Source organism: Macrotis lagotis, chromosome 1 (genome assembly GCF_037893015.1).
Source record: "Macrotis lagotis isolate mMagLag1 chromosome 1, bilby.v1.9.chrom.fasta, whole genome shotgun sequence".
Taxonomy (NCBI): Eukaryota; Metazoa; Chordata; class Mammalia; order Peramelemorphia; family Peramelidae; genus Macrotis; species Macrotis lagotis.
Window position 1 is genome coordinate 267,178,415 of NC_133658.1, and position 144,179 is coordinate 267,322,593.

The following is a 144,179-nucleotide window of genomic DNA, read 5'->3' on the forward strand; positions in this document are numbered from 1 at the left end:
GCTGCTTATTGGTAGTATCAAACAGTTCTTTATAGCAGAAAACCACAAAATTCTCATACAGGATAAAAATAATGATATAACTCTAACTTGGTCAGCATGTATCCTGGCAGGATGTAACCCAAGTCAAGAAGTTCAGGAACAGGACTATCAACAAGTGACATCACAAATGATACAATTGTGTTATCAAATCAGAGTTCTATGGAAAGCTTTCAACTCGAGGGTCACCAGAGCTTAGGTTTTTTTTAAATCATAACTGAACTTCTAACCCAAATTCACTCAAGCGTCCATCAACACTTTCACTGGTATGAACCCAGGAACCCCCAGGTGCATCATGGACAGTACATAGAAGTTTGGAACCTGTTCACTCTGGGCATGGCCCAGGCTGCATTGTGGCTCCTTCTTATCCTGGGGGAGCATTGCCTTCTCTTGGATCTTCCAAGTTATTTTGTACTCGAAAACTGTTTCCCTCGGTTTTACTAGAATTTAGTTTGAGTCAAAATTTTAAGGTATTTAGAGCATCTTGGAAGAGAGCTTCTGGGAATTCCAGCCTTCATGCTGCTATCTTGGCTCTAACCCACCCAATTAAATTTTCACTTTGTACACACACACACACACACACACACACACACACACACACACACACATATATATATACATATATACATATATGTATATATATAAATTACTGCTATTACTTTGTTATAAATGATACCTTATTGGAAGATATAGTTCCCTTCCTTTTCTCTAATCTATTTTTGCTTTTTTCTGTCTGAGATCAAGATCGCAATGTGTACTTTTTTTAACTTCATCTGAAGCATAATGTATTTGTTCCAGTCTTTTCCCTTTATTCTCTATCCCACTCCGTCAAATGTGCTTTTTGTAAACAACATAATAAAGGATTCTGATTTTCAATCCATTCTGCCATCCCATCTCTGTTCATCCCATATCACATTCATAGTTATAATTATGAGATAATTATGAGTACTTTATTATCCTATATCTTATATCCCCTCTGTTCATAGTTTTTTCATTTCATCTTATAGCTCCTCACCAGTTCTTAACTTCTGAACAATGCCTCCATCAATCTTCACTTCCTTTTATCTGCCTGGGGAAGATAAATCTCTAAACCCAACTGATCATATATATTATTCTCTCTTTGAGCCAAATCCAATGAAAATAAGATTCAAGCAATTCTCATCCTCTCCCTTTTATCGCTCTTTTATAGTAGTTGTTTTAGGTCAGCTAGGTGTTACAGTGGATAGAGCAACTAGCCTTGGAATCAGGAAAACAGGAGTTTCTTCATTTCAAAACTGACTGTTCATATTCTTTGAACATTTAACTACTGGGGAATGATTTGCATTTTTGTAAATGTGATACAGTTTTGCATATATTTGAGAAATGAGGCTTTTATCAGAAAAAATGACTTTAATTTTGTTTTCTTCCTTTTCTAATACCTTGGTTATATTGGTTTTGTTTGTGGAAAATCATTTTTAATATATTATAATCAAAATTACCTATTTTGCATTTCATATTGTGCTCTATATCTTCTTTGGTGTGACAAGTAAATGATTCCTTGCTCTTCTAATTAACTTATGGTATGAACTTTTATATCAAAATCATGTACACAATTCAAATTTATCCTTGTACAGGTATGAGATGTTGGTTAATGCCTAATTTCTGCCATACTATTTTCACAGCAGTATTTGTCAAATAGTGAGTGCTTATCTCAGAAACTAGTCTTTGGGATTTTTATTGACATTTTATTTGTTTTTCAATTATATACAATAGTAGTATCTACCTATCATTTTTTAACGTTTTGGATTTTACAATTTTCCCCCTTCCCTCCCCTCACCACAGAAGGTGGTCTGATAGTCTTTCCAGTTTTTCCATGCTATAGATTGATTGAAATTGAATATAAAAGTAAACATAAACTCCTCCCCCCCCAAAGAAGATGAGAAACTTCAAGAATACAGAGCAAGAGAAAAAAATGTACTACACTCTGTGTTCATATTTCAATGGCTCTATCTCTGGGGTGAGTTGCTTTCTTTATCTTAAGTCCACAAGAGAAGTTGCTTCAATATTTTTCCCATAGTTGCTATTACTAGCTGTACTTTCACTCTATTCCTCCCCACTCTCATTTATTCCATTCTCTCTCTCTTTTCATCCTGGTCCTGTTCAAAAGTGTGTTGTATCTGAGTACCCTCTCCCACAATCTTCCCTCTCTTCTATCACCTACCTTTCCCTCCCCCCATTTCCCCTTATCCCATCTCTTTCTTCTCATTTTTCTCTAGAGTAAGATAGATTTCCTCACCCTATTAAGTGTGTATGTTATTTCCTCTCTGAGCCATTTCTTATGAGAATGAATGCTCACTCATCCCCCCTTGCATTACCCCTTTCCACTCCATTGAAAAATCATTTTTTTTGACTCTTATGTGAAATTTCTTAGGTTCTTTTCATCTCCTTTCCCATCCTCCCAGTACTTTCCTTTATCACACATAGAATCCATCTTTTTACTATATTATAGCATTATATTCAGCTCTTTCCTATTTCCTGTCTATTTATGCTCCTTCTAGCAGCTCTTATAAATGATACATATGAGTTATTAATATTTTCTTCCCATGCAGGAATACAAACAGTTCAATATCATTAAGTTCCTCATAGTTAGTCCTTCTTGTCCACCCCCTCTATGGTTCACCAGAGTCCTGTACTTGAAGATCAAACTTTCTGTTCAGCTCTGGTTGTTTCAATAGGAAAGTTTGAAACTTCCCTGTTTCATTGAAAGTCTATCTTTTCCCCTGAAAGAGGATGTTCAGTTTTGCTGGGTAATTGATTCTCACTTGTAAACCAAGATCATTTGCCTTCTGGAATATCATATTCCAATACCTAAGAGCTCTAAACATATATGCTGCCAGATCCTGTGTAATACTGACCATGTAGTTTCAGTAGTTGAATTGTTTGTTTCTGGCAGTTTTTAGAATTTTCTTTTTGATATGGGAATTTAGGAATTTGGCTATAATATTCCTGGAAATTTTTCTTTTGGGATCTCTTTCAGGAGGTAAACGGCAATTTCTCTTGATTTCTCTTTTACGCTCAGCTTCTACTATCTCAGGACAATTTTGATGTATTATTTCCGGAAAAAATGAAGTCAAGGCTGTTTTCCTGATTGTGCCTTTCAGATTCAATAATTTTTAAATTATTTCTTCTGGATCTGTTTTTGAGGTCAGTTGTTTTTGCATTAAGATATTTCACATTTTCTTCTAATTTTTGGCTTTTTTGGAAAAGTTTTATTTCTTCCTGATTTTTTGCAAAGTCATCAGCTTCATTTAGCTCCATTCTGCATTTGAATAAATTATTTTTTTTTCACAGAGCTTTTTTATTTCCTTTCCCAGCTGGCCAGTTCTTCTTTTTTAAGGCATTCTTCTCCTCATTTGCCTTTTGTTTTGCTTTTTCCATTAGGCCTAAACTGATTTTTAACATATTAATTTCTTCAGTATTTTTTGTATATCTTTCACCAAGCTGTTGATTTGGTTTACATGACTTTTTCTACATCACTCTTTTCTCCTCCCAATTTTTCCTCCACCACCCTTAATTACTTTATAATGTCTTTTTTTGAGCTCATCCATTGTCTGAGCCCATTTTCTATTTCTATTGGAGGTTTTAGATAGAAGCTTCAATTTTGTCATCATCTGAGTGTGTGTTTTGATCTTCCATGGGACTAAAGTAATTCTTTGTGGTCAGATTCTTCTTTTTCTGTGGTTTACTCATTTCCTCAGTCCAAGAGAGCACTTCTAAAGCTTTGGGGTTTTTTTTGGAGGGGGACACCCCACTGGGACCTTTATTTCTCCAAGGTCTTATACTCTTTTGTCTGTGCTTTGATATGTAGATGATTACCTGGCACTTCCCTTGACCCTAGAGCTATAAGGAGGGATCCTGCTTGGTTACTTAGTATGGAAGCCCAAACTGCAATCTGGATCTGAGTGTAAGCAAACAGCAGAGTCCTGCCCAGAGGGACGGCAGAGAAATTTCTGCAGTCTTAACTAATATCCCTTACTGCCTTTGGAGATGCAGGCTGCTTTCTCCAGATTCTCACTACAGAATCTGTGGCTGGGGCGCCTCACTCCACACTCAATCTGGTGCAGCAGAGTTCTCTCATTACCCCTTCATGCTGTTGCTATATATCTCAGGGCTGGACTGGGTGGGGCTGCACTGAAGCTGTGACTTTTTTCCTAACCCCTGGTCCTGTTGAAACACACCTGTCTTGGGGAACTTCTAAGTTATCTTGGACTGCGAAAATGTATCACTCAGTCTTTCTGTGGGTTCTGCCCCTCTACATTTTGGCTAGAGTCATAATTTGTGGGCTTTTGGTGTTTTGGGGGGAAGGAAGTCCCTGGAAATACTTTCTTCACACCACCATATTGGCTCTAGTCTTCGGGTTTTTCAAAGCACTTGGTTATTATGGTTATTTGCTACTGTGTCTTGTGCACCTAACGAATTCCATAGATCCACCATTCTATTTTTTTTAATCAATAACAAATAGTTTTGATGACTACAGCTTTATCATATAATTTTAGGTCTGTTTTGGTTTTATTCACATTTATTTTCTTTTTTTTGTTTAAAGCAATGGGATTAAGTGACTTGCCAAGAGTCACACAGCTAGGCAATTATTAATTGTCTGAGGCTGGATTTGAAATCAGATCCTCCTGACTCCAGGGTCAGTGCTCTATGCCCTGCATCACCTATTTGCCCCCTCTCTTCACATTTTTAAATTGAATTTCCTTGATATTCCTGATTGTTTTGTTTTTCCAGATAAATTCTTCTATTTTCTATCTTGAGACTTTGCTAAATTTGTTAATTTTGGAGGGCAGCTAGGTTATGTAGTAAATAGAGTACCAGCCCTGGAGTCAGGGGGGCCTGAGTTCAAATTCAGCCTCAGACACAATACTTGCCTAACTGTGTGACCTCAGGCAAGTTGAGTAACTTGCCATAGACTTAAATAAAATAATTTTTTAAAGTTTTTAATTTTTTCAAGCAGCAATTTACTTGATTATCTAGGATTCTATAAGTTTACAATCATATCATCTGTAAAAAGTGAGTTTTGTTTTCTCATTGTCTATACCAAATCATTCAATTTTTTTCTTTTCTTATTGCTAAAGCTAATATTTCTAGTATGTTATTGAATAATAGTGCTGATAACAGACTTTCTTGTTTCATCCCTGATATTATTGCAAGTGTTTCTTGCTTATTCCAGTTGCATTTTAGATATATAATGCTTATCATTTTTAGTAAAATTGATTAATTCTTAAACTATCTAGCATTTTTATAAGAAAAGTTGTTGTATTTTATCAAAAACTATTAGAATGTCAACTGATATTTCTGTTTTTTATCTTATTGACATGATGAATTCTGCTGATAGTTTTCCTAATATTAAAATAGTTCTGCATATGAATACAAATAAACAAAAATAAAGTTTAAATCATTTCTAGTGATAGAATTTTATATTAGTGATAAATTACCATAATCTCTTTGCTAAAAACTAATTTAAAATTTGGCCATAAATATTTATTAGGGAAATTGATCTAAAATTTTCTTTCTTTCTTTCTTTCTTTCTTTCTTTCTTTCTTTCTTTCTTTCTTTCTTTCTTTCTTTCTTTTTAAGTTTTTGCAAGGCAAATGGAGTTAAGTGGTTTGCCGAAGGCCACACAGCTAAGTAATTATTTAGTGTCTAAGGCTAGATTTGAACTCAGGTACTCCTGACTCCAGAGCCTGTGCCCTATCCACTGTGCCACCTAGCTGCCCCTAAAATTTTCTTTCTGTGTATTGACTGTCTCTGGTTTAGGTATGAGTACTGTATTTTGTGACATTAAAGGATTTTGGAAAAAAACTCTTTCTTCATCTGTGTTTTCCAAATAGTTCATATAGTGTGGGGATTATTTTTCTTTAAATGTTTGGAAGAATTCTCTTGTAAATCCATGTGGCCCTGGAGGATTTTCTTTTTTTTACTTAGGGAGTTCATTGATGATTTATTCAATGTCTTTTTCTTTAATGGAGTTATGTAAGTATTTAATTTCCTCTTCTTTTAATTTGAGGAAATTGAATTTCTATAAATTCATCCATTTACCTTAGATATTTAAATTTATTGGCATATAGTAGGGTAAATTATTTATGAATTATTGCTTTAAATTTCTCTTCACTGGTAGTGAATTAACCATTTTTATTTTATATAGAGATAATTGTATATTCATTGCTATTTTTAAAATCAAATTGACTAAAGGTTTATTTATTTATTTTGTTATTGTTTCTCATAAAACCAAGACTATGGATTATTTATTAATTCAATATTCTTCTTACTTTTAATTTTAATATTTTCTCCTTTGATTTTCGGGGTTTCTTATTTAGTATTTAATTGGAATTTATAATTTGATATTTTTCTACTGTTTTTAGTTGCATGCATAATTAATTAATCACCTCTTCATCTGTTTTATTCACATTTGCCTTTAGAGATACAAAATTCCCCTAAGAATTGCTTTGATTCATCCCATAAGTTTTGGTATATTGTCTGTCCCATTACTGTCATTCTCTTGTTTGAAATTATTGGTTGCTTTAGTGATTTGTTTCTTTTTTTCCCCACTTATACTTCAGGATTATATTGCTTGGTTTCAAATTAGTTTTTAGTCCATGTTTCTCTGGAACTTAAATACATGAAATTTTTATTGCATAATGATCCGAACAGGATGTATATAATGTTTCTGCCTTTTTGCTTTTTATTGTGAGAATTTTTGCTCTAAAATATGGCCAATTTTGTGTAGATACTATGTACTGCCAAGAAAAAGCAATACTCTTTTCCATCTCCATTAAGTTTTCTCCAGAGGTCTTCCATATCTAACTTTTGTAAGATTCTATTCATCTCTTTATGTTCCTTCTTGCTTATTTTGTAGTTATTCTAATTCTGAGAGAGGGAGGTTAATATCCCTTACCTATATGGTTGTACTGTCTATTTCTTCCTATAACACACTTTGATTTTCCTTAAAGAATTTGGGTTCTCTACCACTCAGTATACATATATTTAGTATTGTACTTACATCATTGCCAATGGTACCTTTGAGGAAATGCAGTTTCCTTCTTTAACTCTTTTAACTAGGTCCATTTTTGATATTGCTTTCTCTTTTTTGCTTCAGCTGCAGCATAATATATTTTGCTCTACACTTTTACTCTTTTTGTTCCACCTTTGCTCTTTTTGTATATATCTCTGCTTCAAATGTGTTTCTTGTGAAGAATAAATTGTTGGATTCTGGTTTTTAATCAACTATGCTATCCACTTTAATAGGAGAGAACATTCCCTTCCCAGTGTGATTACTAACTATTTATATCCTTCCATCCTATTATTCCTCATTTATTCTTTTTTCCCCTCTCCTTTTCCTCCATCAATCCTTATCAGAATTAGTTTAGAAAATTATCTCTCTCTACCTACCCTCCCTTCTCTCAGTTCCTCTTTTTCCCCTTTCCCCTCCTTAATCTGTCCCCCGCCTACTGGCTTCTTTTTTCCCTTTCTTTCCCCATATCCCATTTTCCATGCCTGTAGAATAACACAAATTTCTAAAAATCAATAGGGAATCCTACTGTTATCCCTCTAGGAGAAAATTCCAGTGAGAGTAAGATGTAATCAATATTCATACTCTCTCCTTTCACTCTACTATGATAGGCCCTTTCTGCCACTTCATGTGATCCTCTTCTTCCTAATCCTTCTTCCTCCTCCTTCTTCCAGTGCAATTTTTTTAAATTTCTCAGTTGCCCAATTCTAAGATTTTGGTTGTTATTTTCCTCAGGTAGTTTTAATATCTTCTTTTCCATTTGGTAAATTACAAAAATATTGTTTCTTCAGTCAATTTGTGTGCTCCCTTTTCCAGTTTTTCATAATTCTTTGGCAAAGCTCAATTCTTTTCCCAAATTTTTTCTTCTACCTCTATTGTCCTATTATGATTTTAGGGTTTTATTTTCTTCAGTTTTTTTAGTTAGTTTTTGTACTTCCTTTTTCAGTTGGTTAATTTTATATTTAAATGAATTGTTTTCCTATTCCAGTTGGTCATCTTTACTTTATGGTAAAATGTTTTCCCTTTCCAATAGGTCAATTTTACTTTTAAAGGAGTTGTTTTCTTTTTCAATTTGGCTATTTTACTTTTAAAGATATTATTTTCTTCAATATGTTTTTCAAAATTCTCCTTCATGTATCTCATTTATTTTCTCAAGTTTACTTCTTCTCTTCTTTGGTTCTTAAACTACTTTTTGAGCTTTGCTTAGAGGTGTTTGTGGATTTGATATAAATTCATAAACTTTTAGGCATTTTGTCACTACTTTCCTCTTGAAATGATCTTTTTATCTTCCCTATCAAAATAGAAGCTTTCTCTGTTTAGATCTTTTTCACTATTTTGCTCATTTTGATAGTTGAGCTCTATTCCTGGGGCACAGGGTATATAATCCCAACCCCTTTTGTGCTTTTTTTTAGGGATCTGGTCCCTTTCTTAACACATTGTCATCTCAAGTGACTGCTTGTCATTCCATTTATCAGGATAACCTAAGATTGTACCAGTATTCCCGGGCTCAAATTTTGCCTTCTGAAGTTGGGGTTGCTGACTTGCTGTACTACTGGTCTTTTTACTGAGAGCTGAACTGGCTAAGAGCCACCAACTGTCTTCATAGCTCTCCTGCTTCTACTGAGTTATACTCCCTTATATCCCACAATACCTTGAGTTCAGAGCTTGTTTCATTTTATTTTGTATGTTGTCTGTTATTTTAGAGTCTGTTTAAAAGCTTCATTTAAAGGTTTTGGCTTTTGTTTTTTTTTCCTGAAAAGTTCCAGGATTTTCCTAACTTTGTGCTATCATCTTAGTTCTGCCTGGAAGTCCTTATAGGAAGTGTTTTTTAACAAAGCCTGGATGGTGAATTTTACCCATATATTGCAGAAAGTCATGCTTGTTCAATTCAGAGTTTCAAGCAGTGTTTTATGAGGTCTTGTCCAATTCTGTTTTTTTCTTTTTTTGGTGAAAGAGAAGCAGAGAACCAAATGCCTAACTAAGCCCTGTTGTTTTCCTTTCCTTTGAACTCTGCATCCTTCTGTACACTTCTCCCATAGTATCTGTCCTTCTTTCAATTTAAACAGATTCTCTCAAAAAGATGTTCACGTAATACTTGCTTAGGGGATCTAAACTGGAGAGTATCAGCAAGGTTGGTATTGCTTTCTTCATCCTAATGAAAGTCATAATCTTTCTCAAAGAGGATTATTAATAGTACAAGCAAGGAAGCAGAACTGAGGAGAAGGTAAGTCATCAATTATAGTAATTAGAATAGCATTTAGACTCTCAGAAGTCTTAGGAATTGGCTATAATATGGAAGATAAAAATGAAACCAAAATTACCATACCTAGGTTGTTACCTTTTGCTTTTCTTAGATCAAGCAGCTCTCTGCATCTACATGAATAGCAAGTCTAACAATATTAGCTTCCATATTAGGAGACAATAGATTAGGAGTGCAAAGTGGGGCTGGGAGGGAAGTATAGGGATTAGCAGCTGTCTAAATATTCACCTAATCAATCACCTTTAATGTTTCCCTCCCATTATGTCCAACTAAATACTAACCTATTTGAATCATTAGAATTTCTCTACAAATCCTATTTCTTGGGAACAATTATTTCTCTATTGCAGTCTGTATTGTTTAATTGAATAACCTATCTTTGCTCTTAACATTTGATTCAAATAGAAAATTTAATAAGTTTCTAATCCAGTGAGTACTATAGTTATTATTAAGGTAAGAACCGTGCTGAAAGAGAAAAAAAAAAAAAACTCTCCCCACTTTCAATATCTTGCATTTGTATTTATTCATGTTGTTTAATACTGATTTTCACATATTTATTGATATCCCTTCTTGAAAAAATAGATTTGTGGCAGATTGTTTTCATGTACATAAAATATGAAAAATTATTCATTTATCTGTCATTTCAAGGCACAGTTCAGGTCCTTATGTTTAAAGTCACTCCTCTGTTGTAAATTAAAACAAAGTCAAAGAAATAGATATAGTGTATTGCATAAAACACAATATGATACTGAATAAAGTTTGCCAAATCCATTAATCCCCAAAAGAGATAATTCTTCAATCGGTTTCTGGTACCAAGATTGATCTTTGTCATTTCTCAGCTTTATGACTTCCTTTTAATGATTTTCTCTTCTTTTCTTTCCTTTTGCTTCCTTTTTTTCTCTTCTTTCTCTTAAAGCAAAATTGAATTATTGTAATGTTTATATGCATGTATATTTATATATAGACATATGTGTATATTTTATATGTTTATGTCTATGTATATATATTTATATATGTGTATATGTGTGTGAATGTTTGTTTGTGTGTGTGTATGCATGTATTCCTTTGCATACAAATGACAGTTCAAGTCATCATAGGAACTAATGGGATCACTAAGAAAGAAGGTACAGAAAGACAAGAGAAGATGACTCAGGATAAAACTCTAGGTGTGATATACCGATAATTTGAGGGTGGAACATGTATGATGATACAATTAACTGTACTGGAAAAAGGTAGTCAGACATTTTGTAAGACACCTAGAAGAGAGCTGATATAAAATTCAAGGAATCATAGCCCATATACTACTCCCCACTGGTCTATATCTCTTCTCATGCTTTTCTTATATTTATTGTTCTATTAAAGTCGTACTCTGATGCTTCATTCTGCTATTGTTTAGTCATACTTTTGTCATATTTAATTCTTTGTGTACCCTTTTGGGATTTTTTTTTGACACAGTTACTTGAATGATTTGTGCTTTTGTCCTTTAGTTGTTTTTCCATTAACATCTGATTCCTCATGACAGCATTTGGGGCTTTCTTGGAAAAGATACTAGAACCATTTGCCATGTCCTTCTCCATCTTATTTTACAGATAAGGAAACTGAGGCAAATAGGGTTAGATAGTAAGTATCTGAGACTGGAATTGAAAGCAGGTCTTCTCATTTCCAGGCCCATTACTCTATCCACTGCACCACATGGATGACCATCTTAACTTGACATGTAAGTAAACTCAAATTTTCTAATATTATACTAATAGTGTAAACTTTCATATATTCTACCAAATGAGGAATGCTTTAATGTATGAATTCAGGGATAGAAAGTTCATTAAGTCATGGAATCTATATAGGATTATAGATTCATTATTTGAGAATTTAAGAAGTCTTACAAGTCAATTTGAGAATAGTCTGAAAGGCTCATTACAAGAAGACTGACCATTGCATAATGATGCTTCAGGTAACAAAAACTCATGAAATTTTAATTAGGCATTAATGATCTTTGATGAAGAATTAAGTGTATTAGTGAAACCACAATTCCATAGAAGTTTTAGAATGTAAACTTTATTTCCCTCCCCAAGTTTATAGGAAATATTAAATCTTAATCCTTTCTGTATCTTCTTATCTTAGGATCATGCAATTATATATCTATGGTTAGAAGTGACCTCAGAAGTCCAACTTCTTCATCTTACCAATAAGAAAACTGAAACCAAGAGAGGTTAAATGTGACTGTTCTTTCCATTGTTACTGCTTTTTCATGAATTAGAAGAGCATTGTACTTACTGGTGTTTAGTGAATGTTGGTGTAATTTTTTTGTTTCTTTATTGATTCTTTTTTTCCTTTAATTTATTTACACATTACTAAAATATTCTTGTTTAAGAGTAAACATAATATCCCCTCCTCCACAGAAATATAAATCCTCATGAGAAATAAAGTAAAAGAAAGAGAAAAATGTATTTCAGTCTGTGTTCTAATACCATCAGTTCTAAGTGGATCACTTTCTTTATTATAAGTTCTTTATAGTAGTTACTTCCATATTTTTCCACAGTTGCTGTTGCTGAATGTAATTTCCTCCATCTATTCCTCCCCAGTACCATCTATTATATTTTCTCTCTCTTTTCACTCTGTCCCTCTTCAAAAATGTGCTGTGGGGCAGCTGAGTGGTACAGAGGAAAGAGCACCAGCCCTGGAGCCAGGAGGCACCAACTCTACATCCCTTCCCAGAGACCCAGGAACTATTCAACCCAATCCCAGCAATTTGCAAAAAGCAAAACTGAAAATGTGTTGTATATGACTATTCTTTCCTATTATCTACCCTCTCCACTATCACCCACATCCCCCATCCCCTCGTACTGTCCCCCTTCTCTCCTATTTCTTCTAGATGTCTATACACTATTGTGTATGTTGTTTCTTCTCTGAGCCATTTCTGATGAAAAAGAAGGTTCCCTCATTCCCCCTCAACTTCCCCCTTTCATACCACTGCAAAAACTACATGAAATATCTTTTTATGTGAAATATCTTAGCATATTCTACCTCTCATTTTTCTTTCTTCCAGTACATTTCCCTTTTACCTATTGACTCCATTTTTTTTTTATTAGTTTTTGTTTTTTTCTTTTGCAAAGCAAACAGGGTAAAGTGGCTTGCCCAAGGCCACACAGCTAGGTAATTATTAAGTGTCTGAGGCCAGAGTTGAGCACTCCTGACCTCAGGGCTGGTTCTCTATCCACTGAATCACCTAGCCACCTCTGACTCCATTTTTTTTTAAAAAAAGATTTTATTTATTTTGAATTTTATAGTTTTCTCCTAATACTGTTCCCTCCTCCCCACACCCCACAGAAGGCAGTCTGTTAGTCTTTTTGTAAAAAAAAATATTTATAATATATTTGCACAAATCATGCTTTTTATACATTACTAAAATATTCTTGTTTAAGCTAGGTGGCACAGTGGACAGAGCACCGACCCTGCAGTCAGGAGCACCTGAGCTCAAAGCGGGCCCCAGACGCCCAGCTATGTAACAATGGACAAGCAACCCCAATCCCATTGCCCTGCAAAACCAAAAATATAATAATAATAATAATAATAATAATAATAATAATAATAATAATAGTGGCCAAGTGGTGCAGTAGACAGAACTCCAGCCCTGGAAACAGGAGCACCCAGGCTCAAATCTGGCCTCAGACAACCAACAATCGATTACTCAGCTATGCAGCCCTGGGAAAGTGACCCAATTCCTTCTGCCCCACAACCCCCTAAAAAAGCAAAAGCAATAATAATAATAATAATAATAATAATAATAATAATAATAATGCTTCAGTCTGTGTTCCAACACCACCAGTTCTGTCCCAGGTGGATCACATTCTTTAGGATAAGTCCATCACAAAATCTGCTTCCATATATTTCCACCATTGCCATTTCTTTCTTTCTTTCTTTCTTTCTTTCTTTCTTTCTTTCTTTCTTTCTTTCTTTCTTTCTTTCTTTCTTTCTTTCTTTCTTCCTTCCTTCCTTCCTTCCTTCCTTCCTTCCTTCCTTCCTTCCTTTCTTTCTTTCTTTCTTTCTTTCTTTCTTTCTTTCTTTCTTTCTTTCTTTCTTTCTTTCTTTCTTTTTTGCTATGCAATGGGGTTAAGTGGTTTGCCCAAGGCCTCAAAGCAAGGTAATTATTAAGTGTCCGAGGCTGGATTTGAACTCAGATAGTTTTGATTCCAGGGCCAGTGCTCTATCCACTGCACCACTTAGCTGCCTCCCATTGTTGCCATTGCTTATCACAACTCTCTCCATTCATACCTCCCCACTACCATATACTGTATTTTCTTTCTCCTTTCATTCTGTCCCTCTTCTTAAAAGTGCTACGGGGTAGATAAGTGGTGCAGCAGACTGATCACTGGCCCTGGGGCCAAGAGGCCCCAAGCTCATATACCACCTCTAAGGCCCAGCAACCACCTGGCCCTGTGGTCTCATTCAGGCTATTCAAACCCAGCCCCTTGAAAGAAGTAAAAGAGAAAATGTGTTTTATCTGACCAATCTCCCCCATGGTCCACCCTCTCTTCCATCACTCACATTCTCCCCATTCCCCTGTCCCCCTTCTCTCCTTCTTACTCTAGATGCCTATACCCCATTGAGTATATAAGCTGTTTCCTCTCCGAGTCACCTCTGATGAGAACAAACTTTCCCTCATTTCCCCTCACCTTCTCCCCTTCCATATCATTGCAATAGCTCTTTGTAATAGAAAAAAAATCTTGTTATATGAAATATCTTAGCCTATTTCATCTCTCCTTTCTCTTACTCCTATTACATTTAACTTTAAGCCATTGACTCCATTTTTACAATATATTATATCTTCAAATTCAGCTCTCTCTCCTATAAAAGCTCCTTCTACATGCTCTATTAAATGAGAAGTTTCTTATGAGTATTATAAGTATCATTTTTCCATGTAGGAATACATGTAGTTCATCATCATTAAGTCCCTCATATTTTATCCTTCTCCATTCTCTATGCATTCACCTGAGTCCTGTATTTGAAGATCAAACTTTATGTTCAGCTAATGTCATTTTAAGAGGAAGATTTGATATTCCCCTGGTTCATTGAAAGTCCATCTTTTTCCCTGGAAGAGGGTGTCAGGTTTGCTGGTTAGTTGGTTCTTGGTTCCATTCTGAGCTCTTTTGCCTTCCAGAATAAGATAAGTCCAGTGTGATTCTGACTGCAACTCCACGATATTTCAATTGGGTACTTTTGGCTGCTTGTAATATTTTCTCTTTGACTTGGAAGTTCTGGAACTTGGCTATAATATTTCTGGAGATTCCTTTTTTTTGGATCTCTTTCTGGGGGTGATCAGTGAATTCTCTCAATTTCTATTTTTCCCTCTGCTTCTAGGATATCTGGGCAATTTTTACTATAAGAATTATTCAAAAATGATGTCAAGGCTATTTTCCCGGTCATGACTTTCAGGTATCTCAAGAATTTTTAAATTATCTTTCCTGAATCTGTTTTCCAGATCAGTTTTTTTCAATGACATGTTACACATTTTCTTCTAATTTTTCATTCTTTTAGTTTTGAAGTGTTGTGTTTTGACTTCTCATAATGTCAGCAGCTTCCTTCAGTTCCATTTTACTTCTGAAGGATTTGTTTTCCTCAGAGAGCTTTCTTATGTCTTTTTTCATCTGTCCAAATCTTTTTAAAGTATTCTTAGGCGGCTACGTGGCGTAATGGATAAAGCACTGGCCCTGGAATCAGGAGTACCTGGGTTCAAATCTGGTCTCAGACAATTAATAATTAGCTAGCTGTGTGGCCTTGGGAAAACCACTTAACCTCCTTTGCCTTGCAAAAAACATAAAAAACTAAAAGTATTCTCCTCAATAACTTTTTGAACTGCATTTGACCTATGCTGGTTTTTAACATGTGATTTTTTTCAGCATTCTTTTAGATCTTCTTGACTAAACTGCTGACTTCTTTTTCATGCTTATCCTACATCTCTCACATTTCTTTTCCCATTCTACATCTCTCACATTTCTTTCCGCATTTTGCTTCTATCTCCCTCACCTGATTTTCAAAATCTTTTTGAGCTCTTTCATAGCCTGAACCCAATTTCTGTTTATCTTGGAGTCTTTAGATGCAGGAGCCTGTATGTCCTCAACTTCAGATTGAGTATTTTCTTCCTTCTTGGGATCATATACAATGTATTTATCAATGGTGTTCCTCTTTTTTCTCTATTTACTCATTTTCCAAGTCTGTGCCTGGTTTTAGGGTACTTCCTGAGGTTTTGAGCATTATTTGGAGACCTCCCCAATGATCTCCATTTGTGAGGCTCTGTCTTCTCTCCCGGTCTGTGAAGGACCACAGGTGCACCTCTCTGCCATGGGCCTTGCTGTTCTATGGGGGACCTAGACAGTGATCAGGATATAAATGTGGTCAGAGTCCCTGAGTCCTGTTCCAGGTACAGAGGAAAGACCTCTGAAGTCTCTCTCCACTCCCCTACCTAGGCTGAGCACTCAAGGCTGAGTTGCCTGTGGGGGCTCCTGCTTATGGGCTCCAATTGCTTCCCTTTCCTGGATCTGGCCTGATGCATCCACACTGCTCACTGAGTGCCCCGAAGGCTGGGCTTCATGCCCTTGCTCTGACAGAATCCCCTCCACAACTGATCTTACAAGTAGTTCCCATTGCTCCCTGGGGTGTAGATCAGGAAATTGCCCCCCACTACCATAAATCATGACTCACAGGCACCTTGAGGCTACCTCCAGGAGACTGATGTTCCTTTACTTTGTTGGGCTGCCCCCTCTAACTCCTTGAAGTAGAAACTTTCCACTGCTTTCCAGGTTACCTTGGGCTGGAGAATTGCCTCATTGGATCTCTCTGTGGATTCTGTCTCTTGAAAATTTTGAGTCATTATTTTATGAATTTTGAAATATGAGAGAGAGAGAGAGAGAGAGAGAGAGAGAGAGAGAGAGAGAGAGAGAAAACACCTAAGAGAGTCTTCTATCGCCCTCTTGGCTCTGCAGTCTGTTAGTCATTGCATTTTTTCCTTCGTATGCACTGATCCAAGTTGAATGTGATGGGAGAGAAATCAAATCATTAAGGAAGAACCATAAAGTAGAAGAAATAGCAACATTACATAATACGATAACTTTTTTTAAAATTAAAGGTCTTTAGTCTTTGTCCAAAGTGCACAATTCTATCTCTGGACACAGATGATATTCTCTATCGTGGATACCCCAAAATTGTGCCTGCTTGTTGCACTGATGGAATGAGCAAGTAAATTAAGGTTGAACGTCATCCCCTTGTTGCTGTAAGGGTATACAATGTTATGGTTCTACTCATCTCACTCAGTATCAGTTTATGCAAGACCTTCCAGGTTTTCCTGAATTTCTATTATTCTGGTATCTAATAGAACAACAGGGTTCCATTACATACATACATACACACACAGACAAACACACACACACACACACACACACACACACACACACACACACACACACATATATATATATATATATATATATATATATATATATGTATATATACACTTCAGTTTTTTTAAGCCATTTCTCTATTGAAGGACAATGACTTAATATCCAAATCTTTGCCACCAAAAACAGAGCTGCTATAAATATTTTTGTACAAGTGATATTTTTACCCTTTCTTACAATCTTTTCAGGTTATAGACCCAGTAGTGGTATTGATTGATCAAAGGATATGCACGTTTTTGTTGCCCTTCAGGGAAAATTCCAAATTTCTCTCTAGAAAATTTGGATGAGTTCCCAACTCCACCAAAATGTATTAGTATCCCAGGTTTCCTATATCCCTTCCAACACTGATCATTGTCCTTTCTGATCATATTATCCAGTCTGAGAATTGTGAGGTGGTACCTCAGAGATGCTTTAATTTGAATTTCTCTAATAATTAGTGATTTACAGCAATTTTTCTTATGACTATGGATCTCTTTGATTTCTTCATCTGTAAATTGCTTTTGCATAACTTTTTGCCATTTTTCAATTGGGGAATGACTAGTCTTTTTAAAAATTTGACTCAGTTCTCTGTATACTTTTGAAATGGGCCCTTTGTCAGAAATACTAGTTATAAAGTGTTTCCCAATTTACATTTCTTTTGAGCTTGGTTACAGTGGGTTTTTCTATACAAAAGCTTTTTATTTTAATGTAGTTAATGTTGTCTAGTTTGATTTTAATGGTGTTCTCCATCTCTTACTTAATCATAAACTGCTTCCCTTTCCATAGTTCTGACAGGTAACCTATACCTTCCTATCCTAGCTTGCATGTATTATTGGGTTTTTTGACTGGATCCTGTATGCATTTTGATCTTCTCTTGGTATAGGGTGTGAGGTGCTGGTCTAATCAAAGTTTGTGCCATACTAACTTCTAATTTTCCCAACAGTTTTTATCAAAGAGAGAGTTTTTATTCCAATAACAGTACTCTTTGGGTTTATCAAACAGCAGATTACTATAATCATTTCCTGTTATTTCACCTAGTCTATTTCACTGAACCTGCATTCTATTTCTTAGGCAATACCAGATAATTGTTATAACTGATATTTTATAATATGATTTTAGACTTGGAAAGGTGTAAGCCACCTTCATTTACACTTTTTTCATTAAATTCCTGGAGCTTCTCAACTTTTTATTTCTCCATATGAATTTACTTTTAATATTTTTCCAACCCATTAAAGTAATATTTTTTGGAATGTTGATTGGTAGAGCATGAAAAACAAGAAGTTTAATTTTGTTAGAGTTGTCATTTTTATTATATTAGCTCATCTTATCCATGAGCAGTTGATATTTGCCCAGTTATTTAAATCTGATTTTACTTGGGCGAGAAGTGCTTTGTAATTGTTTTCAAAAAGCTTTTGAGTCTGTTGTGGCAGGTAGAATCCCAGGTATTTAATATTATCTGAAGTTACTTTGAATGAGGTTTCTCTTTCTAGCTCTTTCTGCTGTATCTTGCTAGTGATATATGGAAATCTTGAGGATTTATGAGAGTTTATTTTATATCCAGCAACTTTGCTAAAGTTTCAAATTATTTCTAGTAGTTTTTAGATGATTTATTTCAGTTCTTTAAGTGTGCCATCATATCATCTGCAAAGAATGAAAATTTTGCTTCCTCTTTGCCAATTCTAATTCCTTCAATTTGTTTTTGTTCTCTTATTGCTGAAGCTAACATTTCTAATACAATATTGACTAGTATTGGGGCATCCTTGTTTCACCCCTGATCTTATTGGGAATGCCGCTAGCCTATCTCTGTTATATATATATATATATATATATATATATATACATATATATATATGTATATATATTTATATATATGTATATATATATTTATATATATGTATATATATATATAATGCTTATTGATGGTTTCAGATAGATACTGCTTATTTTTCTAAGGCAAAATCCATTTTTTTCTTATGCTCTATAGAGATTTTAATTCGAATGAGTGCTTTATTTTGTCAAAAGCTTTTTTCAGCATCTATATATAATCATATGATTTCTGAAAGGTTATTTTTGGTTGTAATCATAGCTTACATGCCCCCTGGAATATAATTTCAAGCTCTCTCAGCTTATAATATGAAAGCTGATAATTCTTGTGTGATTCTGACTGTGATGCCACAAGTATGAGAGCTTTTTTTTTTGACTACATGCAATATTTTCTCTTTGACCAATGATTTCTGAAATCTGGTTATAATATTCCTGGGACAAATTCATATTGCTTTTTCTTTCATTTTCTATTTTACTAATTAGTTCTGGGACTTTAGGACAGTATACCTTGACAATTTCAGGAAATATTATTTCTGGGCATTTTTTTGATAATGGATTTTTGGTGATATGAAATTTATTAAATTTTATCTTCTCAGTCAATTTTAGATGAGTTTTTTAATGAAACATTTCATATGTTTTCTATAGCTTTATTCTTTTATCTCTGTTTCATTGTTCATTGTATCACTTGGTGTTATTAGCTTCCAATTGCCCAATTCTCATTGTCAAGAAATTATTTTATTCATTGAGTTTTTATATCTCCTTTTCCAGTTGTCCAATTCTGGAAACTGAATTAACAACTTGGTAAAAGAGATATAAAAGATATTGAAGAAAATAGCACCTTAAAAAAGAGACCAGCCCAAATGGAATAGAATAATCAACTTCCAGGGCTCCCAGATAAAGGAGAAAATATTGTATATTTATACTTAATTGAATTTTCATGTTTTTACATTGGAAAGAAAAAATTTAAGTATTGTGTCATCATAGTCAGGGTGACTTGAGTTATGATATTTTGGAAAGGAAAGGAGATAGAATTATGAACAAGTATCACCCATGCATTCAAAATTGAGCATAATCTTTAAGGGGAAATATGAACATTCAATGTAATAGGGGACTTTCTAATTTTCTTGATTAAAAAAAGAACTGATCAGAAATTTTGACTTTCTAATACAAAACACAAGAGAAGAAGACTTAAAAATATTAACATTCTTGCATGGGAAGATTATACTGGCAATGAATAAGAACATTCTCACGATTAGAATAGTAAGGAGTATGCATAGTAAGATGGCACAAGAGAGGTAAATATGAAGGAATGAATCTAATAATAACAATAATAATAATAATAATAATAATAATAATAATAAATTGGAGAAGGGAAAAGGGAGAGGACAAAGGGGCAAATTACATCACATAATTGAGAAAAGAAAAAAGCTTTTTCAGGGAAGGAAAAAGAGGGAAGTGAGTGGGAATGAATGAGCCTCACTCTCATCAAAATTGGTTCAAAGATGTAAAAACATGAAAATTTAATTGAGTATAAAGAAATCTAAATTATGCTGCAGGACAATAGAAGGAAAAGAGTTTAAAAAGAGGAGGGAATGTAAGGAAGAGTTAATGGGAGAAAGTAAAAGTTAGAAGCAAAACACTTTTGAGGAGGGACAAAGTAAATGCAGAGAGAAAACAGAATAAATGTGAGAAATAGGATGGAGGGAAATATAGTTAATAACATTGTGAAAAACATTTTGAAACAACTTTATTTTATAAGATCTCATTACTTAAACATATAACAAACTACATCAAAATTTTCAAAAAATAAGGGATACTTCCCAATTGACAATTAATGAAAATATATGAAAAGTTTTTATGTGAAATAGTCAAAGTTATCCACATCCATATAAAAATATTCTAACTCACTATTTATTGGATAACTGTAAATTAAAGCAATTCTAAAATACTACATAATACTTCTTAGACTGGCTAATAGCACAGGAAAGGAACATAGTAAATGTTGGAGGACAGGTGGAAAAATGAAACATTACACTCAGCTATTATATAGAGTAATTTGCAACTATGTCCAAAGAGCTATAAAGTATTTTTATCCTTTGATCTAGTAATTGCACTATTAGGAATATATCTCAAAAGTATTTTAAAGTAAGAGGACATATTTTTACAAAAATATTTTAGTTAATCTTTTTTTTTGTAGTAATTTGAAATAATTTCCATCAATTGGGGAATGATTGAACAAATGGTGGTAAGTGAGTATGGTGGAATACTATTCTGCTATAAGAAATGAAGAGCAGGATTTTTTTTAGAAAAAATTTGTAAAGGCTTGTGGGGACTGATATAAAGGAAAAATGATGTGTATAAAATAACTGCAATACTGTAAAAAAATCAGCTGTGAATGACTTCACTATTCTCAGCAACAAAATGATCTAAGATCATTCTTCAGGACTTATGATGAAAAATTCCATCCACCCCCAGAAAAATAATTCCTTTTGTCTGAATACAGATAGAAGCATCCTTTTTATCTTTATTTTCTTTCACAATAAGACTATTATGGAAAGGTTTTGCATTTCTAAATGGAGGGGGATGCTCCATATGGAGAAAGGAAGGAACAGAATTTGGAACTCAATGCTCGAAAAATGAAAGTTAGAAATATTTTTACTTGTAATGTAGTAAAAATAAAATATAAGGCAAATTGGAAAAAATAGAATTGGACAAGGGGAAGATTATGATTTCATGAGATATCAAGAAATAATAAAATAAAATCAAAAAATAAGAAAAATATCTCAATGGATAAAAGATCAAGAACAGATAATATTTAAGGATTCTTGGATTCCCTGAAAAATCACAGTTAAAAATGAGTTTAGACATCCTCTTTAAAGAAATTAAAAGATGGAGAGAATCCAGGCACTGCTTTAATGTCTTCTGGCTTGCCCTTTGTTGTACCAACATTAATCAAGCCTCTTAACAGATTTTGGAGTAACAAAACCATAAAAGAAAAGAGTAGAACATCTTGTAGCAAAGTCTAGGGTAGAGAGCAGAGGGCTTGAGGGTGTTTGGGCCGAGAATAGAGACCCAGCACACTAGTAGTGGGACAAGGTGGGACAGTAACCTCAGAACCGCATCTATGACAGCAGAATACTTTATGGTAGTGTGACAGTGGTGAGGGTCTCCTGGCAGAGCTCCAGTGAAGATGCCCAGGATATCTATTTGGTCAACATGGTTGATCTGAATGGCCTAAACTCTATCCCTTTGGCATTCCCTAGCACAAATAGCACAGAAACAGTCACAGGTTTTCTCATGTTTCCCCAGGACCCTGGCCTTTGCCAGTGTGGACTATCCAGAGAGAGCCTCTGACATTTCCAGCCCTGAGGGTCTAGTCCAGAAATTAGATTGCAGATGCAGATAACTCAGATAAATGCTCAGGCTTTCCCAGCTTTTCAAATGCCCCAGGGAGTGGTCCTCTGACACCCCCAGCACAGACTGTTCAGAGAGAAACCCTTAGGTTTTCAGTCTTCAGAGTTTAGACCTGAGAGGGCATCTCACATACAACTCCAGGCAGAGAGAGAGTGGGCAGCTGACATCACAAATGCAAATAATCCAGAGAGAGCCTTGGGTGTTGCTTGTCAGTTGGTCCACTGAGAAACTCCCTGGAGTTCCTAATATCTGTATCCTCAGGCAAGGTTCTAGGGTGTTCAACACAGAATCACTGCATACAAGTTCCTCCACAAACAGGAGACATTGGGATAGATAAAATATCCCAAAATGAATTAGAAAATTCAGGGTCTATTGAATGTTACCTTGGAAATAAGGATAGTAGCACAGAAAAAGAGTTTATAAGTTGTGCTGTATGGGAAGCTTCAAGGAAAGCATGAATTGATCTTCAGTGCATAAAATGTTCTTAGACAAGCTCAGAAATTATTTTAAAAATCCAAAAATTTGGAAACAATTGCAAGAGAAAATTAACCTCTTGCAACAAAAAGTGACAAAAGAAAACAAATTTTTCAAAGTACAACTGAGAGAATGCAAAAAAATAATTCCAAAAAAGAACAAATTGAGAAAATGGCAAAAATGTCAATTGCTTTAAAAATGGAATTAATCAAATGGAAGAGGAGATAAAAAATTAGAGGGAGAAAACACCTCTCAGAAAAATAGATTGAGAGAAGAATTTAATGACTTCATGAGACACCAAGAATCTGCTAAAAAAAATTTAATTTTTTTTTAAATAGAAGAAAATGTACAGTACCTCAATGGCAAAACAACTGACCAGGATAATAGATCCAGGAGAGGCAATATAATAATTATAAGACTAGCTGTAAACCATGATCATGAGCATGGATAGCATTCTTCAGGAAATAATTAAGGAGATATCCTGATATTCCAGACCCAGATAGCAAAATAGTCATTGAAAGAATCTATTTATCAGTTGCTGAAATATCCCAAGTTAAAAATTCCAAGAAATTTTGTAGCCAACCTTCAGAATTATCAGATCAAAGGGAAAATCCTTCAAGTGACCAGAAAGAAGCAATTCAATACTTTTTTAGTAAAGATTTTTATTTACTTTTAGTTTTATAATTTTCCCCCTAATCTTATTCCCCCCCCCCACAGAAAGTAATTTGTCTCTCTTTACATTGTTTCTATGGCATATATTGATCTAAACTGAGTGTGATGAGAGAGGAAATCATATCATTAAGGAAGAAACAAGCTATAAGAGCAAGATCAGACAATAATATATCAGTTCTTTTTTTCCTAAATTAAAGGTAATAGTCCTTGGTCTTTGTTCAAACTACATAGCTGTTTCTCTGGATACAGATGGTATTCTCCATTGCAGAGAGCCCCAAATTGTCCCTGATTGTTGCAATGATGGAATGAGTGAATCCATCAAGGTTGATCATCACCCCCATGTTGCTGATAGGGTCTACAGTGTTTCTCTGGTTCTGCTTATCTCACTCAGCATCAGTTCATGCAAATCCCTCCAGGCTTCCCTGAATTCCCATCCCTCCTGGTTTCTAATAGAACAATAGTGTTCCATGACATACATATACCACAGTTTGCTAAGCCATTCCCCAATTGAAGGACATTTACTTGATTTCCAATTTTTTGCCACCACAAATAGGGATGCTATGAATATTTTTGTACAAGTGATGTTTTTGCCCTTAGAAAGAAGCAATTCAAATAACAGGGTACTACAGTCAATATTTCAGGGGAACTGACTGAATCAATATTAATGGATTTAAGGACTGGCATATTCTGGAAGACACTGAATCACAACAAGAATCAACCATCCAGCAAAACTGAGCCTTCTCATGGGAAATGATGAGCATTTAATGAAATACGCAACTAATGCAAAGACCAGAGCTGAACCGAAAATTTGACCATCAAATGGGAGATTCAAATGATTCATGAAAAGATAAACAGGGAAAAAAGGAAAAGACTGCTATCCAGTAAGATCAAACTGGTTATATCCTTACCTAGGAGAGATCCTCATAACTCTTGATCATTGAAAATCTATTAGAGAAAATAAACTTAGGTTGAAGTTAGTGACTTCCATGACTTTGATGGAATGATTTTTAAAAAATGAGACATTAAAAAAGTGGGGACTATAAAGAGGCAGGAGAAAGGGGGAGGGGTAATGTGGTAAATTACATCACATGAAGATGCACAATATGCCTATTACATTAGAGGAAAAGAAGGGAGGGGATGAGAACCACCTGAATCTAACTCTCAGTGAATTTGGATCAAAGAGCGATTAACAAACTCAGGCCTTTGAGTATAGAAATTTATCTTACTCTTTAAGTATAGGAGGGGAAAGTAGAGGGGAGGGAAGAAAGGACTGATAGAAGGGAGGGAAGGAAGAAGGGGAAAATGAAAAAGGGAAAGTAAAGGGAAGGTGGGTGATAGAAGGGGACAGATTGAGGCAGGTGGTATTCATAAGCAAAACTTAGGGAGACAGAATAGGATGAGAGCACGGGAAAAAGTAGAATTGGAGGGGAGATAGCATGAAGGGTAAAAAAGATCTAGTCATTATAACTTGGAATGTAAATGGGATGAATTCTTCCATAAAACAGAAACAGATAGCATAGTGGATTCAAAACAAGAATCATCCAGATGAATTTACAAATGAATTCTACCAAACATTTAAGGAACAATTAAGTCCTATTCTAGGTAAAGTATTTAAAAATTAGGAAAATAAGGAGTTCTGCTGTATTTTATGACACCAATATGATGCTGATACCTAAACTAGGAAGAAACAAAAGAGACAAATAATTACATACCATTTTATCAATGCAAAAATCATAAATAAAATTTTAGCAAATTTTAGCAATAAGACTACATCAAATTGTTCCTAGATTAATACACCATGATCAGGTAGGATTTAAACCAGGCAGGTAGGGATGGTTCAATAATATGAAAATACTTAATATAATTGAACATATCAGTAGCAAAACCAACAAAAATCAGATGATTATTGCAATAGATGATGAAAAAGCCTTTGATAAAATACAATATTCATTCCTGTAAAGAACACTAGAAAGTTTAGGAATAGAGTTTTCCTTAAAATAATAAATAGAATCTATCTAAAACCATCAAGAAATCCAATATGTAATGGGAATAAAATCGGAAGCATTTTCTATAAATTTAGGAGTGAAACAAGATTGCCCATTATCACTATTACTATTCAATATATTATTATAAATGCTAGCTGAAGCAATTAAAGAACAAAAAAATTAAGGAATTAAAATTGGCAATGAGGAAGCAAAGTTTTCACTCTTTGGAAATGATAGAATGTTATACATAGAGACCTCAAGAAAAGCATCTAAAAAAGTTCCTCGAAACAATTAACAAATTCAGCAAAACAGCAGGATAAAAAATAAACCCAAATAAATTATCATGTTCTACATATGAACAACAAATTCCAAGAGCAAGAGATAGAAAGAGAAATTCCATTTAAAGTACTTACAGACAGCATTAAATACTTGGCAATCTACCTCCCAAGACAAACCCAGAATATTTATGAACACAATTATAATGCATTTCTCACCCAAATAAAGTCAGATGTAAATAATTTGAAAACTATCAATTGCTTAGGGTTAGGTCAAGCTAATACAATAAAAATGGCAATTCTACCCAAATTAAATTACTTATTCAATGCTATACCAATCAAACTACAAAATAACTATTTTATGAGCTAAAAAATAGTAACAGAATTCATTTGAAACAACAAAGGATCAAGAATAGCAAGGGAGTTGATGAAAAGAAAGTAAAGGAAGGTGGCCTAGCTCTACCACATCTAAAATTATACTATAAAGTATCAATCATCAAAATTGCCTGTTTGTGGTTAAGAAATAGAGTAATGGAACAGTGGATTAAGACAGGTTGAAAAGAAAACAGAGTAAATGACTACAACAATCTACTATTTGACAAACCCAATATCAGTAGCTTCTGGGATAAGAAGTATTTATTTGACAAAAGCTGTGGTGAAAACTGGAAAATAGTACAGCAAAACTGGGCATTGACTCACATCTCACACCCCATACCAAAATGTCAAAATGGGTACAAGATGTACACATAAAGGGTGATACCATAGATAAATTAATGGACCAAGAAATTAGTTATCACATCTATGGAAAGGGGATAAATTTATGACCAAACAGAACAGCTGCAAAAATGAATCTTTTTGACCAAAATTTCAAATTAAATGTTTTTACACTAATAAAATCAATGCTGCCTAAATTAGAAGGAAAGCAGAAATCTGGGGAACAATCTTCACAACTAGGAATTCTGACAAAGTTCTCCTTTCTAAAATATATAGAGAACTGCATCAAATTTGTAAGGTCACATGTCATTCCCCAATAGATAAATGGTCAAAGTATATGAATAAACTGTTTTTAAATGAAGACATTAAAGCTATATATAATTATATGAAAAGATGCTCCAAATCATAATTGATCAGAGAAATGCAAATTAAAACAACAATGAGATATCATGGCACACCTATCAGATTGACCAAGATAAGCAAAAGAGAACATGATTAATGTTGGTGAGGTTGAGTATGGGGACATTGAATCATTGCTGGTGGAGTTATGAAGGGATCCAGCCATTCTGGAGAGTAATATGGAACTATGCCCAAAGAGCAATAAAACTTCCCCTATACTTTGTCCTAGTAATTCCAATTCTAGAGCTAAATCCAGAAGAAATTACAAAAAAAGGGAAAAATCCTACATGTTCCAAAATACTTGTGGCGGCTGTTTTTGGAATTGGAAATTGAGGAATGACTAAACAAGTTATGGTACATGAATACTAAGGAATATTATTGCTCTACAAGGAGCCATAAATGGTCAGATTATAGAGAAGTATACATTGAGTTACAGGATTTGTTGTTGAGTGAAGGGAGGAGAACCAAGCGAACAATGTACACATTAACAACATTGTGAGATGATAAACCTTGATGGAAGCAGCTCATCTCAGCAGTACAGAGAGATAGAACAACCATAATAGACAATGTTAATCACATCCAGAGGAAGAAAAACAAGGCAAAAGAAAACAAAACAAAGCAAAATTAAAAAAAATATTCTTCAGAATCTGATGAACACTTTAAAAAATTATTTTCTACCCATCTATTTGCTTTAATCCTAATTCCTCTTACTAAAAATGACTTATCTGTAAAAATATTTATTGAAAATATGTATGTACAATGTTAACCCAACTGTTTGCTGCTGAGGGGAGGGGAACTGGAAAGTAGGGTTGAAGTGACTTTTGTAATTTGAAAATATACATGTGCATGTGGCTGAACAAATAATAAAATAATTAATTATAAAAATAAACGCAAAAATTCTACTATATGCTACTTACAAGAAACATATTTGAAGTAGAGACATATGCCAGCATGAAGGTAAAAGGCTGAAGCAAATTATAATCTGCTTCATATGAAGTGAAAAAAGAAAGGGCAGCAATCCATATCTTTGTCAAAGCAATTGCAAAAATGTCTCATTAAAAACTATAAGGAAACAAACTGCATCCTCCTAAAAGGAACCATAGACATTGAAATTATTTCAGTATTAACATGTATGCACTAAACTATATAGCATCCAATTTCTTAGAGGAGAAGGTGAATGAATGAATTTCAGGAAGAAATATTAAAACTATACTGGTAGCCAAGTTGAATCTTCCCCTCTCAGGTTGCATAAATTTAACCATAAAACAAATATAAAGGTAGTTAAGTAGGTGAATAGAATGTTTGAAAATTTAGTTGGGATAGACCTTTGGAGAAATTTAAATGGGGATTGAAAAAATATACCTTTTTCCCTCCTATACATGATACCCAAATATTAGTTTATAAAAACCTCATAATTAAATGTGGAAAGGCAGAAATATGGACTGCATCCTTTTTTAGATCATGATGCAATAAAAATCTCAGACAATAAAGGTCTATAGAGAGACAAATTTTAATTGAAAATTAAAAAACTTATTTTTAAAAAATGAGTGGATCAAACAATAAATCATAGAAATAAGTAAAGATACAACATACCAAAACTGGAGGAAAATAGTCAAAATAGTTTTTAGGGAAAATATTATATCACTAAATGCTTACATGAATAAAACTGAGAAAGAAGAGATCAATGAATTGGGCAAGCAACTAAAAGAGTTAGAGAAAAACAATTCTGACAGATAAAATTAATTAAAAAATCAATGCAAGAAAGTGAACTAATAAAACTGATTTGGTTCTATGAAAACAATCACTAAAATAAATAAATGTTTAGTTAATTTAATTTTTAAAAAGAAAGGACAAAACCAAATTACTAGTATTAAAAAATGAAAAAGGTAAATTTATTGGCAGTGTAAAGGAAACTAAAACAATAATTCAGAGCTATTTTGCACAACTATATGCCAATTAATTTGACAATCTAGGTGAAATAGATTAATATTTACAAAAATTATAAAGGGTTTGCATCAAAATCAGAAATCAAATACTTAAATAAACTCACCTCAGAAAAAGAAATTGAAAAAGTCTTCAATTAACTCCCTAAGAAAATATCTCTAAATTACCTAGCTATGTGGCCTTGGGCAAGCCACTTAACCCCATTGCCTTGAAAAAACTAAAAAAAAAAAAAGAAAAAAACTATCTCTAGCATCAGAGGGAATTACAATGAAATTCTGTCAAATATTCAAGGAACAATTAGTTCTAATGCTTTATAAAGTATTTGAAAAATTAATGTGAAGTAGGTGAAAAAGGTGTCTGACAAATTCCTTCTATTATACCAATAAGGTGCTGATATATAAACCAGGAAGAGTCAAAAGAGTGAAAGAAAATAACAATCTAATATCCCTAATAAAGTTGGATGACAAAAAATTAAATAGAATGTATTAACAATTACAGTAATTTATCACTGGCATAATTCCTTATGATCAAGTAGGATTTATACCAGGAAGGCAACTTTGGTTCAATGTTAAGAAAACTATCAGCATAATTGACCATATCAATACCAAAACTAACATAAATCATATGACTATCTCAATAGATGCTAAAAAGGCATTTACAAAATACAACACCTATTCTTATGAAAAAAAATAAAAACTAGACAGTATAAGACTAAAGGGAAAGTTCCTAAAAATGAAAAGCAGTATTTATTTAATACCATCAATGAGCATTATATGTAATGGACATAAGCTAAAATTTCCCAGTAGAATCAGAGTTGAAACCAGGATGTCCCTTGTCACCACTATTATTCAATATTGTATTTTAATTAATCAGAATTAATCAGAATTAATTAATTAATTAGAATTAAAAAGAAATTGAAAAAAATTAAAGCACATAATGAAAACAAAAACTCTAAATCTTTGCAGATGATATGATAGTATACCTAAAGAATGCTGGAAAAACATCTAAAAAACTATTTGAAACTCTCAGCAACTTTAGCAAAGTTTCTGCATATATCATGTGCTACATACGGCATATCCTAGGGATTTCTATATATCACTAGTAAGACACATGCAGCAAAGAGATCAAAAGAGAAATCCCATTTAATGTAATAGCAGTGCTTCCAACCAAGATGGCAGAGAGAAGACAGACACTATGATAGATGCTCTCTCTTTCTCCTCAGAGATAACATGAGAGAAATCTCTTAACAGAAATTCAATCAGCAAAACCCAGAAAGAGAAGCTAGGAGAACATTTACCAAGAAGTAAGTCTCAGGGGACTGTGGGTGAACAGGAAGATGAGAGCAGAGGGTCAGCACCAGGACTGCAGCTGGGAGAATCCAGAGGGCCGGCCTCAGCCTTAGAGACTTCAGTGAGTAATGGATGTCAGATCCAACTTTAGCTGCCCAGTCTTTGGTCGGGGTGAGGGGGTGGTGGTGGTGGTGGAGAAGAGCTACAGGAGGGTGAGTTCCAGTACAGTGTCTCAGAGCATGTTTAGAGAACAACCAGATGAAGCATGGACCTGAGCTCCATACTTTCAGCAGAGCCCTTTGCCCAGAATAAACAACAAACACCCCCCCACCACTCCCTGTATTTTACACTACAGAAAGAGATTAACTACCTCCCCCAGGGCCCAGTCCAGTGTTCAAGGTCAACTAAAACCCTGATGCTAAGGAGCTCACTCCAGAGAAAGCAACCAGCACCCCCTTCTGGCTGGCATTTGGAATTAATAAGCCAAGTGAACAAAGCCTCTAGGATCTTAAAAAGCAAACCTCTGAGAGCCAGTCCCACCCCCAACAAATGTTTCAAAAAGGCCAAAGAAAAGGGGGACCATGGTTAAATACTTAGAAGAGACTAAGTCTAACCCAGAGAGATCTAACACTGCTGAGAATATGAATTGGTCTCCAGCCTAGAATGACTTCCTTGAAGAAATCAGGAAGGAGTTTAAAAATCAATTGGAAAAATTGGGAAAAGAAACTCAAAAGAAAAATAACATGTTCCAAGAGAAAATTATCATCATGTAACAAGAAAACAAATCCTTGGAAAATATCATTGAATGAATGCAAAATGGGAATATCTCTCTCGGATTTTCAATTGGGCAAATGCAAAAAGAAAATAATTCTCTCAAAACTACATTCCGGCAAATAGAAAAGTCTTCAAAAATAGAATAGACCAACTGGAAAAGGAGTTGCAAAAGATAAATGAGGAAAAATCTTCTCTAAAAAAAAATGAATGGAATCAGCAGAAACTGATGACATCACGAGAGAACAAGATTGTGTTAAACAAAAACAAAAGATGGAAAAAATAGAAAAAAAAATGTAAAATACTTCATTAGTAAAACCAATGACCTCGAGAACAGATCAAGGGGGAGAATCTGAGGATTATTGGCTTTCCTGAAAACACTGAAGAGAGGGAAAAAAGGGTGGGTTTAATAACATTAAAGGATTTAGTGATGGAAAATTGCCCTGATATCATGGAACCAGAGGACAAAATAGTTATTGAAGTAATACATTGGGAGTGGCTAGGTGACACAGTGGATAGAGCACTGGCCCAAGAGTCAGGAGTACCTGAGTTCAAATCCTGCCTCAGACACTTAATAATTACCTAGCTGTGTGGCCCTGGGCAAGTCACTTAACCCTATTACTTTGCAAAAAAAGCTAAAAAAAATGGATACATCAATCCCCTCTGGAAAGAGATCCTAAAATGAAAACACCAAAGAATGTTCTGGACAAACTTCAGGACTATCAGAAAAAAGAAAAAATCATACAAGCAGCCAGAAAGAAAAAAAATTAAAACACCAGGGAGCCACAGTAAGGATTATGCAGAATCTGACTGCAGTAACATTAAGGGATCAAAGGTCCTGCAATGTGATATTCTGAAGAGCAAGTTAGCTTGAAATGAAGCCAAGAATCTACAATCTGGCAAGACTGAGCCTTCTCTTCAATGGGAAAAAGATTTCATAATGAAAGGCCAGAGGTTAATAGAAAATTTGGACATCAAATAGGAGGCTCAAGAGAGACATGACAAGGTAAAAACACAAAAAAACAAAAACTGCTATACTGGCTATAAACTGGCTATAAACCCACTTGGGAGAAAGAGTCTCATATATCTTGAGAATTGTATCTCAATTAGAGAGAATATACATAGCCAGAAGTGATGGACACCCATAACTATTTTATGACTCAGATAGAATGGTTTAAAAACAATACCTCCTCAAAAACAGGGGGCACTAAGGAAAAGAGAGGTTGGAAGGTAACTGGATGGAATAAATCTCATGAAATTAAGAAGAATAAAAGACCTATTGCAATTGAGGGGAAGAAGGGAGGAGGTGAGAAGCACCTGAATCTTCTTCTCTACAGACTTGGCTTAAAGTTAATTTAGACACACTTAATCAAATTAAAAAAAACTTATCTTACCTTTCAAGCATTAAAAGGGTAAAAAGGAAGGGGGAAAAAAACGGAACTAATAGAAGGAAGGGAAGAAGGGGAAAATGGAAAGGGGATAAAAGGGGAGGGGAAATTGATATAAGAGGGCAAACACACTGTAGGTGGCGGTATTCAGAAAAAACACTGGGGAATATGCATAAAGTGAAAAAAGGAGAAAAACAAACAAGGAAAATAGCATTGAAGGCAAAAAAGAATTAGTAATTATAACTTTGAATGTGAAGGGGATGAATTCTCCCTTACAACATGAGCAAATAGCAGATTGGATTAAAAAAACAGAGTCCTACAATGTGCTGCTTATAAGAAACTCATTTGAAGCAGAGAGATACATATAAAGTAAAGGTAAAAGGTTGGAGGAAATTATATTTTGCTTCAGATGAATTGAAAAAAGCAGGCATAGCAATCCTTATCTCAGAGAGAGCAGCTGCAAAAATAGATAGCATTAAAAGAGATAAAAAAAGAAACTATATCCTCCCAAAAAGGTACCATAGACAATAAAGTAGTTTCAATACTAAATAAGCATGCACCCAATGGGACAACATCCAAATTATTAGTAGAGAAATTAAAAGAGCCACAGAAAGACAACAAAACTCTGCTAGTGATAGACCTCAACCTCCTGTTCTCAGATTTAGATAACTCAAATCCTAAAATAAACAAGAAGGAAGTTAAGGACATCCATAGATTGTTAGAAAACCTAGATAGGGTGGACCTATGAGGAAACTGAAAGGGGATGGAAAGGAATATATTTTCTTTTCTTAAATGCATGGCATTTACACAAAAATTGAACATGTACTAGGGCATAAAAACCTAATGATCAATTGTAGAAAGGCAGAAATAATGAATACATCCTTCTCAGATCATAATGCAATAAAAATCATATGCAATACTGGACCAGGGAGATATAGACACAGAACTAACTGGAAACTAAATAACATCATTTAAAGAGTGAGTGGATCAAACAACAAATTATTTAAAAAATTATTATTTCATTCTAGATAACGACAAAATTGATACAACATACCAAAACCTATGGGATACACTCAAGGTAGCTGTCAGGGGATATATTATATCCTTAAATATTTATATGAATAAACTAGAGAAAGAAGAAATCAATGAACTAAATATGCAACTAAAAAAATAGAGATAGAACAAATTAAAGCCCCCCAATTAAACACCAAATTAGAAATTTTATAAATTAAAGCAGAAATTATTAAAAATAAAAAGCAATTAAACTATTGAACTAATAATAAAACCAAGATCTAGTTTTAGGAAAAAAAACATAAAATTGATAAACCTTTGGTCAATTTGATTAAAAAAATAAGAAAACCAAATTGCTAATATCATAAATGTAAAAAAAGGTGAACTCACTGCCAATGAGGAGGAAATTAAAGTAATAATTTGGAATTATTTTGCCCAACTCTATGACAATAAATTTGGCAATGTAAGTGAAATGGATGAATATTTACCAAAATATAAATTTCCCAGTATAAGTGATGAAGAAATTAAAAAGCTAAATAAGCCTATCTCAGAAAAAGAAATTCAAAAAAAAATTATTGAATTCCCTGAGAAAAAATCTCCAGGGCCAGATGGATTCACAAATGAAATCTATCTAACATTTAATGAACAACTGGTTCCAACTCTTTAGAAAAATAGTTGAAGACTGTACTCTGCCTAACTCTTTCCATGAACCCATATGTGGCTGATACCTAAATCAGTAAGAGTTAAGACAGAGAAGGAAAATTGCACACCTATCCCCCTGATGAATACAGATCCCAAAATATTAATAAAATATTTGAAAATTGATTACAACAAGTTATGACTAGGATAATACACAATGACCAAGTAAGATTTATCCTCAGTCTGTAGGCTTGGTTCAATATTAGGAAAACTGTTAGTATAATTAATTATATAAATAACAAACCTATCAGAAATCATATGATTATATCAATAGATGGTGAAAAAACTTTTGACAAAAAACACTAGAGAGTGCAGGAATAAATTGCATGTTCCTTAGAATAATAAGCAGTATCTATCTGAAACCATCAACAAGCATTATATGCAACAATGAGAGGCTTGAGGCATTCCCAATAAGATCGGGGTGAAACAAGGATGCCTATTATCACCACTACTATTCAGTATCGTATTAGAAATGTTAACTTCAGCAGTAAGGGAAGAAAAAGAATTTGAAGGAATTAGCATTAGGAAGGAAGAGACAAAATTCTTGCTCTTTTCAGATGACAGGATGATATACTAAGAGAATCCCAAAAATTATTCAAAAAAAATGACTAGAAATAATTAGCAACTTTAGCAAAGTCATAGGATATTAAATAAACCCTCATAAGTACATGACATTTCTATATGACTAACAAGATACAGTAGAAAGAGCAAGAAAGAGGGATCCCATTCAAAGTAACCTCAGACAATAGAAAATACCCAGGAGTTTATCTGCTAAGGCAGACACAATTTTTTTTTTTGAAAACAATCACAAAACATTTCTCACACAAATAAAACAGCTTAGTTAACTGGGCAAATATAAAATGCTCATGTATTGGCTAAGTTAACATCATAAAAATGGCAATTCTACCAAAACTAAATTGCCTATTTAGTGCCCTTCCAAGCAAAATTCCAAAAAAATTCCTTAATGAGTTAGAAAAATTTGTAAACAAATTCATATGGAGAAATAAAACGTCAAGAATTTCTAGGGATTCAATGAAAAAAAATGCAAAATAAAGTGGCTTAGCCTTATCAGATCTAAAACTATATTATAAAGCATCAGTCATCAAAACTGTCTGGTATTGGCTAAGAAATAGAGTAGTAGATCAGTGGAACAGATTATATGCAAAAGCAAGAAATAATTATAGCAATCCACTGTTTGATAAGCCTAAAGAGAACAGCTTTTGGGATAAAAATACTCTCTTTTCTATCAAAATTGTGGGAGAATTGGAAGTTAGTGTGGAAGAAACTTAGATTAGACCAACATCTCACTATACCAAGTTAAGATCAAAATGGATACAGAATTTAGACATATAAAACATTATTATAAGCAAACTTGAAGATCAAGAGTGGTTTACCTGTCAGATCTATGGAAAGGGAAGCAGTTTATGACCAAGTGCAAGATAGAGAACATCATCAAAACAAAATAGATGATTTTGATTAAATTAAATTAAAAAGCTTTTGCACTGACAAAACTACTGTAAGCGAGATTAAAGAAATGTAGTGAATTGGGAAAAATGTTTACAATTCATATTTCTGACAAAGGACTCATTTCTAAAATATACAGAGAATTGCGTAAATTTTTTAAAAAATTGTTAATGTTAAGCCATTCCCCAATTGACAAATGGTCAAAGGAAATGCAAAAACATTTTAAAGATGAAGAAACCAAAGTGATCCATAGTCATATGAAAAATTGCTCTATATCATTACTTATTGGAGAAATGCAAATTAAACATCTCTGAAATACCATCTCACACCTCTTAGATTGGCCAATATGACCAGAAAGGACAGTGATCAATGTTGAAACGGATGTGGGAAATCTGGGACAGTAATACATTGTTGTTGGAGCTGTGAACTCGTCCAAACTTTCTGGAGAGCAATCTGGAATTATGCCCAAAGGGCTATAACACTAATTGGTTTCTACCCTGAAGAGATTATGAAAAAGGGTAAAAACATAACTTGTACAAAAATATTCATAGCAGCCAGGTTTGTGGTGGCAAATATTTAGAAATTAATAAATGTCCTTCAATTGGGAAATAGCTTAACAAACTGTGGTATGTGTATGTCATGGAACATTATTGTTCTGTTAGAAACCAAGAGGGATGGGAATTTAGGAAATCCTGGAATGATTTGCATGAACTGATGCTGAGTGAGATAAAGAGTACTAGAAAAGCATTGTACACTCTATCAGCAACATGGGGATGATGCTCAACCTTGATGGATTTTCTCATTCTACCAGGGACAATTTTGGGGCTGTCAGCAATGGAGAATACCATCTGTATCCAGAGAAAGAATTCTGGAGTATGAAGAACAACTAAAGACTATTACCTTCAATTTAGAAAAAAAAAGTTATCTTATTATGTAATTTTGTGATGTATAAGACTTTATTTTTCTTCCTTAAGGATTTGATTTCTCCCTCATCCCATTCAACTGAGATCAATGTAAACCATGGAAACAATGTATAGACTATCAGAATGCCTTTTGTAGGGGTTGGGGGAAAGGAAGCAAGAATGGAGTAAAACTGTAAAACACAAAATTAATAAAATCTTTGAAAGAATAAAAGAAAAAAAAGTATTTTAAATGCTAAAGCGACTTTTTCCCCTGAAGGTAAAGAAGGGTGGAAGCATGATTTTAACTTAAAAATACACATTTGTACATTGATTAAAATATAAAATAAAATAAGTTTATTAATAAATATATGAAGACAAAATGAATAATTTCAATTACATTAAATTGTAAAGGTTGTCCACAAATAAATCCAAAGCAACCATGTTCAAAAGCGATTCAGTAAGGTGAGATAAAGTTTTTACAACTAGTACTTCTGACAAAAGACTTATTTCTAAAATAAATTTATAAGAATATGCAATTCTCCAATTGATAAATGCTCATATTCATATAGATATGAATATGAAAAGGCAATTCTCAGATAAATTAAATAAATATATCTATAGTCATCTGAAAAAATGCTCTAAAGCATTATAGATTAGTGAAATGTAAATTAAAACAACTGAGTTATCTCCTCACATCTATCTGATTGGTCCATCTGAGTAAAAAGGAAAATGAGTCACTATCATTAAGAGATATTAGTCAAGACTTGATTTAACATTTTTTCATTTGACCAATTCTGCTTTTAAGAGCTTTCATTTCTTCTTTGGATTCTTGTAGCTTTTTTACCATTTGGCCTGTACTATTTTTTAAGATATTGTTTTGTTTTTGTGCCTCCATTACCAAGTTGTTCTCTTTCTAATTTTTCTTCTAGCTCCCTTACTTGATTTTCTTTTTTTGTTTGTTTGGGGTTTTTTTTTAGGTTTTTTGGTAGGCAAATGGGGTTAAGTGGCTTGCCCAAGGCCACACAGCTAGGTAATTATTAAGTGTCTGAGACCTGATTTGAACCCAGGTACTCCTGACTCCAGGGCCGGTGCTTTATCCACTATGCCACCTAGCTGCCCCCTTACTTGATTTTCAATGTCCTTTTTCAGTCATTCCATTGCTTGAAATAAGTTCATATTTTACTCTGAAGCTTTAAATGCAGTAATTTTGACTTTATTGTCTTTTTCAGAGTGTATAATTTGATTTTCTTTGTCACCATTGTAATTTCCTGTTGTCAGATTTTTTTCTGTTGTTTGTTCAGTTACTAGCATATTTCTGCATTTTTAACTCTATAATAAAGTAGACTTCTGCTACTCAAGTAGCTTTGACACTATCCCAAGCTCCAGTTCTAATGCAGATATTTTCAGATTTAATTCTGGGGAAGTAGATGTTTTTTTGTTCTTCCAAGGTGGTATGACTTGAAGAAATGTATTTGCTTCTTTCCTTTCCTCTGCACTGGTTTCAATCCTGGAACTGTGATTAGAGTTCCTGCTCTTCTGAGACCACAAGTTCTATTGTGCCAGTGATCCACCACATACTTTGACTAAGACTCAGGACTGTGGCTGAAATCCAAGTACAGGTTATACAGCGGAGTCCTGCTCTTGGTGCCAACAAACAGACATCTATTTGTGGGATTGATCCCCTTACTATCTGTGGACAATTCTTCTTCAAGGACTTTTTTTTTATTTCCTTGGGCCTGGCCTATGACTACCTTCTTATCATATCCTGGTACAACAGACAATTCCTGCTGATCCTTTAAGTAATCTTGGACTGAAAAATTGTTTCACTCCATCATTTTGTGCGTTCTACTTCTCTAGAATTGGTTTGGAATCAGTACTTAAAGGTATTTGTAGTGTTTAGAGGAGAGTGCCATCAAGTTCAGGCCTTTGTTCCACTGTCTTTACTCTGCTTCTCATAGTATTCTTTCAATCAGAAGGAAAGAGAATAAGCATACATACACACACACACACACACACACACACACACACACATATATGTATATATGTATGTATATAAAACCTGTATGTGTCAAGCATTGTGCTGTTTTTAACAAATATTATCTCATTTAATCCTTACAAACAACCTATAAATAATATAGATGTTGCTATTACCCTCTTTTTAGCAGTTGAAGGAATTGAGACAGATCTGATATTAGAAATTAAATTAAAATTAATTAGAAATTAAATATATATATATATTAAATGAGTTGAACTTGGTCATATAATCAATTGTCTTTGATCAGTTAGGATATTAGCACTATCAAAAAAGGAAATAAGGATACTCTGGCATAATTAATCCTGACTTCAGTGAAACTACCTTTATTTAAAAACGTTTATGAAGTTCCAGGTTTACATGAAAACATGTTAAAAAATCAGTGCTAGCTCATGTCTACTTTTTCCATTTCTTAGTCATAAACTATCCAATTAATAATTCATAAACATATTTGCTGGAAATTATTATTTTGCTGATATGTTTATAATACAATGCATTCCTCCTTTTGCCTCTTTGTAAAATCAAATAAATATTTGGTTATCATCAGTGCTGTTACACATCTCCCCATTTCCTCACAAGTGGTTCCTTTATCCCTGTGGTATTGTTTTTCTTGCCTGGGTGCATTAAACTTATTGAGGGCAGATTGGTGCTCTCTCTTCTATTGTTCTTTTATTGTGTCATTAAATTTCCTGACAAATATTTTTTATCAGAAATATTGACTGGAATATATTATAAAGATGAGCAAAAAGTACTTAGATCTATTGTTTCATCTGGAAGGCATAACATGTTTATCAGATCAGAGCTACAGATATTATCATCAGTTGTACAGATGAAAATTTGAGAATGAAAGACATTAGATGATTTGTCCATGAGCACATAAATATATCTGTGTAAGGTAGGATTTGAACTCAGATCAACTTTCCATACATTGTGCCCTATTGCTATCCTTCCCAGATTGAAGGCAGTATTTGAATTCTCAAATTTGTAAAACACTTCAAAATTTATGAAGTCCAACAACTTCCTGATCATTAATTCTTTTTTAATTTTATTTTTTATTCTCATTTTGTACAATTTTTTTTACATTAATATAATATTCATGTTTAAGAGTAAATGAAATATCCACTGCCCCCATAAATATAGACTTGCTTGAGCAATAAAGTAAAGGGGAGAGAAAAAAAAATAAAATTAAAAAATAATAGCAATAATTGCAGGTATGGCCAGGTGACAAAATGGATGAAGCAACAGCCCTGGAGCCATGAGCACCTGAGCCCACATCCAGCCCCGTAGACCCAACAATCCCCCAGCTGTGTGACATGCAAGCCACTCGATTCCCACTGCCCCTGCAAAAACCAAAAAGAAGAAAAAAAGACCCCAAAATAAAATAAAATAGTAATAATAGTAGGGGTGGCTGGGTGGTGGACAGAGCATTGGTCCTTGAGCCAGGAGCACCCGGGTCCAAATCCAACCTCAGACAACCACCGATCACCCTGCTATGCATCTACAGGCAGGCCCCCCAGCCCCATTTGCCATGCACCCTCCCCCAATTAATAATAATGATAAATGTGCTTCAGTCTTTGTTCCAACACCAACAACTCTGTCACAGGTGGATCACATTCTTTAAGGTAAGTCCATCGCAAAAGTTACTTCCATATTTTTCCAATGTTGCCATTGCTGATCGCAACTCCCTCCTTTCTTCTTTCTCCACTACCATGTACTATATTTTCTCTCTCCTTTCACTCCAACTCTGCTTTAGAGTAGCTGAGTGGTGCATCAGACAGATCCCTGGTCTTGGGGCCAAGAGGCCCTGAGCCCCCATACCACCCCTTAGGCCTAGCCTACACCTGGCCCTATGGTCCTGGACAGGCCTTCCAATCCCAGCCGCTTGCAAGAAGTAAAAAAGAAAACGTGTTATATCTGAACACTCTCCCCACATGGGCCATCCTCTCCTCCTTTATTCACATCCCCACCCCTTCCCCCTGCTCCCCCCTCCTTCTTACTTCAGATATCTATACCCCATTGAGCATATATGCTGTTTCCTCTCCTAGCCACCTCTGACGAGAGCAAAGGTTCCCTCATTCCCCCTTTACTCCCCCCTTCCATATCATTGCAATAGCTCATTTGTAATGAAGAAAAATCTTATATGAAATATCCTGGCTTATTCCCCCTCTCCTTTTTCTTTCTCCCATTACATTTCCCCTTTTTACTATTAACTCCATTTTTACACCATATTTTATCTTCAAATTCAGCTTTCTCCTGTGCTTCAACTTTAAAAACTCCCTCTACCTGCTCTATTAACTGAGAAGGTTCATATGAGTATTATCAGTGTCATTTTTCTATGCAGGAATATATGCAGTTCATCATCATTAAGTCCCTCATATTTTCCCCCTTTCCTGCACTCTCTATGCTTCACCTGAGTCCTGTATCTGAAGATCAAATCTTCTGTTCAGCTCTGGCCATTCCTACAGCAACATTTGAAATTCCCCTGGTTCATTGAAATTCCATTTTTTTTCCCTGGAAAAGGACATTCAGCCTTGCTGGGTAGTTCATTCTTGGCTGCATTCTAAGCTCTTTTGCCTTCAGGTATATTGTATTCCAAGCCCTATGAGCTTCCAATGTAGTTGCTGTTAAGTCCTGTGTGATCCTGACTGCAGCTCCATGATATTTGAACTGTGTCCTTCTGGCTGATTGTAATATTTTCTCTTTGACTTGGAACCTGGAACTTGGCTATAATATTCCTGGGGGTTGTTTTTTGGGGATTTCTTTCTTGGGGGGATCAGTGGATTCTCTCCATTTCTATTTTGCCCTCTGCTTCTAGAATATCAGGGCAATTTTCCTGTAGTAATTCTTTGAAAATGATGTCAAGTTTCTTTTCCTGATCATGACTTTCAGGTATTCCAATAATATTTAAATTATCTTTTCTAAGTATATTTTTCCATATCAGTTGTTTTTTCAGTGAGATATTTCACATTTTCATCTAATTTTTCATTTTTTTTTGGTTTTGAAGTATTGATTTCTGATTTCTGGTAAATTCATCAATCTCCCTGAATTCTAGTCTTTGTCTGAAGGATTTGGTCTCCTCAGAGAGTTTTCTTATCTCTTTTTCCATCTGGCCAATTTTGGTTTTTAAAGCATTCTTCTCTTCAATAACTTTTTGAACTGTTTTATCCATTTGACCTAAGCTGGTTTTTAGTATGCTATTTTCTTCAGCATTTTTTGGGGATTTCCTTGACTAAGCTGCTGACTTCATTTTCATGTTTTTCCTGCATCTCTCTCCTTTCTTTTCTTCTAACTCCCTCATTTGATTATCAAAGTCTCTTTCATAGCCTGAGCCCAATTTCTGTTTTTCTTGGAGTTTTTAGATGCAGGAGCTTGTGCTTCCTCATCTTCAGACTGAGTATTTTGATCCTTCTTGGGCTCATTTGCAAAATATTTCTCACTAGAGGTCCTCTTATTTCTCTGCTTGCTCATTTTCCCAGCCTGGGCCTGGTTTTGGGGGACTTCCTGAGCTTTTGGGACACTCCCACAAGTGTCTCAGTGTGTGAAGCTCTGTCCTCCCTCCTGCTCTGTGCATGACCATATGCGCCTCCCCTCTGCCTCGGGGCTGAGGTGGAAGGGCTACCCTGCTGTTTTATGGGGGGACCTAGACTGCAATCAGGTTCTGAATGTCGTCAGAACCCCAGAGTCCTGTTCCAGGGGCAGAGGACAGAGCTCTGCAGTCTCTCTTCACTCCCCTGCCTCAGCTCAATGGGCTCATGTCCTGGGGGCTGCAGCTTACGATCTCCTCCTGCTTCTGTTTCCTGATCTGGTCTGGGGAAAGACCACTCTGCTTGTTGTGTGCCCTGAGGGCTGGGCTCCTTGTGCTGGCTCTGGCAGAGGTCCCTTGCTGTTCCCCCACTTTGTGCCTGGTGCTCCCCGGGGTGTGGCTCTAGAGACTCCCCTGCTGCTGGGAGCCGTGGCTCCCAGCTCCCTGGGGCTGCCTCTGGGAGGCTGAAGTTCTTTCACTCTGGAGGGCTGCCCTTCCAACCCAGGGAACAGAGCCTTTTTGCTCTTTTCCAGGTTATCTTGAGTAGAACTGCCTCGCTGGGTCCCTTTGTGGGTTCTGTCTCTGTAAAATTTTGTTAAAGTCCTTTTTTATGAGTTTTATCAGAGAGTGCCTAAGACTGGATCCTTTCCTGTCACCATCTTGGCTATACCGACCATCATTAATTTTTTAACTTCAACAAATAGTAATCCTAAATTCATTTGAATACTTTTAGTAACAAAATTTCCTACCCCGCACCTAAAAAGAAGCTATTCTACTTTGGAATTGCTCCAATTTCTTAGTAGATATTTCCTTATTTTAAGCTAAAAGCAGACATTATGCAACTGCTACCTATTTTACCCAATTCTTTTCAATGAATCCAGACAAAGAATTTTTCTTCTTCCAATTGGCTGTTCAAACATTTGAAGACCGATTTTATGGGACCTCTAAAGATTTTTTTTTTAAGCTAAACATCATCAGTACCTTTAACTGATCATGGTGTCTGCTATCTCATCATTAAACTCCTAGAGAGCAAGGAGTATTCATTTTTATCATTGTATCTTTAGCCTTTGGAAACTCTTAGGCATTGAATACATAATAATTGATTGATTGGTGCATGATCCTGGTCATTTTCCCTGGTCCTGTTCCATTTTGTCTATGCTCTCCCTGAATTGTGGTACCCAAATACTTCAAATATGGAGAAATATGGATATCAATCGTGAGTCAGTTGTTTTTCTTAAAATTTGTAGCCTAAAACAATTTAATCCATTGTCTACTAAGATGAAGGAGTTTTCTTTTGAGTTTTAGTGCAACAAATTAATCTATATGTTTACGATCTCACTTTTTGTAGCATTCCCCTTGATTAAAAGATGAATGATATTCATAATAAGCATCAGGCCCCTAGACTGAAGAGAAAAACTATGCTATTCCTTTTGTCTTCCTATACGCAATTGTTTCCAGTATAGGGCTTTCAGGGATTATTTCATCTGGAAGAGAAGTTTTTGAGGAAGTCTGTGAAAATATTTGTTTGCCTTTCTGTGTTCCCAAGTAGAAAAATTCATATCATGGAGCTTGCTTCCTTAGTAATGTTTTCACTACTAAAGATGAAGACCTCACTGTTACTGAGAAGATATCCTAGCAATGTTGATTTCTACAATAAGGCAATTTGATTTTATTATGAAATATTTAAATCCAGTTGAGTTCAAACCACTTTTTTATTTTTGATTCTTTTTAAAATTTATTTTCAACAATTTGCAGATGTATATTTCCAAGTTATAAAGTTTCCTTCCATCATCTCTTCCCACCCCCCTCCACTCAGTTGGGAATGGTTAGGTTAGCATTTTACATACATATTTTGTTAAACATATTTTCAAATTAGTAGCTTTTGGCATGAGGAATTAGGATTAAGTTAGAGATACATAAGGGATAATTTTTATAAAGTGTTCATTAGTTTTGGTAGGGGTGTTTTTTTTTTCTCTATGTCTCATTTTGCTTTATTTTTCTTCCTCTGATTTAGGATAATATTGTCCATAAAATGTCAAATAAGTTCGTCCTAGCTCTCTGGAATGCCGAGGGGGATAGCTTCCATCAAGGTTGCTCATCTCATAATGATGATGTGTAAATTGTTCTCTTGGTTCTACTCCCTTTGCTCAGCATCAGATTCCATTAGTAATTCCATGCTTCTCTAGAGTTCAACCATTTATTGTTTCTTATAGACCAATAATATTCCATAGTATTCATGCACCATAACTTGTTTAGCCATTCCTCAATTGATGAGCATCCCCTCAAATTCTAATTCTTTGCCACTACAAAAGGGACTGCTATGAATATTTCAGAGCATGTAGGACTTTTTCCATTTTTTACAATTTCTTCTGGATGTAGTCCTAGAATTGGCATTGCTGGATCAAAAGGTATCATCAGTTTTATTGCTCTTTGAGCATAATTCCATATTGCTTTCCAGAAACGTTGGATCCATTCACAACTCCACCAGAAATGCATCAATGTCCCAATCCTCCCATAACCTTTCCAACATTGGTCATCTTCCCTTTTTCTCCTCTGGGCTAATCTAATAGGTGTCAGATGATACCTCCTTGTTGTTTTAATTTGCATTTTTCTAATCAATAGTGATTTGGAGCATTTTTCCATATTCTTATATGTAGCTTTAATTTCTTCATCTGAAAATTGTCTGTTCATATCCTTTGATCATTTATCAATTGGGGAATGACTTGTAACGCTATAAATTTGATTCAATTCTTTATATATTTTAGAAATGAGACCTCTGTTGGAATTACTAGTTGTGAAAATTGTTTCCCAGTTTTCCACTTGTCTTCTAATTTTCACAACACTGATTTTATTAGTGGAAAAACTTTTTAATTCAATGTTGTCAAAATCATTCATTTTCAGTTTATAATGTGCTCTAATCTTTGTTTTGTTATAAATTTATCCCTTTTCCATAGATCAGATAGAATATTTTTGTCTATTAATTTATCTATGGTATCACTCTTTATGTCTAAATGCTGTACCCATTTTGACCTCATTTTGATATAGAGTGTGAGATGTGGATCTATGCCTATTTTTTGCCATACTATTTTCCATTTTCCCCAAGAATTTTTGTCCAATAGTTATTTCTTAACCCAGAAGCTAATGTCTTTGCATTTGTCAAATAGTAGCTTGCTGTAGCTGTTTAGTCTGTTTTCTTTTGAACCTGTCCTAATCCACTGATCCATTATTCTATTTCTTAACCAATACCAGGCAGTTTGATGACTGCCACTTTATAGTATAGTTTTAGATCTGATAGAGATAGGCCACCTTCCTTTACATTTTTTTTTCCATCTCTTACCTTGTTATTTTGCCCTTTTGTTACTCCAGATGAATTTTGTTACTATTTTTTTTCTAGCTAAGTAAAGTATTTATTTGGTAGTTTGACTGGTATGGCACCTAATAAGTAATTTAATTTGGGTGGAATTGACATTTTTATTTTATTATCATTGAGCTAATATTGAGCATTATTATATTAGCATTAGCATATTGACATTTGTCCAGTGGTTTAGACTTGACTCTATTTGGGTGAGTAGAGTTTTATAGTAGTGATCATACAAATTCTGGGTTTGTCTTGGTGGTAGATTTCCAACTATTTCATGTTATCTACAGTTATTTAAATGGAATTTCTCTTTCTATCTCTTGTTCTTGGGCTTTGTTGTTTATATATATAGAAATGCTGATGATTTATGTGGGTTTATTTTTATCTTACTATTTTGTTGAATTTGTTAATTATTTCAAGGATATTTTAGATGATCTTCTCAGGTTCTCTAGGCATACCAACATATCATCTGCAAAGAATGGAAGTTTTTCTTCCTCATTGTCTATTCTGATTTTTTCAAATTCTTTTTTCTTCCCTTATTTCTACTGCTAGCATTTGTAATATTATATTGAATAGTAATGGTGATAGTGGGCATCCTTTTCTCACCCGTGAATTTATTAGAAATGCCTAGAGTTTATTTCCATGAAATGTAATATTTGTTGATGGTTTTAGATATTTAGATATTTAGATAATATTTATTATTTTAAAAAAGAACTCCATTTATTCCTATACATTCTAGTGTTTTTAACAGGAATTGATGTTGTATTTTATCAAAGGCTTTTTCAGTATCTATTGAGATAATCATATGGTTTTTGTTGGTTTTACTGTTGATATGTTTAATTATATTGAGTGTTTTCCTAATGTTGAACCACACCTGCCTGCCTTGTATAAATCCAAACTGATCATGGTATATTATTCTGGTAATAACTTGCTGTATTCTCATTGCTAAGATTTTTGCATCAATATTCATTAAGGAGATTGGTCTACAATTTTCTTTGTCTGTTTTGGTTCTTCCTGGTTTAGGTAGGTATCAGTACAATGTTGGTGTCATAAAAGGAGTTTGCTAGAACTCTTTCTCCTCTTTTTTATAATAGTTCATGCAGAATAGGAATTAATTTTTCCCTAAATCTTTGGTAGAATTCACCTGTAAATCCTTGTGGACATGAAGATTTTTTCCTTAGGGAGTTTATTGACACTTTCTTCAATTTCTTTTTCTGAAATGGGGTTATGTAAGTAATTTTTCACCTCTTCTGTTAATCTGGGCAGTTTGTATTTTTTGTAAATATGCATCCAATTCATTCAGCTTATAAATTTTATTAACATGCATTTTGGCAAAGTAACTCTGAATTATCTCTTTAATATCCTCCCCATATTGGTTCAATCTTTTCATTTTTGATACCGGTTTGCTTATCTTCTCTCTCTTTTATAATCAGATTAACCAGAGGTTTGTCTATTTTATTGGCTTTTCATAGAACCAACTCTTAGATTTATCTATGAGATCACTGAGTTTTTTGCTTTCTGTTTTATTAAAGCCTTCATTGATTTACAGAATTTTTGGTTTGGAATTTAATTGGGGATGTTTAATTCGTTTTTATTCTAGCTTTTTTATTTGCATTCCCAGTTCATTGATCTCCTCTTTCTCTATTTCATTCATTTAGGCAGTAAGCAATATAAAGTTTCCCCTCACAACTGCCTTGGCGGCATCCCATACATTTTGGTATGATGTCTAATAATTATAATTTTCTTGGATACAATTATTATTTATTTCTATTATTTGCTGTTTGATCCACCCATTATTTAAGATAAAGTTATTTAATTTCCAATTAGTTCTTGATTTATCTTTCCCTGACCCTTTATTACATGTAATTTTTATTGCATCATGATCTGAAAAATGTTATTTATTATTTCTGCATTTCTGCATTCGATTTTAAGGTTTTTGTGCCTTGATACATGGTCAATTTTGATTCAAACCATTTTAATTATTTTGCATAAACATATTTAATTCTGCAGAGCATTTAATTTTTTACATGCCTACCTATATATTTTGGAGATCATTCAGTGATATGCAAGCATTACTTTTCCTAATTGTACCATGTACCAAATATCCTTAGTAGCTGAAGAATCAAGGAATCAAACAACTGCCAAGTATTAATTTTACCTATATGTAAGGCACTGTTTCAGGAATACAAAGTATGAAGCCATCCCTACTCACAATAAGTTTACAATGAGACTGGAAGAGAAGATATTACACATTTATATGAACATACACAATAGGAGATAAGGAGAAAGGCAATAAAACTTGTTGGGTTGAAGGGATTCAAAAAAGAAGGTAGTGCTTTAACTGTATTAAGTAGGAAGAAGGGGATTCTAAGCGACAAATGTAAGATAAAAGTGTTTTGTAGGCATAGATAATAACTAATAAAAAGGCATGCAGATTTAATATAAAATGTTGCTTATGAGGAACAGAGAGAAGGTTAGTTTGCCTGGATTACAGTGTAAGAAAGGGAGCATAATACCCACTTATAAATTGAAGCCAGAATATGTAGGGATTTAAAGGCACATAGAGGGAGTTTACTTATTATTCTAGACAAGAAGATCCTAAAGTTAGACTATTTTGAACAGGGTCTGGTAAACTTCCTGTATTTGCACATCCCAAAAGAAAGAATGATTTTTACATTTTAAAAATATGTCCTGTGAACCATATTTTATGAATACCCTATTTTTTTTAAGTAAGTTGAGACTGAACTCAAATTCCTGAGCTTCCTCCACATCTAGTCTTCTTTTGACTGTGACACATCATTTCATTTTCATTCACTCATTGTTACAGTCTGTTTCTGGGTTTCAGACTTGATAGTAGGGCTGAGTTCTGCAAGCTTCTAGAGGAACAGCTGCTCCAGTTGCTTTCTTGGAGTGAAGTTATTGATTATTGTGATTTTCTGGATTTGCCAGGTTTTCAGGATATCTATGGCTAGTTATATGTGAATTTTCAGTGATCCTAAAGTGGTCAGATACAAAGTCTGATTTATGTCCCCCTTGTCTGAGCTCTGCAAGTTCCTAACCTACCTTTAAGGATCAGTTTACTGTTGCTAGAGTCAACTAGCTGGGACCCTTGACTGTATCAATGAAATAGATGCAGGTTCTCATTTGGTCTGGGATTTTCACCCTCACATTACGTTGCAGGCTACGACTTGCCTAGAAACTGGATATGTTCCTCGCATATGATTCACAATATCTGATCTGCTTCTTCTGAACTTGCTTCACTCTCAGGATACACCCTAGGGTTTACCGTACCTCTGAGCCTGGATTGCCAACTTCAGACACAGTTCTCATTTAGTTCTTGATTTGTAATCTGGACATGGGAAGTAGACAGAACATCTTCCAGTTGGTACCTGTTTGCATCCCAAGTGCCAATTTGCATCTGTGAGTGCCCAGGAATGGATCTGGAAATTCCTCTTACCTAAGGGCACAATCTTTCCCTATACTGGAGCAAGACAGACTCAACACACTCCCCAATGTTGTCATACTTAATACCCTCCAATAAAAACCTCAGTTGGAGAGATGACTCAATGCCTTTTTCCCTTGTTTTTTTTTTTTAAATCAAGATCTAGTCTTGTGAATTTTCTAGATCTATTTGGATGTGTTTACGGAGTACATTAGATTTTGTTGCATTCTGCTAATTCTATGTTATGGTTCTGTGTCCAAATTGCCTCACATTTACATTCTGTTTCCTCCCCCTCCCTCACTCTCTTACTTGTTTTTTCCTTTTCCTTCACACACACACACACACACACACACACACACACACACACACACACACAAACTTTACTAAAGTAAAGTCTTTTGGCTGCTTTCCCCCCCTTTATTTAGTTCAATTAAATTGCATATGGTTGTCAGAAACTTTTTTTTCATCTCTCATTCTTCATACATTGCTATAATGCCTTGACCTTAGCAGGAACTTAATTAATTTGCATGAAACTCAAAGGAATAAATACCAGAGAAGATAGGAAGAATATTTGAGGAAATGCAAAAACAAATGATGCTGTCTCACTCATATATTGGTAAGGTAATCAATCAATAGCAGGTTTAACAATGCAAAAATCCAAAATATACATTTTTTATGTTTCTATTTCTAAATTATGGAACCATATATATATATATATATATATATATATATATATATATATATATATATATATATATATTAACAAATAGTTACTATTTGCCAGTGACTATGCTGTGTTAACATTACAAGAATCAAACCAAACAAAAACAGTATCTACACTCAAGGAGGTAAAATTCTAACAGTGACAATGGCATAAGCATCATTGTAAAATATATTGGAACAGAGAGGATTCTGGATTTGTGCATCTCCAGAATTTTTTTTTTTATTTTACAATTTATTTATTTATTTTCTTCCATTTGTACATGCATATTTTTAAGTTACAAAATTTGCCTCCACCCTCCCTTCCCACCCCCGTCCTCCTAGTAGGGAACAATCAGGTTAGCATTTTACATACATATTTTGTTAAACATATTTACAAATGAGTAATTTTTGGCATGAGGAATTGCAGTCCAGAGAGCAAGGACAACTGTATTTCACTGTTTATGAAAGAAAAACAAAACAAATCAAAACAAAATATATAGGAAAAAACCTTCCAAATCTGATGAACACTTTATAAAAATTATCTCTTCTGTATCTCTCTCAATCCTAATTCCTCATGCCAAATATTACTAAAGTGTTCTTCAAATTCTGGAAGGTGTTTTTGCTTGTTTTAAATTTTGTTTGATTTTGTTGTGCTTTGTTGTTCTTCCTCTGGATGGGTATAGCATTGTCCTTAGCCAGTTTATTACACTTGTCCTAGCTCTCTGAACTGCTGAGAGGAATTGCTTCCATCAAGGTTGTTCATCTCACAATGTTATTAATGTGTACATTATTGTCTTGATTAGTGATATAACTTCTAAGATATACGTACAAGAACTTGAACCTGGCTATTCTCTGTGTTGGACCTGGTGTTAAATTCCTTGATTATTGTTACATTGCAAGTTGCTATCATGGCATTCCCTCTCAGATGTCTAATTTGAGAATGAAGGACAAGTACCATTGCAAGGTGCTGAGGGGCTATTATGTGTAACTATACTTCTTGTTTCATTTCATGTTTACCATTTCTTACAGTACTTTTTGAATCACTTTAGCTAACCAAGAAATCTGGAGAGGAATGAGCAGAGAAGGTCTCCATTCAGTGAGTGACTGAAGTTAAAGTGAGTGATTCCTGGGGTGGAAATAAAACAAAGGAGAAACTAAAGAAGCCAAGTTTTTGTTGGGGGAGTGGAAGAGAGACTGAAAAAATGATATAGACTCTTCTGATTGATGACGATAGATTCAAAATTGAAGTTTTCCTATATACCATCCTTTCAGTCAGATGAAAGTGGTACCTATTCATAAGCAGGTTCATTTATTCTATGATGAATTGTTTTACAAAATTAAATTTACTTTTCAAAAACTTCAGTGACCAGTCAAGTATATGTTTCTTTTTGTCCACCAATATGAATAATGAATATTCAGTCTCTCTCTCTCTCTCTCTCTCTCTCTCTCTCTCTCTCTCTCTCTTTATGTTGGTCTCTACTTATCTTTGTCTCTATCTCTGTCTCTGTCTTTGTCTCAGTCTATTTCTGTCTCCTCTTAGTCTCCTTCATTATCTTTGTCTCTGTCTCTCTGTCTCTCTCTGTCTCTCTCTCTTTCACACACACACACACACACACACACACACACACACACACACACACGGGCCACAATCATGAGTCATTAATGTAATTCAAAATGAAAATCACAAAGTTAGAATTAAGACAAATCTGTTCTGTTCACTTTCAGTCTAATCTATCACATTATGAGGACAACCTATCTCTTTGTCATGTAACAATAATATGTCTAAAGAGCCATTAGGCTACAAAATACTATCAAAAGTTACAGAATTATATTATGGAAGAAGCTGGAGTTCCCACCCAATTATGAGATTCTATTATCTAAGATTTTACTTATTTCTTCAATGTTGTGGAACTAATAAACTCCATCCTTTAATTTGTGCAATTTGTCTTGCCCAGGATGCATTTATTAACTCAATTCCCAATAATACCAGGAGAGAAGGATATCTTTCTGATATCCATCTTAGGAGAAAGCTTAAAATGTGAACTAGAGAAGAATAAGGTGACCTCTGTAGTGATCATGATCCCGGGGATAAAGAATCATTACATTGAAGTTAAGGTGGGTTTTGAATAATTGGTTCAGTACTGATAGAGTGACATTGAATGAGGGATTCTCAAATAATTTTGTGTTTATACATGTTTATACATAGGACATATATTGTTGTTGGTACCCCTGACTACTCATCAGTTAGTATTTTAAGTAAGAATACAAGTAGTCAGTGTAAGGTAACTATAAATAGGAAATAGGTATTTGTAGTGTAAAGGAGAACATAGAAGTCATTTGCAAAACAAAACAAAATAAAATAAAAAAACACGGCCTTATAGATTAATTAAGGTCATATCCAGATTCACTGTTAAATGAGCAGAAGTCAGCTATGGCCTGAAATAACAGCCCTTAGTGCCAATAATTATCCTTAGTCTGCTGAGAAATTACAGAAATGAAGCAAAACCAGAGAAATATTCAAATTAAGGAACCCTAAACTAATACTGATATTGATATGATAAGGAATGAACCCCAGCACAGATAAAAGTTAGGACCCCTCTCAGAGAACCCTAAGAAAATGGAAACCCAAAACCCTCTCCCTCCATCCTCAGGAGAGGCACCTAAAATATTCTCAACGACAATTCACAGTTACATAAAATACTTTATATTCCATTTTACTGCTCACTACATCTCTTTCTCATACCATCTACTTCCTACTCCCAATTTCCCTCATAGTCCTTGTGCATCTCCTTCTGTATTCCCTGAGTCTTATTTAAATGTGATTGATGAATTACTCCAATTGTTGCCAGAGTGCTATTTCCTGGGTAGTATCCAAAGACCTGTATTTGTTTGTCTTGACCCAACTTAGAACCTTTTTTAAAATTTAAGTATAAACCATAGAATCCAGATTAGAACTACTTGTTCATAGAAATACTATCAATTAAATAGCAGGATTTTTCCAGGTCCACTTGAAAAATTGAATCCTGTGTTGCCCAAGGAACTTCTCTCAGAGGTAGCTTATATTGGGACAATACTAGAAATTGTTACAGTATTAATTTTTTCAATTTGTTTAAACATAAACATATTGTGTATAATAAGAACTACATAAATAAACTTATATTTTGACTAAACATAAGCATATGTGGATAAAGAGTACTTTTCTGTTTTGGATTTGTTTTGATTTTCTCACATTTTCTTCAGGCTTCTGGGAACCAAATAAAAGTATCCTTTGAGCTCCAAAGTTAATATTATATATCAATTATGTAGAGTAAGTGAAGATTATTTACTAAAATGTAACATCATGGCACTCACACTTGGACAAGCCTTATAATTTCCATAGGCCTCAGTTTCCTCATCTGTGTAGACTAGATTCTCTTCCAGATCCCTTTTATCCCTAAAGTTTTGACACTTTAAGGCAAGTTAATTACTCTACATTGGTAAAAATCTCTGACAATATTATTGTGCATATTACCCCAAATAGGATTTTTATGCAGTGAATACATGCCCTAATATGTACATACAGATGCATCTTTGGAAACACATCTATCTTATATCACTTTTTATTGTCATATCATTGTAAGAGATTTCAATAACCTTTCCCTGGAAGAGATAACTTTTATAATTACTCCTATTTTGAAATCAGCCTGAGTGGGTAAAAAAGAATTAAATTTTTGATGCTTCCACTGGCATCTTCCTCCAGGATGTTTGGTATGTTGTCTTTGGATTTTCAAATGCACAAGTTTTGGAATGTCCTCTTAAGTTAGAAATGCTTGTGATACAATGAGTCTATATTACTGAATCCCAATAGGTTCATTCCCTGAAATTGGCCTTTGGATAATGATTTCCACTCAGTCACTACCACCCACTGGTGTCACAAACTCATGAAAATTATCTATTGAGATGGGAAGAGGTTGGACTCTGTATCAGTAGAAAGATCCACTCTTATGCACTCATGAATCCTAGGAAAATATGCGTTAACTTCTCATTATGTCAAATTGAATTCAGTATGTTAAATTAATTTTAGAAAATACTTTCTGTATGCCAATCATGTTTTGCTGAGGGACAAGTTTTTATACTATGTGACATAGTTCTTGCTCTCAAGATCCACCAAGGAAATAAGCTCTCATGTAATATGAATTGATAAGTGGTACTACAGTTCATTTTATTAGGTGTGTACGACAGTCAGCTTGTGCTGATTGAGAATAGATTTTTCAGTTTTCAGTTAGAAGTATTTATACCTCAGGAAATTAGGAAATACTTTAAAATTGGGGTGTGATTTATTGCTCTGTGGATTGTGTACACTTAAAAACTGAAAAAGATGTCAATAATAAAGAACAAACAACATTGTGCTATGCATACTTTTAAAGTTTTGTTTTTGATTTTGTTATTTTTATAGTTTCTTTGGAAAGTCACTGTTTGGATACTGTGGGGGGGGGAGCCAAGATGGCAACAGGAGAAGAGCCTCTCTTAGGTGCTCTCAAAATAAGGACTCTAAATTTTCAAGAAATAGAACCCACAGAGGGATCCAGTGAAGCAATTCTCCAACCCAAGGTAACCTGGGAAATAGTGAAAGGGCTCCACTCCACAGGTTTAGAAGGGCAGCCAGCCAGAGTGAAAGAACTTCAGCCTCCCATAGGCAACCCCAGGGAGGCTGGGAGCCAGGGCTCACATCAGTGGGGGCAGTTTCCTGACTGACACCCCAGGGAGCACTGGGCAAAACTTAGAAGATCAGCGGGGGGATCCCTGCCAATGTGAGTTCATGAAGCCCAGCTCTCAGAGCACTCAGCAAGCAGCATGGACCCAGCAGCCCAGATCCAGGAAAAGGAAGCTGGTGGAGCCAGTAAACAGGAGCCCCCAGACAACTGATCCTTGAGTGCTTAGCGTACCAAGAGAAAGGGAGTGGAGAGAGACTTCCAAGATTTGTCCTCTGTACCTGGAACAGGACTCTGGGGCTCTGACCACATTGAAATCCTGACCACAGTCTAGGACCCCATAGAGTAGCAGGGATCTCCTCCCCCCCACCTCAGCCCCGTGGCACAGGGGTGCACTTGTGGTCATTCACAGACCAAGAGGGAAGAAAGAGCCTCATACACAGAGATCCTTGTGGGGGGGGTATCCCAATAATTCTCAAAATCTCAGGAAGCATCCCAAAACCAGGCACAGGCTGGGCAAATGAGTAAACAGAGCAAAAAGAGGAATACCATTGAGAAATACATTGTATATGATCCCAAGAAGGATCAAAATACTCAATCTGAAGATGAGGAAGTACAAGCTCCTGCATCAAAAGACTCCAAGAAAAATGAAAATTAGACTCAGGCTATGACAGAGCTCAAAAAAATGTTGAAAATCAAGTGAGGGACATAGAAGAAAAATTGGGAAAAGAAATGAGAAAGATGCAGAAAAAACATGAAAAAAAAAGTCAGCAGCTTAGTCAAGCAGATCTAAAAGAATGTTGAAGAAAAGAGCATGTTAAAAACCAGCATAGGTCAAATGGATAAAACAGTTCAAAAAGTTATTGAGGAGAAGAATGCTTTAAAAAGCAGGATTGGCCAGATGCAAACAAAGATAAGTAAGCTCTCTGAGGAAAACAAATCCTTCAGAAGTAGAGTGGAGATGAAGAAAGCTGCTAACTTTATGAGAAGCTAACACACAATACTTCAAAATCGAAAGAATGAAAAATTAGAAGAAAATGTGAAACATCTGATCAAAAAAACAACTGATATAGAAAACAGATTCAGGAAAGATAATATAAAAATTAGTGGGATACCTGAAAGTCATGATCAGGAAAAGAGCCTTGCCATCATTTTTACAGAATTCCTGCAGGAAAATTGTTCTGATATACTAGAAGCAGAGTGCAAAATAGAAATTGAGATACTTCACTGATCTCCCCTGGAAAGAGATCCAACCAAAACAACCCCCAGGAACATTATAGCCAAGTTTCAGAAGTCCCAATTCAAAGAGAAATATTACAAGCAGCCAGAAGCACACAATTCAAATATCATGGAACTGCAGTCAGGTTCACACAGGACAACTACATTAAAGGCTCAAAGGGCTTGGAATACAATATTTCAGAAGGGAAAAATACTTGCAATGCAATCGAGAATCAACTACCTAGCTGGATGTCCTCTTCCAGGGAAAAACATGGACTTTCAATGAACCAGGGGAATTTCAATATTCCTGTTAAAATGGCCAGAACAGAAAATTTGATCTTCAAATATAAGACTCAGGTAGATCATAGAGAGTGGAGGAGATGGGTAAAATATGAGGGACTTAATGATGATGAACTACATGTATTCCTGCATGGAAAAATGATACTGATAATACTCATAAGAAAGTTCTCTAATAGAGCAGGTAGAAGGAGCTTTTATATATGAAGCACAGGAGAGAGTTGAATTTGAAGATATAATATATTGTAAAAATGGAGTCAATGGCTAAAAGGGAAATGTAATGGGAGACAGAATAAGGAGAGGAGGAATAGGCTAAGATATTTCATATAATAAGATTTTTTATTACAATGAGCTATTTCAGTGATATGGAAGGGGGGAAGGCAAGGGGGAGAAGAATGAGGGAACCTTCGCTCTCATCAGAGGTGGCTCGGAGAGGAAACAGCATATATATTCAATGGGGAATAGACATCTAGAGTATGAAGGAGAGAAGGGGGACAGAGGGAAGGGGGGATGTGAGTGATGGAGGAGAGGGTGGACCATGGAGGAGAGTGGTCAGATATAACATATTTTCTTTTTTACTTTTTGCAAGGGGCTGAGATTGCATGGCCTGTTCAGAACCACAGGGCCACGTGGTTGCTGGGCCTTTGGGGTGGCATATGGGCTCTAGGCCTCTTTGCCCCAGGGCTAGTGATCAGTCTGTTGTGCCACTCATCTAGCCTACAGCACATTGAAGAAAAGGGACAGAGTGAAAGGCGAGAAGAAAATATAGTATATGGTAGTGGGGAATTACGATTGATGGGAGTTGTGATCAGCAGTGGGTAGAAAAACAGGTAAGTAGATTGTGTGATGGCCCTATCATAAAAAATATGATCCACCCATGACAGAGCTGGTGGTGTTGGAACACAGACCAAAACACATTTAGTGTTATTATTATTATTATTGTTATTATTATTATTGTTTGTGGGGGTTGCTTGCAGGGCAAATGCATTTGGGTGGCTTGCCCAGCTCAGCACAGGTAGGTGGCTGACGGGTGTCTGAGGCTGAGTGCTCCAAGGCCGGTGCTCTGTCCACTGCACCACCTAGTCACCCTTATTATTATTGTTATTATTATTGTTGTTATTATCATCATCATCATCATCATCATTTTATTTTATTTTATTTGGTTTTTGCAGTGCAATGTGGCTGGGATGGCTTTCCCAGGGTCACACAGCTGGGTGATTGTTGGGTGTCTGGGGCCAAATTTGGTCTCAGGTGCCCCTGACTCCAGGGCTGTGCTATGTCCACTATGCCACTTAGCTGCCCTCATTATTCTTTTGTTTTAATTTTAATTTTACTTTTTTCCATTACTTTATTGCTCACAAGGGTCTATATTTTGGGAGAGGGGTATTATTTTTACTCTTAAGCAAGAATATTTTAGTAATGTATAAAAATAATTTGTACAAAAAATAAAAAATACATAAATAAAACTAAAATTAAAAAAAGTCAGTTTTTAAACATATACTAGTTTACTACCATACTCAATGTTTTCTGTTCTCTCTTCCCTCCTGAAAGGTGCATGTCACTGAGGTTTTTACTTCTCATTCAGGTCACTTTTGTTTGTACCTTTGTCCTTTCCATTTCTGATATCAGACTTCAGATATAATGAGCGCAATCCCCATTACCATGACTACTTTATATTTAGGTTGAGGGCAAAATGATATCCTTTAAGCATATTTAGTTCTTTCCATTGGTGTTCTAGAGAGCTTTCATAAGAATACAAGTTATGAGTCCCAACAAAATAACTTAGATGCCTTAATTAGAACACTATTAATATTCTGGCAGAGGTTTTACCCTGAACTCATTTAAAGTCTATCTCTACCTCAAAAAAAGGCCATCTCTAGAAATTCTCTGATCTGTTTATGTCTGTGCCCAAATCAGAAAACAGGATATTTAGGTAAAAGAAGTGATGAGAGTATATTAATGGACATTTATTGGGAGAGGAAAATGTAAAAAAAAAAATAGCTCGGGGGGGGGGGTGAAACTTTCCCCAGTCCTTGAATTAGTGAATATATGCAAATGTCAGCATGCATCTTCTCTTCCCAGGTCTTCCACAGCTCATCCTGATCTTCCCTGTCTTTGTTATATATCAACTTTTTTTTATTTACAGTTTCTACTTTTAGTTGCTCCTCTTGTGCTTCTAATTTTTTTCAAGAATAACTTAAGTGCTCTGTCCACTGTGTCACCTGGCTGCCCTTATTATTATTACTATTATTTTTATTTTTTCTCTTTATTCTATTGGCCATGAGGGTCTATATTTGTTGGGGGAGGGGGTATTATGTCTACACCTAAAGAAGAATATTTTATTAATATATAAAAAATCATTTGTAAAAAAAATTACAGAAAACATACCCTTTTTCTTAAAAAAAAGGACAGCTTGTTAAGTTCATATTAAGACTAATGGCATTGTGTTCTTACTGCTGCTGCAATTGAAGATGCTCTTGTTCAACTTTGATAATTCATGCTCATCCTCTTAGTTTGTCTTTCATAGAAAATGTCCCTTTAACAATTTCTGCTTATGACTTATTCAGCTTTCTGAATAAAAGATCTTCATCATTCCAAGGAGCTCTCTCGGTGTTAAGAGGGAATAAACAAGTCTGTCTAAACAATAAATCATAAGGTGCCATTTAAAAAAACCAATATTAGAAAAGAACAAAATACATTATATCTGTACATCCAAGTTATCCTTCCATTTTCCTGTGAATGCTTTTATATGCATTCTATTTTATGAGACATACAGATTTTTACAGAAGTACATATATTAATGGAGAACATAGAAAATTTGTGAAGATGAAAGGGAAATACACAAATGTTACTAGAAGAGAAAAATTTTCTTGACTGACTTCATATTATCCATGATTGTTCAATTTGTCATAGCTCGAGGAAAGTTCCATAAGCCAAAGTCTGGCTCCCTTTGACCATGAAACAGAGATATTAAAACTCAAAAGTAAGGAAAGAACCAGAAAGAATTCAAATATAAAGAGCAAAAAAAGAGACTCAGAAAAAAAATAGAATGAACATTGTAGACAAAAATTATTCTTTCTTTCATCGCTTTACCTTGAGATCTAACTTGCAAAATATATTTAAGTGCCTTACTAAGAATACACGTTCCATGAGGACATTTACCATGATTTCCCTCATAAAACCTTGTACCTGATAAATGTTCAGTAATATCGAATGCATTACAAAGTGTGATTGACTATAAAAATCACATAAACTCATTCATATTCTAATATATATGTATATATTACATATAAGAATAATAAATATAATATGATGATAATAATATATAATAATAATAATCAATAATAACACTGTATTAAACTATTAACAGCATTATGGTCGCCTAAGGATGATGAGATTTAGATGATTCAATCATTTAATTTTTGTTGCTCCTTGACTTTTGTTTTCAAAGATGATTAATGACATCATTGATCAAAGTTTATGAATTGGTTTTAAGACAAAATTGTGCAAGTAGTATGTCCTATTTTCTTTTCCAGAGTCATTGAAGTTCAATGATAACTTGAAAGGTTAGAATTGTTTAAGTTAACTGAGTATGTATGTAAATTGACTTTAAGCCGAGATTGATGAGAAGAAGATTCAAGTGTTTCTCACCTTTTCACTTTTTCCCCTCTATTACTTATTTGCCTTTAATGTTTTCAGGAAGTCTAATAATTCTCAGGTGGCACCTCCTCGACCCATTCTCGAGGTCAGTGGTTTTGCTGATGATGTATTTTACATTTTCTTCTATTTTTTTCTATTTTTTTTTTGTTTGACAGGCTCTTGCTTTCTCATATGTATTTGTACCTCTTAGTGTAATGAGATTTACCCCCATTCAATTCCTTCCCTCCTCCCATCTCCTTCCTGTCCCCCTTTTTAAGGATTTATTGTTTTTAAAATAATTCTATCTGAGTCATAGAAAATTCTGAGTGTCTGTCACTTCTAGCTAAGTGCATTATATCTAATAGAGTTAATATTCTTGAACATTATTAGAGTCTTTCTCCCAAGTGTCGTTAAAGCTAGCTACATCCCATTGCATAGCAGTCTCATGAGTGAATGCTCATCACTTCTGGCTAGGTATATTCTCTTTGTTAGAGATAAATCTTTTTCCCCCCATGCTTGGGATATAGCCAGTTTCAACTTATTGGATAGCAGTTTTTTTCTTTTACTACCACTTTTTTTAAACTTTTCATGTGACTTTTAAACCTACTGATTGATGTCCAAGTTTTCTATTTAGCTCTGGTCTTTTCATCACGAATTTTTGGAATTCTTCTATTTCGTTAAATGTACACCTTTTTCCCTGGAAGAGAAGGCTCATCTTTATGGGATAGTGGCTTCTTGGCTGCATTCCAAGCTTCCTGGTTCTTCGAAATATCTCATTCCAGGCCCTTTGATTCCTTAAGACTGATGCTGCCAGGTCCTGCCTAATCCTTACTGTGGCTTCCGGATATTTAAATTATTTCTTTCTGGCTGCTTGCAGGATTTTCTCTTTTATCTGATAGTTCTGGAATTTGTCCACAACATTCCTATGTGTTTTCATTTTAGGATCCTTTGCTGGAGGGGATCAATGTATTCTTTCAATAACTACTTTGCACTCCAGTTCCATGATATCAGGGCAATTTTCCATCACTAGGTCCTGTAATATTAAGTCCAGGCTTTTTTTTCCTCTTCAATGTTTTCTGGAAATCCTATAATTCTCAGATTGGCCCTCCTTGATCTGTTCTTGAGGTCAGTGGTTTTTCTGATAAGTTATTTTACGTTTTCTTCTAATTTTTCTATTTTTTAATTTTGTTTGACAGACTCTTGCTCTCTCATGACATCATTAGTTTCTTCAGATTCCATTCTTTTTTTTAGGGAGGAGTTTTCTTCATTAACCATTTGCAACTTCTTTCCAATTGGTCAATTCTACTTTTGAAAGAGCTTTCCATCTAACCAATTGAGGACCTGAGAGATTTATTCTCATTTTTGTATTTGTCCAATTGTATTTTCTAAGGATTTGCTTTCTTGTTGCACAGTATTAATTGTCTCTCCCAAATTTCCCAGTTGATTTGTAAACTCCTTCCTTATTTCTTCAAGGAAGTCTTTCTGTGCTGGAGACCAGATCATATTCTCCTCAGAGGTTTTAAGTCTCTCTGAGTTAGAGGCTTTTCCTTCCATGAATTTTTCTATGGATCCAACTTTCTGCTGACCCTTCTTAATTTTGCTAAGACCTTGAGTTGGGGAGGGGCTGGTTCACAGGGGTTTGGGATCCCTAGAGGCTTTACTCACTGAGTGCAATTTCTGTGGGTGGCCCACAGGAGGTCCGGGTTGCTTTCTCTGGAGTGTCTGTGACCTTGATTGAGGCCTACTCCCTTGGCTTGAAGGGAAGGGTTGAAGCTATTGAGTCCTTTTGCCTTCAATCAATGGTGGGCTTTGCCCTGGTATGAGGTCACTCCTCTCCCTATTGTCAGATGGGCTGGTTCTTCTGCTCACAGACATATGCCTGAGGAAGTAGTCTGAAATTTTTTGTTATGGGAAGAGGTCTCAGCTGCAATGGAGGCGTGAACTCAGAGTTCCTCAGACCAGAGGAGCCCAGGGATGTTGTCTGCAGTTTCCTGCACCGTAACTCTCCCCCCAGCCCTGTTGGCAAGTTCCAGATGGTCAGTGCTAACACCAATGCCTCTGCTCCCTAGTTGACTCAAGCCCCTGCAGTCTAGCCCCACTGCTAATCCAGCAGGTCAGTCTCTTGGGCCCTCAGGCTCCTGGGCTCCAATCCAGCCCCTAATTTTGCTTATCTGGCACTCATCTGACCTCTGCAACCAGTCTCACTGTCCTGGACTCCCCCAAGGCTGCTACAGGAGACAAATCCTGAGGTAGATGTTCTTTCTCTTGGCTTTTATTTCTGGGCTTTGTGGGTCAGATTTATGTTAATAGGTTTCTTTCATATGATAGATGGGGAAAGATCAGGAGACTTTAGAACTGTGCTTGTCTTCTCTCCGCCATCGTGGCTGGAAATGCTTCCTGAGTTTGTGAGTGTTATGGGGACACCCCTGAAAGAACCTCAGTTCCTTCAATGTCTTATGAAAAGCTCTTACTGCTCTCCTGCTCTGTGCTCTGATCTGTGGTGATCACAAGCCTTCCTCTCAGCCCTGCAACTGTGAGGTGTGTCCCTGATCTGCTGTGGTAATAGGGGGCCCCAGCCTGCAACCAAGATCTGAATATGATCAAAGCACCAGAGTACAGTCCCTGAGACCTTGGTCATCTCCCCCCCCATGGCCTTACCTTCCATGGATTGGGCACTATGGAAGCAGCTGAGCATAGTTCCATGCTGGTGACTTCCTGGGCCTGTTTTCCTTTCCTGGACCAAGGCTTCACCAAGGGTCCCACTGGCCTAGGCACCACACTTACTCTGGCAGAGTGTTCTTCCAAATTGTGCTTGGTGATCCCTGGGTTGGGAGGTCTGGATACAGTTCTGCTGGAGCCAGTGCCCCCAGAGACCCAACAGCTGATGGGTTGTTGCAGGAAGGCTGGAATTCCTTTATTCAGGTACAGTGTTATCCTGGCTATGCTGCTGCTCCTTCAGACCCAGGTGGAGCAGAGCCTTCCCACAGGACCTTCCAGATTACCTTGGGCTGAAGAATTATTTCACTGAGTCTTTCTGTGAATTTTGTCTCTCTAAAATTTAGTCATAATTTTAAGATTTTGGGGATATTTGGGAAGAAAGATTCTGGGAAATACTGCCCTCACACTGCCATCTTGGCTACTGAATAGCTCATTCTTGAAAAATAATTGCCAATGGCTTTCTATTTTTTTATTACATGTTCAAGTGTATTTATCATATTTCCATATTAGTCATGCTGTGAAAGAGAAATTTCAACTAAGGGGAAAAAACATGAGAAATGAAGAAAAAAGTTAGTTTGAACATAATATGTTTTGCTTTGCATTCAGACTCCAAAGTTGCTGGGGTTTTTCTCTGTATATGGATGGCATTCTGCTTGATAGGTCTCTCAGAATTGTCCTTGATCTTTGAACTGCTGAAAGGAGCTGTATCCATCATAGTTGGTCATTTCACAATGTTTTTGTTAATGTTCACAATATTCACTTGGTTCCTCTCAACATCAGATCTTGCAAGTCTTTACATTTCCTAAAGTCTGATAACTCAGATTTCTTAAAGAACCATAGTACTCAATAAGATTGATATGTCATAAATGGTTTCCATTCCCCTATTAAGGGGAATGGGGAATGGGGTGATCCCCTCAAGTTTCAATTCCTTACCCCTATAAAAAGAACTTCTATAAATATTTTTGTATATGGAGCTATTATCTCCTTTTTATGCTCTCTTTGGGATATAGAATTAGTAGTGGTATTGCAGGAGCAAAGGCTATACACAGTTTTGTTGTCCCTTGGGCATAAGTCCAAATTGCTCTCCAGAATAACTGGATTAGTTCACAACTCCATCAACACTACATTAGTTTACCAATTTGCCTACATTCTTTCCAAGATTGATCAATTTCCTTTTTTGTTGTTTTAACATATCTGGTGTGAGATGGTACCTCAGAGTTTTTTTTTTTTAATTTGCATTCCTCTCATAAATAATGATTTATAGAATCTTTTCATATAACTAGAAATAGCTTTTATTTCATCATCTGAAAATTGCTTGTTCATATCCTTTGACCATTTGTTAAATGTAGAATGACTTGTAATCTTACAAATCTGATACGGGTCTCTATATATTTTAGAAATAAGTCTTTTATCAGAAGCAATAGCTGTGGAAATTGTTTTCCAGCTTTCTTCATTCTTTTTTATCTTGGCTTCATTGATTTCACTGTGCAAAACCTTTTTTAATTTAATATGATTGTAATCATTTATTTTACAATTTATATTATTCTCTAAGTCTGGCTTTGTCATAAACTTCTCCCTTCTCGATAGATCTGAGAGAGAGAGAATATATCTTGTTCTTTTAATTGATCTATGGTAAAATCGTTATGTCTAAAACCTGTACCCATTATGAGCTTATTTTGTTACAGGGTGTGGGAGATATAGGTTTATACCTTGTTTTTGACCTAATTTTTTTTTTTAATTTTCCCAGAAGTTTTTGGCAATTAGTGAGTTCTTCTCCCAGAAGCTAGTGTTTTGGGATTTATCAAACAGCAGATTACTATAGTAATTTCCTACTAATTATTTTGTACCTAATATGATTCACCAATCAGTAGCAGACAGTTTTGATGACTACTTCTTTATAATATAATTTTAGGTCTGGTACAGGTAGGCTACCTTCATTTGCATTTTTCCTGCAATTTTTGCTTTTTGCTCCAACTGAATTTTGTTACTATTTTTCTAGTTTTGTAAAATAGTTTCTTTGGTAGTTTGATTGGTATGCCAGTGAATAGGTAATTTAATTTAGATAGAATTTCCATTTTAAATTATATTAGCTTAGTCTAACCATGAGCAATTTACATTTTTCTGAATGCTTAGAGCTGACTTTGTGCGAAAAGTATTTTCTAATTATGATCCTATAGTTTCTGGGCGTATTTGGGGAGGTAGATTTTAAAATATTTTATGTTTTCTACAGTTAATTTAAATGGGAATTCTTTTTTCTCTCTTGTTATTGGCTTTATTGTTCACATATAGAAATGCTGATAATTTATGTAGATTTATTATATAGTCTCTTATTTTGCTAAAGTTGCTGATTTTTTCAAATAGTTTTTTTGTTATTTTTCAAGGTATAAGTATTTCAACATATCATCTGCAAAGAATAAGGGTTTTGTTTCCTCAATACCTATTAGACCTAAAACCTGCAATTTCTTTTTATCTCTTATAGCCAAAGCTAACATTTCTAATACAATATTAAATAGTGATAATGGGTATCCTTGTTTCACTCCTAGTCTTATTTAAGATGCTGCTAGTTTATCCATATTACATATAATGCATGTTCATCGTTTAGATAGATAATGCTTATCAATTTAAGGAAAAGTCCAATATTTCATGCTTTCTACTGTTTCCAATAGGAATGGGTGCTGTATTTTGCCAAAAGTGTTTTCAGTATCTATAGTGATAATTATGATTTTTGTTAACTTTCTTATTGAAAGTGTCAATTATACTGTTTTTCTATTATTGACCGTCCCTGCTTACCTGTTTTAAATCGTGCCTGATCATGGTATATTATCCTATAATGTATTTTAATCTCTGCTCAAATTTTATTTAAAATTTTTGCATTATTATTAATTACGAAGATTGTTGTATAATTTTCTTTGTCTATTTTGGCTCTTTCTGGTTTAAGTATGAGCACTATTTTAGTGTCTTTGTTAAAAATAGGTTACATAGAATTGGAAGTAATAATTCCTTAAATGTTTGATAAATTCATGTGTGGATCTACTGAACTTGAAGATATTTTTCTTAGGGATTTATTGGTGGTTTCTTCAAATTCTTTAGCTGCAATGGAATTATTAAATCATATGTAAATCTGGATGGATTTTATTTTTGTAAATATTCAGCCATTTGACTTAGATTTTCAGATTTGATTGCATGGAGCTATAAAAAATAGCTCTGAAACAATATTTTATTTTCCTCCTCATTGTGGTGAGATCACCCTCCTCATTTTTGTTAACAGTATATTGACTTTCTCCCTTTTTAATCATGTCAGTGAAGCTTTTTAGGTTTTTGTAAGGCAATGGGTTTAAGTGGCTTGCCCAAGGACACATAGAAATGTAATTTTTAAGTTTCTGAGGCTGGATTTGAACATAGGTACTCCTGACACCACAGCCAGTATTCTATCGATTATTCCACCTAGCCACCCCCCATATCAGTGAAATTTTACTTATTTTATTATTTTTTCTTAAAACCAACTGCTTTATTTCTTAATTCAATAGTTTTTATACTTTCAATCTGATACATTTCTCCTTTTATTTTCAGAATTTCTAATGTGTGTTATTTAATGTTATGGTTATTTAATTGGGAATTTGTGATTTATTGTTTTTTCTAGCTTTTAAAGTTACATATACAATTCACAGATCTTCCATTTCCCTATTTTATTCATGTAAGACTTTAGAGATATAAAATTTCCCCTAAAAACTATTTTGGTTCCTGCCAAGATGGCGGAGAGAACACAGGCAGAGTTCTAAAGTCTTCTGATCTCTTTCCCATCTATCACATGAAACAAACCTCTTAAAAGAAATCCGTTCCATGAAACCCAGAAAGAAAAGCGAGGAGAAAGATCATCTACCTCAGGATTTGTCTCCAACAGCAGCAGCACTGGCCGAATTCAGGCAGGTGAGTCTGGGCTCAGAGGGAGGATCAGCCCCAGATGAACCAGATTAACAACTGAATTGGGGCCAGGAGTCTGAGGGCCCAAGAGCAAGACCTGCTGGAACAGTGGTGGGGCTGGACAACAGGGGCTTGAGTCAACTAGGGAGTAGAGGAACTGGTGTTGGTGCTGGAGCTTTCAGGATAGGGCTAGGGGGAGAGTTCCAGTGCAGGATAGCTGTGGACACCATCCATGAGCTCCTCTAGTCTGAGGAACTGAGAGTCCCATTACAACTCAGTCCTCTTCCCAAACAAATGCAAACTACTTCTGCCTCAGGCCCAGATGTGTGAGCAGAAGAACCAGCCCAGCTGAGGAATGACCTCAGGCAAGGATAAAGAGCACCACTGATTGAAGGCAAAATAATTCAAGAGCTCCAACTCCTCCATTCAAGCAAAGGGAGAAGGCCTCAACCAAGGTCTCTGGCCAGCCAGAGAAACTGCACTCAGTGAGTAAAGCCTTTAGGGATCCCAAGCACCTGTGAACCAGCCCCTCCCCAACATGAGGTCTTAGCAAAATGAAGAAGGATCAGTGGAAAGGTGGATCCATAGAAAAGTTCTTGGAAGGAAAAGACTCTAACTCAGAAAGATCTAGAACCTCTGAGGAGAATAAAATCTGGTCTTCAGCACAGAAAGACATCCATGAAGAAATAAGGAAGGAGCTTAAAAATTTGGGAGAGACAATTAATACCTTGCAACAAGAAAACAAAACCTTAGAATGTACAATTGGACAAATACAAAAGGAAAATAAATCTCTCAGATCCTCAATTGGACAAATACAAAATGAGAATAATTCTCTCAGATCCTCAATTGGGCAAATGCAAAAAGAAAATAATTCTCTCAAAACCACAATTGGTCAAATGGAAAGCTCTTTCAAAAGTAGAATTGTCCAATTGGAAAAGGAGTTGCAAAAGGTTAATGAAGAAAACTCCTCCCCCCAAAAAAAGAATGGAATCTACAGAAACTAATGACTCCATGAGACATCAAGAGTCAGTTAAACAAAATTAAAAAATAGAAAAAAAATAGAAGAAAATGTAAAATACCTCATCAACAAAACCACTGACCTCGAGAATAGATCAAGCAGAGGCAACCTGAAAATTATAGGTCCTCCTGAAAACATTGAAGAGAAAAAAAAAAGCCCAGACTTAATATTACAAGATCTAGTGATGGGAAACTGCCCTGATATCATGGAATTGGAGGGCAAAGTAGTTATTAAAAGAGTACATTGATCCCCATCAGAAAAAGATCCAAAAATGAAAACACCAAGGAATGTTGTGGCCAAACTCCAGAACTATCAAATAAAAGAGAAAATCCTGCAAGAAGCCAGAAAGAAACAATTTAAATATCAAGGAGCCACAGTAAAGATCACACAGGACCTGGCTGAATCAACATTAAGGAATTGAAGGGCCTGGAACGAGATATTTCAAAGAGGAAGGGAGCTTGGAATGCAGCCAAGAATCTACTTTCCCACAAAGCTGAGCCTTCTCTTCCAGGGAAAAAGATGAACATTTAATGAAATGGAAGAATTGCAAAAATTTCTGATGAAAAGACCAGAGCTAAACAGAAAATCTGGACATCATACAGGAGGTTCAAGAAATACATGAAAATGTAAAAATAAAAAGGGGGGCAGTTAAAGGAAAAAAATGCTATCAAGTAAGTTAAAACTGGCTATATCCCAAGAATGGGGGAAAAAGATTCTCATAAATCTTGAAAAATTTAACTCTAACAGAGAGAATATACCTAGCCAGAAATGATGGACATTCATGACCTATCCATGAGACTGCTATCTAAAGAGGTGTAACTGACTTTAGCCCCATTTAGGAGTAAGACTCTAATAACTCTCAGGAATTTTGACTCTATTTGATAGAATATACTGAATTAGAAGGGACAGACACTTAGAATTTTCTATGACTTAGATAAAATGACCTAAAAGTCACTACCTCCTTAAAAAGGGGGACAGGAAAGCGACAGAAGGAGGGAGGGGATTGAATGGTTTAAATCTCATTACACTAAGAGGTACAAAAAACCTATGGTATTAGAGGGGAAGAATGGAGCAGATGAGAAACACCTAAATCTTCTTCTCATCAGACTTGGCTTAAAGTCAACTTACACATGCTCAGGTAACTTATAAAACATCTAACCTTTCAAGTGTTAAAAGGGGAAAAGGGGAGGGGGGATGGAAAAAGGGAAGGGGAGTGGGGGAAAGGGGGAAATAGCAAAAGGAAGGGAAAAGGGAAAAAGGGAAAGGGAAAAGAAAGGGGAGGGGTGATATAGGAAGACAAACACACAGAAGGGGGTCGTATTCAAAAAGAAAATACTGGGGAATATGGATAAGGGGGAAAGGGGGAAAATACACAGTGGGACAGCACTCAAATTCTTTTTCTCTGCAATACATGGAACTTATTAAAAAAATTAACCATGTACTAGGACATAAAAACCTAATGATCAATTGCAGAAAGGCAGAAATAGTGAATACATTGGATACATCTTTCTCAGATCACAATGCAATAAAAGTCATATGCAATACTGGGCCAAGGATATATAGACCCAGAACAAATTGGAAACTGAATAAGCTCATTTTAAAAAATGTGTTGACCAAAAAACAAATTACAGAAAGAATTAACCATTTTATCCTAGATAATGGTAATGAATCAAGATACCAAAACCTCTGGGATTCATTCAAAGCGATCTCTCAAGCGATATATTATAGCTCTAAATGCTTACGTGAATAAATTGGAGAAAGATTAGAAGAATGAACTAAACATGCAACTAAAAAAATTAGAGAAAGAACAAATCAAAAATCCCCAATTAAATACCAAATTAGAAATTCTAAAAATTAAAGAAGAAATTAATAAAAGCAAAAGCAAAAAAAACCTATTGAATTCATAATTAAAACCAAAAGTTGGTATTATGAAAAAGCCAATAAAATTGATAAACCTCTGGTCAATTTGATTAAAAAAGAAAGAAGAAAACCAAACTGCTAGTATCATAAATGAAAAAGGTGAACTCACCACCAATGAGGAAGAAATTGATGTAATAATTTGAAATTATTTTTCCCAACTTTATGCCAATAAATTTGATAATCTAAGTGAAGCAAATGAATATTTACAGAAATATAAGTTGCCCAGGTTAAATGAAGAAGAGATTAAATACCAAAACAACCCTATCTCAGAAAAAGAAATTCAACAAACCATCATTGTACACCCTAAAAAGAAAAAATCTCCAGGGCCTGATGGATTCACAAGTGAATTCTACCAAACACTTAAGGAACAATTGGTTCCAATTCTGTATAAAAATCTTTGGAAAAATAGGGAAAGATGGAACTCTGCCTAACTCTTTCTATGAAACCAATATTGTGCTGCTACCTAAACCAGGAAGAGTTAAAACAGAGAAAGAAATTATAGAACTATTTCCCTGATGAATATAGATGTGAAAATCTTAAATAAAATCTTAGCAAAACGACTACAATGAGTTATTACCAGGATAATACATTATGATAAAGTAGGATTTATTCCAGGAATGCAGGGTTGGTTCAATATTAGGAAAACTGTTAGTATACTCAATTATATCAACAACAAATCTATCAGAAATCATATGATTATATCAATAGATGCTGAAAAAGCTTTTGAGAAAATACAGCATCCATTCCTATTAAAAACACTAGAGAGCATAGGAATAAATGGACTGTTCTTTAAAATAATTAGCAGTATCTATCTGAAACGATCAACAAGCATTATACTCAATGGGGAGAGGCTAGAGACATTCCCAATAAGATCAGGGGTGAAACAAGGGTGCCCGTTATCACCACTACTATTCAATATTGTATTAGAAATTTTAGCATCAGCAATTAGAGAAGAAAAATAAATTGAAGGAATTAGAATTGGGAAGGAAGTGACAAAACTCTCACTCTTCGCAGATGACATGATGGTCTACCTAGAGAATACCAAGAAATCTTCAAAAAACTACCGGAAACAATTAGCAATTTGCAAAGTTTCAGGTTATAAAATAAACCCTCATAAATCCTCAAATTTTCTACATATGTCTAGCAAGATACAACAGGAAGAGCTGGAAAGAGAAATCCCATTCAAAGTAAACTCAGAGAATATAAAATACGTGGGATTCTATTTGCCAAGACAGACTCAGAATTTTCTTGAAAACAATTATAAAACACCTCACACAAATTAAATCAGGTTTAAATAACTGGGCAAATATCAACTGCTCATGCATAGGTAGAGCTAATATAATAAAAAGGACAATTCTACCAAAACTAAACTGCCCTAGCAATCAAATTTCCAAAAAATTACTTTAATGAGTTAGAAAAAATTGTAAGTAAATTCATATGGAGAAATAAAAAGTCAAGAATTGCCAGGAGCTTAATGAAAAAAAGTTCAAAAGAAGGTGGCTTAGCCCTACCTGATCTAAAATTATATTATAAAGCATCAGTCATCAAAGCCATTTGGTATTGGCTAAGAAATAGTGTTGGACCAGTGGAATAGATTAGGTGTAAAAGCAGGAGATGATTATAGTAATATACTGTTTGATAAACCCAAAGAGTTCAGCCATTGGGATAAAAACTCCCTCTTTGATAAAAATTGCTGGGATACTTGGAAGTTAGTATGGAAGAACTTAGATTAGACCAACACCTCACACCCTTTACCAAGATAAGATCCAAATGGTTACAGGACTTAGACATAAAAAAGCAATACTATAAGCAAATTAGAAGATCAAGGACTAGGTTACCTGTCAGATCTATGGAAAGGGGACCAGTTTATGACTAAGGAAGAGTGGGAGAGTATCACCAAAAACCAATTAGATGATTTCAATTACATTAAATTAAAAAGCTTTTGCATTGATAAAACCACTGTAACCAAGATCAATAGAAATGTAGTAAATTGTGAAACAATCTTTACAACGAATGACAAAGGACTCATTTCTAAAATATAGAGAGAACTGAGTCATATTTTTAAAACAAAAAGCCAGTCCCCAATTGACAAATGGTCAAAGGATATGCAAAGGCAATTTACAGATGAGGAGATCAAAGCAATTCATAGCATATGAAAATTACTCTAAATCATTAATTATTAGAGAAATGCAAATTAAAGCTTCTCTGAGGTACCAACTCACACCTCTCAGATTGGCCAATATGTCCAGTAAGGATAATGATCATTGTTGGAAAGGTTGTGGGAAATTTGGGACACTATTATACTGTTGGTGGAGCTGAGAACTCACTCAACCCTTCTGGAGAGCTATTTGGAACTATGCCCAAAGGGCAACAAAAATGTGCATACCCTTTGACCCAGCAATGCCACTACTGGGTCTATATCCTGAAGAGATGAATAAAAAGGGTAAAAACATTACTTGTACAAAAATATTTATAGCAGTCCTGTTTGTGGTGGCAAAGAATTGGAAATCCAGTAAATGTCCTTCAATTGGGAAATGGCTTAGCAAACTGTGGTATATGTATGTCACGGAATACTATTGTTCTGTTAGAAACCAGGAGGGATGGGATTTCAAGTAAGCCTAGAGGGATTTGTGTGACCTGATGCTGAGTGGGGTGAGCAGAACAAAAAAAAACAATGTATACCCTAAAAGCAACATGGGAGTAATGATCAACCTTGAAGGACTTGCTCATTCCATCAGTGCAACAATTGGGTGCAATTTTGGGCTGTCTGCAAAGGAGAGTGCCATCTGTATCCAGTTAAGGAGCTGTGGAGTTTGCACAAAGTTCAAGGACTATTCCCTTTAATTTAGAAAAAAACAGATATCTTATTATCTGATCTTGTTACCTCTTACAATTTTTGTCTCTTCTCTAAGGATATGATTTCTCTCTCATCACACGCTTTTTGGAACAAAGTACTCCATGGAAACAAAGTAAAAACTGACAGATTGCTTCCTGTAGTGGGGTGGGGGGGGGAGGGAAGTAAGATTGGGAGAAAAATTGTAAAACTCCAATAATATCTTTAATAAAAATTAATTAAAATCTACTTTGGATGCATCTCAAAAGTTTTGGTATGGTGTCTTGTGATTGTCAAAGTCTTGGATGAATTTTTTTAAAGGCTTTATTTATTTTGAGTTTTGCAACTTTCCCCTAATCTTACTTCCCCCCCCACCCCCCCACAGAAGGCAATTTGCCAGTCTTTACATTGTTTACATGGTATACATTGATCCAAATGTAATGTGATGAGAGAGAAATTTTATCCTTAAGGTAGAAACATAAAGTATGAGGTAGCATGTTTACATAATAAGATAACAGTTAGTTTTCTAAATTAAAGGTAATAGTCCTTGGTCTTTGTTCAAACTCCACAGTATTTTCTCTGGAAAGAGAAGTTATTCTCCATTGAAGACAATACCAAATTGTCCCTGATTGTTGCATTGATGGAATGTGTGAGTGCATCAAGTTTGATCATCATTCTCCTGTTGCTGTTAGGGTGTACAGTGTTTTTCTGTTTCTGCTCATCTCACTCAGCATCAGTTCATGCAAATCCCTCGAGGCTTCCCTGAATTCCCATCCCTCCTGGAACAATAGTGTTCCATGACATACATATACCACAGTTTGCTAAATCATTCCCAATTGAAGGACATTTACTTGATTTCCAATTCTTTGCCACCACAAACAGGGATGCTATGAATATTTTTGTACAAGTGATGTTTTTACCCATTTTCATTATCTCTTCAGGGTATAGACCCAGTAGTGTTATTGCTGGCTCAAAGGGTATGCATATTTTTGTTGCCCTTTGGGCAAAATTCCACATTTCTCTCTAGAAAAGTTGGATGAGTTCATAGCTCCACCAATGAGGTAATAGTGTCCCAAATGTCCCACAACCCTTCCAACAATGATCATTGTCCATTCTGGAATATTGGCCAGTCTGAGAGTTGTGAGGTGGTACCTCAAAGAAGCTTTAATTAGCATTTCTTGGCACCTAGCCACCCCCAGCATTTCTCTAATAAATAATGATTTAGAGCAATTTTTCATATGACTATGGATTGCTTGGATCTCCCTATCTGTAAATTTCATTTGCATTCGGATGAAATTGTTAATGTTGATTTATTGTTTGATTCACTCATTCTTTAAAATTAGGTTATTTAGTTTCTCATTAATTTTTATTTATCTTTTAAAACACCTTTATTATATGCAATTTTTATCTCTCTGAAACCTGAAAAACATACATTCTATATTTTTGCCATTCTACATTTTATTATGAGGTTTTTATGTCCTGGTACATGGTTAATTTTTGTAAAAATGTCATTTACTCCAGTGAAAAATATTTGTTATTGGTATAATTAACTATACTGACAATTTTCCTAATATTGAACCAACCCTGCCTTCCTGTGACACACCCTACTTTTTTATAAGGTGTTATCCTATTGATAACTTGTCATAATTATTTTTCTAAGATTTTTTATGATATTTGCATCTATAATCATCAGACAGTTAGGTCTATAATTTTCTTTCTCTGTTTTAACTATTACTTATTTAGGTATCAGCCCCATGTTGGTTGGTAGAAAGAATTAGGCAGAGTTCCATCTTCATCCTTTTTCCAAATAATTTATATAGAATTGCAATCAGTTGTTCCTTAAATATTTGATAGAATTAATTTGTGGGGGTGACTAGGTTGCACAGTGGATAGAGCACTGACTTTGGAGTCAGGAGTTCAAATCCGGCCTCAGACACTTAATCATTAACTAGCTGTATGGCCTTGGGTAAGCCATTTTACCTATTGCCTAGTAAAAACCTAAAAACAAACAAAAAATATCATTTGTGTATCCAACTGGCTCTGGAGATTTTTTCTTAGGGAGTTCAATAATGGCTTGTTGAATTTTATTTTCTGAGATAGGGTTATTTAGTTTTTAATTTCCTCTTCATTTAACCTAGGCATCTTACATAGTTTAAATATTCTTCCATTTCATTTAGATTACTAAATTTATTGGCACAGAGTTGGGCAAAATACTTCCAAACTATTGTCTTAATTTCCTCCTCATTGGTGGTGAGTTCACCTTTTTCATGTATGATACTAGCAATTTGGTTTTCTTCTTTCTTGTTTTAAATCAAGTTGACCAGAATTGTATCAATTTTATTCTTTTTTTCATAAAAGCAGCTCTTTGTTTTATTATAAATTCAATAATTTTCTTGCTTTTGATTTATTAATTTATCCTTTAATTTTTAGAATTTATAATTTGGGATTTAATTGGGTTTTTTAATTTGTTCTTTCTCTAATATTTAGTTGCATATTTAATTCATTGATTTCTTCTTTCTCTAAGTTATTCATAAAAGTATTTAAACATATAATATATCCCATGACAGCCACCTTGTGTGTATCTCATAGGTTTTGGTATGTTGCTTAATAATTGTCATTATCTAGGATAAAATAATTATTTCTATGATTTGTTGCTTGATCCACTCATTCTTTAAAATTAAGTTATTTAGTTTAAAATTAGTTTTGAGTCTATATCTCCCTGGACCAATATTGCACATGAATTTTTTGCATTATGTTCTGAAAAGGATGTATTCACTATTTCTGCCTATCTCCAAATGATGATTAGGTTTTTATGCCCTAGTACATGGTCAATATTTGTGTAAGGGCCATGTACTGCAAAAAAGCATATTCCTGTCTATCCCCATTCAGTTTCCTCCCTAAGTCTACCATATCTGTTTTCTAACAAACTATTTACCTTCTTAAATTCCTTCTTATTTATTTTATAGTTAGATTTATCTAAATCTGAGAATGGGAGTTTGAGGTCTCCCACTGGGAGAGTTTTGCTCTCTATGTCTTCCTATAACTCTTTCAATCTCTCTGCTAAGATTATGGATAGTATAACATTGGGTGCATATATACATATATATATATATATATATATATATATATATATATATATATATTTAGTATTAAAATTACTTTATTGTCTATGGTACCTTTTAGGAGGATATAATTTCCTTCCTTATCTCTTTTATTGCTATCTATTTTTGTAGCTGCTTTGTCTGAGATAAGGATTACTATCCCTGCTTTTTGCACTTCTGCTGAACCAAAATATATTTTGCTCCAACCTTTTACATTCTCTCTCTCTCTCTCTCTCTCTCTCTCTCTCTCTCTCTCTCTCTCTCTCCTTCAGGTGAGTTTCTTGTAAGCAGCATATTGCAAGTTTCTTGTTCCTTTCTGTAGTTGTAAGGTTAGGGTAGAACTTTATTTAAATTTATTTCAGGAAAAGCTCCAGGAGCTTTCTAACTTCTTGTCATTATCTTGACTGTTCCAAATGTCCTTTTTCTTCTTTTAATATTAGATCGATAGGTAACTTTCTATTTTTATCTTTTTTATAAGATCTTATATTCATCTCTTTTGCCCCTCACAATTATGTGAAGTAAATAATATAGCTATTATTGTATTTTCATTTTACAGTTGAGGAAACTGAAACTCACTGTTTAAGATTTTTTTCATGATTATCAGCTAATAAATGTAAGATACAGCATTTAAGGTCAGATCTTTCCTGATTTCAAATCCTGTAATCCTTAGGTTATATCAAATTGCCTTCTCATTTCTTATAAACCCAAATAGGACATAATAGTAAGAGTATTAGATCTAGACTGAGGAATAACTGCATCCAAATTTTGCATTTTAATCTTATGAAATTTGTATTATAGCCAGGACATTAAAGTTTATGACCCTCAGTTTCCTCATCTGTAAAATGGAGATAATAATAGCCCTTTTCTCATAGAGAAGTTGTTTATAAACTTTAAAGCTGTTTCACAATATGAGAAATTGTTATCCTTCAAATTAGCATTAATGATGAGGAGAAGAATAAGAAAGACATCATGCAGAAAACTCAGTACTGTTTAAGAGAATTAGAATGATAAACTTCACTCTAGGGAATGGCTAAGAAAGCCTATATACTTGAGGAATATAAAAGTTTCCTTTAAAAAGAAGATGGATGATAAAGAAGTTTGTAAATTCTGCCCTTAGGATTAAATAATAGTGTTAAGAAGATGAAGAGGACATAACATTTCTTCCATGGGGCAGTTTGAAAATATCAGCTTCATTTTATGAAAGAAGATTGTTTACAGTATTCCCCAACAATTTTCACAATGTTTCTCTGCCTCTCCCTTTCAAATACACACAGTCTAGGAATAAATCTTGAATCTGGTCCCAGTCCCTCTCAGTTTTCAGCTAAAGAATCAGGGAGACAAATACAATGATTATGAAGAATCTTTTAAAAGGTGTTGATACAAACTTGTGAAGTTATATATGAAGACCACTTGATTTAATGGAAGAAAAAATACCACCTGCAAAAGCGGTTCTCCTCTCACTTTTTTGTGTCTAACTAGAAATCTTCCTTCTGCATTTGTACAGCAATTAGCACCTGCATCTATTTCATTAAGGATCCTTACATGTATACCCTTTTACCATGTTTTTTTGCAAGTGCATTTTCATTTTTTTGTTACTATATTCTTCTTTGAGAAGAGGATGATGCTTCATATCCAGACACTAAAAATCAGGAACTAATAATATTCAATATTAGGAGGGGATCTTATAAATTCTTATATCTCATGTTTTAGAAGATGTGGAGGTACAAGTGCTCAAGCAGAGAAAATGTATTATGATTTAGGTTTTGTGTCCTATAACTTCTCCAGTGATTTGATTTTAATGTGACCTACTTTCTTATTGATTCCTGATTTAAAAATGGAAAAGTGATTGGTGGGGGGGGGAGAGAACAGGGAACACAAAACTCCCAAAAGAGACTGAGCTGAAAACTTTGGCAAGGAAAACATTAACACAGTAGCCAAGTTCACTATCAACAGCTTTACACTTTGAGACTTTCAGGATAAGTATACCCTAAAAGGAGTATAACTCTTCAAACTTTGCTTCCCTTCTTGTATTTATAGTTGTGATGTGTGTCTTATAACTTCTAAAATGAGCTTCTAAACCTTCAAAATCAGAATTGTCCACCACTTTGGAATATGTTTTAGTTACAGCCATATCAAGTTATCAATTAATAAACTATCTTTCAAAATTCAGATGAATGGAGGCAAATTCAAGTAGAATAGAAAAGAATAGTTACTTGGATAATGTTATGCTGAGTTTTACATGTCTGGATGAAAAGTGGAAAAAATAGGCTATGATGAGGAGGGATAGCTAGAAGATTTGATTTTGGAAAATTCAGATGAAAAAAAGTATATAGAAGAATATGTGTGTGTGTTTGCTTAAAATGGCTGTTGTCATGTCTTGGGATGTGTGGTGTTACCACATCTCATGCCTTAATGCTTTTCCATCTCATCTCTTCCATTACTTTCCTTTTGACCCAAATAAAGTATCATCTTCAACAGCAGAGATATCAAACCTACATGACCAGAAATATTCAGGAATACATTCTAATTAGATTAAAATGTATTTGTAAAACATTTAACAAATAAATAAAATACAATAAAGTATATAATTTTATATTTTAAAGCTAAGCCAATATGCATCTTGCAGGGATCCTCATGTGCTGATTAGTGACCTCCCATATTTCTATTTGAGTATGACATCCTTGTTCTTCCTAATTAAAGAAACTTCTCTATTTTAATCATATATATATATATATATATATATATATATATATACATATGCGTGTGTGTGTGTGTGTTTATTTCCTATCCCCCTCCTATATTAAATTGTGATTCCTATGAGGACAGGGACTCTGTTGTCTCTTTGATTCCTGATCATTTTACATGATCCCTACCACAGGGCAGGTACTTATTATTTTTTTTTTTTTATTGACTGGCTGAATGACTGTGGTAATCACATAGTGTTCATATAAATTCAGTATCAGTTATTGGCTTCAAGGGAAGATTTATGTGATAACCAGATCTTTTATCATCTCATATGAATGTACAAAACCTCTTTTGAATTCCAAAGTTAGGGATTTTTTTGGGTATTAGGCCTGGGACTGGCATAGGGATTTCCTGTGGAATCAGCTCCTTCTTTGAAATCACTCTTAAAGAGTGATCTAGGGACATGAAAAAGATAAATGACCTGCTGAGAGTGACCCCACTTGTATGTGACTAAGGAAGAACATGAATTCTGGTCTTTCTGACTCCAAAACTATCATATTATCTATGATGACACGTTTATATATTAGCTATTTCTTACAGACTTTATAATATCTAACTTTTTTTAGGTTTTTTTTTTCTTGCAAGTGTTAAATGCCGTGCAAAAGGCCACACAGCTAGGTAATTATTAAGTCTCTGAGACCGGATTTGAACACAGGTTCTCCTGACTCCAGGGCTGGTGCTTTAACCACTATGCCACCTAGCTGCCCCTAATATCTAACATTTTAAAAATGAAAATGAAATTAATTTTCTAAAGTTCCTAATCCATCAAAAAGTTGAAGATAAGGAAGAGAAATTTGAATAGAACAAATACTATTATTTGATTTTGAAGGAAAAAATAACTTACATACCTACATCTGCAATCAAAAATCAGTTATTCTCAAGGAAGTACTATCAGACTTGACAACTCTCTGGATCTGAGATATTAGGTGATATTTTCATAGACAATATCTAAAGACAAGAAGTATTTTGAATCATCAACTATTCATCTAGGAAGATCAAGTTGATTTCTTCTGACTTTTCACTAAGGTGTCAGTGAATTATGATTTACCAGGATGCCAGTTTTGTTATTTCTGGAAGGCATTTCAAAACATCCTACAAGGGTCTGAATTAATTTTATAATAATGAGATCACATCAGACTACAGATCTGAAAATTTAGACAACACTGTCCGATGCTTTTGGTTATGAAGTCAATTTTCACTGGATATTAACATGCATTAGTGAGATCACAATGTCAGTACATTTTTACAGACACTTAGATTCATGGTACCAGTCTTCCAGCTTGGAACAATTTTCATCTCAGTGGGATATTGACCATGGCTTTGATTCCTAAACAAGTAGTAAAATTGAAGGCTATTTCTCTCCTTTTTCCCCTTCCTTTCTTTTTTTTTCCTAGTGGAAAATCTGCTTAAATCTTTTTCGAACCATTTTTTCCCATGAGATCTCATTTACTACTAAGAAAATTTAACTTCACTTCAGAACTTAGAAAAATGTCAACACGAGCAAGATTTTAATGATTACCTGGTTACATTGAGCAGGCACAAAAATCCTCTTGTTTGGGCAACTCACAATAATTGAAAATAGGGGGTTTTTAAATTATGTATGTAACTGTTGATGCAGCATACAGTGAGGCTAAATGACATTCACCAAAAAATCTTTTTGTTTTGAAAACAAGACTCAGACTTCCTTATCTTGTATGAAAATCATAGAAAGTGTAGGTGGTTTATATTTACAAGCAATGTTAAGATAACTAGCCCAGCTTAAAAGGTTGTATATTATGTGCTAGATGTAGGATGCTTTTTTCTTCTTTTAGCAAGAAGGAAATATCAGCTATATAATTTTTAACTTATATATATAATATATATGTGTGTGTGTGTGTGTGTGTGTGTGTGTGTGTGTGTGTGTGTGTGTGTGTGTATGTATATGGAGGGAGAAAGAGAGAGAGAGAGAGAGAGAGAGAGAGAGAGAGAGAGAGAGAGAGAGATAGTAGTTTGGGGGTTACAAGTCATGTGAGAAAGACTGCAATGAATTTTACCAGTACAAGTTAGTACCTTTCTATGAAGTTTACAAGAATTACCTAGGATTCTTAAAAGTTCAGTAACTTGACCGTGGTCTTCCAAACTCTCCAAACTCAGGTCTCTGTCCAATATACCACACTGCCTCTCTGGTTATAAATTTAACTATATAAGCAAATAAGATTAAGGCTAAATTTTTATTTTCTACATTTTCAAGAGAATAGAGATCCTCAAGATAAAATTAATTATCTTTATTAACATTTGAATGATACACCCTGCCTGAGAGGTAACCTGATGTAATCAATAGAGTAATGGCCTTGGAATCAAGAAATCCCATCTCTGAAACATACCTGATGAGTTACCTTGGACTTGTCATTTATTCTAGCAGCTTTATAAAAGTCTAAGTTACAGATAAGTTGTATATCTCTATTTGTAGACGGAGCTTCTCACCCAGCCATTCTCTGAAAGGGAAAAAAATGGAAATTCTCATTCTCCAGTTCCAACTCCCTACTCCCTCCCACTGGAATGAAGTGAGAGCTGGATAGAGAGTCAAGGATTTGGCATTAACTTGTTAAAATTATTAATAATTAAGCATCAGTTTCCTTATTGGAAAATGAAAATAAGAACCTTCTACCTCAAAGGGTATTCTCAGGAGAGAAATCTGAAAGCATCTAAAGGTAAATTATTATTACTAAAGGAATTCTCACAGAGTCACTTAAAATAAAAAGAAATAGTATTATGCAAAAGTAAAGGGACTATGCAAACAGTATATTTGAGGTAATTTCTGTGTATGACAGAACTGCTCCATGGATTACTTCCATCCTTGCTGTATAACTTCTAGTCAGTCTGATCAGTGTGATCTCTGGAGACAGAAGGAACTATTCTCTGAATCACTCTGAATCACAAGAGAGTAGAAACAAACATGGTCCTAATTTAAAAAAAAAAAAAAAACTAATGCAAGAAACTTTCAAAAAATTGATAAAATCAAGGGAAAATCAGAATTGAAGAATGTTTTTAAATGCATGTAGTTTTGGGTAACTTTTATGAGTCATGGGAGAAATGCTGCAATGAATTTTATCAATAAAATGTACAAATATATGCATATACACAGAAACAATGTGGTGGTCATCTAGCATCAATCAAAGGTAACCTTTGTCTTACCTATTTGCTTCATCTGATTTTAAGAGAGTAGTAAGGTGATCAGCATATTGGATGGGCTGCTCATGGTGAAATGATGAGAGGACACTGATTGGAATGAGTGATTCCAATTCAGTCAGGAATAAGGCAATGATAATCCTTTCCATTGGATGAAATACCCAGATTAATGGAAACAGTTCCATCAGTGCACTGGAGTACACAATTATCTAAGCTTTGAGTACATACATTTAAAAAGAGATTATCAAAAAGTTTAAAATAAAAGATGTGATATTTCTCAGCTGCTATAAATAATGGACTGATTTGTAGATGACAGCAATCTATATGACTGCCAGAAATGTACTGATGCCATATGTAAAAAGATCATGAAAAACAATAATTTAATTTTGTGTCAGCAATCTCAGAAATCATCACATATTACAAATCAAGACTTGATTTTTTATGTTGCTGATTGGCTTGACTAAGGAAAATGACAGAGAAAAAGTTTACAATATAGATTAATCCTTTTTTTAGGTTTTTGCAAGGCAATGGGGTTAAGTGGCTTGCCCAAGGTCACGCCACACAGCTAGGCAATAAATTACTGAGGCCAGATTTGAATTCAGGTAGTCCTGACTCCAGGGTCAGTCCTGTATCCACTGTGCCACCTAGTCAACCCCTAAAGTGAGGATTAATCTCAAAAGATTTTTCATGCCTGCATTTTCCCATAGAGAGCCAGTAGTTAAATACATACTCAGACACCACTCATTTTAATAACCATTTACAATATAAATCTTACATAATATCAATTTTAGCTCATTAAGTTTTTTTTTGCCCTCCAAGATGGGCAATGTTACCCTTCCAAACCAAAACTTTTAAACAGGAAATATTTTTTAATAAATTGTAAAACTTAGATAAGACGAAAATGAAATTTCCCCAAAATATAAATCTCCTATTCCAGGAAAAGCCTTGACATTATGATAAAGTGGCTAGATGTTCAACTTTAGAATAAGGAACAATTGTTTTCCAGTTCTGTCTCCTATACTTACTAGTTACTTAACACTCAATGTTCTGGATAAATCTCTAAAACTATAAATGACAGAATAACAGATGGTAGAAAGAGTTTCTTCACCAGCAAAAAAAGGTAAATAGAAAAATCCTGAATGTGTTCTGAAGAAGCCTACCAAGATGATAAAGGGGTTGGAGACAATAATATATGAAGAATGTTAGAAGGATCATTTAACACAGAATGTTAGAAAGAACGTTTAGCAAAGAGAAATTTTAAGGAATATTGGATTAATTTCTTTTGAGTTTTTGAAAAGTGATCATATTGAAGTGGGATAGGGCATATTTTGACACAAAATAAAAAAAAATCCAATGATTAGGAGTGTCCAAAATTGTGATGGTCTGCCTCTGAAGGCTCTCCAAAAGAAGTTGTTTTTTTTTGGGAAGGTATAAGAAACCATGATGAAGATCCTAGCATCTAAGGAGAGCTTTAAAAGATGGGTGATATTTCAATTGGTGATAAGAAGAATGGGAATTGCGGAGGGAAAAGAATGATAAACAAGAAGACATGGACACAAGTAAAGGCAATATATGGTTGGAGAATGATGACTTGCAGTGATTAATCTTTTACTGTGGCTAAGATAAAGAGTGACTCTCCCAAATATTGAGAAACTAGAGATACCATGGCCTTGAATTAATGAGGTAATAGTGGAAATGAAAAGGAAATATACAGGACTTTATTCATTAAAATTCCCCTCACCTTGAATGTTTTCCCCATTTAATATAGGTTTCATGAAAAAAATGTTACATTAACTATTTTCAGCAAGAAAAGTCTATTCAACAAATCAGTTGAGCAATAAACATGGTAGATTTATAGCTTGCAACAAAATCATTTATATTCATTGTCGTAAAGACAGATTTCTGTTCAGTTCATCATGCTTGTTGTGCCCTAGGGCCTATTTATTAAAATGCTCTATTAAAGCCAACTTAGTTTTGATGTGGTGACTTTCATCCTTTTCCTAACACTGCCTTGCCAGGAATGCATTGACTGCAGAGTTCAAATCTGAAAAGAGCCCAGACTCTCCACAGTAGCTGACCAGTTGCCCTTCCAGAGTCCAAGGGTTAATTAGCTTGTGGCAGTTTCAGCTGGTCATCTAGTAATGTTAGTTAAAATAATGTTAATAATACAGAGATACTAGTTATGACTATACAAACACTGGCTGAGGATGAAGTCTGACAACAGAAGTCAGCAACCCTCTTTGCTCTCAGCATCTGAAGTGTCTAAGGGACACTAGAAGCTCATCTTGACTATTTGGTTCTGAGTTTCTTTATCAGTCTTGATGATAAAGCATGTTGCTAAAGGGTGAGAACATTCCAGTTTAATTTTTCATGAGGGCACACATAAAAAATTCAAACCAATGCAACCCTTCGTGAAGGCCTGAACATAGCTCCAGCCCTGACAATTTGCCTCTCAAAACAAACATTCATCCATAAATCCACCTCCTACCCCAAAGCTGCTCCATCAGTAATTGAAGATGAGTCTTGTTTCATTTCCTTGATTGGGGGAAATCTGAGTGAATGACAGATGTGTTCCTGGCATGGGGGCTGGCAGGCTTCAGTGTTTGTTTATCAGGAGGTCACTCCTAATAGATTTAATTTAAATTTTTTATGTTTACCTTCATGAAAAATTAAAGCACTTTGTATTAGAAGAAACATTTTAAGAAACACAGAAGATTAAAAAGACGACTTTATTTGGCCCTCATTGCCAACCTCCTTTCTAGGGTATGTGTCACCACCTAGTTGTTAATATACACATGCTGTTATTGACATGGAACATAATTTTTTTAATTTTTCTCTATTAATAATCCTGCAAAGATGCTTGGATGGCAAACTCAACATCCATCTGTTTTGAATTCTGTAGACTTTGCATTACTTTTTTTTCACAAATCTTGCTGAACTGAATTATTTCTAATTTTATATCTCGCAAAGCCCTTGGGTTTTATATGCTGCAACATAATCCAAGTCTTCTAGAAAGCAGATACACAGAGCACAGTGAGGAAACATGCTGGGCCACTCACATGGGATCTAGGATCACTGTGCAGAGTTCTCAAGTCCAGTCAATTCCTGGTTCCACATGACCTAGTAAACCTGACAACAACCAATTGGGATTTGAATAGGTTTTGGTATATTACATATGACAGTAGGGAGAGCAAGCAGGGAGACATGGCCTTTGAATAAGGACCACTTGGCATTATAAACAAAGGTGGAATTCTCCCATTCCTCAGTCATCCATGAATTGAGGAAGTAAAATGCAGCAGATTTAATGCAGAGATTTCAGAAGCTTCCTACAATCAGTTCATAAAAGTTAATTTATCACCAGGTAGTGAATAAAATTCAATTCTATATCTTTTTTACTTTTTAGTTAAAAAAAATTCCGCAAGTTGGCTTGAAGAGTAGTTTTGATATTCGGTTGATGAAATCTAGGTGGTGATAGGAAGAAACAACTGATCATAGAAGGAAAGTTGTAGCCTTGGAGGGAACTTAGCCTCTAGTTCAAATCATTCTGAGAAATAAATACTCATACTAATAACAAAAACAAAAACATCAGTTGTAGTAGCATCATTATAAAGTTATTGTTGTTATTATCATAATTATTGCTAACGTTTCCGTAGCAATTTTGGGAATGCTGAGCCATTTTCCATACATTAACTCATTTATCAACAAATGATCATCTGATCTGGAAGGAAAATTCATTGTCTCACAAGGAAAAAGTGACCTACCTTTTTTCCACCGTGGGGGTTTTAATTATTAGAATTATTTTCCCCTACATAATATCTATTTTTTAAAACTTTGAAACTTCCACCAATTATTACTGGTTCTTCCATTCAAAGACAGATGATGTTGATGATGATGATGTCAAAAATATTTTGAGGTTATATAGTATTCTGATATTTTCAAAGCAGTAGAAATATATATATATATATATATATGTATATATATACATGTGTGTTCTTGTCTATATATGCATGCATATATATACATGTGCACATATACCATGTATGTGTATGTGTGTGTGTATGTATGTAAGGTTCATTTGATCTTCAATTCTATGAATTAGATATTCTTATTACCCTCATTTAATATGACATAACAAAGTCAGAGAGAGGCAAGTATCTTAGCTCATTAACACACATTTAAATATTTGAGGCAAAATTTGAACTCAGGGCTTAACCACACTAAATAATGAACAAATTAAATCTTCCTTCATTGAAAAGGATCTTCAAAAACTTTATGTCAGTTATCAATAGATCCTTTTAAATCTTCTCTTCAAGCTTAACACACTCACTTTCTTTGATTGATCCTCACATGGCTTGAACTAGAGGCTCTTTACCATTATCTTTGTCTTCCTTTGTTTACCTTTGAGCTCTTAATTATGATACCTAGATCTGAGTTTAGTATTCTTGATACAGATAAGTCATCAACTATTTCTTTTTTTTAGTTTTGTTTTTGCAAGACAATGGGGTTAAGTGACTTGTCCAAGGTAACACAACTAGGTACTTAGTAAGTATTTGAGGCCGAATTTGAACTCAGGACCTCCTGACTCCAAGACTGGTGCTCTATCCCTGATGCCACCTAGCCACCCCTCAAATTTTTCTTTCTTGATGTGATCCAACATCTCAAAAACGTTTTTTTGTCTACCATCATCCAATACTGCTTCCAAATAAGTTTGATATCCCTTAATATCCTCAGATCTTATTTAGACAAGAGCTTTATAATCATTTCTTTCCCCATTTTGAATACCAACCTATTGATTATTAAAGCTAGTACCTTTTTTATGCCAAATAGCTAGACAGGTGTCTGAGTTTATTTGAAATGAATGTCTTTATGCAGAGATAAAAGCAACTCATTTGCAGAGCCTTAAAGTTCTTAGGTGGTCAACTTCAGAAACTATTCATATGCAATTAACACCTAGGGAAAAATAGAGGTCCTTGAATTCTCCTCAGATCACATCAGTATATAAACACCTTGAAGGAGCTTTTATATTAATGTTTTTATTCGGGATTTTCCTCATTATCACCTAGATCAAGTATCTTAGTAATGCTGATAAAGAGCTAGCAGCTAGGATGAGTTATCATTAAATTAACCAAGTAACCGTGTTCAGCACCTATGAGAACTCCTTTTGCTTTTTGTCTATTTGAATTTTATTTTTAGATTAGTAATGATTTTTGGCTGAGAAGATATACCTTACTCACTCTATGATGCTTATCCCAATTCCTGCAGGAGGATGAATGTCTACACAGAGATTGGAAATTCCTTCTGAACAAATCTGTAGGAAATCATAGCAGTCCAAGCCCTAGAGCTACATGAGACACCTAGGGGCAGATCTATGTGTTCAGATGCTGAAGGGTACATAATTTATTTATTCGCAGATATGTATGAAGGAAGAAAAATGAGATGAACAAAAGGTAAGTTTCATGACTTTCAAGAAGAGCCCTTTTGGGGAGAAAGAAATTGAGGTTGGGGACAACTTGCAAATTAAACTGGTCCTACGTAATTACTAGTTTTATACTTGAAGGGAATTTTGTACAACTTTAGCTTCACATAGAAAAGTTAAAAATGAAGCAGACATTCCAGAGCAGAATTATCATTCATTTTCAAGAGTATTTATTAAACTCCTAGGATGTTCAAGGCACTGTATTAGAGATGGAGGTGTGAATGCAAACTCAAAGTAATACCTATCCTCAGGAAACTTACACTGTATTGGGGAGGGAGAAGATGACATTAATGTAGGGGTAGATGTAGATCTGGAAGGGAAGTCAGCTATTTAATTCAAACAATTCATTTTATTGAGTCGTTCAGAATTGAAATAAGTAATCCAACATTTCAAAAATAGTAAGGAAGGATAATACATTTCAGATATAGAAACTTCTAGTACCTGGGGAATCAAGGAGAACTGCATATAGGAGGTGGTTACCTGAGCTGGATCCATGTGATTTCTTTCTTTTTAAGACTTGATTCTGATTCCTCAATTGATAAATATTCAAACAGTATGAGGATACAGGTTACAAAGGAAAAGATCCAAACTGTCAATAGTTTAGACTAAAGAAATGTTCAAGATTAATTGATAATTAGGGAATTACAAATTAAAGGAATTCTGTAGTTCTACCTCACATTCACATTAGCAAAATTAACAATAAAAATAAAATTACAAATGTTGGAAGGATTATGAAAAAGTAGACACATTAATGTACTGTTGGTGGTGGTGGTACTGTCAATTGTTCCAGGTATTCTAGAATAAAGTATAAACTATGCCACCAAAATTATTGAACCTTGAATACTCTTTGTCCCAGTATTGCTGCTATTAAGGACTTCAGTCCCAAAAAATTAAACAAAACGTGGGAAAAAAGATCCATTGAATAAAAAAATTTCTGAAGGTTGTTTTGTTGTTGTTGTTGTTGTTGTGGCAAAGAACCAAGAAACTAAGATGGTGCTAATCAGTTGAGAGATAGCCAAATAAATTATGGCATATGCATGTTGGAATCCAATAGGATTTTAAAAAATAATGAAAAATTATATTTTTTAAAATCTCCATCAATCTCTTCAAGGAAGGGGCCCTACAATGTTATTGTTTTTTTTTTATTTTTGTATCCCCAAGACCCAGTACATTGCTTGCAATATATCAAGTAATAATATGTGTTAAGGTAATCTAATGATGTTACTGATTCTATGGATTCTGACAGTACAATATTCAATCCTGCTTTACTTTCATTTATTGCAATGAAGCCTATATTTGACTCCTAAATCTGATTATCTTGAAACATTCAAAGGTAATTCATAATATATTTTCTCTTACTTAATTTTCTTCTCTGCTTACAAGAATGATGTTGCTACAGAACGTAGAACTGGCATGGCTAACACATTTCCTTTATAAAAGATGTTGGAGAGAAAACATTATTCACTGATACTTTGTCCCATTTCATTCACAGAGATCTCTCTATTACTATTTAATGTAGAATAATCATCTTCTTTTTGAGTCTTTGAAGGTCTTAAAGATTTTGTCTAGCCCCTTAAAGTACAACAAATTCATTTTTGAACTAAGTATTTGGTTTGTTTTCAGGTCATCTGCAACCCATAAGGAATAGGTTATCTCTTGAGCCTGTCAAATACCATTAAACTGTTAAATGCCAACACTCTATGACTAACCCTAGATTTTTTTCCCACTGAGGAAACAGGAAAACATGAGGTCTTAATTTATGTTTTTGTTTATGTTTATGTTAATTACAGGACTTGAAGAACCATAATTACTATCTCTCTTTGATCTTGATGAAGCTCAGTTTGCTGAGCATGTCAAAGACCAAACTGACTAAGACTTTCTACTAGTATACTAAGAGAGACTACATTGAGTCATTAATTGAGAAAGAGCAGTCCTCAAAAACAGGAAGACTTCTGTCCAAATATCGTCTCTCATGCATACTGGCTATATGATGATGCTCAAGTCACTTAACTACCCAGTAATTAAGGTACTTCCTTAAGACCATAAATTTCAAAGAAGATGAAATTCTTTATGGATAGACATATCTCTGCCTAGGAGTTACCAGGTGAAATCTCAGACATCAGATCACCCAAGTAACATTCTAAATTGAGAAGAAATTGTCACAGGTCTACAAGTTAAACAATAGTGTGATGATTTTCCAGTGATACCTTTGTAATAGGAATTTTCTTGTCCAAGGCAGGTTCTTACCTATGGAATTTTCACTAACTATGCCAAATTCTTACACTGGATGCTTTTTTGTTCCCTAACACAAACCTCTTACACCCTCATAATGGCTCTACTTGTGTATTACAGACAAGTTTTTAACTCTGTGCCATTTGACCTAATAACGTTTGATTTTCTTAACTATTCTTCCTTTCCCCCCACAGTCAGAAAAAGGGGATTACTATTCGATAGAAGATGGTAATCTTGAGTTGCAAATGTTTATCGTGCACTGTATATTGGAAATTTCAGTGACAATTTTCAACCAAACTGCTAAACTAGGGGAAAAAAGTGCATAATCTTTTGAGAGATAATATAGGGGACACAGCTGGCTGCCTCTGTGGTTTGTTCCCAAACAGAATTTTTATGTAATGCTGGGTGATTATTTTGTCCTTCAGATTCCATAGTTGCTTAGTGACTTAGTGGGCTTGGAATTGGATAGAACTCTACACTTGGATAGTTCCTAACACAATCCTGAGAACCTTGTATGGGTCATGAATTTCCATGAAAAGCTTTACTCACTCTATGCATAAGCAACCTAAAGCACAAAACTTTTCATCTTTTATTTGCAAGAAATGCCAGTGGTCAATTTTTGCTAGTGCATAACAGGGTTGGGAAGCTTTTCCCTCCCTTTACCTTATTCTCTTGCTCCCATTTTTTGAAGCAGTGAGGCATATACAAATCAGTGCTGGTTTAGGCAAGCTGGGCTTCTGAAAAAAAACACTTGGAAGATCCTTATATAGCACTCAGAGATTACATGGGGAAAATCTTCCAGGACTATGAACCAGGGTAAATACTATGAAAAGCTGAAACAAATAGATGCCCATTTAATTTATATTCACTTGATACTGGTAGACATACATGACTTAGGTTGCTACCACAAATCTTGAATGGTTGACAACAGCAATCTTCATATTTTCCTATAGATTAAGGCAATATAATTTTTAAAAAGGCACTTAAAATATCTCAAAATTTATTAAAAAAGTGATATACTAATCTAATACAATCCATTAATATTCATAGCATAACTTTCTGAAAGTCACTTAACCACCTTAGTTACCAGTTCCTTTGTCTGTAAAATGGAGATGGAGTAAATTAGATTGTCTTTAAGGAACCTTGCCCTCTAACACTCTGATTCTTAACTGCTTTATTTTTCCCCTTTTTTTAGATTATTTAACAATAACTTGAGAAGCAAAAAATAGGGACATGGGAACAGGAGTGATAAATTTTAATAGATTTGAAATAGAATTGGGGAGACTGATAAATTAAGACTGCATGCCCTTTCCTCTGTTTTCTCAGTGGAAAAAAGTCTAGGAATGTTAGGCAGAGAGTGTTGGCATTTTTGTTTATGAAGTGAGTAGGATAGGAAAAAGCTTCACGCTTTAAAGAAAAATGATCATTATAGAATTTTAGAAATAAAGGAATTTAGAAATCATTTAGTCCAACCTCTCATCTAGTGAAGGTACTTTAATGTCCTTGATGGATGGCTATTTAGCTTCCACTTGTATCGTTCCAGTAATGGAATGTTTACTATCTCAAAAAATATTATATTCCATTTTTGTACAATTATAGTTGTTAGAATGTTCTTCCCTTTGCTTTGAATAAAGATATTTGTCCTGGTTATCCTCTCTAGAGACACAAGAACAGGCAAAATTTAATACTCTTCCACATGAAACCCATCATATATTTGAAGACCATACTGAGGCTCAAAATAAAGTCCTTTATCTCTAAAACTTTCACTTGATCCCATCATACTCTCAAATTAGTTTTATATAGGTCTTCTCTCTTTTACAGTCAAACTCCTAGGAGAATAAAAATCAAAGATCAAAACAAAACAAATAACACCCCTCCACACACACATACACAATCATTACTCCCACTCCCACTCCTCATCTTTACTTCTCAGTCCCTCAAAAATCTTCCTTCTAAGCTTGTCACTCACCTGGAATTGTTCTTTCCAAAGTTGTCCTTGGTCTCTTGGTTACTAAATCCATGCATTTTTCTCCATTCTCATTTTTCTCCTTTCTACAAAGTGTGACACTATTAACCATTTTCTTTTCTAGCTACACCTTTCTATTTTTTTTAACCAAGCTTTCTTTTGGTTTCTTTGTACATATCTACCTGCTCCTTCTCAATTTCCCATTACCTAATCACCAGGAATGTCTTGACTTCTTATCAAAATTATATATCTAGTCCCAATCTTAGATTCTCATCTTTTTTAATACCCTTCCAATAATCTGATCAATTACCAAGGGCTCAATGATTGTTTTTGTACAGATAATTTATTAATCTTTTAATCATGCCATAGTCTTTTCCCTAAGGTCCAATACTTATTGTACATATCCAATTGCATATTCTGTTTTTTTAAATAATTTTATTTTTTATTGATTTTTATCCATAGGCCACATGCATATTTTTAAGTTACAAAATTTCTTTCCACCCTCCATTTCCAGTCTTCTCCCCTCAGCAGGGAATAGTCAGGATAGCATTATACACACACACACACACACACACACACACACACACACACACACACATATATATATATATATATATATATATATATATATATATATATTGATAAATATGTATACAGATTAATTATTTTCTGTATGCGGAATTAGGATAAAGGAAAAGAGAAACATAAGAGATAATTTTTAGAAAGTGTTTATGTGTTTATTAGATTCTGAAGGGTTCATTTGTATGTGTGTATATGTGTGTGTATGTGTGTGTTTTGTTTTGTTTTGTTTTTCTTCCTCTAGATGGGAATAACATAATCCAGAACCAGTTTAATACAGTTGTTCTAATTCTCTGTACTGTGGAGAGAAGCTGCTTCTATCAAGGATGTTCATCTCACAATGCTGTTATTGATGTGGACATTGTTCTCTTGGTTCTACTCCCTTTATTTAGCATCAGATCCTTTAAGTCATTCCATGTTTCTCTAGAATCTGAGCATTTATGGTTTCTGATAGAAGAATATTATCCCATAGTATTCATGTACCATAACTAGCCATTCATTAATTTGATGGGCATCCCCTGTATTTCCAATTCCTTGCCTCTGCAAAGAGTTTCCATGAAAATTTTGTAAAACTTTAACTTTTTTAATAATTTTTTTTTCTGGATATAGACCTGGAATTAGAATTAGTGGGTCAAAGGGTATGAAGAGTTTTATTGTTCTTTGGGCATAGTTCCATATAGCTCTCCAGAAGGCTTGGGTCCATTCACAACTCCACCAGCAAAGCATCATTGTCCCGATCCTCCAACCTCTCTAGCACTGATCATTTTCCTTTATCTCATATTGGCCAATCTGATAGGTGTGAAAGGTTGTTTTAATTTTCAATTCACTAATCTCTAATGATTTGGAACATTTTTCAGATGATTACATATAGCTTCAATATCTTCATTTGAAAACTGTCTGTTCATATCTTTTGACCATTTATCAATTTAGGAATATCTTGTGACCTAATAAATTTTTTGCAAATCTCTATATATTTTAAAAATGAGACTATTACACTTCCAGCTAAGATGGTAGAGAGAAGACAGGAACAGGGCTAAAGTCTCCCAATCTTCCCTCATATATAAAATAAAAAACCCTCTTAATGGAAATTCAATCTACAAAATCCAGAAAGATAAGTTAGGAGAAGAACATCCACCTCAAGTTTTGTCTTCTGAGATCATGGGTGAGCCCAAGTGCAGAGGTAGACTCTGCCAGAAGCCCAGGATGAGGAGAGAACCTGAGAGCCTGAGACTGGGACTAGCTTGATCAGCAGCATTGCAAGAATCTGAGAGCCTGAGACTAGGAAAAGCCTGATCAGAGGAGTGACGAGATCCTGAGAGCCTGAGAGCGTGACTGGCCTGATCAACTGTGGGTTCATGGGCCAACTAAAAAGCAGAGGCATTGGTTGTGGCACTGATGATCTGGAGCTTGCTAGCAAGGCTGGAGGGAGAGTTCCAGTGTGGGAGAGTTGCAGACATCCATCCCTGTGCAGCTCTGATATAGAGGAAAATCAGAATCCTTACCTTCTTTTCAGCTGTACCCTCTTTCCAGAACAAAGACAATTAAAGCCCACCTCTACCCCAGGCTCAAGTGTGAGCAATAGAGATTCCTCAGTTGTGAAGAGGGAGAGCAATTACCTTGACCTAGGGGAAAGCCCACCATTGTGCAAAGAGAAAAGTATTTTGCAGCTTCAGCCACATCCTCCAGGCCAAGGGAGAGGTCCTCAAATCAGGGTCACAGACACTCTAGAGAAAATAAACAACACAGCCTACTGGCTGGCCTACATGAAGTTATTAAACCCAGTGAGTGAAGCCTCTAGGGATCTCAACAACAAACCTCTGTGAAGCCCCTTTCCAACACAAAGTCTTAGGAAAATGAAGAAAGGTCAGTGGAAAGGAGGGTCCATAGAAAAATTCCTATAAGGAAAAGACCCCAACTCATAGAGACATAGAACTTCTGAGGATAATATCAGGTCTCAAGCACAGAAAGACTTCCTTGAAGAAATCAGGAAGGAGTTTAAAAATCAACTAGAAAATTTGGGAGAGAAAATTAACACCCTGAGACAAGAAAAAATATCCTTAGAAAATACAACTGGAAAAGTGCAAAAAGAAAATAATTCTCTCACAACATCAATTGGTCAAATTGACAACTCTTTCAAAAATAGAATCGACCAATTGGAAAAGGAGTTGCAAAAGGTAAATGAAGAAAATTCTTCACTAAAAAAAGAACAGAGTCTGTGGAAACTAATGACTCCAAGGGACAGCAAAAATCTTTTAAATAAAACCAAAAAATAAAAAAATAGAAGAAAATGTAAAATACCTAATCAGCAAGACCACTGACCTCAAGAATAGATGAAGAAGGGACAACCTGATAATCACAGATCTTCCTGACAAAACTGGGTAAAAACAAAGCCTGGACTTAATATTATAGGATTTAGTGATGGAAAACTGCCCTGATATCATGGAACCAGAGGACAAAATATTTATTGAAAGAATACATTGATCCTAATTGGGGGTTTAATTTGGAAAGAGATCCTAAAGTGAAAACACCAAGGAATGTTGTTGCCAAATTACAGACCTATCAGATAAAAGTGTAAATCCTGCAAGCAACCAGAAAGAAACAATTTAGATACTAAAGAACCACAGTAAGGATTATGTAGGACCTGGCTGCATCAACATTGAGGGTTTGGACATTTAATTAAATGGGAGACTTTCAACATTTTCTGATGAAAATACCAGAGATAAATAGAAGATTTGAACATCTAACAGGAGGCTCAAGGCACACAAGAAAATGTGAAACTAAAAGTCATGAAAAAACCCACTATCCAATAAGATGAAACTGGCTATATCCCCCATATAGGAGAAAGATTCTTGAGAATTGTAACTCTATTAGACTATACATAGCCAGAAGTGATGGACCCCCATGATTTTAATGTGACTCAGAATGATTTAAAAACAATACCTCCTTAAAAAGGGGGACAGTAAGGAAACAGGAGGATTGAGGACATTGAATGGGGTAAATCTCATTACATTAACAGGTGCAAAAAAACATATTGTAATAGAGAGGAAGAAGGGAGAAGTTGATAATGACCTGAATCTTCCTCTCATCAGCCCTAGCTTAAGTTCACTTACATAAAAACACTCAGTTAAGAAACTTATCTTACCTTTAAAGTATTAAAAGGGGAGGGGGGTCAGGGAGGGGGAGGAGAAAAAGAGGAACTAAAAGAAGGGAGGGAAGCAAGAAGTGGAAAAGGAAAAGGGGAAAGAAAGGGGAGGGATAAACGTAAGAGGTCAAACACACTGAAGATGGTGGCATTCAGAAATAAAATACTGGGGAATATAGATAAAGGAAAAAAGGGGGAAATACAAGCAAAGGGAAGATAGAATGGAGGGCAATAAAGAGTTAGTAATTATAAATTTGAATGTGAATGGGATGAACTGTCCCTTAAAATGTAAGTGGATGGCAGATTAAAAACCAAAATCCTAGAATATGCTGCTTACAAGCAGCTCATTTGAAGCAAAGAGGTACATATAGTTTAAAGTTAAAAGGTGGGAGCAAAATACATTTTGCTTCAGTTGAAGTGAAAAAAACATGTATAGCAATTCTTATCTCAGACAAAGCAGATGCAAAAATAGATAGCAATAAAGAGATAGGGAAGGAAACTATATCCTTTTAAAAGGAAGATACAGACAATAATGTAATTTCCATTCTAAATATGTATGCACCCAATGGTATAGCATACAAATTCTTAGAGGAGAAGTTGAAAGAGCTATAGGAAGACATAGACAGCAAAACTGTACTAGATTGACACCTCACAAAGTCAGATTTAGAGAAATCAAATCATAAAATAAAAAAAGAAGCTAGTGAAGAAGGTAAATAGATATTAGAAACCCTAGATATCATAGATTTATGGAGGAAATTGAATGGGGATAGAAAAGAGTATACTATTTTTTCCTTCAATACATGGCACTTACACAAAAATTGACCATGTAACTAGGGGATAAAAACCTAATGTTCAATTGCAGAAAGGCAGAAATAATGAATACATCTTTCTCAGATCATAATGCAAAAAAACATTTGCAATATTGGGGCAGGGAGATATAGACCCAAAACCAATTGTAAACTAAATAACCATATTTTCAAAAAATGAGTGGATCAAAAAACAAATTAAAGAAAGACTTAATTATTTCACCCTAGATAATAACAATAACAATAATGAAACAACATTCCCAGACCTATGGGATTCACTCAAGGCAGCTGTAAGGGGATATATTATATCACTAAGTGCTTGCATGGATAAATTAGAGAAAGAGGAAATCAATGAATTAAATATGCAACTAAAATAATAAGAGAAAGAACAAATTAAATACCAAATTAGAATTTCTAAAAATTGCAGGAGAAATTAATATAATTAAAAGCAAGAAAACTATTGAACTAATTAATAAAACTAAGAGCTGGTTTTATGAAAAAACCAATGAAACTGATAGAGCTCTGGTCAATTTGAATAAGAAAAAAAGAATCAAAACAAATTGCTAGTATCATAAATAAAAAAGGTGAACTCATCACCAATGAGGAGGAAAATAAAGTAATATTTCAAAATTATTTTACCTAACTCTGTGACAATAAAATTGACAATCTACGTGAAATGGACACATATTCACAAAAATATAGGTTGCCCAGACAAAATGAAGAGGATAGTAAATAGCTAAACAACCCTATTGCAGAAAATGAGATTCATCAAAATGTTATTGAACTCCATATGAAAAAAAAACACCTAGATGGATACACAAATGAATCCTATGAAAGATTTAAAGAACAATTGATTCCAATTCTATATAAACTCTTTGGAAAAATAGGTGAAGATGGAACTATACCTAACTCATTCTATGACACCAATATAGTGCTGATACCTAATCCAGGAAGCATTAAAACAGAGAAAGAAAATTATAGACCTATCTCCCTGGTAAATATAGATGCAAAAATCTTGAATAATATCTTAGCAAAACGATTACAACAAATTATCACTTAGAGAATACATTATGATCAAGTAGGATTTATCCCTGGAATGCAGGGTTGTTTCAATATTAGGAAAAGTGTTAGGATAATTAATCATATCAATAATAAACCTATCAGAAATCATATGATTATATCTATAGATGCTGAATTAGCTTTTGACAAAAATACAGTACCTATTCTTCCTAAAAATGTTCAGGAATAAATGAATTGTTCCTTAGAATAATAAGCAGTATCTATCTGAAACCATCAATAAGCATTATATGCAATGGGGATTGGCTAGAGGCATTCCCTATGTGGTCAGGAATGAAACACCACTACTATTCAATATTGCATTAGAAATGTTAGTTTCAGTAATAAGTAGGGAAAAAGGAATTGAAGGAATTAAAATTGGAAAGGAAGAGAAAAAACTCTCACTCTTTGCAGATGACATGATGTTATACCTAGAAAATCTCAAAAGATTATCTAGAAACTACTAGAAAAAAATTACCAAATTTAGCAAAGTCACTAGATAAATAAACCATCATAAGCCCTCAATATTTTTGTATATGACTACCAAGATACTGCAGAAAGAACTAGAAAGAGAAATCCCATTGAACGTAACTTCAGACAATATAAGAAACCTGGGAGTCTACTTGCCAAGGCAGATTCAAAAACTTTTTGAAAACAATTACAAAACAATTCTCACTCAAATAAAATAAGATTTAAATAACTGGGCAAACAGCAACTGCTCATGGATAGGTCAAGCTAATATAATAAAAATGACAAAACTCAACTACCTGTTTAATGCCATACCAATCAAAATTCTAATAAATTACTTTAAAGAGTTAAAAAGTGGTAAGCAAATTCATGTGGAGAAATAAAAAGTCAAGAATTTCCAGGAATTTAATGAAAATAGTGCAAAATAAGGTGGCTGAAGCCTTTCCAAATCTAAAATTATATTATAAAACATCACTCATCAAAACTGTCTGGTATTGCCTTAAAAATAGAGTGGTAGAACATTGGAATATACTTGATAAAAGCTGTTTGGAAAATTGGAACTTAGTATGGAAGAAACTTAGATTAGGCTAACACTTCACACTCAATACCACGATAAGAACAAAATGGATACAGGATTTAGTCATATAAAACAATATTATAAACAAACTAGAAGATCAAGAAATAGTTTAACTGTCAGATCTATGGAAAGGGAAGCAGTTTATGACCACAGAAGAGATGCAGAACACTGTTAAAAATAAACAAGACAATTTTTACAACACTAAATTAAACAGCTTTTGTAAAGACAAAACCACTGTAACCAAGATTAAAAGAAATGTAGTAAACTGGGAAACATTTTTTACAACTAGTATTTCTGACAAAGGGCCCATTTTTAAAGTACACAGAGAAATGTGTCAAATATTTAAATTGACAAACTATTCCCCAATTGACAAATGGTCAAAAGATATGCAAAGGCAATTTACAAATGAGGAAATCAAAGCAATCCATAGCCATATGAAAAATTGCTCTAAATTATTAGAGAAATGCAAATTAAAGCATCTCTGATGTACCATCTCACACCTCTCAGACTGGCCCATATTGGGAGAAAGGATAATGATCAATGTTGGAAGGGATGTGGAAAATCTGGGACACTAATACATTGTTGGTGGAACTGGGAACTCATTCAACCTTTCTGGGGAGCAATTTGGAATTTTGCCCCAAGGGCACCAAAAATGTGCATACCCTCTGATCCAACAATACATCTACTGAGTCTATACCTGAAGAGATTATAAAAAAGGGTAAAAACAACACTTGTACAAAAATATTTATAGGAGCCCTGTTTGTGGTGGCAAAGAATTGGAAATCCAGTAAATGTCCTTTAATTGGGGAATGGCTTAACAAACTGTGGTTTTTGTATGTGATGGAACACTATTGTTCTATTAGAAACCAGGAAGGATGGGATTTCTGGTAAGCCTGGAAGGATTTGCAGCTGAGTGAGATGAGTTGAACCAATAGAAGATTATACAACCTAACAGCAAACATGGGGATAATGATCAACCTAGATGGACTTGCTCATTCCACCAGTGAAACAATCAGGGGCAATTTTGGGCTATCTGCAATGGAGAATACTATCTGTATTTAGAGAAAGATATGTGGAGTTTGAACAAAGACCAAAGACTCTTACCTTTAATTTAGAAAATAAATGTTATATTATGTAATTTTATGTCTTATATTTTATTTTTCTTCCTTAAGGATATGATTTCTCTCTCATCATATTCAACTTATATCAGTGTGTACTATGGAAACAACGTAATGACTAACAGACTGCCTTCTGTGGAGGGGGAGGAACAAGATCATTAGAAAATTATAAAATTCAAAATAAATAAAATCTTTCTTTAAAATATGAAAAAATGATACTTTTATCAGAACTCCTAGTTGTAAATATTGTTTCCCAGCTTTCTGCTTTCCACCTAATTTTGACAGTATTCATTTTATGAGTGCAAAAACTTTTTAATTTATTACAGCCAAAATCATTCAGTTTTCAGTTTATAATGTGCTCTAATTCTTGTTTGGTCATAAAGTTATTCCTTTTCCATAGATCGGATAGCATATTTCTTGGTCTATTAATTTACCTATGATGTCACTCTTCATGTCTAAATCCTGTAACCCATTTTGACCTTATTTTGGTATGGTGTGTAAGATGTGGATCTATATCTATTTCTTGCTATACTATTTTCCAGTTTTCCCAAAAGTTTTTTATCAAACAGTAAATTCTTATCCCAGAAGTGCTGTCTTTGAGACTTTCAAATAGCAGAATAGTAAATGCTGTAACTCTTCAGCTCCTCTCCAAATCCACTAACCCAATACTCTATTTCTTAACCAGTATCAAGCAGTTTTTATGAATGCAGCTTTATAATATAGTTTTAGATATGATAGAGCTAGGCCACCTTTCTTTACATTTTTTTTATCATTTCCCTTGTTATTCTTGCCCTTTTGTTGCTCCAGATGAATTATTTTATGATTTTTTTCTAGCTCAGTAAATACTTATTTGATAGTTTCATTTGTATGGTGCTGAATAAGTTATTTAATTTGGATAGAACTGCTATTTTTATTATAGTAGCTCATCCTAACCATGAGCATTTGACATTTTTTCCAATTATTTAGACCTGAATTTAGGTAAAAAGTACTTTTTAATTATATTCATACAGTTTCTTGTTTTTTTGGGAGGTAGTTTCTCAAGTATTTAATGTTGTCTATAAATATTTTATATGGAATTTCTCTTCCTATCTCTTGTTCTTGGACATTGTTATTCATATATAGTAATGTTAATGATTTATCTGGGTTTATTTGATATCCTGCTACTTCACCACAATTGTTAATTTTTTCAAGGAGTATTTTAGATGACTTTCTCAGGATCTTCATGTACACCAATCATCTCACCTGCAAAAAAATGAAATTTTTGCTTCCACATTGCCAATTCTTATTCGTTCAATTCCTTTTTTTTATCTTATTGCTACAGGTAAAATTTCTAATGCTATAATGAACAGCAACAGTGATAATGGGCATCCTTGTTTCACCCCTGATTTTATTGGAAATGCTCCAAATTTATTCCCATTACTTATAATTGGTGGTGGTTGTTTTAGATTGATTTTGTAGAAAACTCCATTTTATTCTAAATTTTCTAGTGTTTTTTAATATGAATGGATGATGTAATTTATCAAAGGATTTTTCAGCCTCTAATGCAATAATCATATGATTTCTGTTGGTTTTGCTATTGATATGTTTAATTATGTTGAGTATTTTCCTAATGTTGTTCCATTTCTGCCTACCTAGTATAAATCCTACTTCATCATTTTGTATTATCCTAGTAATAACTTGCTGTAGTCCCACTGAAAATTTTATTTAAGATTTTTGTATCAACATTCATTAGGGAGATAGGTCTATAATTTTCTTTGCCTATTTTGGTTCTTCCCAATTTAGTTTTCATTATTATATTGCTGTTATTAAAGGAGTTTGATAGACCTCCTTCCTCTCCCATTTTTTTAAAAAAATAGTTTATGTAGAATAGGAATTAAATGTTACTTAAATGTTTGGTAGAATTCACTTGTAAATCCATATGGACCTGGAGTCTTTTTTCTTAAGGAGTTTATTGATGATTTCTTTAATGTCTTTTTCTGAAAGGGGGTCATTTAAATATTTTATTTCTTCTGTTAATCTAGGCACTTTGTAGTTTTTTTGTAAATATACATCCTTTTCACTCAAATTATCCAATTTGTTGGCATACAATTCATCAAAGGATCTCTGAAAAAAATTCTTTAATTTTTTCTTCATTGGTGGCTAGTTCACTCTCTACATTTTACTACTAATTTGGTTATCTTTTTTTAAAATAGATTAATCAAATGTTTTTCTTTTTTATTGGCATTTTCATAAAAACAACTCTTAGATTTATTTATAGGATTAATGACTCTGTTTCTTTCAGTTTTATTAATCACTCCCTTGGTTTTCAGAATTTCTAATTTGGTATTTAATTGGGAACATGTTATTTGGTGTTTTTTTCTAGTTTTTTAAAAGATGCATACCCAATTCATTGGTCTCCTCTTTCTCTATTTTATTTATATTAGAATTTAGAAGATTAAGTTTCCCCTCAAAACAGCCTTGGCTGCATCCCAAAAATTCTGGCATGATGTCTCATTCATATCATTTTCTTTGAAACAGTTATTGATTATTTCTATTATTTGCTGCTTGATCCACCCATTATTTAAGTTGAAATTATTTAATTTCCAATTATTTCTTTGTTTATCTTTCCATGACTCTTTATTATATATAATTTTTATTGCATCATCATCTGAAAAGTGTTTATTATTCCTGCCTTTGTGCATTTAATTATAAGTTTTGTGTCCCCTAGCACATAGTCAAATTTGATTTAAATCTATATTGCCTAGAAAAAAGGTGTATTCTTTTCTATTCTCATTAAGTTTTCTTTTGAGATATATCATAGCAATGTTTTCTAAGATTCCATTTAACTTATCCACTTTTTTCTTGTTTATTTTGTTGTTAGATTTATGTAGTTCTGAGAGAGGGAGTTTGAGATCTCCCATTATTAAAGTTTTGCTGTCTTTGTCCTCTTGCAATTCACTCAGCTTCTCCTCTAGGAATTTGAATACTATACCACTAGATACATACATATTTAGGATTGGTATTGTTTCATTACCCATTGTGCCTTTAAGATGTCATTTCCTTCCTTATCCTTATTTAGAATTATCTTTCTCCATTTATATTTTTCTCTTTCCATTTCTCTTTCTGATTCCTCCTCACTGAAATTTTACTACCTTTCCCTTTTGATTTTTCTTTTAAAAATTTTACTTTCAGTTAATTTTCTCTTATACCTTCACCTTCTCTTTTATCAATCCCTTCTTACCTTTTCTTTCCCTTTCCCAGTACCCCCCTTCCCTGAAGATTGGGTAGATTTTTAAATCCAAGTGGGAATGTATCTTATGCCCTCTCTTGGCTAAATATACTGAATACAGTTTACTCAGAATTCACTTCCATTTCTTTTCCTCAAAAATTATGAATCTTATGGTTTGCTTGATTGCTTGATAGACAGCATTTTCTCAAATTAAATCAAATTGTAATGATAATCAATTTTACCTTACCCATTTTTATGAATCTTTCAAGTACACACAATCCTCTTCATGAGTCAAAGTATCATCCAAAGCCATATGATTTATTCGACTATTTGTGCCCCTCCCCCAAAGTCTATTTTCTCTCACACTTTACTCTCCCTTCTCCCTCCCCCATCCAGTCCGATGTTCACTGAATATCCTCCATGATAACTCTAGTTGGAAACTTCTTTGAATCTTCTCTTTGTCTTGGTGAGATCTGTAGTTTGAATATCAGAGTAGAAGCTTCATTTATCTTTGGTAGGAAAAAGGTCCAGAAGCATGTTAACTTATGCTGTTATCTTGGCTCCACTCTGGCATTCCACAAATGCATATTCCATAGGCCCCATTAACTCAATAGGATCAAAAGAGAACTCTTTACATCTTTTACATACTAAAGAACATCTTTAGTATACATTGACTCATTTCCCTCATCTTCCATTTTCTGTCAAAGGCATACTACAATGCTTCCAGAAATCCATGTTCAATTCAGAGACATTTTTCAATCTTTACTCTCTCTTCCCCTCCCCTGCCTTTATGTACTAAGTTGCCAAATTAATTCTATCTGAAAAATCTCCCTAACATTTATCCTTGTCTCTACACTCATATTTTCTCATTTAAGTTCCCCTTCTCTATCTCTTGAATTATTGCAAATCTCCTACTTAGGGTCCTTGTATCCACCAGTCCCCTTTCCAATTCATGCCAAAAACATTACTAAAATGATATTCTTAAAATATTCTTCTTATAAATGTCTAGTGGTTCCTATGGCATCTAAGATTAAATTCAGACTGTTTGGTTTGACATGCAAATTTTTACAATTTGGCTCCAGCTTATCTTTTCAAGTTTATTTCATATTTGTCCCTTCAAACACCCTATATTCTATTTGCACAGTTTGCTACATGTCTCCATTGTGCTCCCTCTCACCCCCACCTATTAGAATCCCAGGCTTTCATAAAAGCTCAGCTCAAATGTCACCTTCTATATGAGGCCTTTTCTGATCCTCTAAATGCTATACCATCTTCCTCCCCACTGACTTTTATTTTCTTTTTATATATTTTATATCTTTTTATATGTATCTGTTTCCACTGATCTAATAGAAGCCACTTGAGTGCAAAATCTTTTTTTCTCCATTTGATTCTCTTAATACCTAGCATAATACCTGATACATACATTTTCAGTGTTTCTTATTAGTTTTTGTAGTTTTTTTCATAGCTAAATATATCCCTTTACTTTAACTTTTCTTCATATAAGTTATGGATTTTCTCATCTTCTCTCATTTTTGACTATATCCTTCTGAAAATGTGAAACTAAGGCATAACAGAGTACTCTAAAAGTGGCCTGACCAGTTTTGTTGTTGGTTTTTAGTCATTAATAATTATGTATGGCTCATGATTTCATTTGGGAATTTCTAAGTAAAAATATTGGAAATATTTGTCATTTCCTTCTTCAACTCATTTCACAGATGAAGAAGTGAGACGAATAGGATTAAGTGAATTTCCTAGGATCAAACAGTTAGTAAGGTCAGATTTGAACTCAGAAAGATAAATCTTCCTGATTCCAGGCCCAATACACTATTGATTTATTGTGCTATCTAGCTGACCTTGTTCTGGCTAGGAATAAATTAACAAGAATTATTTCCTTAATTTGAATTGTTGTATTCATAAGAAGAGTACAAGGTTACATACATGATTTTCTTAGGCATATTATACCTTTGACATGTTAAGTCTATTATAGAATAATTCTTTTATCTCTTTCCTATATCACTGAAAGGTAAATCAATCCCCTTCACACAGATCCTTCTATTGAGAAAGTGAATTTTTGAGCTTCAGTAAATTTATCTCCCCTAAATCCCATTTTGTTATAATTAAAAAAAAATAAGAACCCACCCTAAAGAAAAATGGATATGATCTATGTCACAAAATGTTAGCTATTTGCCCCAGTAAAGGAGCAAACCCTTATTAAGTGATTAAAATATTCCAGGCAGCATGGAATATTATTTCATTTGTAAATGCTAAGTCTCCATCAAAATAGCTGTTAAAGGGCTGACTGAAATCAGAGGCCTGTTTCATGCCCCTGGAAAACTTATTCCAGATTGTTTTCGATCCCTTGAAGAGCATCTCCTCTATGCTCATATTTTTGCATGTGTTTCACCCTGATTCAATGACAGATGAACTAGCAGGATGCCTTATCTAGCTTCTTTATCCTGACTCAAATGAACAGAGCAGATTGCCCATTACAGAACACAAGCTTGAATCATGAGAGCAAAAATCAAGAGAATGACAGGAAGCATGTGGAGGTGGGGTGGGGAAGGGGAACGCTCCTTCCTTTATCCAACATCTGTAGTCCTCTCCCATAGCAGGAGACCAAGCATGTAAGGAATCAGGAGGATCTGAGTTTCTGCTAACAAGGATGTCTCCCCAGGTCTTCAGGAAGCCTTTAATTCAATTCAAATAAAAACCAAGGCAAACCAATCTCAACAATATATTCCAGCAGGAAGATAAATGTTGGTTAGGATAATTTAAATGACATCACAAAAGAGAAAGAAAAGACTACTAAGCTATCTTCCTCCTTTTAGCTCTCAGTGATTGAAGTAGACAGCAATGTCTGTTAGGATATATGTTTTTTTTTTTTTGGTTTTGTTGTTGCCAATGTTTTTAAATGTTTTGCACTTAAAAATGCAGATCTTTTTGACATTTATATACATAGGCTGTGCATCTGTGTTTGTTCATATATATATATATATATATATATATAAAGCTAGCGGTAGATAGTGATTTCTATTATTTTATTCCTCATTTTCCTATCAGTAATGTTGTTAACATTTAAAATTTCAGTGGAAATGATGCTTCATATTTCTCAATCCATTAAATAATATGATTTTTGATTATTTTCTTCAGTAGTAGGGATGTTTTTGTACTAATCTCTCCTCTCAACATTCCATGGAACACTTGTGGTAAGGTTACTGTGGTGAGGTAGTTGAATTTAGTTGATTGATCAACCTAGTTAAAATGGATTGTTCTATAAAGATATTTAGTCTGTAATTACATTAGTGGCCCTCAAGGGTCAGATCTGATATAAGATATATAATAATATAGAATATAAACATATACAAATATGTCTCTTTTTGTAAGTTGATATGTAGATATAGATCTGAACCTATGATTTTATTGTGTAGTGAATTATTTACGTTAAAATTTCTTGGAGAAATTCAGATTGATTGTTGATCCACAACTCATAGTCTTCAGAGAACTGACTATAGCACAAAAAAGAATAAATGTCTTACCCATGGTGGGCAAAAAACCCCAATTATTTGGAGTCAAGGCTTGATCCCAAATCTATCTGATTGCAAGATTTAACTTCTAGGCACTATGAAAGACTACTTCTCTCTGGGGATAATAAACCACAAAAATTATTTAAACTAATTTAAGCTAGTATTGGTGGAGTTCTCTCTTTACTCTAGTGAAATTCAAATTCTTTCTTTGCACTGATTAATAATTTGTGAATAGTAAAGCAACACTAGGGCCGTCATGCTTTTTATTTTTGCTAATTGAGATGATTAGTTAATTGGGCCAGGAGTACGAGTTCAAATCTGACCTTAAAAGCTTACTAGTTTATAGGAGCCAGAATTTCTATTTGCTTCAGTTTCCCTAACAATAAAGGAATAACAGCACCCACCTCACATGGTTGTTTTGAGATTCAAATGTTGCAATGTTGTACGAAGTTGCTAAAGTGTATGGCATATAGAAAGTACTTTATGAATATTTGTTCCCTTTCTCAGTCCATCCTTAAATGCAACTCTGTCTTTCAACTCTTAAGGGACATATCATTTTAAAGCTATAGGGTATTCATACCCACCAAGCTCTTTTCTGTTGTTTCAGTCTCTAGTTATTGTTGATCCTTTTAAAATCCAGGTTGTGTTTCCCCAAATGACAAATGGCCAAAGGATATGAACAGTTTTCAAATAAAGAAATTAAAGCCATATATAATCATATGAAAACAAAATACTCCAAATCATTATTGATTAGAGAAAAGCATATTAAAATAGCAATGTGGTATCATCTCAGACCTATCAGATAGACCAAGATGAGAAAAAGGAGGAATGATCAATAATGGAGAGGTTGTGGGAGGACTGGGACATTGATGTACTGCTGGTGGAGTTGTGAACAGATTCAGCCTTTCTGGAGGAGAACAATATGGAACTAGACCAAAGAGCAATAAAACTATTCATACCCTTTGAACAGCAATTTCAATTCTAGGTCTATATGTAGAAGAAAGTATAGAGAAAGGGAAAGGTCCTTCAAGTTCTAAAATATTAATAGCAGCTCTTTTTGTAGTGGCAAAGAACTGGAAAATAAGGAGATGCCCATCAATTGGAGAATGGCTAAACAAGTGATGGTATGTCAATAGTAAAGAATATTATTGTTTTATAAGAAACCACAAATGGCTGAATTCTAAAGAAGCTTGCAATGATTTAAAGGATCTGATGCTAAGCAAAGGGAGTAGAACCAAGAGAACAATGTATACATCAACAAAATCATGTGATATAACAACCTTGCTCCTCTCAGCAGTCCAGGGAGATAGAACAACCCTATTAGACTGGTGGTGGATTATGCTATCCCCATCTAGAGGAAGAAAAACAAAACAAAACACACAAAAAAGAAACCAACCCTTCAGAATCCGATGAACACTTGATGTATGCACAATACTAACCTATTTTTCACCACTGAAGGGAGGGAAGTGGGAAGGGAGGGTGGAAGGAAATTTTGTAACTTAAAAATATAGATGTGCATGTCAATGAAAATTAATAAATAAATATTTTTAAAAATAAAACAAAAAATCCAGGTCTTCAACAATTTTTAAATCCATATTATCCCCAGGAGAAAATTCTTTCTAAAAATTTTGTAATCAATTTTAAAACACATTTATTGAGAGATTTTTGATCTACAAATCACCATATCACCATATTTTTAGTTGAGTGGGATATTCCACTCTGAGAAAGGAGGTGTACAAAATGGAAACTAGACTATAGATTTTATTTCTTTTATAGTTTATTTTTAGTGGTAAAACAAATTATATTGCCATAGGAATTTCATTTTCCATATATTTTCAGGAAGTTTCTCAGAAGTTATAAAAACTATAGCCACGATAAGATCAGACATAGAAGCACAATTTAAACTGAGTCAAATGTAATCTGATTTATAATACTGATTCCTTGGCCACAGTCTTTATTAATATACTGTCTTAGAGGAAAACCTAAGTTAACATTTCAAAACTTATCCCACTGTGAATCTTTAGTCATATATCATTGGACATTAAAAATTCCTCAGAGCACATGGAACTGCAAATTTATTTTTCAGAGCCTTGGATAATATCAAGTCTGTTTATGCCTTTCTGTGTGGGTGAAGCTGTAGACCCCACATATAGTCTCAGGGCAAGAGGGAAAAGAAAAAAAATGAAACTGGCAAAAAGTATGCTTGGGGATTCCTAGTTTGTCCTGGCTCCAAAATGACAGGGGTTATCTTCCCATATCATCAAAGTAGTTAGACCTGGTGGCAGCCAAGATAGATGAAATTTCATTAAAATGCATCACCATTATATTCATGTGCGTGTGGCCTGGTACATTCATTTTGGAGAAAAGATCCTGATGCAAATAGTTATGTTATACTCTGTAATCTGTATAATTGTTCACTGCTATCATTTATAGGGATTTAATCTATATTTAAAACAGCTCAGTAAGACAGTGACATTAAGCACAATATTCATTGTGCAACTGATTTTAAAATATTTAGTAATTGATTCATCACTTCATAACGTAGTTTTCCAATCTTGCTTGTTTCAGTTGAGGTAGCTTAGAAATGTTTCACTACAAAAACAAGAAAAAGAGTAAGGATAAGTAAGGATTTTGTACTTGCTTAAATACTTCTTTTTTAACTCATTTAAAAGGTCTGTGCATTCAATATATCTGTTTTTGCCAATAATGTACATAAAAACTGAATGGTAGCATGGATAGAGAATTTTCTTGTGGAAAAATCCTGCTTTCTCAAGTGTCATTTATCTATTGCTTTTCACCCTGGTCATTCATTCTGTACAATATTGTAGCAACAGTATAGATCATCTAAATAGCATTGGGAAAAATGATCAGAGACTGGTACCTCAAATAAGAAAAAATGTGTAAGAAAAACATAGAATGGAATCATAAGAGCCATTGCAGCTAGAGAATTCATTTTTTCTTTTTTATAATTGGACATATATATGTATGTATTTATATATATATATATATATATATATATATATTATTTTTAAGACTTTATTTATTTTGAGTTTTACAATTTTCCCCATAATCTTTCTTCCCTCTCACCCCCCCCCACAGAAGGCAATTTGCCAGTCTTTACATTGTTTCATGGTAGACATTGATCCAAATTGAATGTGATGAGAGAGAAATCATATCTTTAAGGAAGAAACATAAAGTATAAGAGATAGCAAGATCAAACAATGAAATAACAGTTTTTCCCCCTAAATTAAAGGTAATAGCCCTTGGTCTTTGCTCAAACTCCACAGTTCTTTTTCTGGATACAGAAGGTATTCTCCAATGCAGACAGCCACAAATTGTCCCTGATTTTTAGGTTCATCATCACCCCCATGTTGCTGTTAGGGTGTACAGTGTTTTTCTGCTTCTGTTCATCTCGCTCAGCATCAGTTCATGCAAATCTTTCCAGGCTACCCTGAATTGCCATCCCTAATGGTTTCTAATAGAATAATAGTGTTCCATCACATACACATAGGACAGTTTTCCATGCCATTTCCTCAATTGAAGGACATTTACTTGATTTCCAATTCTTCGACACCACAAAAAAGAGCTGCTATGGATATTATTGTACAAGTGATGTTTGTACAATTTTGCATCATCTCTTTGGGGTATAGATGCAGTAGTGATATTGCTGAATCAAAGGGTATGCATATTTTTGTTGCCATTTGGCATAGTTCCAAATTTCTCTCCAGAAAGGTTGGATAAGTCTACAGTTCCACCAACAATGTAATAGTGTCCCAGATTCCCCCCAATCCTTCCAACAATGATCATTATCGTTTCTGGTCATATTGGATAGTATGAGAGGTGTGAGGTGGTACCACAAAGAGACTTTAATCTGCATTTTTCTAATAAGATTTAGAGAAATTTTTCCTATGCCTATGGATTGCTTTGATCTCCTCATCTGTAAATTGCCTTTGCATATCCTTTGACCATTTGTCAATTGGAGAATGACTTTTTTAAAAGAAATGTATCAGTTCTCTGTATATTTTAGAAATGAGTCCTTTGTCACAAACATCAGTTGTAAAGATTGTTTCCCAGCTTACTACATTTCTTTTGATCTTGATTACAGTGGTTTTGTCTGTGGGAAAGCTTTTTGAATTAATGTAATCGAAATCATCTTGTTTGTTTTTAGTCATGTTCTCTATCTCTTCCTTAGTCATAAACTGCTTCCATTTCCATAGTTCTGACAGGTAAACTAATCCTTGATCTTCTAGTTTGCTTATAGTATTGTTTTTTAGGTCTAAATCCTGTATCCATTTGGATCTTATCTTGATATAGGGTGTGAGGTGTTGATCTAATCTAAGTTTCTTTCATACTAGCTCCCAGTTTTCCCAGCAGTTGTTATTGAAGAGAGAGTTTTCCTCCCAATAGCTGGACTCTTTGGGTTTATCAAAGAGCAGATTACTATAATCATTTTGTGCTATTGCACCTAGTCTATTCCACTGGTCTACCCCTCCATTTCTTAGCCAATACCAGACAGTTTTGATGACTCATGTTTTACAATATAATTTTAGATAAGGTAGGGCTAAGCCACCTTGACTTGCACTTTTTATTTCATTAAATCCTTGAAAATTCTTGACTTTTTATTTCTCCATATGAATTTACTTACAAACTTGTCTAACTCATTAAAGTAATTTTTTTGGAATTTTGATTGGTAGGGCACTCAAAAGATAGTTCAGTTTCAGTAGATTTATCATTTTTATTACATTAGTTCAACCTATCCATGAGCAGTTGATGTTTGCCTAGTTTAAATCTGATGTAATTCATGTGAGAAGTGTTTTATAATTGTTTTCAAAATGTTTCTGGATCTGCCTTGGCAAGTAGAATGCCATGCATTTTAAATTGTCTGAGGTTACTATGAATGGGATTTCTCTTTCTAGGCCTTCCTGCTGTATCTTACTAGTCATATATAGAAAAGTTGAGAGTTATTGAAGCTTTATTTTACATCCTGCAACATTGCTAAAATTTCTAATTGTTTCCATTAGTTTTTTTGGATGATTTCTTGTGATTCTCTAGGTAAACCATCATACCAACTGGAAAAAGTGAGAGTTTTGTCTCTTCTTTCCCAATTCTAAGTCTTTCAATTTCTTTTTCTTCTCTATTTCCTGAAGCTAACATTTCTAATACAATATTGAATAGTAGCAATGATAATGGGCAAACTTGTCTCACCCCTGATCTTATTGTAAATGGCTCTAGCCTCTCCCCATTGAATATAATGCTTGTTGATTGTTTAAGATATATACTGCTTATTATTCTGAGGAACAGTCCATTTATCTCTACATTCTCTAGTGTTTTTAGTAAGAATGGGAGCTGTATTTTGTCAAAAGCTTTTTCAACATCTATTGATAAAATCATATAATTTCTGATAGGTTTGTTATTGATATAATTAATTACACTAACAGTTTTCCTAATATTGATCCAACCATGCATTCTTGGGATGAATCCTACTTGATCATAATGTATTATCCTGGTGACAACTTGTTGTAATCATTTTGCTAAGATTTTATTTAAGATTTTTGCATCTATATTCACCTGGGGGAAAAGTCTATAATTTTCTTTCTCTGTTTTAACACTTCCTGGTTTAGGTATCAGCACCATGTTGGTTTCCATAGAAAGAGTTAGGCAGAGTTCCATCTTCCCCTATTTTTCCAAAGAGTTTATATAGAATTGGAACAAATTGTTCCTTAAAAGTTTCATAGGATTCATTTGTGAATCCAACAGGCTTGTTGAATTTTGTTTTCTGAGATAGGGTTGTTTTAGGTATTTACTCTCCTCTTCATTTAACCTGGGCAATGTTTACTTTTGTAAATATTTTTCCATTTCACTTAGATTTTCAAATTTATTGGCATGGTTTTGGGTAAAATAATTCTGAATTATTGCTTTACTTTCCTCTTCATTGGTGGTGAGTTTGATTTATAATACAAGCAATTTGATTTTCTTCTTTCTTTTTTTTTAATCAAATTGCCCAGTGGTTTATCAGTTTCATTGGTTTTTTTTCCCTAATACTATCTCTTGGTTTCATTTATGAATTCAATAGTATTTTTTGCTTTCAGTTTTATTAATTTGTCATTTAATTTATAGAATTTCTCATTTTGTATTTAATAGAGGTATTTTTATTTATGCTTTCTCTAATTTTTAGTTGCATATTTAGTTCATTGATTTCTTCATTCTCTGATTTATTCATGAAATCATTTAAAGATATAATATATCCCCTGACAGCAACTTTGAGTGAATCCTAGAGGTTTTGCTATTATTGTCTGTCTAGGATAAAATCATTCATTATTTCTGTAATTGATATTAAAAAAGAGTCATGGAGTAATAGAGTCTCCAAAGAATTCATGATGAGGATAGTAGAAAACTCAGTGTAAAGGCCCATTCTGGATATGTGCATCCTTTAGTATGTTATGTATGAGGAATTATATAAGAAAGTGATGCTGTAAAGGAAGTTATTAGAGAAATGCAAACCTGGAGAAAATGTGTTGTTATATATTGTAAGCAAGTCATGATAACACGAAAATCAACAATACAATGATAATAGTTGATATTTATAGGTATCATTATACCCATTCTACATCAGAAGAGAAGTGAGACAATCTATGATTGTGACCATACAACAATTAATCAACAGAATTCAGATTTGAACCTCGGGCTTCTAACACAGAGTCCAATGTTCTCTATGCCATAGGCAGCAGAAGGTTTGAATGTTAAAAAGTTCTCATGCAAAGGCAGAAAAATATGAAGAAGATGCCAAAAAATTAAGTAATCTCTTGGGCAACCTCCCTGCACAGAACTTATGAAAGTCTATACGTAAGTGGCACAAAGGAAAACAGGGCCTGGATAGATTATGAATTAAATCATTAAATACCCACACTGATGAGATCATAGATCCACTTGAAGTATCAGAAAAGGAAAACTAAAATATACTCACAATGTATATATAAGTTCTGCCTTACATCCTAATCATTTAGGACTTGACATTTGTACTTCTTCATGGTAAAGCCTAAATTAGGGTGTCCAATTATCTCTGATACTGACAGAATTGTAATAATATGTTTTTAAATCAGTCTTCCTGTATGTTTCATATCATAAACAATGTAATTAATAGATACATTAATTGATCAGTCTAATGTATGCATATATGTATCTCACATTGAGTTGTACAGTCATTTAATCTTGCTATAGCTAAGGTCAGAATGGTCTGAACCCACTCATTTGAATGGAGAGAAAACAGTGTAGTCCCTTTAAAAGAAGACTTGCTTGCCCAGTAAAGTAAAGGATTCCTTAACCTTGATCATGTATTTGCATATGTCAAGTGTTCATCAAAAGCATATTAATTGGTTCATGTAGTTTTAAAAAAAATTTCCCCACTGAAAAATTTTGGAATCGACAACAGCATAGTGAAAAGAGCAGAGAATTTGGCATCTGGAGAGCTAAATTTGATTCTTGGATAAGCTGTGTTTTAACTCTGTGATCTTGGGCAAGGTATTTAGTTCCTACTGGGCTTCAAGTTTTTTTATCTGTAAAATTAGGAGGTTGGCCTAGATAATTTTAAAGCTCCCTGTCTGGGCTCAATCCTACGATTTTCTGGATTTCCCATATGACTTGGAATCTATCTTTCTTAGGGAAATTTAATTCACATTAATTCTGTTAGTTCCCATGTCTGGTACAGGAAGCCCTCTTGTGCCTTCCAGACATCTACTTGTCCTTGCAGATGAAATAGAATGTTCAGGAATTTGGCATTCAAAAGTAGAAATCATCTGAGTTTTCTCATTATCTCTCTAATACTGATAGGCTGAGGAGGATTGGTCGGGTGAGAATAGAAACAAGACACAGAACAGATACTATCCCCTGCCAAAAACTCACACTTATAACAAGCTGACATATCATTACTTGTACTATTGAAACTACCCTTCACCCAGACTTGCTTCTTTACTCCTATTACATGTTTTCCAAGCTCCAGAGATTTCCTCATTCTGCTTCTCTTTCTCCTTTAATTCTAAACACAGCCAAAAACTGCAGAAATTTTCAAGATTTCATGACTTCACCCTAACTCCCTCTCCCTCTCCCTCTCCCTCTCCCTCTCCCTCTCCCTCTCCCTCTCTCTCTTATTTTGCACAATTCAAGCACTCTGACTTGTTAGTTCCCTTTGTTTTCTTCCCATATCAAAGATCCATTTTCTACTATGCTTCAAGGATAGCATGTCCTGACACTTTCTAAATGTCCCTAGAATTCTGAAATAATTATATGATGCTCCAACCTAAGATGCAAAGCTATTCTTCATTTTCTATGATGCCATATTGTGTCAGGATTTGTGTGAGGATGTATAAAACGGTCAATCCAATTTCCAAATCATTCAACAGGTTTTCTTTTTTTCCTGTTTTTTTAAGATTGGTTATGGTCTCTCCTCCCATTGTCTGAGCAGAAGATTGGGCTGGGCATTCTCCCTTCCCCTGTATCAATTCCTTGGAATCATCAGACCTGGGACCAGGTGATGTTCTCCATCCTTTACCCCAATACCATACATTAGACAATTAAGATTAAGATCACAGAATGAAACCCCATATCATGTGTGCCCTGTGTGGGGATAGTTTATCCATATCACCATAACTGGAGAATGTCTGCAAGAAATACCTACCTCTTCCAATACCTGGAGACCAACAAGTAAATGTATAGATCCATAAAACACATAGGTTATTGATCATGAGATCAGCAAACCCTTCAAGACATCTTATATAATTTGGACTTTTTAAGCAAGAGATGAAACTTAGCTGAGATTTCTATGGATCCTTCCCTCTCACTAATGTCCCAAATATCTCCAATGAAAACCAAGGTGAGACCCTAGAATGGAAGAAGGTAGCCCTGGGTGATGATGTAATTGTTACCTTTTCCTTTGAATGTTATGATGGTAACAGGGACAAGGAAGAGAAGGAGGGTGCCCTGGAGAATGGTGACAAGGAGAAAACAGGGATATAGTTCCTATGATGCTCAGTGGTCACGTCTGCAGTGCATATCTTCAAGATTCTCTGTAACAAGATGAATGAATGCATCAATATAAAGTATAAGTGTTGTATGAGCATGAATCTCTGAAAGAATGTTATTCACTCATGGACATTGCCTACATTTACCCTTGAAGGTTGAATGAGGATTTCTCCCCAATTACTGAGCCCAGTTGGTTTGTAAGTAGTTCCTATTGCTCCTACTGGCTCTTTCAGAAGACACCTTCAACAGTGAGATAACAGAGTGTGAAATGGTAACTGATAAGGTCCCCAGCTCCACCAGCCTAACTGCCACCTACTCCTCTCTACCCAGCTTACAACTCCCTTCCAAGGCTTGACCTGTTACCATGGATCTACCAACACTCACCCAGACTCCTAGCCCCACATCTGCACCAAGGCACCACTACTACTAATAGTGGCAAATTGAATTGCTTGCAGACAGTGCCATCTACCAGCAGAAGGAGAAAGGTGACTGTCAATGATACTCTAATGTCCCCATTCATCTGAGGATTAGCACTTTCCATTCTATTTGTTGCAGCATCACTATCACCTCTCCCATTTTCTGGACTTAAGCTCCCTTTATTCCACCCTGGGGAGTTGGGGGATGGGTTTATAAATTTACCTTTCTCTCTATCTTTCTATCTCTTTCTTTCTTTCTTTCTTTCTTTCTTTCTTTCTTTCTTTCTTTCTTTCTTTCTTTTTTCCTATATCTATCTATCAATCAATCTATCTATCTATTTATCTATTAGAGAACAGAATATTGATAATTATTTTTGTAGACTAGCAATATTATTTCAAAAGCTGTAGGAGAGACTTTACATGTAAGAACATGAAGATACAGGTATAGATTATGTGTGTTTGAGTTTTCTTCATTCATGCATACTTCAGTTATAAATGACTTACTTTGACTCCTCCCCATTTTGTTTACATATTTCAAGTTGGAAGGGGAAGGAAAGCAAAGTTTTTGGAGTTGGGTTATTCCATTTTCCTGATATCCTTTATCCTCAAGGAACAGGTGGAGTCATGGATCCAATTCCTTTTATTCTATTTGAGGTTCCCCTCCTCCAAGATCCCAAAACTTTAGGTAGTCCTCAGGTTCTGGGAAGACATCATTTCCAGGGCAGCTACCTTTGCTTCTATAGGCAGCTTCTGGAGATGGGGTATGATCATAAAGGAGAAAAAAGGTGGGCAAAACACAATTCTCTATACCTCCTTCCTTCACTGATCCTCTCCATTCCTCGTGCTTATCCATAGGGTGCATTTCTTATACAGTACCTAGTGCAAAATGCAGTTTATCCTTAGGTTCTATGAGATGTGTGGCAATGGTCCCCAATCTCTCCCCTTCTTCCAGCCTTGTAGCTTCTATGGATAGCTTAGAGTCTTTTGGGGGCACTAATCTTGTTGGAAGAGAGACCTTAGGAGAGACCAGACTTGGGAAAATCCCTGGGAGGAACAACAGTATCTCCCTCTCTCTTCTTCAGTCAAGGTGCAAAGTCCTGGAAAGAGGTAAAAGGTGATGTGAAAACACAAGGCAAAGGAGAATTCCCAAGGTCCCTCATTCCCTAGGACTTTGGCCTGCAGATTTTCCACCTTAGTTTGGAGTGGGGTGGAGGCAGTTCCTTTGGGAAGGATGAATTACTTTGTTACAGGGCTGCAGTGGACTACTCCTCTGACTTTTGTTCTTCCACAAGCAGCAACATCTTGACTCTGAAACCCCTAGAGTATAAAAGTGAGAAAGTGGAAAGGAGTTGAGAGCAGGGCACCAATCCCTGGCTCTACACTAGGGTTATATTCAAATAATTTGTCTTTGCGTGCATCCTGTTCTTGCTGCTGTACCTTTGATCTGTTTGTGTACCCTCTCCTCTATTTTGCTGTTTGTATGGCTTTGTAATAAATGCTACAGATTCTCAAAAACAAGATTGATTTGTATAGGTGCCTCTTTACACATCAGTTGATCTGGCATACACTACTTTTTCAAGAATATGTCTTGTGAATTGTTCATGTGTGAAGCTTGGAAAATATACAATTAGAGGACCTCAGAGTTGAATGGCAACTCATAAGCCACATAGATCAACCTCATTTCATGAACAAGTAACTTGAAACCCAAATTGATAACTGAAAAACGTTTTCACTCTATAACTTTCCTGGGAAGTAATAATTCATTACTGTTTCACCTCTAGTAAGGAGAGGCCTATTAACTCTGCAAACATTTCACTAAACTTTGGTAAAGTTTTAATTGTTATGGACATTTTTCTTTACATCAAGAAGAAATCAAGTTCAAAATATTCTATTCATTTAGACAGGACAGATAAACAATAGCATTTTCCATTCATTGTTCATAGTTCTGCCTTTAAGAATCAGAAAAAAAATCTAATCTCTCGTTCATTTGCAACCTGAAAAACATTTGATGATAATTATTATCCTCTCCTTTTCCTTTCCCTTTTCTCAACTCGAACCTTCTCTTCTCTTGGATAAGCACCACTAGATTTTAGTTTTTGTTTTAATATTTTGATATTATGGGGACTCAAATTTCTTTATTTTCTTGGTGAAACTATTTTTAGAGCCACTTTAGCATTTCAATGAATTGCCACTGCCTTCTTTTTTTCAGTCTTCTTGCTTTTGACCTCTCTGACCCAATTAATGTTACTGATTACCCTCTCTTTCTGCTTATTTTTTCTTTCCAGGATTTTAATGACATTTGTCTCTTTTTGTTCTCCTCCCTCTCTTTGACTCTCCCTGACACTTTACTACCTCATACCTTCCAATTGTGAATATTCCCAAAGTTACTGTCATGGACTCATTTGACCTTATAAAATTCCTCACTTCTTTCAACATGCTCCTCTAATGCTACCATTTACATGAAGTTTTTCATGATTTTGTAGGATATTTCCTTCATAACTTATTATTTTGTTGACTTTGTACTTACTTGGGGTTATTTTACATAAATAGATTTGTATATATTTGTTCATGCATCTCTCTCTCCATATATATATATATTATATAAAGTATGTGAGAATATATGTATATATACAGATTCCTGTATGCATATATATATACATATATATATATATATATATATATATATATAATATACATTCTGATGCAGAAATGAGTTATGATTATTCAGGTTCATACAGCTAATAATTTAAATCAAATCTCTATGAATTCAGACTCAGTGATCCCTCCATTGTAAAATGTTTATTACTTATCTTAATTGATTTCTAAATGAGGCAATGGTGGTGGTGGTAACAGTAATAGTAGAGGCAATAGTATTAATAATAACTGCTGTTTATATGTAATATTTTAGAATTTGCAAAGTCTGTTATATGCATTTTAAAATTTTAGTCTTATATTAGATTTATGACAAAGGTTTTATTATTAAACCAATTTTGTAGATGAAGAAAATTAGGGTCAAATGACTTTCACATGGTCACATAACTTTCTAAAAGTTAGGGTCTCTCTGACTCCAAGATGCAACACTCAATAAATTTATTCAAATAAACATTTATTAAAGACCTAGTATGGGTCAGGAAGTGTGCTATTCACTATACAACTATTTTTCAAAAAATATAGTAGACAAAATTTTGTATTTAAATTCTGATAAAGAAGTGGGTTCTAATTTTGACTCCACAATTTATCAGATATATAATTAAAGCAAGTCAATAAAATAGCCTAAACCTTTATAAAATGGGCATAATATTATTGGTACTGCCCAATGCATAATATTTTTTCACAGGAAATAGGAAATACTATGGGGGGAGAATTATTGAGATGACCCAATAAAATTTCTTCATTTTATTGATGAAGGTTCTAGGTCCCAGGAAACTAAAAGGACTTATCTCTATTCCAACTGGAGTACTAGAGCTGTGATATGAATCTGATTCTCCAGATTTCAAACTGAGGGTTTTATCTATGACACCATCACAAAAACTATGTGTAAATGAATCAGAAGACATAGACCGGAGTTATTTTTATTGTGGATGCTTTGATGATATCTGCATGAACTATTACCTAAAAGCTGCTAAAGAAGGTTCCTAATGATATATTTCCAAAGAAAATTGGCTAAAATGGTACTCACTGTATTTATTTTGTTAGGAAATAGAGTTATTCTCCACTTGAGTACCTCTATTGAAAAAATAGAAGCATGTAGAATGGCTTGGGGGACATTATAGCAATCAATATGAATATCTCAGCCTGCATTATTTGTATGTGCTTTTATTTCATGGCCCATGAATTATTTGGGAGATTTTTATTATTTAATACAATGGAATAGGTTTTCTCATGTTAGATGCACTTGCTCTGTAATTAAAGCCAATGTAGGTGTGGATATGCTTTAAAGATAGCATGAGAGAGGAAACATAAGAGTAACAGAAAAATTCAGAAGATACAAAGCACAAAAAGAAAATATTTTTTCACCCAAGCCCAAGATATTAACTGAATAAGCATTTGCTTGTTTTGGTATATAATAAGTAATTAAAAGTTAATATTTGAATGTAGGTGCTATAAAAGATAGCTATATAATTTAATTATAAAACATGGTCAAAACATAAACAGACTAGTTTGTTCTTGTCATTATATAACTCCTACTAGTTTTCAGTTAATTGATATGTAATTTAAGAGAAACCTTATCAAACTTTTTTTAATTTTAATATGATCATTTTCTGGATATTCAAAATATAATGCTTAAAATTATTATACACTTTTAAAAGTATGGTGAATAGGCAATAAGTCAATTTAGTGTCAGAAGTCATGGGTTCAAATTATAGTTTTGTTACCTATGAAATCTTGGGAGAATTATTTCCTTTCAACAAGCCAATATTTCTTCATCTATTAAAAATGATGGAGTTCCCAGTTCCTTTCAAGTGATGATAGTTCAAAAGTCTTTTTCAACTAAAGAAAATCCTAAGATTTCCTAGGTCATGGGGTATTTGGCTAACTTGTCTTTGAATATTTTGATCATCGAAGAGACAGATGTATATATGTATATCATATCTTCCAAGCAATGCTTATTAACAAGTCTGCTGTTGATTTAGACAATACAAAGCTAAGTGTTTATAGAGTAGTAAAGAACAAATCTGAGTATGATTTTTAAAAATATCTTCCAATTAATAAAATATATTCTTCCCAGAATTCTCTGAGAACAATTATCAACTTAAAGATTACCTAAGCATATTATCTTCTATCACTGAAATTATAACTAAAGCAAGAATAAAAAATTCACACGAAGTACAAAAACAACATTTAATGCCTATATAAATGGAACAAGCTTCATATCTACCACTTTTCTCAGTGTGATTGACCATTTTTGTTAATGGAATTTAAGTATGCTTAAGATGGTAAAGGCTCTCCAGTACTTAAAGCAAAAAAAAACATCATTAAAATCACATTTTATCTGAAAATTTTGACTTCTTATAAAATCTCTTTCATACGTTTGCAGAGGTTCTGGTAAAAGAGTGTCAATAAGGAACTGCTAGGTAGTGCAGTGTATAGACCACCAGCCCTGGAGTCAGGAGGACCTGAGTTCAAATCTGGCCTCAGACACTTAATCATTACCTCCTAGCTCTATGCCCTTGAGCAAATCACTTAACTCCATTACCTTAAAAAATGCAAAAAAAAGAATGCAAAAGAGTGTAGATAAAGCCCCATTTTAAATTTTTTCCTCACTGTTTTTAATCAAAGGAGAAAACCTATGGTTTATCGAGAAGTTATATTATTTGGTTACTGGGTAAAGAAACAGAGGTCTCTGAAAGAAAAATCTTCCATTTATTAAATTTCTTATTTATTAAATTTATAAATTTGTCTATGAACAACACTGTGTAGCACATGTCCTATTATTTGTCTTTCATTATGAAAAAGACCAAAATATCAAGGGGTGATGCCATGACTTGCAGGTGAATTAGATTTGAATGAGGAGGTGCTGTGCTAAGTCACAGACCTCACTTTCTGCTCTGGATTCATCTGGGTCCAATGACTAGACATGAATTAGGATGACTGGATATGACTTTGGATGTGAGAAGATCAAGATGAAGTGACTTGCCCAAGATCACACAGCTAGTATGTGTCAAGAGTTTGATCCCATAATTGAACTCTGATCTTCTTGACCCTAGAGTCAGTGGTCTATCCATTGTACCACATAGCTACCAAGTAGCATGTTAGTATGTATATTTGCCCTTCAATAATATATGATTTCATTAGTATTTCATTTGCTCCATGAATGGATATGACTTCCACTGATGGTATATTCCTTCCATTGACAATTCTTTTGTAATCTAAAGTAAATGTGCCAGTTTGACTATGTTCAGGAATTTATGGCAATCCCCTATGTCTTGTGGAATAAAAGAAAACTGCCCTACTTGACTTTTAAAGGCTTTCATAGTCCCCAACCTTTGTCTTTAGACTGATTTACATTGTTTCTATCTCTCCCCTCCCTCCAGCACAACTTAAATTCATGACTTGCTATCTGCACTCATCAGCATTTCAAGTTTCATAAAGTTCTTCACCATGCTCAGAATGCTCTCATCTTCATCTTCACAGATGAAAATCCCTAGCTACCTTTATTTTTCATCATATCTCTCCTTATCTTTAAAATAATTGTCTTTTTTTTTTAGGTTTTTGTAAGGCAAATGGGGTTACGAGGCTTGCCCAAGGCCACACAGCTAGGTAATTACTAAGTGTCCCAGACCAGATTTGAACCCAGGTACTCCTGACTCCAAGGACCTTGCTTTATCCACTACACCACCTAGCCGCCCCCAATAATTTTCTTTCTTAAGTATACCTAATTTCCAGGTGCTAGTACTTTTCTTTGACCCAAAATTATTTTATAGAATATGTACTTCTAAATAGGCATATATAATATTTACTCATTTGTATACAAGTTGTATAGAGTATGGAATTTATATCATTGTTGAATTAACTTGAAAAGAACTAATTAGTAACTTTAAAACATCAGTCACTCTACAAAGAAATGGATAAATTCCATGATACTGGCGCAGGACAAATGCTTTGATTTTAAAAAAAAATTATGATTTTCAAACAATGAGTCTGGCATTGATTCTGGCAAAATCTAGAATATCTGATTAGAGATTCTTAACAAACACTGAAAAATAGAAGCTCCAATTAAAAAAATACACAAACACATACAAAATAATAATAATTGGTGATACACTTATTTCATTTCCTTTTTTTAAACAAAAGAATAGTAGATCAGATAAATGCTGTCAAATAATAAAAAGCAATTACTAAGTATATGAGATAGTTTTGTAAGGCACTAAGGATACAAAGACCAATGAGGTTGCTGCCCACTAGGAACTTACATTCTGATGACACAGATGTGATGCTAATACATATACATTCTCATGAATATATTATAGAAAATAAATAAAAAATTATATTTTAATGTTTTATTTAAATATTAAATGAATATTCATCAAATCAGTTAATTATTTGTTACATGAGTGTTGGATATTTAAATCAATAAAATTTAATTTTGAAAAATTAATAATAAACATTCTCAAAGAGGATTATGAGGGTTTATTCAGAATTCAGTATTTGAACTGAAATTTGATGGACACTATTTGTACTCAAAGATAGAGGTGAATAGGGAACACATTCCAGGCATGGAAGGAAGTAGAGAGAGGAAAGATAGAATGTGGTCATAGTGAGGAAAAGTAAGAAGGATGGTTTGGCTGTAACTTAGAATGTATGATCAGTAATAATGTGTAATTAGCCTGGAAAAATTGGTTAGAGGCAAGTAATGAAGTCCTTAAATGCCAATTGAAGGACTTATATTTGACCTTATTAGTTGTAGGAAGTATTAAAATTTATGAAGCTGGTATATAGTTTGCCTAGATTTCAACAAAGAACTCAATAAAATCTCTCATGCTATCATTTTGCATAAAATGGAAGAATTTAGGATTGTTGAATAGTCCATTACTTTTTTTAAATTGGTTTTAAACTAGATTCAAAAAGTATTGATTAAGGAACAAAAGTCACTTTGAATTCATATCTCTAGTAAAATAACACAGGTGTTTTACTTGAGGCCTGTGCAATTTAACACTTTTATGATAATGTTACAACTATTTCCAAAAATTTAGCCCTAGTGATTTGAATGAAGACATTGATGGCATGATTTATCACCTTTGTGATGCTGCAAAGCTAGGAAAGTTATCAAATTCATTGTATGGTAGAGTCAGGGTTATAAAAAGACTCATTGTGCTATAACAATGGGTTAAATTCATTAAGATTAAATTTGACAAAGATAAATGTAAATTTATGCACTTGGGTTAAGAAATATCAACCTACAAAACTGTTCATAGCCTTTGAACCAACAGTCCTATTTTTGGATATAAAGCCTGTAGTCTTCTTAGCTCAAAGACATGAAACAAGGTCCTATATACAATTGAGTATAGTTTGAAAAACTTTTATTGTCATGGAAAGAAGGAAAAGTAGGTATCCATAAACCTGGGAAAAGTTAACAAACAAAAAACCACTGTGATCTATAAACATAATATAATTTTATTGAACTATAATAATGATTAACATGAAGAAAAAGATATATGAACTGATGCCTTCTTAGGCAGCTTTAACATATATTCTATAATGTAGGAGTTGAAAACAACATGAAAATGTGGTCAAACTGATTATGGGCAATGACCAGTCTTGAAGAATGATTGTAAATTATATCTCCTCTCTTCTCAATGAATTTGTAAAAATTAATTTTAATTTTGAATATGCTGTCAGATATGGTCATTATGAATGTTTTTAGTTGTTTGATTTTCTTTTAATCAGGGAAGATTTTACAATAATATTTCACTTTATCAATTACATGTGGCAAATTTTAATTCTTTTAAGTTTTGAGTTTTCAAATTTGTCTATGTGATAATAAGCAAACAGGCACAGAATATACATGTGCAATCATGTAAATTATTTTAATATTAGTTATTTTGTGAAAGAAGTCTCATATCAAAAAATGAAAAAAGTTAAAAATAGTATACTTAAAACTATATTCAGACTCTATCAGTTCTTTCTTTGGATATGGATGGTGTTCATTATGACTCTTTTGGAATTTTCATGGATCATTGTATTGTCAAGGAGAAATAAGTCATTCATAGATGATGACCATATATTATTGCTGCTATACTGTACAATGTTTTCCAAGTTCTACTCACTTCACTTTGCATTAGTTTTGTCTTTCCAGGTCTATTTTGAAATCTTTTGAAACTCTTTTCATTATTTTCTTATAACACCATAATATACCATTATACTTATATACTGAAATTTGTTTAGTCATTGCTCAATTGATGAACTTCTCAATTTCCAAACATTTACTACCACAAAAAGAGCTGCTTAAAATATTTTTGTGCAAACATTCCTTTTCCCTTTTTTTGATATTTTTGGGATTTATGAACCTATTAGTGATATTAACTGGATCAAATTGTATGCATAATTTAGACATAGCTCCAGCTCAATCTCCAAGATGATTGGATCAGTTTACAGCTCTGCCATTGTTCATTAGTGTCCCAATGTTTCCACATCCCCTACTACATTTATTTTTTTCACTTTCTATCATATTATATGATTATCAATCTTAATCAGGGAAGTAAGAATGCATGGAGTTAAAAAGAAGTAACTAATGAAGGACAAAATAATATAATACTTTAATCAATCAGTAAAGACTGAATTTATAGAGTAAAATATAGACAAGATATAATATCAATCAATCTGAAAAAAATATATGTTGGTTTTTATGATTCAGAAGACAGAAAACTTATATTGTCCTGCAGACTGATTATACTAAGAAATCTTAGACTACTTTGAGAGAGGTATACTATCCAGAATGAAGCAGGTGATAGTCTCACTATTCTAAAAACAGATAGGTGGTACAATGGACAAAACACTGGCCTTGGAAACAGGAAGACAAGAGTTCATATGCAGTCTCACATAAATACCAACTGCCTGATCCTGGATAGGTTGCTTAAACTCTGCCTCAGTTTCATCAAATATAAGATAGGGATGATAATGGCACCTACCGTATAGGCTTGTTGTAATTATGACATGAGGTAATATCTGTAAAAGGCAAGTACTTAGCACATAGTAGGTAGATGAAACCGTTTTTTTCTTTTCTCAAGGCAGTACACATCTATAATATTTTGTCCATGTCTAGACACCAAAGCAGAAGGAGGTTCTTAATATGAAAGAGAGCATTCACAGAAAGGTGACTAAGATTATGAAGGATTCCATCAACCCATCTGAAAAGTTTTTGACTAATATAGGTTGTTTACATGGATAACAGATTACTCACGGAAAACAAAGGAGCATCATGTGAAAGAAAGATTAGTTAGATTTGTTATATATACCCCCAATGGGAACAGCAAAATAAAATAAATGGCAAGAATTAAATGGGTAAACTCTATCTTGTAATAATAAAAAAAGGTAGGAATGAAGAAGAAAGGAAAGAGGGAAGTAAGGGAAAGAGGAAGGGAGAGAATGATGGAGTGGCAAAAGAAGGAGAGATAAGGCAAACCATGGTAAGCCCAGAAAAGGAAAGCAAGTCAAGAAAGAGAAGAAATTAGAGATAGGCAAGTTACATAGTGCCTGTCATATAGTATGTGTTAATAATTGTTTATTACTACTACAAAGTACTGAATTCCATAAATGAAATGTCTTTAGTAGAAAACTACACTTATTTTTTGGAGATATTTATGAGAACATTGTTAGTTTGACAAGAGTTGAGATCAAACAATTTTTATAACATTTTCTAGTGGTTTAGTGACAACATTCTTAGAGGAGATGCTAAATCAGTTACAGGAAGAAATAGACAGCAAAACTATTGTGGTGGAGGATTTCAGTCTCTTGCAGAGGTGAATACAATGTTAGAAGGATTAGATATGATAGATTCCTTGAGAAAATTGAATGGGAATGTAGTACATGGCACCTATACAAAAACTGGCCATGTATTAGGGCACAAAATCCTCATAATCAAATGTAGAAAGGCAGATATATTAAATGAATCCTTTCTAGGTCATGATGAAATATAAATCATGTTCAATAAAGGGCCATGGAGGAAATAGACTTAAAATCATTTGAAAACTAAACAATCTAATGTTAAAGAATGAGTAGATGAAACAACAAATCATAGAAATAATTAATAATTTCATCCACTACAAGAACAATTAGGATAAAGGGAATATCAAAACTTATGGCATTTAGTTAATGCCGTTATTAGGTGAAGTAGTTTATCTCTAAATGCATGCATCAGTAAAATAGATAAAAAGGAGATCAATGAATTGAACTTGAAACTAAAAAAACTAGGGAAAGAACAAATTAAAAATACCTGAATAATACCCAATTAGAAATTCTGAAAATCAGAGGAGAAATTGATAAAATTAAGAGATTGATAAAACTGATATAAAAGAAAACTATTGAACAAATAAAAAAGCTAAGTTAGCTTTATGAAAAAAGCAATAAAGCAGATAAACCTTGAATAAATTTAATTTTGTTTGGGTTTTTTTTAGGTTTTTGCAAGGCAATGCAGTTAAGTGGCTTGCCCAAGGCCACACAGCTAGGCAATCATTAAGTGTCTGAGGCCAGATTTGAACTCAGGTACTCCTGACTCCAGTACCAGTGCTCGATCCACTGTGCCACCTAGCTGCCCTGATAAATTTAATTTTTATAAAAAGAAGGAAACCAAATTGTTAGAATCAAAAAATGAAAAATCTGAATTCCCCCAATAGTGAGGAAGAAATTAAAGTCATAATGTGAAGCTATTTTGCTAATCTATATGTAAATATATTGAGTAACCTAAGTGAAATGGATGAATATTTACAAAAACATAAATGATCCAGGTTAAAGGAAAAGGACAATAAATTCTTATATAGCTCCATCTCTGAAAAACAAATTGAACAAGCCTTAACTTGCTGAGAAAACAAACATATGGATTCACAAGTGAATTCTACAAAATATTTAGGAAAAAAGTTAGCTCTAATTCTCTATAAACTATTTGAAAAAATAGGTGAAGAAGGAGTTTTGCCAAATTTCTTCTATGACACCAATATGGTGATACCTAAACCATGAAAAATCAGAACAGAGAAAGAATGTTTTACATCAATTTCCTTAATGAATATGTAGGGAAAGATTTTAAATAAAATATTATCAAAGTGATTACAGCAAATTATCACTAGGATAATATAATATCACTAGGATAATACACTAAAGTAGAATTAATAACAAGAAAAGCAGGTTTGGTTCAATTTTAGGAAAACAATCAACACAATTGATCATATCAATAACTTGCTAAACAAAAACATGATTATTTTAATAGATGCCAAAACATTTTCAGGAAATACAGTATCCATTCCCTTAAAAATACTAAAGACTTGAGGAATAAATGGGATTTTCCTTAAAACAATAAGCAGTATCTATCTAAAACCATCAACGAGCATTATGTGTAGTGGGGTGAAACTAGAAGCATTTCCAATAAGATCAGGGGTGAAATAAGGATGGCCACTATCATCTTGATTAGAAATGTTAGCTTTAGCATTAAAAGAAGAAAAAACCTGAAGGAATTAGAATGGGTAATGAAAAAAACAAAACTGTCCCTCTTTACAGATGATTTGATGGTAAAGGGTACCCCAGAAAATTTCAATAACCTACTTGGAACAATTAGCAAATTTAGCAACGTTGCAATATATAAAATAAACCCATAAAAGTCATCAGCATTTCTATTTATTACTAGTAACGGACAGTAGCAAGAGATATAAAGAGAAATTCTGTTAAAAAAAATAATGAACAATGTAGGATACATGGGAGTCTATCTGCCAAGGCAGACTCAGCAACTATATGAAATCAATAAGTATTATTCACACAAATAAAATCAGTTCTAAATAAATGGGCAAATGTCAATTGCTCATGTGAAGACTGAATTAATATAATAAAAATTACAATTCTATCTATATTAAATTACTAATTCAGTGTCACATAAATCAAACTTCCATATAAGTTACTTTATTGAACTAGAAAAATAGCAATTAATTCATATGGAGGAACAAAAGTTCAAAAATATCAAAGGGAATAATGAAAAAATGCAAAGGGAGATGGCCTAATCATACAAGACTTAAAATTATATTATAAAGTACTAGATGTCAAAACTATTTTGTACTGGTTAAGAAATAGAGTGATTGAGTAACTAGGTGACTCAGTAGAAAGAACGCCAGCCCTGGAGGCAAAAGAATCTGGGTTCAAATCTGAGTTCAGATACATAATAATTGCCTTGCTGTGTGACCTTGGGCAAGGCACTTAACCCCATTGCCTTAAATAAAAAATTTTAAAAATAGAGTGGTGGATCAGTGGAATAGACTAGGTGCAAAAGAATCAATAGAAAATTACTATAGTAATCTACTCTTTCATAAACACAAAGATTCCAGTTTGTGGAAAAAGAACTCACTCAGATAAAACCTGCTAGGAAAAGTGGAAGATACTATGACAGAAACTAGGCATAGAATAATATTTCTCACCCTAAAGCAAAATAAGATTGAAATGGGTACAGGATTTAGAAATAAATGGTGATATCTTAAGCCAATTAAGACAATAAGGAATAGTATATCTCTCATATCTGTGGGAAAGGCAGCTGTTTATGACCATAGAAGAGATAGAGAACATTATAAAAGGCAAAATGAATAATTTTGATTACATTCAATTAAAAGGTTTTTACTCAAACCAAACCAATGTAACCAAGATTAAGAAGAATGAAGCAAACGGGGAAACAAGTTTTGCAAATAGTGTTTCTGACAAATGGCTCATTTTTATATTTTTAAGAATTTTTAAAGAAATTGTTAAGAAAACAAGTCATTCCCTAACACATTATTGGTGGAGCTGTGATCTCATCTGATCTTTCTGGAGAGCAATCTGGAATTATGACAAAAGGGTAATAAAAATGTGTACATGCTTTGATCCTGCCATATCACTACTGGGTCAATACCTTTAAGAGATCATAAATAGGGCAAAAATATCACTTATACAAAAAATATTCCCAGCAACCCTGTTTGTGGTAGCAAGGATTTGAAAATCCAGTTATGTCCATCCTTTGAGGAATGACTGAACAAAGTGTGGTATATGTATGTTGTATTTAAAAAAAAAATAGTAATAATAATAGTAGGGGCTGCTTGGTCGCAAACAGATCACTGGCCTGTCAGCCAGGAGCACCCAGGTCCAAATCCAGCCTCAGAAACCCAACAATCACCCAGCTGTGCAGCCCCAGGCAGGCCACCCAGCCTCATTTTCCCTGAAACCCCCCCTAAAAATAATTATAATAAAAAATGAGCTTCAGTCTGTGTTCCAACACCACAAGCTCTGTCATGGCTGGATCACATTCTTTATGATAAGTCCATCACAAATGTTACTTCCATATTTTAACACCATAGCCATGACTGATTGCAACTCCCTCCAATCATAATTCTCTACTATCATGTACTATATTTTCTCTTTCCTTTCACTCTGTCTCTGCTGCAGGGTAGCTGAGTGGCACAGCAGACAGATTCCCCAACCCTGGGGCCAAGAGACCACAAACCACCCCTTAATCCCAGCATTCACCCGGCCTATGGTCCTGGACAGTCCATCCACTCTCAGCCCCTTGCAAGAAGTAAAAAAGAAAATGTATTATATCTGACCACTCTCCTCCATGGTCCACCCTCTCTTCCATCACTCACATCCCCCCTTCTCCCTGTTCCCCTTCTCTCCTTCATACACTAGATGTCCATACCCCATTGAGTACATATGCTGTTTCCACTCCTAGCCACCTCTGATGAGAGCAAAGAGTCCCTCATTCCCCCTTGCCTTCCCCCCTTCCATATCATTGCAATAGCTCATTGTAGTAAAGAAAGATCTTTTTATATGTACTATATTAGCCTATTCCTCCTCTCCTTTTTTCTTTCTCCTATTACATTTCCCTTTTATCTTTTGACTCCATTTTTACACCACAATATATCTTCAAATTCAGTTTTCTCCTGTGCTTCATCTAAAAAAACCTCCTTCTACCTGCTCTATTAAATGAGACGGTTCATATGAGTATTCTCAATATCATTTTTTTATACAGGAGTACATGTAGTTCATTATAATTAAGTCCCTCATATTTTTCCCTTCTCCTCCAGTCTCTATACTTCACCTGAGTCCTGTATTTGAAGATCAAACCTTCTGTTCAGCTCTGGCCATTCCAACAGGAACATTTGAAATTCCCCCGGTTGGTTGAAAGTCCATCTTTTTCCCTTGAAGAGGACATTCAGTTTTGCTGGGTAGTTGATTCTCAGTAGCATTCTAAGCTCTTTTGCTTTCCAGAATATTATATTCCAAGCCCTATGAGCTTTTAATGTAGTTGCATCTAAGTCCTGTGTGATCCTGACTGCAGTTCCATTATATTTGCATTGTGTCTTTCTGGATGCTTGTAATATTTTCTCTTTGACTTGGGAGTTCCAGAACTTGGCCATAATATTCCTGGGGGGATTGTTATTTTGGATCTCTTTTTTCGGTAGATCGTTGGATTCTCTCCATTTCTATTCTGCCCTCTGCTTCTAGGATATCAGGGAAATTTTCCTGTAATAATTCTTTGAAAATGATGTCAAGGCTCTTTTCCTCATCATGACTTTCAGGTATTCCAATAATTTTTAAATTATCTTTCCTAAATCTGTTTTCCATATCTGTTGTTTTTTTCAATGAGATGTTTCACATTTTCTCCTAATTTTTCATTCTTTTGGTTTTGAAGTATTGAGTCCTGATTTCTCAAAAAATCATCAATCTCCCTGAGTTCTATTCTTTGTCTGAAGGATTTTTCCACAGAGAGTTTTCTTATCTCTTTTTCCATCTGGCCAATTCTTTTTTTAAAGCATTCTTCTCCTCAATAACTTTTTGAACTGTTTTATCCATTTGATCTATGCTGGTTTTTAACATGTTATTTTCTTCAGCATTTTTTTTGGATCTCCTTGACTAAGCTGCTAACTTCTTTTTCATGTTTTTACTGTATCTCTCTCATTTCTTTTCCCAATTTTTCCTCTATCTCCCTCATTTGATTTTCAGTCTTTTTTGAGCTCTGTCATAGCCTGAGCCCAATTTCTGTTTTTCTTGGAGTCTTTAGATGCAGAAGCTTGTGCTTCCTCATCTTCAGATTGAGTGTTTTAATCCTTCCTGGCATCACAGGCAAATTATTTCTCAATGGTGTTCCTCTTTTTTCTCTGCCTACTTATCTCTCCAGCCTGTGCCTGGTTTGGGGGTTCTTCCTGAGCTTTTGAGTATTATTGGGATACCCCTCGCACGAGGATCTCTGTGTGTGAGGTTCTGTCTTCCTTCCTGGTCTCTGAATGACCACAAGCACACCCCGCTGCCACGGGCCTGAGGTGGGGGGAGCCCTGCTTTTCTCTGGGGGACCTAGAGTGCGATCAGGATCTGAATGTATTCAGAACCCCAGAGTCCTCCTCCAGGGACAGAGGACAGAGCTTGGCAATCTCTCTCCACTCCCCTCCCTAGGCTCAACACTCATGCCCTGGAGTCTTCTGCTTCTAGTTCCTGGATCTTGGCTGCCATGGCCATGCTGCTTACTGAGTGCCTTGAGGGCTGGGCTTCACATGTTCACTCTGGCAGAGGTCCCCCCGCTGATGCCCCAAGTTGGGCCTGGTGCTCCCCAGGGTGTAGTTCAGGAAACTACCCCCGCTGCCGTGAGCCATAGCTCCCAGCACTCTGATGCTGTCTCTGGGAGGCTGAAGTTCCTTTGCTCTGATGGGCCACCCTCTGATGGGCCACCCCTCTGACCCCATGGAGCTAAGCTTTTCTGCTCTTGTTCAGGTTACCTTGGGTTGGAGAATTGCCTCACTGGAACCTTCTTTGGGTTCTGTCTCTCAAAAATGTAGTTAGAGTCCTTAGCTTATAAGTTTTGTTCGAGAGAACCTAAGAGACAGTCGCCATCTTGGCTCCACTGTTATATGTATGTTATAGAATGTTATTGTTCTATTAGAAACCAAAGAGGGATAGGGTTTTAGAGAAGCTTGGAAAGACTTCCAAGAACTGATGCTGGACAACATGAGCAGAACCAGAAGAAAATTTTATCCCCTAACATCAACATGAGAGTGATGATCAACCTTAATGGACTTGCTCATTCCATCAATGCAATAATCAGGGACAATTTTAGAATACCTTTGACAGAGAATACCATCTGTATCCAGAGAAAGAACTATGGAGTTTTAACAAAGACCAAAGTCTTTTATCTTCAATTTTTAAAAAAGCGTCTTATGTACAACTTAGTTTTACTAGCTCTAATATTTTATTTTCTTCTCAAGGATATGATTTCTCTCTCAAAACATTCAATTTACATCATTGTATAACATGGAAACAAGGTAAAGATTATCACACTGCCTTCTGTGGGGGGATGGGGAAGGGAAGGGATGGTGGGGGGGAAATTGTGAAATTCCAAACCTTACAAAAACAATAGGTAGAAATTACTATTGTATATAATTGGAAAACAAATAAAATATGTTTTAAATAAGAAAACAAGTCATTCCCCAATTGATAAATGGTCAAAGAATATGAAAAGACGTATTCTCAGGTGAAGAAATTAAAGCTATCTACAGTCATTTGAAAATTTGCTCTAAATCATTATTGATTAGAGAAAGGCAAGTTAAAGCAACTATGGGCTGCCACTTCACACCCATCATATTGGTCAATATGACTAAAAAAGGAAATGATTATTGTTGAAGGGAATGCTGGAAATCAGGGGCACTAATGCATTATTGTTCAAGTGAAACTATTCAAACATCCTGGAGAGCAATTTGGAATTATGCCCCAAGGGCAATAAAGCTGTGCATACCTTTTGAACCAGCTATATCAGTACTAGGTTTGTATCTCAAAAAGATCTTGAGTAAGGTAAAAAACCCCACATACAAAAATATCCATAACAGCTATTGTTGTGGTGGCAAAAGGAAATTGAAGGGATGCCCAACAATTGGGGAATTATATGAATGTGATGGTACATAGTTGTTTTGTGATAAATCATGAGGGCTAGAACTGAAGCCTGGGAAGACTTATATAAATTGATGCTGAATGAAATGAGCAGAACCAGAAGAACATTATACACTAACAACAACACTGGGAGATGATTTACTATGATAGACTTGTTCATTTCAACAGTACAAATAGCAAACACGATTCTAAAAGAATTGAGATGGAAAGTACCATCCATTTCTGGAGAGAGAGTAGTGGAGTTTAAATGTGGAACAAAGTTTACTATCTTCAATTTTTAAAAGTTGTTTTATGTTTCATGCCATTTCTTTCTTTTCTATCTCTAATGTTTTTACCTTCCACTTAAATTTGATTCTTCTTTCACAAAATGATTAATAGGGATCTTACTTCAACATAGCTGCAAAATCTTGAAAAAGATGATTGGAGAAAACTACCCTTGCATATTGTTAGAAAAACAAATACATTGGAAAAAAGGGCATCATCGAGGACATTTCACATCCTTTCCAAACCAAAAATTACTTGCTTGATTGTTTTTATGGAGGGAACAGGATTGAGCAATTACATTTTTTGTTCAAATAGTTAAATTTTTATTCCCTATGGAGATGTAAAAATTAAGGAATATAGCAGAAACCAACCACTGGTTTTAGAGACTCACTTGAGAATTGGAACAGTCTCTTTTTCTTTGCCTTTGTTTTTACTCATTCCACTCTCACCAATGTATACATGACTATAGTTTAGTTAATCAAATTTTTAATTGAAATCAGAGTATATTAAGTAATTTAAATTTGTGTATCCCCTTTTCTTCCTATATATTCTTTGACTAGGTATGGGTCTGGATCCATTTCTAGCTATAAAATAATATTAGAAATATTGCATATATTTAAAATAAAATAATAAAATTTGATAACTAGGCTATCAATGAGATTTTTTAAAAGTCAGGACTTAAGTATTAGGAAAGTATGAAGCTGTTTGCATCTAGGACAAAGGGCCTTTAAGAAGTAATATTTATAGGACTCCTCCTTTTATAATTTATAAAGGACCTTTCTTTCCCAAAATGACAACCAAAGATAGAGATCTCTTTGGATTCCATTTATCCTAAGAATGGTAGCAAAAGAGCTGGATATTATGGATTGATCCTCATTGTTCTCATTGACAATATGGAATATCAGATTTCTCAAAAGTTATTACTGAAAAAACAAAAGCAGAAGTAGAACAAATAAACTAGAAAATTCATTTAAGCCTAGAGTTTTCTGAATCATTCAGTTAAAGAACTAGGATTGGTATAAGATTACAAAGAAATTTCAATGACAGTTTAAGTTAACATATATAACACACTGAAATTACTGACAAAGAGCAAGCCACTGGATAACTTCCTTAATAGTATGCCATTTCCTTCTCTGATATATTGGTTAGGGACTGCAATTTATTTTAAATAGAAAAAAGCAAAGGGATTTCAGAAATTGTGAAACTGGGGGAGGGGTAATCACATTAATAATAATGATTTTTATTGTAAATAAAAAAGATGACTTAGAATAGTCATTCAAGGCCATTTAGGGAAAAGAGGTTCCATTGGAATTATAAATTTAATATCCTTTAGGCATAATTTTTAGAGCACCTGAATAAAGTCAAATTCACATGTTGACTATTTTCTTTTCATTTAAATTTCGACTCATTCCAATGTTGAAAGAATGATAGTTTCCCTCTTGTCCTAAAATTTAATTAACAGTCTCAGCATACTGCAAAGCTCAGCAGTTCATGAAGACTAAATGAGACACTGTCCTTACAGGCCAGTGTGACCAAGTCCAGTTGAAAAGAGTTAAATTTTCTTTCAAACAGAAATGAATCAAAGACTCCAGAAAGCTAAATGAGAGCAGAACTATTGAATTAGATGGGTGGAACATAGTCTCACAAGAACATGACAGAAGGAGCAAAACTAAGAAAACAATGTACATATAAAAAACAGCATTGTGAGATGATTAACCCTGATGTATGCAGCTGCTCTCAGCAATTCAGAAAGCTAGTACAGCCCTATTAGACATGCTGTGGACAATGCTATGCCCATCCGAGAAAGAAAAAAAAACAAAACAAAAGAAAACAAAATCCTTCAGAATCCTTCAGAATGATGTATTTCTTTCCTTGGATACTAATTCCTCAAACCAAAACCAAAAATAACTGATCTGTAAACATGCTTAACACAAATGTATATGTAAATTATTAACCTGACTGTCTTCCACTTTGGGGACTGTGTGGAAAACTACTTTACAAATACAAAGATAACAATGCCGTGTCTGAAGAAGAAAGATGTGAAAAATCACTCATGGGGAAGTATCAAAACAGTCTATAAATTGGACACAAATAAAAAAAAAACTCATTTAAGGGCTTAAAAATAAATTTGAAAACCAAAGAAGAGAGGAAGAATAAATGAAAGAAATGAAAATCATGCAGGAAAATTATGAAAAACTTGACTAGAGTATTCAACACAATTGAAGAAAATAAAATCCTAAAAATTAGAATTGAACAAATAGAAACCAATGAATCTATGAGATTACAAGGTTCCATCAAACAAAACAAAAGGGTTGAAAAAAAATTGAAGAAAATGCAAAGTACCTTTTAGGGAAAACAAATGTCTAGGAAAAAGGATCCCGGGGAGACAATCTACAAATCATCAGACAGCAAGAAAGCCTAGATCAGGAAAAGAACCTGGAATACATCATGAAGGAAATAATAAGGAAAAACTCTTCAAATCTGCTACAAGAAGAAGAAGAAGACAATATAACCATTGAACTAATGCATAGAACCCTTCCAGAAAGAGACCCCAGGATAAAAACTTCAAGGATTATTATGGCCAAATTCCACAACTTTCAAATAAGGGAGAGAATATTGCAAATAGCAAAAAATAAAACACGTCAAATACAAAGGACTCACACAAATACAATCAGACTCACACAGAACCATAAGCCTCCTCATTGAAGGAACGGAAGACCTGAAATACCATATAACAAAGAACAAAGGACCTGGGAATGTAACCCAGAATGTACTACCCAGAAAATTTTAGCATATACTATTAGGGGAAAAAATGGAGGTTAAGTGAAAAAGAGGACTTCCAGAATTTCCTGAAACAAAGACCAGACCTGAAAAGAGAAAAGAGGAATTGAGTTGCATAAAAAGGTAAATGAAAAGAGGAAGAAAAAACACAATACAAAACAAAATAAAGGTTGGTGTAGACCATCAAATTTTATATAACCATGAAAGGTATAATTAAAGGGTCAAATATTAATGAAGAGGATGGATTTAAAGGACATGGGTATAGTTAGGTTATGTTAATTCATTGCAGAGGTACATGATGACATCACTATGAGACAAAAAACCCTGATGAAAAGAAGAGGTGATAATTTTGAAACTTAATTGTCGCATTATCATTTAACCTACTTTAATTCTGCTGTGATGACACAATTTGAGCACTTTGTCTAGTAAGGGCATTATAAGATGAGTGGGTCTGAATTAGTGTCTCTCTAATTTATAATCACTTGTTAATTTCTCATGTGAGAACTTCATAGTCTTCCAGGAGTAGGAGCCCTTTAAGTATCATAAACTGGGTGGTCTGAGTCAGTGTCTTCTATAACTTAACAATCATTTATAAAGTTCTCATGTGAGAGACTGTCAGTGTGTAGAGAGAATTAAGATACTTGTAGTTAATTACATCAGGGTTGGACCTAATAGGTGCTAGACAAGGTGTTAAGTACTATGGGTGGAGAGGGAGGCAGGTAAAGTGTGAGAGAAAATGGGCCTGGGGGAGGGACACAAATACTTCAAGAATTGATATGGCTTTAGATGATACTTTGGCCCATGAGGAGGATTGTGTGTCCATAGAGGATACTTGAAAAGAGAGTAAGGTAAAAATGATTATAATTATAATTTGATGTAATTTGAGACAATGCTGCTTATCAAGAAATCAAGAACCAATCTGTGATGATATCTTGATAACAATATAAGCTTATCAAGCAGTCAAATAACCAAATTATGATTGATGGTATTTAATTAATAGTATTAGATGGATAAATTACACCAGGTGAAAAGTCCCAAGATTCACAATTTTACAGGGAAAGAAGGGAGAATGTGAATGTTGAATAATATCTATTTGATTGATTTAGCCCAGAGAGGGAATGAGGTACATTCCAACTTAGATCTAAAAATCTACCCTAAACTAGAAGGAAGGGGGTAAGGAGGAAAAGGAAAGATAAGAAGGGAAGAAGGCATGGATAAAAGGGAAGGTGAAAGTAGAAGTGAAAATAAACTGAAAAGTATTTTTTTTCTTTTAAAGATTTTATTTCTTTTTAAGTTTTACATTTTCCCCCTAATCTTGCTTCCCTCCCCCCACCCCAAGCAGAAGACATTTTGTCAGTAAAAGTTAAATTTTAAAAAGAAAAACCAAAGGGGAAAGGTAATAAAATTTTGGTTCAGAGGAATAAGAGAAAAGGAAAGAGAAAAATAAAGATACAGAAAGATAACATGGAGGGAAATGCAGAATTAGTATTTCTTAACTGTAAACATGAATAGGATGAACTGTCTGATAAAACAGAAGTAGATAACAGAATGGATCAAAAAACATAATCCTACAATATATGTTGCTTACAAGATAAAATTTTGAAGCAAAGAGATACACACTGGGTAAAGGTAAAAGGTTGGAGCAAAACATAATATTCCTCAACTGAAATTAAAAAAAGGTATAGTTATACTGTTCTCAGATAAAATAAAAGCAAAAACCTATCTCATTAAAAAGGATAAGGAAGGAAACTACATCTTCTTAAGAGACACCATTGGTAATGAAGCTATATCATTACTAAACATGAACCTAATGGTATGCATCCAAATTCCTAGAGGAAAAATTACAAGGAGTCGTAGACAGCAAAACTTTAATATTAGGGGAACTCAATCTCCCTCTCTCCAAACTAGATAAATCTAAGCACAAAATAAACAAGAAGGAAGTTAAGAAGGTGAATAAAATCTTAGAAAACTTAGATATGATAGACTTCTGGAGAAAACTTAATGGGGGATAGAAAATAGTATATATTTTCCCTGGCGGTTTGTGGCACCTGAAACAAAATTAACCATATGTGAGAATACAATAACCTTATAATCAAATGAAGAAAGGCAGAAATAATGCATACACACTTCTTGGACTATGATGCAACAAAAATTACATTTAATAAAGGGTACTCGAAGGAGAAACCAAAAAACTAATTTTAAACTAATTAACTTCACATTAAAAATGGGTGGATCAAACAGGAATTAATAGAAATAATCATTAATTACATCCAAGTAAGTGAAACTGGAACATCATACCAAAATTATTGGATGCAGCCAAGGCTGTTTGGAGGGGAAAATTTATCTCTACATGTCTATATGAATAAACTAGAGAAAGAGGACATTACTGAATTGGATATGCAACTGAAAAAAAGCTAGAAAAAGAACAAATTAAGCATCTTCAATTAAATACCAAATTGGAAATTCTGAAAATCAAGTGAAAGTTTAATGAAACTAGAAGCATGAAAAACATTGATATCATAAATAAAACTGAGTTAGTTTTATGAAAAAGTCAATAAAAGAAAGACTTCTTTGGCTGATCTGATTAAAATCAACAAAGAAGATAGCCAAATGACCAAAAGATAAACATATCAAAAATAAAAAGGGAGAACCAGCAATGAGGTGGAAATTATATTTTTTCTCCTGATTCTATTTAATTTTTTTCCCAGCTTGATCAGAAGAAACAAATACAGGAGAAAACAGTTCTGCTCAACTGAAATAATATGTGTATGTACAATGTTTTGACATTTATATCCCAGGAGAAGGAAAGAACCAACCTGTTGATTAAAACATACTTTCATCTCTAGTCCCTTTGAGACACTGGGCTTAGTCTGGAGGACATGAAAATACATGGCCAAATCCAACAATGACTCAAGAGTAAATAGCTGAGAGTGTAGAGGTCATTTAGCCCTGATACCCACAGGTTACCTAGGGACTGGCCAGCTAAGAAATCCCCAATGAAACTCACTGTGATTGGTCATGCCTGTATCTGCCTAGACTCCACTTTTATCCAGATGGGTATGCCTTGCTAATGTTCACATCATCAACAGGACAGTCCTTGGAATTTGTCTCTACCATACCTATTTGATTCACCATCGCAATGCCCTGACACACACACCAAAAATGGTATGTTTCCCATCAAGTCACTGGGTAGGGGCCAAGGTCACAAAGAACTGGCTGTCATTGGTATCTGGCCCTGCATTGGCCATTGCAGGAATTCCAGCCCCTGTGAATTTAACTCTGGATGAAGTTCATCTTCAAACTGTTTGCCATACATAGATGCACCACATCTGCCTGTCCCTGTAGGATCACTACCTTAGACCATGAAGTCTTTGACGATTCTATGAAACTTGGTGCCATTGTAGTAACCACGTTGAGACAATTCTGAAAAAAATACTTACAGGTCTTGGATGCTTGTTTCCAATACAGCTCCAGCACAATACTTCCTATGCTGGTCTCCATAAAGACATTAGGGGGCTAACAGGAATCTGGGGGTACTGTGGCCATGGTAGGGCCCATGTAGCCTCCATTTATGGGAATGAGGTGGAAATTAAAGAGTTAATTCAGAGCTACTTTGCCTAACTGGAAATCCATAGATTAATTAATAGACCAAGAAATATTCTTTCTCTCAGCTCTATGGAAAGGGGATAAATTTATGACCAAATCAGAATTAAACTACATTATAAAATGCACAATGAATTATCTTGACTATATTAAATTAAAAAGGTTTTGAATGAATAAAATCAATGCTGCCAAAATTAGTAGGAGAGAAGAAAACTGGGGAACAATCTTCACAACAAGGAGTTTTGATAAAGATGTCATTTCTAAAACAACCCAGATTAACAGAAGAGGAAATAAATTATTTAAATTGCAGAAATCATCAGTAAATTGCTTAAGAAAAAAGTCTCCAGGTCCAGATTGATTTACAAGTGAATTCTACCAAACATTTAAGGAAAATTAATTCCTTTTCTACATAAGCTATTTAAGAAAATGAGAGGAATGCTGTCAAACTCCTTTTCTGACACCAAAATAACTGAACATATCAATATCAAAACCACCAAAAATCATATGATTATCTCAAAAGATGCTGAAAAAGTCTTTGATCATTCCTATTAAAAACACTACAAAGTTTAGAAAGAAATGGAGTTTTCCTTAGAATAATGAATAGCATATTTCTAAAACCAGCAACAAATATTATATGTAATGGGAATAAACTCTGAGCAATGCCAATAAAATCAGGGGTGAAAAAGATGCCCATTATCACCAATACTATTAAATATAATATTAATATTGCTGGCTTTAGCAATAAGAGAAGAGAAAGAAATTGAAGGAAAAAGAATTGGCAATAAGGGAGCAAAACGTTCTCTCTTTGCAAATGAAATGGTAGTATACTTAGAGAATCTGACAAAATCAACTAAAAAAAATTCCTTGAAATATGAACAAATTCAGCAAAGTAGTAGGATATAAAATAAATGCAGATAAGTCATCAGCATTTCTACATATGAACAACAAACCATAGAGCTAGAGATAAATTCCATTTAAAGTAACTATAGACAACATTAAATAATTGGAAATCTGCCTCCCAAGACAAACCCAGAAACTGTATAAACACAATTATAAAGTACTTCTTACCCAAATAAAGTTAGATCTAAATTATTGGAAAAATATCAATACTCATGGTTTTCTAATATAATAAAAATGACAATTCTAATGAAATTCAATTACTTATTCAGTGCCATACAACCAAATCAAAATATCAATTAACTATTGGGCTAGAAAAAAATAGTAATAAAATTCATGTGAAGTAACAAAACGGCAAGAATAGCAAGGGAACTGATCAACAAAATGTAAAGGAAGGTGGCCTAACTCTACCAGATCTAAAAGCATACTATAAAACCATGTCATCAAAACTGCCTGGTACTGGTTAAGAAACAGAGTAATGGATCAGTGGATTAGGATAGATTCATAAGAAATCATAGTAAATGACTACTGCAATCTACTATTTGATAAACCCAAAGAAATCAGCTTCTGGTATAAGAATTCACTTTTTGAACAAAAATTGTTGGGAAAAATGGAAATAGTATGGTAAAAACTAGGCATAGACACACATTCCACACTCTATATCAAAATGAGGTCAAAATGGATACAGGGTTTAGACATAAAGGGAAATCCATAGATAAATTAATAGAGCAAGAAATATTCTTTCTATCAGATCTATGGGAAGGCATTAAATTTATGACCAAGCAAGAATTAGAGTACATTATAAACAGCACAATAGTAGATTTTGACTATATGAAATTAAAACGGTTTTGCTGTAATAAAATCAATGCTACCAAAATTAGGAGAGCAGAAAATTTGGAAACAATCTTCATAACAAAGAGTTTTGATAAAGATGTCATTTCAAATATATATGGAGAACTGCATCAAATTTTTAAAATTACAAGACATTCCCCAATTCATAAATGGTCAAAGGATATCATTAGACACTTTATAAACGATGAAATTAAAGCTATATAAAATCATATAAACATATACCTAGTCATTATTGATTACAGAAATGCAAATTAAAACCACAATTTATAGCTATCAGATTAGCCAAAATGACAAAAAGGGAAAATGATCAATGTTGGAGAGGTTGTGGGAGGACTGCAACATTGATGCATTGCTGGTGAAGGTATGAATGGATCCAACCTTTCTGGAGAGCAATATGGAACTATTCCCCAAAAAGCAATAAAACTGCTCATACTCTTTGACCCAGCAATTCCAATACCAGGTCTATATGAGAAGAAATTATAAAGATTGGGAAAAATTTTTCATGTTCCAAAATATTCATAGCAGTTCCTTTTGGAGTGGCAAAGAATTGTAAATTGAGGGGATGCCTGTCAATTGGGGAATTGGCTACACAAGTTATGGTACATGACTATTATGGTATATTATTGTTCTATAAGAAACCATAAAGGAACAGACTCTAGAGAAGCATGAAATACCTTACAGGATTTGTTGCTGAGGAAAGGCAGGAGAACTAAGAGAACAATGAACACATTAGCAACATAATTGTGAGAAGATCAGCCTTAATGGAAGCAGCATGTCTCTACAATTCAAAGAGCTAGAAGGTTCATGATAGACCAGCTATGGACAATGTCCTCACTATCCAGAAGAAGAAAAACAAAACAAAACAAAAAATCAACCATCAGAATTCGGAGAGCACTTTATAAAAATTATCTTTCCCTTAATTTTAATTACTTGTACAAAAAATAACTAATCTGTTAACGTGTTTATCAAAAATATGTCCATACAATGCTAATCTGACTGTTAGTCACTGAGGGATGTGAGATGAGAAAGGAGGATGGAAGGAAATTTTGTAACTTAAAAATATACTTGTGACTATCGATGAATAAATAAATAAACAAACAAAAAACAAATATATCCTTAATAAATAATTTTTACATTCTGGACCTCAGTTTCTCAATTGTGAAATGAAAGCTTTGTACTAGTTGACCCCAGAAATCTATTTTGGTTCTATATCTTCTGATGTTACTTAGTCTTAAGCTGGGAGGACATTTGATGCAAGATCAGCTCAGAGGACCAACATAGCTTTGAGCAAAATGGCATCACTTGAAGGTGATTGCAAGAAATTTACAACAATAAACCAAAGAATTGGATAGAATCTCTCAGACCAATCTGATCATTTTATAAACAAGGAAATGTATCTCAAAGAAGGAAGTTAAATATCCAAATTAGTCCCAACTTCTAAGTTTTTAAATGAGGAAGTTAAGACCCAAGAATTTCTGAAGGTCGGTTAGCTATTGAAGGATTAGAGAGCAGATTGGGAGAGGAAGTAGCCAGATTAAAAAAGATTTTTGAGAAAGGGCAAGGTGAAAAGGAAGAGAATGAATGGGGAAAATAAAGGACAAAGTGAAATACAGTCATCATTCCATACTGTGAAAAAAATTTGTAACAATTTTCTCTTATAAAGGCGTTGTTTCTCAAATACATATATCAAAAACTGATTCAAATTTGTAAAAAACAGGAGCCATTGCTCAATTGATAAATATGTTACTTGATTATGATGGAACACTGTTAGGTGATGATGATGGAATACTGTTGTGCTATAGGAAATGATGATCATGATGCTCTCAGAAAACCTGGAAAGACTTCTTTGAATATATGCACAGTGAAATCTCTTAAGTATATTTGCAAGATGGTCAGTTATGAATGACTTGACTATTCTCAGCAATACAATGTTCCAAGACAACTCTAAAGAACTTCAATAAAAAATGCTCTCCAGTCTCAGAGAAGGAACTGATCTTGTTTGAGTAATTTGAATCATACTTTTTATTTATTTTTATTTAAGGCAAGGAGTTAAGTGATGTGCTCAAAGTCAGCTAGGTAATTATTAGGTGTCTGAGGCTGGATTTGAACTCAGGTACTCCTGACTCCAGGGCCATTGCTCTATCCACTACACCAACTAGCTGCCCCTGAAGCATACTTTTTAAGCTTTATTTTTCTTTATTTTTTGGTCTATATTTTCTTTCACAAAATGACTGTTCTAGAAATATTTTGTATGACTACAGCCTATATCAAATTTTTTCCCATTTTTATGGGATGGGGTAGAGGGTCATGGGGTAAATAGAGAAGGAAAGGAGAAAATTTGAAACGCAAAGTTTTATAAATTAATATTCAACATTGTTTTATATGTATCTGGAAAAAATACTTTAGCCTTCTCTAAGTAAGGGGAAGGAAGACAAAAACTGAAAGGTTCACCACAGGAAAAAAAGGAAACCTAAAAGGAAACAGCAAAAAACTCAGTTGCTTTTGAAACAATGAGTAATATTTATTGCACTGATCTTCTTGAAATGCAAATTTATTGATTTAATATTGAATCCTCTCTTATGTACTACTGTGTTCATAGAAATGTTCTTTTAATACTTTCCTCATTTTGTATTTAAAATTAAAATGAATAGCTTTTAAATGGCATAATTTTTGCTCTCAAAAAGGTTATATACTTCTGAATGGGGATTGGGAAAGAGTGATAAGACAATATTCAATAAGAATGGTGAAAGGATATATCCAAATTATTTTAGGGAAAATTTTGAAGAAAAAGAACACTGGCTTTGCAAGGAAGTCTTCACTGGGGAGGGGGCATTTTGAAAGAATTGAATGTTACGAGAATCATAAATATTGCCAAAAGGAATTAGGAAAGAGAAAAGGGTTTTGAACTGATGGACTCATTAAGTCAGTAAGGAAAGAGACTTAGAGTTTATCAAAAGATAACAGGATCTAATCATGGTGACTTAATAGCTTATTGTGAAATTCAAAAGAAGAAAATTTCCAAGTTATAATTTCTAAGGGAAATTCTGAGACTGGCAGTGGAAAACTAAGGAATGTACTGATTCTTCAGTCTAGCTCTGTGAGTGGAAAAAGAAACAAAAAATAAAACCAAGCTTTTGTACATTTTTAAAGGAAAATAACTTCTTCAGAAAAAAATTCAGTTTTTAGGTGTCATAAAGAGGAGTATGACAGAATATGATAAGAGGTAAAAGAGAATTTATTGACAACAAAATTCAGGGGCAACTAAAGCACAGTAGATAGCATATTGGCTTTGGGGTCAAGAGGACCTGAGTCCAAATTTAATCTCAGACACTTACTAGCTATGTGACCCTAGGCAAACCACCTAACAAGGATTCTATGCTGTACAATAGAATTAGTAGCCATGAGAAGGAGAAGCATACTATCTGGGCTGGTCGAAGCTTAATAGGGACTGGGAGAGTGCAGAGAGATAGTAGATGAAGGGAGTTTTAATTTTGGAGGCAGTCATTTGGGGTCACATAATTTAAAGATTAAAAAGTCACTAGTTTGGCAACTGAGGGTTTAGGATTTAGAATTCTTCCAAAAAATGTGTGTTTACTAACTGGACTCTAAGGTTCTAAATATTATGTCAAATTGCTTTTGCTCATGGAGTCTGTCAGAGGAATTTCCCTTACTTAATCAGAGTAGGAGAAAAGAAAGATATAGCTCATAGAAGATAGCAAAAATCAAGGGTATTTGAGTAAGGAATAGATCTTCTTTCTTTGGTGCATCTCTCTCTGTTGTTTGAGCGAGGTTATTGTGGAAAATTGAGCCACAGTTCTTATAATACTCATCTCTTAATCTATCACAATTTTACCTATTTTTCACAGATCACTGGATTTCCTAATGTATATATGCAGGCACATATGTACATATATACCTATATGTATACATGTACATATCTGTGTCTATATGTGTATAAATAGATATTATTTTATATAACAAAAAATTTCTTGCATTATTCCTTATTTCCAATGTTCTACTCCATGTAGTAACGACCATTCTAAATAAATGAAGAAAAAAAATAATATACAGTTATCAATAAATCAGAAAATGTACCTGAAAATCTATGTAATGTTCCACATTTGTGAACCTCCCACTACAACCAAAGAGTAGGAATGGAGTATCTTCTCTATCACTTCTTGGGCCCAGATTCAATAAGTAATTAAATGGTACTATGAATCAGGGAATGTACTAAGCACTGGGATAACAAAGGAAAAACAAAAACAATCTCTGCTCTCAA

General features: G+C 34.2%; 1 pseudogene; it reads right to left on the reverse strand.

The window, feature by feature from the left end:
- Positions 1-137,593: 137,593 nt before the first annotated feature.
- Positions 137,594-138,106, reverse strand: LOC141516108 (peptidyl-prolyl cis-trans isomerase-like 1 pseudogene; annotated as a pseudogene).
- Positions 138,107-144,179: the final 6,073 nt, after the last annotated feature.